The sequence below is a fragment of the Hylaeus volcanicus genome, chromosome 4 (assembly GCF_026283585.1).
Source record: "Hylaeus volcanicus isolate JK05 chromosome 4, UHH_iyHylVolc1.0_haploid, whole genome shotgun sequence".
Classification (NCBI taxonomy): domain Eukaryota; kingdom Metazoa; phylum Arthropoda; class Insecta; order Hymenoptera; family Colletidae; genus Hylaeus; species Hylaeus volcanicus.
The window spans coordinates 17,275,868-17,420,046 of NC_071979.1; the positions used below are offsets into that span (position 1 = coordinate 17,275,868).

Sequence of the window (144,179 nt, forward strand, 5' to 3'; positions counted from 1 at the left end):
GACCTGACTTCATTTTCGCCAGGAAGTAGGTAACTTGTTCAGTGGTCCACAGGATCTAGGATGTTCTACACGCTATTGAGCCCCAGAAATTCCTATGCGTCATACGTAGGACACACACGTTATTGAAAATGTCCAAAGAAATTCTTAATATCGACAATGGCAGAGAAGTCACGTCCACGACATACACTCAGACCTTTCACCGATCCTAAACACAGTCGACCAGCATATCGTCGACTATGGAGCTTCGCCACGACTGTTCTCCGCTTTGTATTTCCGTACGTTCGATTTCCATCGGTGGCACGAAAATAAAAGACTCGGCCGGCAGTCGGAACAGGTGCGCCCAGTCGCCTCGTTGGAGAAAACGTTAGACCGTTGTCGATCGATCTCCACTTACGTTGAACTTCAATCGAGTCGCGCATCTAATCGTCCTAGCTCCCCGAGCGGACAGAGAACGATAATGGGAATGCTCGGCTCGTCGCCCAGGCGACGTGGAGCGGGCGAAAAAACCGCGAAAGTCGACATTAATCTTTGCCCTTCGACGAGATCATAGAAGAGGGAAATTGATGGCCGTCCCGGGATACCCTAACATGACCACGTTCCAACGATGGAGTGCCGTTTCATTATAAAAATTGACAAGGGACAGATCCTGCGGAATTCACGCTCCTCCCCGTCGATGAAGAATCGATTTCGCTACGATGGAATCCTGGCCATTTTTTATATTATACAGGATGTTTATTTGGTCTCGTTGAACACTTTCCCTCAAGGGGGAAATAGGTTTAAGCTCACAGATGCCGGAAAGAAGAATTGCAAGCTGAAAACAAATGTACCGAAAGATCTCAAATTTAATACAGAAAACACAACGTGTAGTGGTTCCCCTAGTCTGAAATTACGAACCGCGTACTTGGGAGTTTTTTTATTTCAGAGTTGAAAATTACGTGATAAACACGTCGAGAGAATGCAGTTACATCGTTGGCATATAATAAAGAGCAACTATTCTAAAACGGGTTCGATAGATTTTGTACAATGACTGAGAACAATGACGTCGAGTATGATACTCCGACACCGCGGATTTAATTAAACGCGGATAACTTTAACGCAATATATGGCAGGTGATTGTGATTTATGTTCAGTTTGTGGTGGTTAATTAATTTGATGGTCTACGGTGATCCTTCTTCATTAAAATTCGCTCATTATCCGTTGGTGCTTCGACTATCTCTCGTCGTCCGCTTCATATACGTATGATGTTATTCTAATGTACAATTATATTTAACGAAAATAATTATGTATGCAAAGACACTCTAAGTATGTATAAATTTATACGCCATAGCTCGTTATACATATTCATTTTCTATTCTTAGAGAAACATTTATACCTTTCAAAAACGTATACTAGATGGTCTGATGTGTAAAGGGGTGAACGCCAATAAACAATTCTGATAAAACAATTCCAATTGATTGGTTTTTATTTTATTCTCGGGGACTTGTTGGATCAATTCGAATCATCGGTCCTTTGTTTCCCTGTTTCGTTCGTCCTTCGATTGGGAAATGTTTTCCCTCTAGCTCTGCTTCCTTTCCTTTGTCCTATTTAATACAACGTTGCGAAACAAATTGCTCACACGTGTAAATAAAACACTACAAAAAAGCAGTATCGCTTACGGATAAAATCGACATGTTTTCTAAGCACTGCTAACACAAACTCCGCTTTAAAAAATAAGTAGGTTGTATCGCTATCGCAACGAACCGCTCATTTGCGCAAAATTCTGCCAGAGCGGTCTGCGTGGACGTGTCATCGGATCGATCTGGTCTCCGTCGCAAGGATATCTTCAGGCATCCGATAACGTCAGTCATTTCTGTATTATGACCAGCGGCACCACGACACTATGCCCGGTGTACGCATTTCTATGGAAGCGACAAAGGTGGTCGGAGGCGTTTGCGGGCGGGAATCATCGATATTCGATGCGTGACGGTATTTTTAATTAACTCCGGAACGCTATTCATCATCGCTCCGGTTCACCCCTGACGATCCAAATTACGAGGGCGTCCTTGACTAATTAATTTCGAGGGAGGCAAGGAGGTGGATAATTTTGTTTCGTACTTGAAATGAATCGATTAATGAAAGCGTCCGCCGACGTCGCCGCCCGCCCGTGCCGCGGCTTTCCAATTTTAAGTTTATATCAGATTGAAGATGCAAAGTAGTTGCCCGTGCATTCACGTCGTGCCTCGTAATTTGTTACCGCCAGCGGTCCTCGTCCTGTCGCAGTTCTCGTCTAATGTCCACTTAATGAGCGTCCTGTTTCCATCCATTATCCCGTTACATCGTTAATTTTTTTTTTTTTTACTTTGCTTAGACTTTCAAGAACCCTATGAAAGGTTTATGGAAGCGCTCCAAGGTTTGGATCCTATGGGGACATGATAAATCTTAACAAAACATTGGGAAATTACTTACGTAGAAGTTGAAATGAAAAAAAAGGTACCCAGATTCGAACCCACGATCCTCGAATCCAAAGTCGACCGCTTTTCCTACACGCCCAATCCCGCACCCTACGATTCGTGTTCTCATTTGGCTACTTATTCTTGAGTATGGGGAGCGCGATACTACACTTATAATCACCGAGCAATGAATACTTTTTATCTTGATCATTTTCTACGTTGTTTACTGAAAGAATCCGCGTAAAATGTATTCCTGAACAGTGCGAGCAGATAGCAATGCAAATTTTAAATAGTCACCGTGAATAATGTTCTGGGAAAAAATTGATAGAGAAAACCTCTCTTCAAAAAGAAAGAGGCTGCTGAAGGAGAAGCAGCTTTCATATTGCGCGTAAAGTTTGCTTTTCTTTCTTGTGTGAGCTCCAATGATCTCCACCACACAGTCTAGTATCCTACAGGCAACGAAGGTTCTACTAAATCGAGTAAGAGTGTCAAATTAAAGTAACGAGTTCAGTGCCTACCGTTATTTCCGCATAGGAAATGCTCCCAATAAGTGGCTGGTAAATATGCATGCGCTCCTGGAAGGAGCACTCGATTTTAAAACATCAATCATCGTTTTTACCGCGGAAGAAAGTTCCTTTGCAAACAAATCAGCCCCTCGCGATGGCGACGAGTCTGGAAAGCAGCGTGGCGAACGGGCTTCACGCTTCTTCCAATATTTGCACACCGATGCTTTATGAGGGAGATAACGCTTCGAATTGCTTATCCGTTCTTTTTGTTTGACTTGTAACCGCGTTCTACGGGCTCCAGCTTGAAACGACTCGAAAAAGGTGCAGATCCGTATCAGACACGTTCGGGGAATTCGTTCTAAATAATTCCCTTAACTGGCTCGGACTGCGGTTGTAAAAAGCTTCTCTGCGCAGTGATTTCGCGTCTGCTGCAAGCTAACGGGTGGTCTTACTTCTAACAGAGCGAATATCATTTCTCTGGGGCTGACTATTCCAGAATTTCTGATGATTTATACTGCTACTAAAGAAGCAAGCGTGCAAGTTGTCATTTGAGGGGTGTATCGCTTATAAAATTGCAGGAGACTTAAAATGGACTATAATATTATTTTCTAATGGGAGGAGACATGTTCGAAGAGGAACACGTAGATTATAATCATAAATTATCGTGAACATGATTGAAAGAAAGAATAATTCATCCTGGTAATAGAATTCTCATTCCAGTAATAAAAGTATTTTCGAATTTGTAATGCTCCTTTACTATTGTTATCATAAAGCGTAAAGTTTGAAAGCATTGAAATACTTTTGCCAGTCTGCGCATAATCGAACGAGACTGTACTCTTAGAAGCTTCTCATTATCAGTATTCAGTAACGAGTCTCCTCGGTTTACTGTCGCCCGGATCAACGCTTGAGGACATCACGGCCCATTAGACGTCCATAAAAGGACTTTTTTACGTCGATCAAACGGAAACTCCGGCTCGTTTGAAGATATGAAGACCCATTACAGCACCACCTGAGAACTTTTTGTCATAATCACAACTCCAACTCCTCGTCATTAACCCATATCACGACATATTAGCGATACCACCCGAGGACCCTTTTTCCTTCAATCAAATAGCGATTCTTCAACATCTGCGACCACTGACGTAGAAAACTTCTTTATTGTTTTCGTCCCTAATTATTGACTTTCATGACACCCCACGAATCACTGGAAGCCATTTAAAAGTATGAATCACGACAAATTAGAACTTTTTTCTGCCAATTAGTATACGTGCAAAGCAATTCTATGAATTTTCAAACTAATTACTTCAATAATATAATTATTATTCCGGAAAATTATTCAAGGTAGACAACTATATGTTGCAAAGTGTTAAGGACCGAATATGGGCGCGTACAACATCATGTTACTTGGACCTTACTTTTTACCAAGAAGGTCAAACTACACACTTTTTCTCCAACTCTCTAGAGAGCGAATTTCCAGTACTGCTACAAAATGCCTTGCCTTACATATAACCAGGAGTGCTGCACATTAACCCTTTGCCCTCTGAGCCATTTCGTTGCAGAATGTGTAAACAGGAATTATGTCGTATTACGTAATGTAACTCATAAAGCGTGTAATTTATTGTAATGATACTTGAGCTTGTATGGATCTTTAGACATTTAGGAACATTCTAATATATGATAATGTGTGAAACACTCATATATATATATATATGCATTGATAGTTTCTATCTTTTAAGTTGCAATTTTAGCCTTTCTTGTTTATCTTCACAAATTACACCATGTCATACAAAATATGTTCCCACATATTTACTTTCTTATACAAATGCTCTTTGCCCCTTTTTAAAGGTATAAACTATTTACACGTTCTTTTTTCATGTAACACAAGCTCATATGTGCTATATACGCATATCTTAATACACGTACCATATTTTCCTTCAATTTATCGTGATATTTGATTAGAAACCTTCAAGGAATCATACCTTTTTACAAATTTTACTCTCTAACTAATAAAATTTGCCTGGAATAACGATGTCCCCTCGGAAGAGACATCCGAGTGCAAAGGGTTAAATCCCATAATACACGCCAAAATATTTAGATTCTGAATTGTCTCTAACTGCTACACTATATCCACGTAACCTACATAATTGAGCCAGAAGCTTACAATTGTCAAAGTTTACAATCCTACAGAATATACTGTGTTTACGCAGACTGAGTCTTCTATTTATCTGTACTACGACCATTTGCGTTTACGCGATTGTCGTCTTAAAAAGTACTCTCGAACGGTGCCTTAGTTTTCAGTTCGTCCCACGATCGTAAACCCCTAATCCTGTCCATCGGTGGTCATGCGTTTGACAGATACGATTGCTTCTTCTAGAACTGGGATGGCTCGTAAAGCTGCCAGTCGTAAATGTTTCACCAATTATATAACACCCATTATTTTCATGCTTTTACGGGCAAACACTGTCCCCCAGAGAAACTGCGTCTCAGCTCATAACCCGGCTAGCGGGTAGGACTCGTAAATCACTGCGCGGCATCGATTCCGTAGCCTCTGCTCGTGGATAACGCTAACTTGATGGCAGAATTCGCGACAAACACGACGTTATGGCCCATGAAAGAACGCGCTTAATGGCATTCTGTGTACACCCGGAAAGAACGTGGAAAAAATACAGCGATGGTTGTCACGTGGCAAACGGACTACGGGGAGACTATAATCGAGAAAAAATTTGGCACGACGGTCACTCCGAGCCCGATCGATTGTTTTTTGCGTTCTGTGTCAGAGATTTTTGTGAAATTGACGTATCATACAGGGTGAGTCCGAAGAAACAGAACACCTAAATATCTCCGTTACTTTTTGTTGTACAAACAAACTTCTTAGGACAAAGTTACGCTGTTTGAAGGGGCACATGTAACGGTGTAATATGTGAAACGTACCCTTAGTGCTATAAAAAATAGTGCTCTCTCTCTCTCTCTCTCTCTCTCTCTCTCTTTTTCTTTCTAACATAGTCACTATACCGTCACTATAACATTTCTGTAGTTTTCTTTATTAAATATTGCCACAGTCTTCAGCACGAACTTATGGGATGACCTAATATATCCACCACAAAAAGTGATGGAGTGGCGTGAAATAATCTCGAAGCATTTTTGATGGAAGAGTGGCGACGATCACACTTCCCAGGATCATCTTGCACATTTCCACGCGTAACCATGTACTTCGTACACCAGAGGAGTGCAGCATCGTGCCCTTTTGGCCTTTCACAATGGGGCCGAGGTCTGTGCAATTCCCTCGGGTGCCCTATATACCGATATTGCGGCTCCGATATAGGAGATCCGTCTTTGAACTCACGGGCGACAGCTGCGAGGGTAAACATCTGTGACAGCCCCCATTGCGAAAAGTGTGTCGACGTCTCGTGCATGTCGCGCTGTAATAGAAGTCTAACAACCAACAGCGGATTTGGCGAAGCCATGCCGCGGGCTCGAGAGGATCAACAAGGAAATTTTGGGGATTAAAGGAAGCGACGCGTACAATAGCTCAAGAATCAGGGTGACGAGGAACGATCGCCAAAATTCGATGCTGGATAGCGATGATGGTTATAACAGAACGATCAAGCTATTTTAAATGTTAAATAAAGTACATGTAAATTTTAAATCGATTCACAGTCGGTACGTAGCTTATTAAGAAATGAGGAATCTCTTTAACTCGGAGACATTCTTACTTTGTCGAAGACGAACAATTACTTGGAATTCTTTGAAAAAGAAGACGGAAGAATGACTACGAAGACGAGGAACGGGCATCATTAGGGTGGATAAAAGTTTAACGCAGCGCTGTGAAACGGGATCCTTTCTCGAATTCTCTGCCTGACTCGGTGGAATTTTGAAAATTTCAGCGACTACGCGCTGAGGATGCCCCTGGGATATAAATATTTGAGATCGCGCGATATCCAACCGAACTTGCGCAAAGTCAATGGCGCTTGGGCGTTCACTGTTTTAGGCTGACCTCTTTCTTTGCACGCGATTCTGGAAACCAACGATCGTGTAGGGAATCCCAGCTCTAACGACGAGACAAATCCGATGACACACTTGTCAATATTGATGAAGAGGTTTCCCCGTCATCAATACCCTCTGTTATCACTTCCCTCCCCTTTGACGGGACGAAACCTGAGCAACTTATCACACGTATCCAGTCTTTGAGGACCTATCGATCGATATGGACCCATCGCAGACCATTACCTACTACTACTGCTCAATGGTGACCAATCATCATCACTGGTGAGCTGTAACGAAAATTTTCTCTTCAATAGTTTTCTTGCTTAACCCTTTCATACTGGGCGTTCAGAATTGAGAACACACAATTTAAAAATTACCGATACTATTGTTTAGGACGAGTGTCCTTATTTGTGCACATAAAAAAGGACCAGTTTTACTCGAAAACTACACTATTAGGTTTTTCTTTTTTTCTTTTTTCCATATTAATTTTAGTCAAAGCTAACCCTAAAAATGAAATTACATTATTACGAGAAAAAAAATAATTCAGGTCTGAAAGGGTTAAAGAGCATCTGTATAAGAAAGTAAGATATGGGAACATATTTTTTATGACATGGTGCAATTTGTGATGATAAACAAGAAAGGCTAAGATTGCAACTTAAAAGGTATAAACTATTAATACATATATATATATAATATGAGTGTTTCACACACTATCATGCATTAAAATAGTATAAAATTTTGATTTTTGACATAAATATGCTCTTGAATGTCTAAAGATCCATATAAGCTCAAGTATCGTTACATTATGGAATACGACATAATTCCTGTTTGCACATTCCGAGGGCAAATGGTTAATGTGCAGCACTCCTGGTTATATGTAAGGCAAGGCATTTTGTAGCAGTACTGGAAATTCGCTCTCTAGAGAGTTGGAGAAAAAGAGTGTAGTTTGACCTTCTTGGTAGGAAGTAAGGTCCAAGTAACATGATGTTGTACGCGCCCGTATATTTGGTCCTTAATACTTTGAAACATAGTTGTCGACCTTGAAAACGTCCATTTAAGAACACTGGTTAGCATTGGTATCCACGTGTACTTCTACAATTTACACGTTCGAACTATCTTACAAGATTACCACACTTGAAGAGTTTCTATCTTTCTTGGCATTTTCAAATTTAGAAAGACAATTCTCTGATTACGAGCCTCCTTAAATATGTACATATTTTACATAGAGTGCTTTATAATTGAGGGACGAATTCAGCACGTGAATTAATTAAAAACCCTTGGCACTGGAACGAGAAAATCTCTGGATAATATAGGAGTGCATCTCTCGTTCGTTCGCTTTGTAATTAGTTTGTTGGTGGTAGTGTCGAGTTACGAGCTGCTTGTAATTTATAACGACGGAAATTTCACTCTGGTAACCACGACAGCCTTTCACGTGATTGAGATAGATGCTAATGAGTGTGTTCTTTGATACGCGAATTAAGTATTGTTCATCATACTTACACGCTGAGTAATTTTTGTTACGTGGCGTATGAAATATTAATATTGTTTTAGTAGTTCATTAAATATGATGCAATTATATCGTTGGAAAGCAGTTGCCGTTGCACGCGTATTGTATAAATAGCTATACTCGTGTAACTTTGAGGTTAGGTCAAAAGCAGATTTCGAGAATTTCTATGTCGCATTTGCACAATTATGGAATTGCTCTGGCGTGATATGTACAGTTTGTTCTAATTTGCGCGATAAAAACGTAATAACAGTAATTGTAATGATAATAGCGATAATAATAATAATAATACTAGTATGTTTTACTCATTTTGAAGATATTAAGTACAATGCTTAAACAGATTTTTTGAGGAGACAAATTCGATGAAATTAAATAGAAAGCATTAGTATAGTTTCGTTAGGTACTCGTATGTTAGTAGAAAAAGCATCGAAAGTGGCTCGACTTGAATTCTACCCTAGAAAGTATTTACATAACTCCCATTTGGAAAACGCGATTCACAACTACCGACCGTAATTCGACTAATGAAGCCGTACCACCGATGCTCCCTGTGAAAGGGGCTGGCAATTTCCGGCTTTCTTCGTTTCAACTTCAGACGACAATGCACTCCGCGAAAGTAGGCCCACCCAGTCCGCGAGAAGCTTTAATAGAGAAGCTCGCCTCTGGAAACAGCTGAAGCGCTACGAATTCCTGCCTTCGTTTCTAATTACAATTTAAGCTGTGCTCGCTGCCGCGTCTCGAAGTCGAGATTTCGAGACGCGGATCGTTCCGTTGAAACATCATCGCGCTCCAGTTTCCCGCGCCACCGTCGTTAATACAAATTTAATCCGCCTGTCGCCATTGCTCCCAACCCCGAATACGAATCGTTCTCCGGATGCGAAAGCCGACTGACAGTCAACGACATACCCTCTTCTTCATTGTACGACAAAAACAGTATGTTGCAGGTTGGATGGAAGATCATCTTGGGAGGAAGGGAACGTGGTGAGTTAGTAGAGTCTGGATAGCGTCGAGTCATTTTCACTCAATTTTTTAAGTTGGTCTTAGGGATGATTCTAGTAAATTCTAGATTCCCGGAGAAGCAAAACTAAAGAGTAAGAATGTTAAAGTAAAAGCGTTTATAGATTGTATTGAAACGCATCAGTTTTTCTTGGTTTGAAATCAGAGAAATGATTGAAATGCCTATGTCGGAATTTATATTGACTCGTATCACTTAAAATGCAGTCTCACAAATATCATTCAATTACTATCATCAATTTTTATCTAAAACAAAAGAGCAAAGTGTTTCTTTAAATTATATGAATAGAACTAATATTATTCGTAGTCTCTCACTTCATACTATGCGTGATAGTAATACAGATTCTGATGAATAATGTCTGCTCGACCGCAGATATGACGCAGGTTGAGTAAAGTGTCTGACCCAATACGGATTATGACTCCTTCCAGAGCTCATCTTTCCTTCTATGAAGACTGTGGACAGATTCTGATAACTTTTGCTCGGTCACGGATCTGTTTCAGACTGAATGAAACGTCTGTTCCAAGACAATGTGCGATTCTTTTCAAGATGGATCTTTCGTTCAGTCATTTATACCACGAGTGAAGGGAATGCGAATAGCCTAGAGATATTTTTACATCAAACCTCGATTTAATGGAGCATGATATCACTAATTTTGGTATTAACGAACATAACTCTACGTTATTACTTCCAACGACAATTCCTCTCTACCCATCACGCTACTCAATCCTCTATCTTATTGTCAGCTCTCCTCTCAGCTAAATCCGCCGGAAGCACGGCAGCTTAGAGGTATTTTTATATCAAACCTCGATTTAATGGAGCATGATATCACTAATTTTGGTATTAACGAACATAACTCTACGCTATTTCTTCCAACGACAGTCTCTCTCTACCCCTCACGCAAATTTCTATTTAATGGAGCACGATTTCACTAATTTTAGATTTAATGAACATAACTCTACGCTATTTCTTCCAACGACAATACCTCTCTACCCCTCATGCTATGCAATCTTCTATCTCAGCTCTTCTCCCAAATAAATCCCCCGGAAGCACGACAGCATCTCCCTCGTTCTTGCAAGCAGGAAGCACACCGAACGCTTCCGCAGCGTAAATAAACTTCTTATCAAGATCCTCGCAACTTAATCGAAGAGAAAGCCGAAGGATGGACGATGGTCTTTTTCGAGGACCACGTGACTCGAAGCTGAACGACTGATCGTACGTTCGCGATAATGGTCTTATATGTATTCATCCAGCGAGTAATATCGTCGATTTCATGCCGCCAAAGCGGATTGGTAGCGATAGGGTGTAGGAGGCGCATGGAGAACGTACCGAAGAGGAGCAGACAGGGTTGGTACGTAGGTGGCGCAGCTGTTGGCTCCGGAAAATCGATACCTATCGTCTCTGGTGGAAGGCGGACCGACTTTCCAGTACGCGGCTCGTGTGCACGAGGTAAACACGGCTTCTATGGCAATTAGAATGGAATGATACGAAGGAAAGTCTTCCAGTCAGCTTCTCGACGATCATCATGGTACGTTGAGCAATCATGAGGAGAACTGTCGCGACGAAAGCAAGGATCGAGCGCACGCGATCATACGAAGGACACGACAGGATCTGTTGACAGTCGATGGACGTTAACTCTTTGCAGCGGAAGGACTTTATTATTGATAAATCATAGATCCTTCGTGCATTTGGAAACGTGTTTATGCGAGGTGGTGTTGATGTGTGAGGATGGATTGTTGGATCACTGTGCTTGAATATGTTTTAAAAATATATTTTAAAACCCGTGCTGCAAAGAGTTAATCGCAATCGGTAACGAACACGTGAGACCAGATGTAATTCCACAGCCACGCCGCGACAGTTCCAATTCTGATGTTGATGGAGGGAAACACAGAATCTAACCTTTGTTTTCTGTGCAGTACGGTTTTGTGAATTACGCCCTCGAGCTGCTGGTTGTGAAGACCTTTGACAGCGAGACGTGGGAGGCGATAAAGTAGGTAAAACGTGGGCACGCGTTTCGCGCCGACTCGCACGATTATTTACCTCCTGGCTTTTGGTGTCGACAGTGTTGGTTAAAATGCTATTGCGACTACTCAGTAGTCAGTACGATTAGTCATTGATGTATTACCATTATTATTCTTGTAGATGATAGTACTTGACCCAATGCTCAATTCTGAAATACACATAACTTAATTTCTGCATGACTCTCTTTTTAGTTTCTCTTGTTTACCATTGTCAGCCACGCCCGTTGGCTTTCGTGGGTGGTTCTATTGTGTGTCACTGGGTAGATAAAAAGATTACCGCCAGAAGACGCTTCCACAAGCCACGTGGTGCGTCCCCGTGCTCGGTCAGCTCCATTTCCCTCCACCGCCGCGCCGCGAATAACGAAGTTCGATGCATCCGTGACCCGAATCCCTTGGATTCTTTAATTGAAATTTCACCGATCCACCCTGGACTCGTCTTCGCCCCTGCAGTACTCGACGGAATTTATATTGAATTTTCCGCCCAATCGGAGCCGGAGAAATGATTGAATTTCTGATTCAATGAACCCGATGCTGGTTTCGAGCACGTTTCGCATGATACCTTTAGATCGGGGCTGAGTAATGTTTGGATAATTTGAGAGGCAAGTGTATTGAAATCGAACTTTGACGTTTGGATAGTCGTAATTAAAATTCAGAGCTTTAGCTCAAGAATTTGTTGAAGATTACATTTCCTATGCCGTCATTATTGGATAAGAACAGAAATAAAATGTAGTAGGTTTGAAATTACCATAGTACAAAATTTATTAGGACGTTCCAGAAGTTCATGTCACTTATTCTTCTGCTACTCAAATTAATATATGAGTCGTTCATTGCATAAATCGATTAACTCCATACAACAAAAAGTTGTGAAATGCGATGAAATAATGAACAAATAATAATAATTAATAATAATAATGCGGCTTAATAATGATGTCGTTTAATGGTTTCAACCTTTATTATTCAGGAAAGTTATGATAAATATAAAAACTTATGACTGAACGAAGTGCTTTCACACTTCTGTTTCTAACTTCTGTTCTGTTTTCTAAAACTGAGGTAAATATTTCTTACATCGCCGACATTTCATAGGCTCCATTACTAAGAGGACAATTGCTCTTTTCACACTTACGATACGTTTACCCTTTACTGCGGTATTCCGTTCTTAAAGGGTCGCCGTGAAAAGACTCTTAATGTTTCCTTAATGCTCTCTCGACTCTATAACTTTCCTACTACCACCGCACGCTATTCATACTACCCTTCCCAAGCACGCTCCCAGCTCTACGCGCGCATAAACGCAGAGCGATACTCGTACGCTAACGCAATCGTTTCTAATGGTTGAGAATATATTGAAAATTGTTATTTTATAGGTGGAAGTTTTGAAGGCCGTTTTAAGGTCGCTTAACACTCGAGTAGAATCTGTATATATTTCTACAAGTATTTTCAAGGCATCGCTTTATATTAGATTATTCTCGTAGAATATCAGTTTGCGTTTCGGTGTATTAACTTTTATTTATTATTAGGAACCAATGATAGATTTTTCTTCAATCGCTTCGTATCAATAAAGAAAGATGAATGCAAATCTAGGTGCACGCTCGAAAGGAAAAATATGCGGAGAAACGGCAAATCTTGTTTTCGTTTCCTCGTCGGATCAACAAGTTCGCTTAATAAACTTTTGTTTACCCAATACTCCGAGTGTATTGATTCAGCGACACGCCATCGAAATATTGGCACGCGTTCCAGGGTGTTTGTCCACGGGCCTGCGTCTACAGGGCGAATCCTTAAATCCTAGATCGAACAGGCTGCATAAGTGTTTTATTGTTTACCAATCATACTGTGTCGTTCTGGAGGGAAACCCGTCTCGGGTTTTACTTCTTCAAAGTAAAGAAACCGTAAGAAGCGCAAATGAAAATTCCCGAACGTGCAATACATATCATCCACGCAATACACTTCAATTTGGTTTGATTTGGTGACATAAATCTCAGAAATTTTGTACTAATTAAATCATGTCTTCATTAATTTATATAGAAATTAACCAATCAGCTGTGATTGACGTATATATTCGTCATTGAGTGAAAAAGTAGTATTTTATGTCATGACGAGTATACTCGTCATGCGTAAAATTTAGTTACCATTAGTTATTTAAAAGTATGTTTCACATATATATTTGAATGGCAGAAGTATAAGTGGCATGAATTTCTGGGATGACCTAATATATAGCCGTCTTTGCGATTCAATATTACACTGTGTTTTACAATTATACCTGTCGTAGCTTGATTCGTAGCGCTACGATTCCTTGATATGGGATTTACCTCCTTCTTTCGAGTTTAGAACTCGATGGACGGATCAGAATGGCAGTGCCAAAGGCGCCCGAAACGCATAAGAACCGCAATCCGCGAGCTGAACTTTTTACAGTCACGATGTACCAGAACTTCTTATCCTCTGTCGTTTTTACTTAAGGAATTCGATCTCAGTTTCCCTCGTCAATGGACCTTTAGAGTCTCCTTTCGAGATTGCGAGACCACTTCGCGAAACTCTCCTGCGAACCACGGAATCTATAAGAAAAGAACGAAAAGGATTCAGCTCAGCCAACTGGCTCGTAACGCGGATTTATGCGCTGTAAACGTTTTCTTGGCAGTAAAGGGCGCGGAATTATCGCGAGACACGTGCTCTGGAAGGACAATCCTTCCCTCACAGAGAATTTTTAAAGACGGCGACGGGTGGTCTCAACAGAATGCGCACATTTGGGGCTAAATGGTAAATGAAAAAAATAATAAAGAAAGAAAGAAAGGCTTCCGAGAGCATTCATTGGGAATAATGAAGGAATCCGTTACTTCTGGGGATGAATAAGCGGGGAGAAGAATTGTGTTCTCTTATGAAGCGTTTATTGTAATCAGAAATATTCTTTGAATATCCTTTCTACGGTTTTCAGAGGAATCAGTATGTCTCCGAGACTTTGTCTTATTCTGTTTATTTAGTTAGAGTGAATAGGAAGGTTCCTATTTTATTGGGTTCATTTTCGATCATACTATTCACCGTTTCAAATTCTATTCTTAACACATTCACAACCGGCAGATATTTTACGTTTTTAATACCGAGTACTGGCGACAATAATACAATTCTGAAGCTGGACATCGTAAATTTGTATCGTTGCGGCGAAGATAAAAGCTACAAAATATATTTTGAAATATCACTGTTGTAAATATGTAGTGCATCAAATAAAAAGATTTTCATCGTTCTTTCATAACCAGGACTAGAATTTCAAGTGATGTGAATTCACGTCAGCAGTCGCGAATGTGTTAAGTATAGCATAGTAGAAGGAAAGACATTATACAGTAGAAGACAATGCTATCCGAAGTATTTTATTTTTATCAAAAAAACCCTCGTTAAAACTTTCCTGAGACCATCAGTAAAGTCCACAACAGAACCGGAAACTAAATAGCTTGGAAGTTTGGAACAGCTGAAGTTTTCTATTCGTTATTCATCGTCCGTCTTTCTGCTTGTGTTAAAAATGATATGAGATAACAAATTTTATTGGACTTCTCGTCTCCAACGAGAAGTTATACCTGAATGTAATGAGAAACTTTTAATGTTCTGTGTTGAAAAAAGATTTATTAGTCGTACTATCGAGTCAGAGGCAAACAATGAAAATATTTATGTTTCTGGAAATTCATGAAAGGATTTCCGAAGCATGCGTACGTTTACAATGAATGCTCTTTAAGCCTGGAACTCTTCTCTCGCTTTAAGTCGAATAATTTATTTGAAAACCTTAAGCAAATGCTCTTGGCTCGTGCGTTCCACAGTTTGCATTTTTACGGCTGCCGGAAATTACTGTTTGCTCGTTATAGCGCGGCTTGTAAACTCCGAGTTTCGTGGGTTTACTAAGACTCAATTAAACGGTTAGGTAGTATGTTAATGCCCGGTTATTTATGGCATAGTTAGAACATGATTATCCGCGTATACTGTCCACCCTTCGCGCAGATTCGCACTTTCGCGAGTATGAAAAAACTTTATCGGCGACGAGAACGTTCAAGTCTATTTTTAGAGTCCATATTCGCGATGTTAGAGTATTTAATGATGGATGTTAATATGAATGTGGGTTATTAGTATTTTTCTCTTTTTCTATCTTCATAATTTAATCCTTATGAATAAATTTAATCATCAAAATCGAACTAATAATTTTCTTTTAGTACATTTGAAGATAACATCGAAGTCAATTTAATTTCATTTAACAGACCTTTCTTTTTCCTTTGTTAATATTGTGTTACATGAAAAAAAGACAAGTTGAATCAAACGAATTTTTTAATCGAAGTCTCTGGTAACTTCGGGTACAATATTGACATTCCCCGGAACGGAAAGGGGGTAACATACTATCTAGTTTGATAACAAGTACAAGTCGACGTTCTAAGTGCGGTTACAGCTCCTTGGAAGCCTCTCAATTCGATTTTCCGTCTTTGCGCGGTAATTGCACTTCGCGACGTTGTTCCAGCGTGATGCTCTTTTCCTTCCTCGACGCAGCACAGCCATAAGCGCGTTCATCTATTCGAGTTACTCGACAGATGCTAAAGAAAGTTGTTTACACCATCAAACCTCTGCGCTAACAAACTACTTCTCCAATTAGTCGACGGTGCACGTATTATCTTGATATTATTCCATTTATTGCTATTACACGTACTACAGCTTAATTTGCATCCTTTAATTTGCATATACTGTAGCTTGTCTGCGAATATTTTGAAGCATCGTTGAATTCGAAAACTAGTTCAAGAATAACTGACATAACATTATTTCAGTTGACAAGCTTTGATGGGACTTTTCATCGCGTTAAAATGTTTATCAAAGAGCACGAAAGAAAACACGTTTAGTACGTTTTTATGCTGTATAAATTTATTTCAGACTGAACGTAGCGCAACTTTCTTCTCTCATGATGTTCCCTTGTCTAAGAAGATCTAATAAGCTTTTCTTATCCTCGCGCCATGTTCGAAGAAAACAAGGTCAACTTCAAAGTGTAAAAGAGATGTCCGCCTTGTAGCAATTTAATGCATCTGAAAAGCGATTAAGGCGGTATGAACCAATCTCATTATTCTTAATTCGATGTTTTTTGCTTATTAAACAAAATTTTATTCTGAAAAATTCTGTACAAAATTTATTATTAACAGTAATAAAATTCTGAAGCTGGATCGTTGCGGCGAAGATAAAAACTACAAAATATGTTTTGAAATATCAATGTTCTAAATATGTAGTGTATAAAATAAAAAGGTTTTCATCATTTTTTCATAATCGGAAATAGAATTTCAAGTGACGTGAATTCACGTCAGCGATCGCGAATGTGTTAATCGTGGAAATGAAAACTTTAAACGGTTTGTTGATCGAGCGAGTGTTATTCTGTGGGAATAAGCGTTATAACGTCTTTTTCTAATTTTGAATAAAATAACTGGTTCATGCTGTGACGAGGCATGTATTGTTTGCGAGAATTTCGCACGAGAGGCACCGGAATGTGGGTTACCTCTGTTGAGAGTACGGTATGACGATGACTCTTGAAAGCTCGCCCAAGAGGGGTCACTTTAGCCGTCCTAAATGACGTTCCACAGCAGCTCGAGGACGGCGTGTTTACAAATTTCGCGATACAAATTGTACAGATCCCATTCACGTGTTTTGGGAAATGCAGAAACTGTTGCTGGGCGTTTCGTGTACGTTGTCCTGTTTGAATCGATGCATGCAAATGTTATCACCATGTGCAGTCGCGCAAAACAATGTTTCATTTGAAAGTTAAAGGATTTTTGAAATGAGTATTATGCAGAATGGTTTACTAGAAGACCAGGAAAAACTTCTCTTCAGCTGCTTTTTTTTTAGATTGCCAGGATTCTGTCAAACGCAATTATGTTTAGTTTTCTTAAACAAAGGCATAGTGAGGTTAACTCTATCATACCATGGTTTCTTAATTAAGAATTTCAAATAATTCTTCCTACTCATCGTTAGTGATAAACGCGACTAGAAAAAGGAATGACAAAGTTATGAAGGGTTACCATAACATTATAAGTAGAATGATACAAATGATACAACAATTGAGAAGATCTTTTTAACTCCTTGTCATTCTACTTTTAATTCTCGTTTACTTCCTTTCCACCATTTTATCGTTCAATTTTGTATGTTACCATCGTCTTTCGTGATTTTATTGTATACGTTTCTCGTATGTACTTACAGTCTGTTCGAGAAGAGCGTGTACGGAGAAACCTTTTTGGAAATTAATAAAGAGAAATTCGAGCGTGACAAGACAGCAGGGTCATGGAGGGACAGCTTGATCACAGTACAGCATATTTCGTCATCAAAAAAGTCTCGCTTAGGGGAAAGAAAATTTAGAATGTGATTGGGACAATGTAATTTTTTCGAACGAAGCTTATTTTTGGGCACGTTCATCCATCATGAAGATCAAGCTCTGAGGGTAAAAGATCATCTGGTCCGTGAAACAGCTATATCGACAGATTCGATTAATATGGAGGTCTTTGTCCCAAGGCTATGCTATTAAATTAGTGAAAAGTATGCTCCGGAGATGCCAGATTATTATTAACAATGGAGGTGACTGGACAACTTATTGATAATAAAGCATCAAGGTGGGGTGATCCCGCTGTTTTGTCGCGTTCGATTTTCTCCTCTATCGATTTTCAAGGAAAAGTTTTGCCCTACGCACTCGAACTCGTTCTCGAACAGACTGTATGAATCGAAACATGCATGATTTGTCTGATAATGATAAATTCGAGCAAGAATTTACACATACGCGCGCACCATTTCAAAGTTATCTGCACGTTCCATTTGAGGCGAATTCCTGCTTTCATTTAGATACAGGAAAGGCTCTCGAAAAATTTCATGAAAACGTTGAGGCGTGCTCGGCGTGACAGCTCATATCCATGTCAAACGGTTGAAGTGGCTTTCAGCTTTACTTGGTGAACTCGATAGAAACCGCGAAGAGGTTTTAGCAACCTGTTAAAATACTCCGACTCTTGCCAGACCCGGAAGTATTTACTTTGTTCAGACGCGTTAACCCCGGCAATTAATTTCACTGCGACGCTTACTTTTAAAATGGAACGCAACATAGTAGTAAACAAACCTTTCGCTAATTGTATAATCGTACTTTCGGTTCTTCGAACGTTTGCACTGTCGATAGAAAGTGCGAAGTGTCGTTACGTGATTAGCATAATATCGTGAAACAACTTTGGAAACTTTTATGAATCCTATACTTAGCTCTGTCTTGAAGTTCGAGGTCACATCGCAACTTATAAATTGCGTCCAAACTCATGGACGACAATATGCATGCGAAAATTCTTTTCAGTTTGAATGGACTTTAAATAGAACTAGAAGAGTTTTAAATAGAACTAACTGTACATTTTCGCTAACTTGTTTATTCACGTTTTGTTAATACAGGAAAGATGCGGCTGTTAATATGGATGGACAGTTCTTGGTTCGCCAGATCTACGACGATGAAATTACATACAACATTATAGCAGCTGCAGTCAATAGGCTCAGTATGTACATTTTCGCAAATTTGAACGAATACAACATAGTTTCTAGGTTGAATCACTGAAAAATCTGAAGTCTCATTAGTAATAATTACTAGGAGTCTGGTTAACCCATTCACTGATAGGCAAATTGAAAGCGTTTTGGCTCGGGCGTCACGATTTAATACAGATGTGTAATCTAGGTTTTGATCAATTATTTTGATAATAAAAAGTTATATTAAATTTGTTGTTTTATCCCTTTCATACTGGGCATCCACAATTGAGGACACAAAATTTAAAAATCACCGACACTACCGTTTAGGGCGAATATCCTTATTTGTGCACATGAAGAAAGACCAGTTTTCCTCAAAAACTACACTATAAAGATTTTTAAAAAAATTTTCCATACTAATTTTAGTCCGAATTAACCCTAAAAATTAAATTACATTAGTACGAGAAAAAAAATAATTAAGGTCTGAAAGGGTTAAAAAGAAAGTTTACGATCTTCTTTTGCAATAATTCGTGACTCAGAAGGCTATAATCTTATCCCTTGAGTAATTGCAATCAATTTGAACTACGAAACATCTCGTAGTTGCCAGTGAATGGGTCAACTTTAATCGAATCAAATATTCCATGGAGAATCTATTCTGTTTTAGACATTCCAGCCGATGAGATCTTGGAGTTGTTCGGTCGGATGTTCTTCGAGTTCTGCCAAGACTCTGGCTACGACAAGATCCTCCAGGTGCTGGGAGCGACACCTAGAGACTTCTTACAGGTAAATCGCGCGTAGGCGCGTCGTTGTTTCAAAGTTCACTTTCGCGACAAGCTAAATAATATCACCTGGGAGCGACGCGTGCGACGAGCGACATCGAGATTCCTGCGATTCCGTTTCCATGCGGCCTGGAAGTGAAAGTCTCCAGAAATGATGATACGTAGGCAGATCGATCGCAGCTCTCTGCCAAGTTGCGTTCCAACGCGTTTTATTTATTTCCATGGTCGTTCTCTCCTCCAGGTTTCGAGACATCAAGGCACATTGGGTACAAATGGCATTCTTCGCATTGAAATCAAAGAACTTTCCGATGGAATGGGACAATCTAAAAATTCTTGCGCTAGCTTCTACTCGAATAACTCTGGAATCAGAGAAAAATATAGGGGAAAGGATTAATCATTAATCCGACTGTTAAATTCATGTAAAAGTTACATTTGAACCGTTCATTTTATAAATCGATTAACTCCATAAAAGAAAAAGTTGAGTAATACGATGAAATAATGTACAAATAATAATACGATGTAATAATGTTTGTCGTTTAATGGTGTTAATCTTTATTATTCAGGAAAGTTATTATAAATATAAAAAGTTATGGCTATACCAAGTGCTTTGACACTTAATTTAATGATTTTTTTAAAGTGGAGTTAATCGATTTGTGCAGTGAACGGCAAACTAATATCTTGAATAGTTGGCATTTTATAAAATTCCAAATATGCCCTAGTTCTTCCATAGCCACGGCTCATTCGTACTCACTCTGTGGTAAACGTTCCTACTTAATTAATAGACACATTAATATTATTTTTCAGAAAGGCTTTCAACACATGATTTTTTTAAAAGATTAGAAAGGTTAAAAACGATTGATTGATGAACCTAATACATATATTCAGTAATTCACATGTATTGCTATTATAAAATCATTCGAATGTGCCCATCCCCGCTGGTGCACCTGCGTACCGCGGAATTTTCATTCGCGCATTCCGCTTTCGATGCATTTCTAAACCCTGGATACCCGTTCCGAGGAGACACGACCGACCGGTCAGCGATTGCCGCAACGCGTAGCTGAGTAATTGGACAAAAAACGCATAAACTCGTTCACGCGGACAGAATACAAACCGTGGAGTTATTGCCAGTTCTCGATCGCGCCGAATTTTCTCGCCCATACGTAATGATCAATAAATTGTTGATTTCTTGTTGGAACGATACTCGCGTTCCATTTGGATCAATAAAGCGATTAAAATTTATAATAAAATGACTTTAACTCGTTCAACCGAACACATTTAACGACCGTAGTTAAAACATGCGTTTGAGCGGAGAGTAAAATTGAAGAAAATCGCACACGCGTAACAAGAAACGTCTATCGCGATGAATGCGCGCAATGTGATTAACAAATGGAACGCCGTCGCGGAACGAGATTATCAGTCGTGGCGTTTTTCTTCCGCCAGGTTTCATTTCCGGTTCTCTGCGAGTCAGGTGTCACGTACAGGCAGTTTGTTCTCGTCCTATATCGGTACACGTCGAACAAAGATATTTTATTTCCATGAAATGAAAACAATGATTATATCCACCCTGATGGGTGTACTCGTCGATAAAATTGTCAGGAAAAAATTAATCTTTGAACTTTTCAGAAGAACGCTTAAAATTCAATTTTGCGAATAGGTCAGGAATAACTCGAACCAACAATTATTTGTTTTCTAATGATTCCATCTAAGGTACTTTACGTTCCTGTCGTTACACTGGCTTTCCGCGCTCCTCGTGATGTAATTGTAACGAATAGCACGTTGCGCTGAGACCAGACGACAGGTATTATAGTGCATGATCACGCATTTCAACCAGCAAACGTAAATTTTGATTGTTGAAAGCAAGTTATGGACGGAACATTTCGCGCGCTGATGAAATAATGTGCTTCGTTAGTTTCAGTATACCAACATACTAACGAGGGTCTGGTAACGTTTAATTACAGAATTTGGACGCCCTTCACGATCATTTAGGCACTTTGTACCCTGGAATGAGGGCGCCCTCTTTCCGTTGCACAGAGAGGCCAGATGATGGAGCGCTTATATTGCATTATTACTCCGATCGACCTGGTTTGGAGCATATCGTCATTGGTATCGTTAAGGTATTTTAGGAAAATTACCACGTTGGGCCATCTGAACTGGTGACCGAAAATCTTCAAGTATAACCCGATAGATAATATTGTTAATGGAATAATTCAGGGTTTCGCGATTAACCCATTCACTACCAACTACGAGATGTCTCGTAGTTCAAATTGATTGCAATTACTCAAGGGATAAGTTTATACACTGCGGAGTATAACTATAGCACCCCTATATTTTTAAATATTTCAGACTTTTGAGCAGGAACGAAAAAAGATCAATTATATGAGCTGAAAGGATATGATTAATAATGATTTTTACATTGATCTCTGAACTTAAAAGTTCGAAACATTTAAGAATATAGCTGGTGCTATAGTTATGCTACACAGCGTAGCCTTTTGAGTTACGAATTATTGCAAAAGGAGATCGTAAATTTTCTTTTAAAAATAATAAATTTAATATCATTTTTTATTATCAAAATAATAACCTAGATTACACATCTGTATTAAATCTTGGCGCCTAAGGCAAAACGCTTTGTCTGGCAGTGAATGGGTTAATGGTGACCCTGTTAAATCAAATGAAGATGTTAGTAATAACTTTCTAGCGGCTATTTTGAACTGACACATGAAACACAAGTTCGTTCAAGTTTGGTGAATATTGAATCACAAGCTGAGTCTTGAAAAATATTAGACACATACTCAGTGTTCTTTCTTACATTTATTTTGTGATTTCTTTACTCGCTATGTTAAAGCACGATACTTCATAAAAATTGAGATGCGTCGATTTGGTGATGTTCCTTTTTAAAGAGCGGATATCAGCAAATGGAGAAGATCGATAGATCGTAAAAGTTTGATCCCACAGAGAATTCTGATACAGGCACTGGACTGGCCGATTCATCTTCTCATTTTAATATTCTGGAACTCGATTCTGGACGCTATTTTACGCTCAGTATCGTCGTATAAATTATTCATCTGGAATATCACTATTCTATTATAGAAAGCCTATTTTTCATAGAAAAGAGAGTTCAGTTAATCTTATGCTAACATTACATCATCTTTGACCTCACTGATTTCTATTTAGTATTGTAGACAAATTTTAAATACAGTTTTTCGTAAAATCAACGAACTGGGCATAATTTCTAGAAACAATCAACAATTGGGTAGTGTAGGATTTTCTGAACGTCGCAATTCTCCTTCAAAGGGAAATTATTTGTACCCAAAGCACCGACATACGTTTACCTATAAGGCTTTTATCGTGGAAAACGGGCGTTCCATAGTAATGACATTTATGCCAATATAACGCGTCACGGTGCTCGTTTTTGTTGGCCCCAGTTAAACGCGCGTTAGATCGATAGACGTTGGCTATTTAATTTTCGTCGTAACAAATTCACTGAGGCGGAAACGAACCGGGATTAAACGAGTTATAACTTTCATCGTCATAGACCGTGGCGAAAAAGCTCCACGGCACGGACGTAGAGATGCGGATATTGAAGACAAAGAACGAGTGCGATCACGTGCAATTTCTGATAACCAACACGTCCGGGCCGGGGGTAGTTTCGAACCCTATGATAGCTGAATTGGAGACTTTATCTGTTGGTAAGTAGCACTCGATTTATTCAACAGTAATCCCTCGTTAGAAAAATAATTTCTTCACGATCTATACTTAAAACACGATTTTCGAAAGCAGAATGTCTTAAATAAAGTAACTTCAATAGAATCCCTTTTTTTAATCACAAAATTCCTTTTGCAATCTGTTACAGAACCCAAAGTGAGCCCCATGACGTTCTGCCGAGTTTTCCCGTTTCATCTGATGTTCAACCAGGACCTCACCATAGTCCAAACTGGTTGCACCATAACTCGTGTCATACCCCAAGTGTGCTCTGGTAATTGCAAACTGAACGACATTCTTCTGACCGTAAGTTTACACGACTACGATTCATCCATCCGATGCATGAGATGTTAAGAGTAAGCTCTCTAATTTGATAAATCCACACGGTACACGTTTGTAGCAATGAGTTTCTATTATTTAATCTCTCATATCTCTTTATTCTCACGGTAACTCGTGCCTCTTGTAGGGAGTGTACGCGATGATTAATCTTTTCCATTACTTCAACGTATAAATCTAGATCAGAAAAAGAGGAATAACGAACGCAGAACCATCCAGTTGTATTTTAAATAAAAAAAAAAACCGTATTTATTATATTTATACTTATCGAAGCAAAAATATTGTTTAAAACACAAAGTTCAGGAAGTACATTATAATCATTCCTAAATATCATTCAATTTTCCAATACCATTGTAGCGAAAATGAAATAATCACTTGGTAAATAATCAATTTATTATATCAACTAAAGCAATTACTTCTCTCGCTCGTGTTTTATTAATGAAATGACGTCGAAATAACAGGTCTAAATGTCATCAACTGCACATGCACCGCGAATAACTATAATCTTGCGTGGATAATTGCTCTTCCCAGTGTGGAAATACAGGTCTACCACAAAAATCATTTTAATTTCAATTACGCGGTAGGGTTACCCGTATAACGAGCGACGAGGGACTGATAATGGCGTTTTATTTCACGAACTGGCGCATTAGTTAGCGTGGCCCACGAAATTACGTTATTGTCCGACACGTCGTGGCCACTGGCTGATATTATTCATGGGGATCCGCATGCGCGCGTGCGATCATATATCTTTCAAATGCGGTTTGTTTCAAACGATATGACACGCACCGACGAAACAGAACCATTTAACTCCATTTGCATAACTGCACGTGCACGTGTTCGCGAGCGTAATCAATTATCCTCCCATTATTATTCCCCTGTCGTCGTCACTGAATTTCACCTACTAGATCTCAAGGAATCGTTGAGAATCGTTGCGCGCGCATAATTCAATTTCCTTCCAACAATTCTGGAGTAAACGTTTCACACGATGGAAACACATTTCAACAATTAAAATGATTGCTTTACTAATATATTAAATAATGAAATATTTGTGGTTTGTTTACTTGTTTTATGATACCTTGGTAAAGAAATAGAAATATTTCTGGTAAATGTTGAAAATGGTTATGAATTTTTATAATTTCCTTCTGGATGCAATAAATTTCTTATCGATATGATATAGACTAAGTACCTCCACTGATATAAATTATCTTTGTTTAAATCAAAGCAAATCACAATTGGTTCCTCCAACTTTGGTTTAATATGACTTTGGTTTGTGCATCTCGAATTCAAGTAAACATGCAGCTTCGTTGTCGTAGGTCAGGCCACATTTAGAATTAACGTTCGAGAACATATTGTCCCACATAAACACGGTGTACGTGCTGCGAACGAAGAAGGGAGTGATGCGCGTTGATGCTACCGAGGAGTACTCCTGTCTGCGCTTGAAAGTTAGTACTGATCGTCGGATGCAAATGTACAGTTCAGGGCGCAATTTCTAGCTGCGTTTATGGATTAGCACGTTCCCCTGTCATGACCAAGTTTGTTGCTTTTCCAGGGACAAATGTTGTACATACCCGAGTCGGATCTCGTCATCTTTCTCTGCTATCCCAGCGTTATGAATCTCGACGACTTAACCAGGTGAGATTTTACGTGAAGTTATTGCGTATCATGTAATGCAGAAGTTTCGTTATTTCGAACGCAGATTTATGATACGATATTTTTTCTGACATTGGTTATTTTCTACTTCAGACAAAGTTGTAGCTAATAATATGAGACAGCTCTTACAATTTAATCTATTTTTCTTTATTTAATCTTTAATTTTAACCTTTAATTGCCTAAGCAACACGTAAAACCTAAGCAAATTTTAAGGATGCGCCACAATTAAATGAAACGAAGATCATACTCCACCCAAGACTCTAGAATTCATTTTCATCAACCTTCATATGCGATAAAGAGACATTTTGTCAGATTAAATGTGTCACGTTGAAACGATTCCAATTGATCCTCTGCAATCAACGACGCAGCTTCGACTCATTACAAGTCGTGCAAATGCAATCACGTGTTTATGCGAATTCCAAAATCCACCTAAATGGCTAGTAATTCGTAAATGTCGCGATAATATCCACTCCGTGAATTAATTTCACTATTTGTAGGGATACGTTAATTTGCGTCGCGCCTCAATTCTCGTCTAGTTAATGAATCGAGTTTCAATTGGGGTAAACAACACGTACGCATTGCACCAATCAGTCAACGCGAGGACGCTTCGATCGGCGTGTTTCGCCTGCGACGCACAGTGGGGCAGAGAGTGACAATTACAATACACAAACTTGCAAAAATTGAACAGTATTATGTTACAATATCATGTTACAGTAATACGTTACAGTAACATGATACTGTAACGTGTTACTGTTGCCGTCATTAAAATCTTGCTTCGTGTCGTTTCGTTTTCACGCTGGTGTCATTCCAGTGTTTGGTAGTTTTTATTTATTATTGGCATTGTCTGATGAGAATAATTTGAATGCTTTTTGATAATAAAGAGGCAAATAATGCGGTACATTGCGAACACATTACCAGGAATGAAGACAGGGGATAGCGAAGCGTGATCGGATAAACGAAAGAGCTATCAGTATTCTGCTAGGTCCAGGAGCTTAATTGCCAATCTTATTTGAAGGAAACAAATCGTTCTACGATTCTTATACTGCGGCCTTTCCCCACGGATCAGAAGTGTCTTGCTTCGAATGCCAAGAAATACAGGAGAGAACGAAACGTGACGCCACGACGGCAGACTTATGCGCGTTACCTTATCCAGGTTGTTATCGTAAATCGACGTACCTTGTATCGCGCTAAGTAGGTTTTGCCTATTGATTCATCGTGATGTATACCCTGTCACTGTTCGAAAAATGAGGTAAATACACCAATTATCGATACATTTTTTGACAATCCTCACTTTGAATGATACTAGACAATTTTCGACACTATTCATTGCCTGTATTATCGTGTAAGAAGATAAGTGAATTTTAGAAGGAATAAACAGTACCTTTTACTATGTTTTTGATATGATAATGTATATTGTGTTTTAGATTCTAAATGAGTTTCAAGATATCTACCCGTTTATTTTCATAAAATAACTGCTGGTATAATTTCAACCATTCTAGCGTCTCGTTGCGTTGTACCACACGCACATGAATTTCCATCACGCTGTCACCGAATCGCTCCCATTCGAATAATCTCTAGCCTCGCGTTGTTTTCATTCGTTCCATTCTCGCCTCCGTCTACTCTTATTCTTCGTTTCTCCTAGTTTGCACCTCCAGTGCTACTCGAATGCATCAAACATCGCGCCGTGTATCTCTCTTCATATATTCTGACGCCCATTCCGTCGAGTACTCGTTAGCGATGGGATCAAGCATCTTACAAGTGGATTCAAACCTTCTATACTCTGGAAGTACTTTAGGAAATGAAGTTGCACTTCCAAAGCTTATAGATATGTGATGGATCTATATATATGTTAGTATTTCAAATACTCCTCGCAAAATACGTATACTCTATATACTTAAGAGTGTTTTGTAGATTTAGCAACTCCACACCCATGATAGCATTCACTTTTCAAATCATTCAAATTCTTCATGGAATATACGATATTGAATAATGACAATTGATTAGTGTCTCAAGTGACAATCTGTGCTTCGCTACCACCTTTTATACAAGGTGAATAACGAATCGGGATCAGTGGAGATTATTCTGTTATTAGCAGTTCGATTGAATATGTTTTTATCAACTTTTGCATTGTAATTGATTCAAATGAAGTTCATCGTGCAATCTTTTCTACATTAACATGTTTTAGAAAATGCATCCAAGTTCAAGGTCGTCATTTTGAACACTTGCTATAGCAGTAAGTACGCAAATAAAATTAATTAATGAAATATTTGAAGAGTGCTTTCAAACAATTTATTTTCTATTATCGTCAGCCTATCTAACCTTGAATGACCTTCAACTATTGATTTATCGTATTCGCCTTGAAATCCTCTAACAGATAGGCGTCTAATAACAGGACTGCTAATAACAGAATAATCTCCACTGATCACGATTCGTAATTCACCCTGTAGATCAAATATTCTACAAGTGTAAAAAGTGAAAGCTCATTTTTTACGAATATAATTTGCACCTTCGATCCTTTTATACGCGCCTCTGATTCTTGAGTACATGACGAAGTTGATCCCATCGCAATCAGTCGTTCCTGCGGTTTTCGTCGCGGCGTATACAGGTGCACTCGTCGTTGAAAATCCGATCGCGTAATTGCTACATCGCGCAATTGCTACATCGCGCGCTCCAGCTTTTTGCGCGTTCGTTCGAGCGTTCGTCGCTCCTCTATGGGGCGACGATTAACGCCCAGATAATTCCCACTGTAGTTTAGAGTTAGCAGGGATTTATTCGAGCAGAAATGTCGAGGTAGTCAGCGGATAAATTTAAAGCTTAATTGAGTTAGCTCCTATTACGCTGCCTGTTTACTGCGATAACTTTCTTTTGTACCGTCGAACAGGGCCCCGTGACTCCGAGAGTCAAACTAAACGCAACTGGTGCGAGAGTTACGTTTACAAAAGGATTTGCATTAGGGACTTCTTGTCAGAGCTTTCTAGGTGCTATACAGTGGGTGTAGAAAGTATTTGTACACTGATCAATTTCCAAAAGAAGTACGTAAAATTGTAATTTATTAACTTCCTTTTTATAAACAATAATATTCTACATATTCTTGGAAATCTCTAGAATAGATAGAGTACAAAAAAGTATTAGTTATTTATATGAGTTGCGAAATTAATAAGAAAACGAATAAATTGATAGAAATTCGTGCAATTTTTAAACCTTTAAGACTTCATAAATAAAAACGAAATTTACATTAATTTATAAATAATTAATACTTCATGGGATTTCCTTTCGATTTTATAAACTTCAACTAACTTCAACATTTAACTTTTTTATATGGAAAAGTGAACAACAAAAATGAAAACACGGATGCTTAAAATATCCAAGAAATTCAATAAAGAAAATATTAAGTCTATGATATGTATAAAGTTTCAGTCGAGATACTAGTATTCGAAAAATGTTATTGGATTACTGATGTATTACGATACAAAAATGTTGTAAAATGTTCGAGTGTAAAATACTAGAACGCTAAATCATTCGAATAGGCCCAGCTCCAATTTACATAGCTGGCAGACGTGACGAAAAGATACGATTCGCCGTCGAATAAATTTCTGCCCGTGTAACCGATATTTTTCCTATTCCCACGTTGCGTCCCGTCGACACTCGTTGAACGCGCTTCGTTTTCCATGTTCAAACGTCCCAAGTGTGCGCAACTGAAATTATTGCGACGTGTTATTGCGTACCTCTGTCCTCTCTCTGCCATGAAGGGGAAAACGTGAATTACGTATTCGAGTATGATCAAATATCGAATTATCATCGTTTCGCTATTTTTGGGGTGAATTATTTTCTCGTTTGAGGTTGAAAGTCGATAAATTGTCTATAACAGACTCTGTAAAGTGTTTCAAGTTGGTATGGTACAGGTGTCAATGAGTTCCATTAGCTCGGTTTTGCAGTTGATGAAACACAAACAAAATCTAATTATAACAAATATTTTGACTGCGTTCCAGAATGTGGTCAGGACTGTGACGCATCGGAAACAATAATGGAAAATATTTTGCAATTAAATTTCGATTGTCTCTTATTAATTGTTATAACAAATAACAATCATTTTTAATCTACCTACTTTTAACGATTGACCTACATTCCAAATATAATGAAAACAAAAAAGTTAATTAACGACGTAAATGGTACATTCTGTCTTTTAAACAATTTAAATTGAATTTATTCCACGGGAAGAATTTCTTTCGAGTTAAGACAAAGAAACCTTTTTCATAAAATAAATTCCTTTCAAATATTTACAAAAAGCAGAATGAGTCATTATATCGCTAATTAACCTTTTCACGTTAAATATTATGGGAACTAAGATATAAAGCTTTCAATGTAATTGAAAACCTTCTTTGCCTTCTTTGCCTTTAAATAACACCAGCTAGAAAACATTCACTTAATTTCTCGGCTAACAATAAACTTAAGCTGGCGATTCCTGTGTAGGATCCCACTTTGACAAAATTTAATCCCGTCTAGAACAATAGGCTGTTGTTTCAGCCTCACCAGTCATGGACGACTCCACCGTCTAGGCCGAAACATCTTTTAACTGGAAAGCATCCTTTCCCATAAAATAAATTCCATTTTAGATTTTCTCCAATTAGAACTGGTCCATTCGTACCGTTAATTAATTTTTTCATTTGAAATACTAAGATTTAAACTCATTTCTATACTTTCCACGCTTTTGATCGTCAGGCGAGGCTTGTATTTGAGCGACGTCCCCCTTCACGATGCCACCAGAGATCTCGTTCTGATGTCGGAGCAATTCGAGGCTGATTATAAATTAACGAGGAACTTGGAATTGCTTACCGATAAATTGCAGCAGACGTATCGCGAGCTCGACGGCGAGAAGCAGAAGACCGACAGGTAAGGATTCCCGTCGGCGTAATTTTCTGATTAAGGAAATCCCCATTGGCCTCGTTTGCCATTTATCCTGGCGTGATTCCACGGGAAAGGGTGGAGAGAAGTCGATTTTTCTACCAACTTGGAATTTCTTTCTTGACAAGATACTTTTTCCCGCCGGAAATTGGATCGCGCTTTTTCCATCGAGCGACACCTTTAAACTACGTTCGTTCCGACGCTCGTTGCAGGACGTTAGGTCCGGCAAATACTGGGTGTTCAGGTTGTGACTGCAAATGAGTGCTTTTCCAGAGGGTGTAATCGAAATTAGAAAGAGTCGCGTGGACTGCAGACGATTCAAGCATTTTATTTGATCCATGTAAAGTTTTCGATTCTTCAGCTTGGTAAAATACGTCATTTTTATTTTTTCAACTGAAAAAAACTCGGTGATCTGCTTTGCTACCTCCGTTAGGATAATTCCATCGGCCAGTTCCGTGATTCGAGGGGGTAAACGAAATTAGCGGAGTCGCCTGGCTCGTGATTAAACGAAGTTCCATTAAAAGTTGCGCGTGTTTCGCAGACTGCTGTACTCGGTGTTGCCCATTTCCGTGGCGAACGAGCTCAGGCACTCGAGACCGGTGCCAGCGAAGAAATATGACTGCGTTACGCTCCTATTTTCTGGAATCGTCGGTTTCGGGGCTTACTGTGCCGCTCACACGGACTCCAGCGGCGCCATGAAGATCGTCAACATGCTTAATCAACTGTACACCGCGTTCGATGTTCTCACCGACCCCAAGAAGAATCCCAACGTCTACAAGGTGAGCATTTATCAAGGTTTATGTAAAAAATCTTATACTTCAAATATGAAAGGTTATTAACCCTTTGAAGAGTAAGCATTTTCCAATATTGGTCAAAGCCAATTTATGTATATACCGGATAATATTTCTAGAAGACCAAGAAGAAAGTTTCTCGTTTGTAGTGTATTGCGTTCAAAGCGTATGCCACTGCAGGAAGCAGGTCTGGAAGAAGCACAAACGGTTGTCGTTCCTAACGACAATGGTTATTTAAATAGTAATGGAAGAAAGAGAAACTGTGTATACTGTTAAGAGCTCCTTTCTTTCCGCATGGCATTCGAACTGCGTAAAAGTTTGTGTTTCAATTCCCGAACGGACTTGGGTTGGAGAATCGATAAACGGATTTTATAAACGTATATCTTGGTCGGACTCGTTTCAAAACTAAATTGTATAAATTTTACCGGGTGCCGCCTTAGAAACGGGTCACGTTAATATCTTCACTATTTAAAGTCGTAGGAAACGGCATTGCTCAAGAAAGTTATACGACTTTGGAAATTAGCATTACACTTTTGAATGGAATACCTAAGTTTTTTTTTATTTTCACGATTTATTCATTAGACTTATCGGATCATAAATTTGTAACGTACTTTTTCGATGTGTAGATATTTCAAGGAGAGATTAAATTCGAATACGAATCATATTACAGTGAAAAGAGATTTATTTTAATGTTAATGTTTCTCTCGTATCTATTAAATGAAATGAATTTCCTGAGGAGAACCTAAAGCGAAGTCCCAGTTATTAATAAAATTCATTATAAATGCCTCGACCAGAATTTAATATATAATTCAGAAAAACACGTACGTTCTACCATTACAAAAAGGTAATCATTAATATTGATTATGCCCGTTTCGGAGCGATATTAAAAGGCATTAAAGTAAGATATCCGGTATCCATTATACGCTCGACAACGAATATATTTGAATTAACGAGAAGGCTTGTTAGCACTGATCCACTTTGGTTGGACTAGGTCGAAACTGTTGGTGACAAATACATGGCCGTGAGCGGATTACCGGAACCATGTCGTTGCCATGCACGATGCATCGCTCGCCTGGCGCTGGATATGATGGATCTGGCTGCAGACGAAGTGCAGATCGATGGCGAGCCTGTGGTAAGTTTCCATGTTTTATTGCAAGCTTGTCTTCGACCTCCAACCCGAAACTTACGCGAGGAATCTCGATAAGAGATCTCGACAACCTTCAAAGACCAGTTGAATGTCATTTACCATAGTAAAATTAATTTCCATGTACTGAAAGGTGCCCAAAAATAAAGAAGCCTAGCAAAAACATTTATTAAATAAAAATCAAATTAATAGATCATGAAATATTATTATAAATTGAGTAACGAAATAAGTGGAAGTAGATATCGTATTTCTTTCTACGTTTAACTGGTCTTTTCAATCGCTGGTCGTGGAACGCAGTACTGCATTCGATTATCCGTAAAAAGAGTCTTGTTCTTTTTCCTGAACGCACTCTTCCTGTTCCTACGCGAAAGCTTCCGCAGCGTTAACGCGATCGACGTGACGGGACTACGCACTATCGTTTATTAGACGATCTGCCTGTGATACCGTGTCGCTAACTCTTTCGTAGCAAATCACCATCGGGATCCACAGCGGTGAGGTCGTAACCGGAGTAATTGGCCACCGTATGCCTCGATACTGTCTCTTTGGAAACACGGTGAATCTCACCAGCCGTACGGAGACCACTGGCGAGCCTGGAAAAATTAACGTCTCCGAGGACGCGTACAGGTACAAATTATTAATTTTTGCTGCGTTAGGCACTTTAGGTGCAAATTATTAATTTTTGCTGCATTAGGCACTTCAGGTGCAACAAAGAAGTGTCAAGTTTTCTCCAGTTCTCTCAATACTTTTTAGCTTGTCCATTTTAAGATTCAAAATGATATGCAGTCAGCTCCATAAGTGTTCGTACCCTCTATGTTTATTGAAGAAATTTGTCCATATTAAATGATAAGTTTTACGTTTCCATATCAATTTTTCATTATAAATATATACCATTATTCAGACCATTAATTTACCATTTAATTTAGACAAATGTGTTCAATTGAGATAGAGTGTACGAATAGTTATGGGACTGACTGTAAGTATAAATTTGTATACACTTATCGTCAACGTTGATACATTATGAACTACTCCCTAAAACGATAAAATATAATAACTTTAGTTCAAGAATTGCTCGAGAAAACTTGAGTTTAAAAGACATGAACTGGCACCACTTTCATAGTAAACATCTCGTATACAGGGATTAAATTCACAAGGTTAATTTCCAAGGCTACGAACTTTCAAAATATCCAATTAAAATGAAACTCGACTTTTTAAACATTCTTAATGAGAATCCTCCTTTGACTGACTTTAATATTCTAAATGGATCTAGGGAATTAATTAGTGAAGGTGATTTCTGGGATCGACGAGATCCACTTTAGATTTCGATGGCCGCAATAAAACGAGATGGGACGAATGCGCGCGATTTGTTCGTTCTTGTTTTCGAACCGTCATTTTTGCTACTGGTATTTCTTTTGGCAAACCTCTGAACTGTTTTCAACTAACGCTTGGGAGACTTCGAGCGCATAAAAAGATCAATAATCCAGACGTCCTTGCGCCGACATGAAAGATGGTCAGTTTGTGGACTTAATGTACAGATAAGCAGATACAAGTAGGTCGAACGGAAATATTGCTGTGACTAGGGAATAACATCGCGTACATGCGAATATTTATTTTTATTGCTTGGGCATGTTGAATTATTCCTCAAGGATGATGGTATCGATAAAGAAACATGGTGGAGCTTGTACCATTTTAATTGTTCATTGGTCGATCCATCCTGAATAATATACTGAATTGAATACGCGATATGGAAGAACTCGAAAGAAAACACATGCTATACATTTACAAAAGCAATAACCATATCTATATATTCACTGTCGCGTTACTGAGCTTGCAATACTTTACTTGTTAGTTCATATTTCATCTTCTTTATAATTTTAATTGTTCAGTGGTCGATCCATCTTGAACAATACACTGAATTGAATACGTGATATGGAAGAACTCGAAAGAAAATACATGCCATACATTTACAAAAGCAATACAAATATCTGTATATCCACCGTCGCGTTATTGAGCTTGAAATACTGTATTTAGTTCACAGTTCATCTTCTTTATAATTTATTATTCGCTACCTTCGTTGAATCAGAAAATTGATATTCATGGTCCGTGCTATGGAACCGAAGCGTTAAAGTATCCTTTGTAATCAACGCGCGCCTCGATTTAGTAACGAACGCCTGCTAATCAAGTCCAGCAGCATTATCGCGACAATGAATTGTTTAGACCAGAGGTAATTCAATTACACCAGTAAACTCAGGAAAGTCCAGCGCGGAGCTGCGGGGACATCCATCTCGGAAATTCGTTGAACGTGCAGCAGGTCAAAATTTAATGCGAAGCGGCATTTATATCGCTGCGACTACGATTCACTGTCGATCGACCACCTGAACATTTTATTATTGCTGCTGTATTGTCGCGAGACACACTGTCACTGCTCGGCTTATCGAACGTCGAATTTATTAAACGTCTATCCAGAATCGTGTTAAATATTGAATATGAAATTTATTACCCGCGCGTCGAGTGTCTCGAAGGATTTATACGCTTGGTTCTAGCAATCAATTCCAGCTGGCTCGGTTCGATTAACTTTGTCGCAATATTTCATTATTATTGGACACTGTAGAGCGTAGAGTGTAGTATCGAGCAATGATAAACTTATAAATAGGAAAAAATATCGGTTTAGGTCGATGTAAAACTTCGCTGATATTAATTTAAAGATTATCAGTCGTTTTCGATTTTACTAGGAACAATTTCAAAAATAAATTTTGCGAGCGATGATTTTGCTTTACATGCTTTCCCTGTTCATTCTAACAAAAAAGAAAGTAAAATATAACTCAAATGTGCAAGAAGTTCGCATGGAACGCGTGGGAGACATATTTTTGTGAAAGCGTTAACACCATAAGAACGTTCTCGCGACACTTGCGTTATGTGAAAAGGAAGAACACAGTTTGCAGAATCTCGAAACGTTTCGATGTTCTCGCGGAGCGTTCGTGATTCAGAAAGAGTTTCTCTGATTCCCAGCACTCATTATCTTCAGGATATTACAACGTATAATTATCGCGGACCTATTGAACCTGACTTTCCCTTAACCTGGCGCAGACTGTCCTACAGAATGGAAGTTAGAACGTTAATTTATTACGAATCGAAAGTTGAACCTAAATTTCTTCTAATTTAACGTAAATTCTTCAACACCGATATTTGTATTTACAACTTATTTGATTCTCGTAAGTATAACCTATTTACTCGTCTACTTTGTCTATTTTCATCCCCCTAAAAAACAGCTGCACTACTTTTTCACACATCAGTATTCGTCGCGTGAGTTTTCGTTGTCAGAAGTTCGCCTATTGGCTGAAGTATACGCGGTCGCATCAGATGACCCGTATCACGCGACACGACATAAATCTTTAGGGACGTTTCTACGAATTGTAAACTCGAGAAGGGATTTCACATACAAACTGGAAAAGTCGATACATCTGTATCGAAATTGATAGGTTTTCCTATGGGTTTTTCCATGCTCTGCTGCCCCAACTCGATCAGCAACTACGACGATTTATGTAACACTCGATACGCTGACAAAAGAAATTGCATTGAAAAGTTATGGTCGACTACAAGGCACCTCGGTCAATGCTTTCAGCTTATGCACGCATTTCGCGCGTCGAACTTCGAAACTTGATGCCGCAGGTTCGTGTGGGAGCGATTCATCGAGTTTCGATTACAGTTTCGATGAACTTCGAGTGCAATCTAGAAACCGACTACAGTTTCGCAATGTCACATGCAGCGAAGTGAATTTTCATGTATAAATATATTGGTCTCAGTGGTTTCGTTATAATTTGAAAGAAAAATGTTTATACATGAAGAGTCGCATGAAAAGTCACTTCATCTGTTTCAACGACAGCTATATTTCTGAAAGGTCTGAAACTCACGTGACCTAGAAATAACTTTGTCACTTCCACTCAGTGATATTTCTGTATAAATGTTTTCCTACAAATATTGTTACATCATTACTTAAGTGCGTCGTTATTGTCTGAACCGAAGTTATCGATTTTCCACACACCTAACTCGTCACGCAACCATATTAGCCCTCTATTGCACGACCATTTTATTGTACATATGAGCCGTTGACTGTACAAATCGATTAACTCCGCTTTTTTAAAAATCTTAAATTTAAGTGTCAAAGCACTTAAACCATTAAAACACCATTAAACGACAAAATTATTTTGGCCATTGAATAATAAATAATTTATTTCAGAGGCTATTTTGATCACATTTCTCAACTTTTTGTTGTATGGAGTTAATGGATTTGTGCAATGAGCAGCTCATATATCTAAAAGAAATTATATTCAGCTCACTAAATGAAGTATCCTCAGTGAACTTTGAAGAATGTCCTTCCTTTGCATTCCAAATGAAACACATCTCGTAGCAGCGGGTAGATCAAATACTAATCAGTCTCAAGAGGGTTTTAAGTAAACTCTGGCGTATCCCTAAACTTAGGGTCTCTCTATCTCACCTAACAAGTCCAAGTTTCGACCCACAACGGCGAAAGTACATATATCAGTCGGTGAGCAGGTCCAAGTAGTCCCTGAGCGACGCTGGGATCTGTAGACTCTGTATTCCATGCGGCAGGGCCCAGTTCTCAAACAGAGTCTCTCTAATACGACAACGACACAAGTGTCTCAATTCAGGTGGATTCAGACCACTCCTCTCGGGTGGCACCAACTTCTGCTCCACCAGAGTAGGATACTGTTCATAAAGAGAGACACTGTAGATGCCGCTTTTGTCAGCTATGTAACTGGGCGTTTTCACAAAAGCTGTGGTCACGGTTCTCAGCACTATCCTCAGACATTGAAGCAAGGGTTCAGGATAAACTGCCTGCTGTTGTCCAGGCTGAGGGTCGTACTCGCTCAGTCTCGTCAACAGCATTTCCAAGGGAGACGGAGCCAAATTGTCTGGCTCTACGGAAGCTCCGTAACGCAGCATGACGAGAAGAATATCTGGCGAGCCGTTTTGAATGGCCACCCTTAATGGCAACGCCTGTCCGTAGGACTCCATGGGTATATCAATCAAGCGTCTCTTCATGGGCAATAGCTGGCACCTGTACTCGAGCCGTCCAATGGTGGCGTGGTGCAGAAAGTATATCAGCGCGTTGATGTTCTCCTCGCGGTCCTCAAAGTCGCTCTTCCAACCTGACAGGAAGTGGGTCACCCGTGTACCGAAGATAGCGCCCACTAATATACGCTCAAAGGTCTTCTCGCAGTAGAAGATGTCGTTGAGCAGTCGCGAGACGATTTCGTTGTTCTCGAGATTCCAGTCGTAGCAGAGCTTCGCTGCCACGTAGAGAACGTTGTGGAACTTGCCTAGCAGGCAGACGTAGCCGTTCTCCATCATGGCTATGTTGTGGTAGCGCAGGGCGGACATCACTATCCTCTCGCAGACGTCCTGCTTGTCTAGGTTCTCCGCTATAAACAACGGAAAAATTGTACTGATGTGATCTATGGACAGATGGGGGGATTTCAATCAGGAGTATTACTAATTTGAGATGAATTACAGGTTCACTTAGGGAAAGAAGTTTAACTTATTAATTGCCAAATTTCCATTCCGGTTCCGTTCAACTTACGGACGAATTTCAAATGTGTTCGCTTTTTGTAAAGAAACGAAGGACAGAATACACAGTTTCTATTACACACAGTATTGACTGATATACATAAAATGAAATTAAACTGTCAGACATACCAAATATATTTCTAGCGCCGAATGGTGTACGGAAAATTCCAAAATCCCGAAATAGGAATCATGGCATCTAATGAGTTAAGTATGACCATACAGTGGGAGCATACAAAAAATTAAACTGTATGTGTAATCAAAGCCAGGAGGAAAGAAACTATATCATCAGCTATTTGTTGCGTATAACTATTGCAATGTATCGGAACGTAATGGTCGAAAAAACACGTATTCTTCCATATGTTACCATTAGCTGATCATTGCGTTCCAATAGAATCGCAATAGTCATACGCAACGAATAACTGATTATTAGATTTCTTTTTTTTTTCTGTCGTCGATTGCACACATCACCAGGCCAGTGTAACCTGTAATGATGTATGCTACGTTCGCGTGGTCACACTTTTGAGTTTCATTTTCACAGTAAAACACAACTACGAAGGGAATCGACAGGGAAACAGTGTCTATGGACCTATGAAAATCCGTGGAAAGTCCCACTGCGATGGTAGAAGTCGATGACACGACAACTTTTTCTTTCACGAGCCAATACTTTCGATGGCGAGGCATCGAATCACCGTTTTACATAATTTTTTAAAGAAAGCAAAATCATACGGGGCGACGATGGACGGTTTCTCCCGCGTATAACATTACACGGGATCACTTTCCTTCCGCTATTCCCGACCGAGTCACTTTCATGGTCGCACAATAGAATTTCTAGCGGATCGCTGAACGAACCGGGCAATCACTGAATCGAAAAAATGTATACAGGCGAGTAGAAACGGCCCGGAACCTCCATCCCATGCGATCGCGACCAAAACCCCGTTAACCATACAGTAAATAGCGGGTAATTTCACAGAAAATTCTTTGATCAAATATAAGTATTTGCAGCACAACTAAATAAACCTAACGAGGACTGCAAAGAAAGGTTAACGTTTACATTATACGATATTGATAAATTGAACGGTGCTCGCAAACGTTCACCTATTCACTAGTAACTACGAGATGTAGTTCACATTGATTGCAATTACTCAAGGGATAGGTTTATAGCCTTTTCAGTCACGAATTATTGCAAAAGAAGATCGTAAATTTTCTGTTTAAATAACAAATTGAACCCTTTGAGTGCCAAGGAGCGATATATCGCTCCTCCATACACTCGTAAAAACGGCCGAGAGTGATACATCGCTGCTCAAAGCTGTAACAAAATTCCAGTTCAAGTGTAGTGAAAATATTTTCTTTAAACACATTAAACACATGTAACAAATTATGACTTCGCTCACTGTCACAGAATTGTCCAATCCGTTCCCATCGTTTAATGCGCATAAACCATAAAAATCTTAGATTTCGTAAGCGGAGATTATTACCTTCCGCGCAGCTATTTATCACGTCGGAGAAGTAGCCTACCAACTCTCGACGTTTGTAACGCGAGGCCAGGCAACTGCGCTCCATTTCAGCGAACAGCTTGTCGAAGTAGCCGTCTATCAACACTTCCATCTTTTCTGGATCGAAGAGAAACGTTCGACATGCACTAATTTCGCGTTGGGACGAGCGTACCGCTGTCGTTCGTCCACGAATGGTCGGCTGGACATCAGGCACCACCGGGGAGACGACGCCAATGGCTAATTCGATTAGGTGTTAAAAAAGTATTTCGAGGGCTTCCTCTGCTCGTTCCCTTAGCAAAGCGCACGACGAGTCCGCCTTACTACGCCGCGGTAAATATTACATTCCCGTCCGAACGGTGTATAAACATACCTAATTAAGCGGGAACGTCGAGTCTCGACGATTACCGATTTCCCAGCGTCCAGCGAGTTTATAACAGCTCAAAGGCAGTAAATTACACGATATTTCTCGTTGCTGCGATTGCTGGCTTCGCAGACACACTTTCAGCCCGAGTGTACTCTTAATGGAAGGATTTTAATGTGGGTTGAGGTCACCCGTCATCACTCGATAGTTCTGACTGAAGTTATTAGTAGAAATTCAACGCGATGCTAAACTGTCTATAATTATCGGAAATTAAATACGAATCGTAATTTCACCTGCTATTTGTCGACGAAAACGGTTGAAATAATATTGAAGTATTTTCACAGCCACCATTATGCAACTTTCGTGACGAGACCCTTGCAGGAAAACATTTAATTACAGAATGACAGGGAATACAACACGATCGAATTGAGTTTAAACTTTCAAATAGTATGCAGACAATCCTTAACAACAGAAACGAATTTCTTAAATTAGTCAAGATATTAATGAAATATAACATGTTAAATAAATTATAATTAAATTGTAATGATTGACGTAGTCATTAATAACTTCGTAGTTGATGTGACCTTACATAAAGTAATTAAACAACAACAACGAAATATTGAAGTATTTTATATACTTTCATCTGTGGCTCTTTATCAGAAGACTTTATTATTTTCACCACAGTAACTCATTAACTGTGCCTTAATTGCCTCCACAATAACAACGTCCAATTCTTGAATCGCCTACTTACCTATTTTTCTAACTGTAAACTCGAATTCGTCGTCACGTTGATAAGATAATAATATTTTCACTGTTGCAGGTACCTCTGCATGCCTGAGAACCAGGATCCACAGTTTCTGTTGGAGTACAGAGGTCCCGTGACCATGAAGGGCAAATCGGAACCCATGAACGTTTGGTTCCTGTCCAGAGAAACAGAACTAGTCGCCTAACTTCGTCAACGCTATGGCGATTCACCATCGTAGTATTATTGCGACTGTACACTTACACCATCAATATATTGTGTAGGGGATAAGATTTTTACGGTTCTAAAACTCCATAAACGATAACACAACCCTTGGGTCGACTTCTTTGCTACTGAAGTTATTATGTCGTTCATATTTTAAAAAATTCGGAGAGCGCAAAATGTTAGCTCTTAAATTAATTACAAACTCCTACAGAATTATACGTCGTATACTTGTGGATTACTGAAGAATCCTGCAAAGCTTGTTTTTGTTAAATTTAAATTAAATGAATGTAATTGTGAATTATAACGATAGGATTAAATGAAAATCGACGGGATAATAATCGGAATTTTCGAGAAATGATACGACATAAGATGGAATTGTTATTCGGCAACAATGCGAGCATGTGAATTCAATTTCTCCCATTCACGTGTCTTGCAGTGGGCCACAAATCCTCATTATCGTCCTCTCAAACCAGAAATCGCCTACTGTTTGTATTCCAACACAGTAATTTACTTCTGGCAAGGCGGCCGATAATTGTTGAATGGAAAATTTGTTATCGCAAATAATTTACAATGTCCTGCGTTGAATGGAGAGTCGAGAAGTCCTCCTAGGCTCTAGCCACGTCCAAACGACTCCTTTCGCGCGAACGTCGACTTCGCAATGAGTTTACCAATTGTAAATGTAAGAAGCAATCAAATATAAGTGTCACCGTGTGTCGCTCGAAGGTATGCAGAGTTTCATTTCCCGTTTTCGTCGGCCCTGTTGACTGGAGGTCCTGCGCCAGAGGTCGCAAGTACGAAATAACCTCACCCTTAAGCATATAAAATGAAAAAAAAAAAGAGAAAGAGGAACGTCTATAACCAGGGAGAGCTCGATGGAATGCTGGACGCTGAAAGGTGTAACGGAACCTGTTCTACTCCCAACACGTCCCACGCACGTCGCAAGGTCAATACATCCGAGCCTCGCACACACAGCAATTCTTGATACGACACAGATTCCAGCAATCATTTTTCCTTATTTCCTGCCGAGTAATATCTCAATGTACGACTTGTCTTGCGAGAGTAATAATTCATGCTTGTTAGGGATTAGTTGCCTGTCCTGGTTCTCTTCAATTAAACGAATGGTGCGCGTAAATAGTGCGTCGATCTTGTAGATAATTTAACAGCAATTAGTTGTGCATGATTTTGGTATGGGAAATATTATATGAATGTGTAAGGAATATTTTTGTGAGCGAACAAACACAGAGAGTAATTAAAAGGAAGAGAACTGAACAACTGAACTCGCTAATTCATAATCTGAACATATATATTTGTATCTAGGACTAGTCACGCGACTACTAATTACCGAATACCTATTATTGTAACTCAATTACGCGCTACATGGAAGGAAGGACCGCGATTCCCGTGACGCCAACGTCACGACGCATCGATGCGGAGCCGCTACCAGCGCGTACGTTCAAATTTGTTTACAAATGCAAGTATTATTTCAGTGTATCGTTTTTTTTTCTGGAGTATATTGTAAGTAGAGTTTGTTACTCATCGCGTTAGAAGCCCCAAAGTATTTACAAATAAATTGCAACCGAGTTAGAATGCTGGAATTTGTTTACAGCGTAGACTCGGTGTCGTTTCGTGTCAGCGAGCCTCACAGTCGTAAAAATTGTTTCGCATTTTCCAGAACTTTTACTTTGATTGAAAAACGCACGTTGATATTTGAATACGCACGTGGCCCTATCAAACATTCGTGCGCGATATCGCGCGTACGTGAGCCCGCGCGCGCGAAACCAGATGAAAAAGAAAAGGAAACGAGAATTCCCAAGGAGTATATTACGATTTCCTAGACACGCTTGTTGCATGTTATTTTAACTGTTTATAAAGTTGCTTATTCAATCGCATGCCGCGGTAAGCGGCATGCTGAATACAGGTTTCGCGTCGTGGAAAGAAAGGCGAACACCACCCAACTGGTTTACCGGGTGAGGTATGTGGAAAATAAGGCCAAATAATAAAGAGTAAAAGAAACATCCGAGAGTGTGGGATCAACCGATCGATGCCAATAGTGGGGATCTTGCCAAACGCCTGATTTGCATAGGGGACACGATCTACGGGGATCTAGAATTCTTCCAAAAATCAGTCGAAACTTTCTACATTCCTTTTAATTAAATAAAATTTACTTTTTTGTTGTTAAGTTAGAGACGTGCTCCTCTTTTTATGGCGAAAGCAACGTCAAGGTTCTTTATTTTTGGATTCCTCGGGATATGTTATAATTTGAAAAAAATATACACGGAAGTAAAAGGGATTAACCCTTTGCACTCCTATGTCGAGTGTGATTCGACATCAGCTTTCATCTCAGGAGCTCGTTTGTCGAGTCCCACTCGACGTTCCTTATGTCCAAATCAATAGTGAAGGATATTGTTTCAAGAGATATCATGCACCTGAAAATTACAAAGTACAACAATAGTGTGACAAAAACTGGTATTTAAGTGAATTTGTTTCTTCCTTTAATTATTTAAATTGCCTTATTTTTTAGTTACAGAAAATTTCAAATAAAACAATTAAAAACGTTGAGAGCTGCTGGTAACGAAATTGAAATATAATTCAGAGTGCAAAAGGTTAAAGAAGGACGACGACGAAGGTAAGGACGAAAGCCAATTTATAAGAGTATATGTAAATTATAGTTAGAAATATTACCTGAACTATTACCTGGTTGATGAAAACGAACAATTACTGATGAAAGGTAATTCGCGAGGTAATAAAGGTAAATAAAGGTAATAAAGGTAAAGGTAATAAAGCTTACACGACGATAAAAGTCGGAGCGCCAAGTGATTGTAGCAAATTGGAACACAGAAGTCGCGGGTAACAAGGATAAAATATCGACTGTCGATATTTAGCGCAGGTATGGAAGATAGCAATAGTCAAAGTTTGTATCCGGTAGTCCAGAAGTATCTCGGACCTCGCTACCTAATTCAAATTTACATTGCTAAATCAGATTTCTATGTACACGAATAACTATGCTCAGTATGCAATGACCCACATATCTTGTATGATAATACGTTGTTCCTGGATGAGTTGCGTGACTGCTTTTTGAAATATTGGAAACAACTCTATATAAAAATATACTCTGCAAATTGTTATCTTGCAAAGGATACTTACTCTAGCACTATTTCTCTCGACGTCTGAAATGTATGCCGCAGGATTCGCTTACCGTAGACACCGAATGCTGACGTCAAGTATGATAAACTGTTTAGAAGCAGTAAAAGTATCGATCGGTTAGAATTCGCAGTGATATACAAGGGTGTGACTGGTAAAGATTTGTCCGACGGTATGAAAGTATCGACCAGTTCACCTGGGTAAATGAACTCTCGCTAAAACAAGCGCACTTCGGACTGGACTTCAATAGCAGACTACACGAAACAGGAGACCAGTGTCGATTATTTAAACCGAAAGTTTTCCTCGCGTGGAAAAATTTGGAGTAAATGGGATTAAGTGGTGGACCAAGATGTCCACCTAAAGAAAGAACGTGTATCATCTATCTAGGATGAAGGGATTCATTCCAGATAGATTTATTTATTAACGAATTGCACGCATTCTGCTTCCTAGTGGCAGTAATTACACGGTCGTTTACAACGCTCGTGGCTAATCCGTAGGAAACAAAAGCGAATCGTTGCGCAACGTCTCGTACTTCCGACCGTTCTAGGAACGCTGCGTACAAGAAGAAGAAAATTCCCCAACGATCAAACGTATCGTCAACGTTGCTTTCCATTCACGCGGCCATTCACACGCGCGCGGGGCTTCCACGGTCGCGAAGAAATCATTGGAACATCCGAGACAGTGGTTCTTAACCACTTCAAATTATATTGGGTTGTCCAGAACGTTCGTGCTAATTTTTTAAAAAAATCCAAAGGCATATTTGAATTTTGATATATATTTATTGAATTATACCATTTTGTTCCATAATCTTTCTATCTTTTAAGGGATGTATTCAGACCTGTACCACATACCAAAAATCGACATGGACTTTCCAGACAAATCAATAATTACTTAATGAAAGTATAAATATCCAGAAAACAACATCTTGATTCAAACCTGAAGTAACATCCTTTCTAATTAATTACAATAACACTCCTGAAAAGAATAGGAAATAAAAATTCCTCTATGTCGCCAAAATATTGATCATACAGCGTAGATAGTTAGCCATCTTCGCCTGGGCACAGTGGCTAAGAATCACTGATCCGGAGGGGCGTTGTGTTGGTGAAATTTCGGCAGGTGTAATGCGTGGAACAGGTACGCGAGACCGCGAGCGCACACAGATGCACCCTCGTACGCGAGAAAGCCTGGTGAACGGTAAAGAACAGGTATTTAAATGAGAAACCGGATAGTCGATTCAACCTGGCTCGGTAGAGGACGCCACGTCCTCCTCAGCAAGTGCTTACGTGCCAGACAGCTTCCAAGACCCGTTCTCGGCCTTCCCTTCCCAACACTTGTCTTTCTCGCTTATTCATCGGCGCACACGCTCGCGCCCAGCTCGTCCTTTCACTCGCACGTCCACTCGGCTACTTATTTACCTACTCGTACAGGGCCTCATTCTTTCACTCGCTCCCTCATTCACTCATACTCAGTCCCAGCACTGGACTGACATCGTATAGGTCCCTGGGCCACAGAAAGCCCAGGGTCTTCAGCTATTTAGAAAAACATCGATCCAATTTTATATGTTCTTGGTTGCTCCAACACATTTTTTAGAAATCTATACTGCTTGCAATTGATAATTTAAATAGAAAGATCGCATGTTTACCAAGTTCAAATATAGGACAGTATGAGAAGCTACGGTCATGGAAAAACCACGGACGAGATTATAATTGCTAAATAATTTAAACAGTGAAGAGAAGATGGACAACTGTACTTACCTCTATCCAGTTATAATTGCTAATTCGTTAATAGCAAGATGCGCAATCATTAAAGTAAGCAATCAAAGGAAAGAGAACAACTGCACTCGTCCCAATTCTGACATCTCTTCGAGGCCAGGTGGGTAACTGATAAGAACTCTCCTACCTTTTACTTTGCTTTTCATACATGGTGAGATATTTTTTGACCCACCTTACAAAAAATATGCTATTAGATATTTTATACTAACTTTGACGTTTAGTTTCATTTTTTTTTTTAAATTGGTACCTTAGAGATTCAAGAGTATGAGTCAATATTGACCCAGCTTGGTAGTCCGACGGTTTATCTCTGGAATCCTCTTCCTTGAAGACCTCTGGAAGCCCGCGTCTTAATTCGGCCCTGCTCATCGTGCTTGTACCTGTATTCGCTCCTACGTGTACTACCTCTCTCGTTTCAAAGCTCTCCCACTCTGTCCCACCCGCGAACGTCTACGTTATGTCCTCTGGGCCCACGGTGCCCCCACTTCCTCCTCAACAGCGAGTCGACGTTCCCACTCCCTTCTTTGCTGTGCCCCGTCGCGAGGACCAACTTGGGTCCCCACCTAAGCAACGAAACTGCATGAGTAAGTGTCAGAGGCACTCAGTACAGTTACTGACGGCCCGTACCGTGAACGATCGCCGTCGTCGACCCGCCGCTGTCGTTGTCACCGTTGAATCGAGTCGAGTTCGTTTCACCATGCGTTGCTCTCGATAAACACATGCGGTTAGTAAGTGACGTTACACATCTCTGCATCTCACTCCTCGTCTCTACTTCGTTCTCTCTTTTATTCTCTCTTTCCAACCGCACAACGTCCCCGGGGACAGATATTCCGTGACTCGCGAGCACCGTCACGGATGTTCGCAGGTGTTTTGCATTCTCCTCAAAGGACATCCCCTGGAGTGACCGTAAACACCGATCCTCGCGCTCCAACAATTGCCGCGATAACGATTCTCAGCGGGGAGCAGTGTTTTCGCAAGATCGTTCCATCTGTCGCCGATTAAATTACGCGCAATCGCTGATCGCCTTATCATTCTGGTGCATCGACCGCGGAGAACGCGTAAGTGTCCATAGTCATCGATGTCCTATCTGTAGTCGCCCACAGTTTTTGGACGGCCGGTGCACTGCGATGTTTGCAATATGTTTCGCTGAATGTCCAGTTTCTGTGGGGAAAATTGCACTTTGCGGTTGAAATGGGGACAGATCGTCGTTGACTGAACGTGTCTAGACGGAGATCTGATAGATATAGTTAGGAATTGCACCAATACCGTTACGCGTAGCATTTGCGAATCGACACCTTATCGTTGATTTGGAGAAATATATAAATACAAATTGTCGTTGGATTAGAGGGAATCGTGTTCAATAATCGTACGTCTCTGATAAGTCTATCTAAAGAGAGAGTGTGGTGGGTAGAGAGAGAGAGAGACAGAGAGAGAGAGAGAGAGAGAGAGAGAGAGAGGGGCAAGGTGAAAGATAAGATTGATGGTCAGGTGTAGTTCGCGGAAGAAGTGACAGTGGTTTCGAATGTGTATATGGACGAGGTCGCAACGATGACCGTTCCACCGACACTGCCGCCGAAGGCTCAGGCCCGGGATGCGAGTCAGGTTGCCCGACAGACTGTGTCAATCCGGACTGTTTCCAATCCCCCCACGGCCACTCTGAGCACAGGGGCCGGAGCAACGGTATTCGTCGGACTCGGCGCTCCTGGCGTCGATTCCGCGGCAGCCTGTAGGAGAAGAATCCCGGAAGTGCAATCCGCGAACGGCTACGGTAAGCAGAACAGCGTGAAGCCGACGGTGCAGCAGAGCCAGCAACAGCAGCAGAGTACGCAACAGCAGCAGAGTACGCAACAGCAGCAGCAGGCCGCGCATGTGGTGAAGATCAGGATCAATCCGGATGGTGACAAGAACGGCAGGGTGATATCCACCGTACGTCTGACACTGGACGAAAACGTCGGCCACGAAGTCGAGCAGGAGAACGGGATCGCGTGCGAACGTTCGAGCAAGCGTGACGGTGGTGTGGTCGTGAGTGCGACGAATCTGGTGAACGAGCAGCATTGTGGAAGTGCCGGTGAGGCCTGTGTGAGGATCAGTGTCGGCTGCAACGCCTTCGAACGCAACAACAACAACAACAACAACAACAACGAAAAGCGTAACAGGAACAACGACGGATCAGAAAAAGACATGGTCCAGCGCGATACGTCCGACACCTTGAACAACTCCTCCGCCAACAACCGTTCGAGCGCCTGCTTCTACTACAATAACACGTACCAGAGCCCGTTAGCCGGGATGGTGATGTCCAGCGGACAGTGCTCGCCCAGCGATACCTTGGACAGCGGAACTTGCAGCGACCTGGACGGCACACCGCCGCCACTGCCCAAGAAGAAGAACGCCAGCACGGTGACACTCGCCAGCGAGCAACACAAACGCACTGGTAGCTTGACTAGTAGCGGCGCGGAAGTGGACAGCGACGATAACGAGAGCAATATCAGCTGCGACTCCTTAAACGCTGGCGATCTGCATGACAGAATAGAGTCCCGAAACGCGAATGAAAGTATCAGGGCGTCCCCAGACTTCCAAGACAGCTTCCAGAACGGGGACGTCGATCATTCCGCGAAAGATACGGTTTTGAATTTGAATCGACTGGACTTGTCGAGCGAGGGACCCATGCCACCTGCCACGACACCGGAAGTCGAGTCGAATTCACGCTCGACGAGCGTCTCACTCAGCGCCTCGCCGTCACCGTCCGCGGCTTCCACCCTGTCGAAAGCGTCCTCCACGCCGAGGATCAGAAGTCCCGATCCCGTGATCGAATTAAACGGGAAATCGCCGTCCCCCATGGTGAAGGAGTGCACCTACGAGGAGAGGAAGCAGGAGCAGGAGAGGATAGAGCAGGAATCGGCCGGCGGTGACGTCGACGCGAGCATCAATCCCGTGACGGGCAAGAAGTACCTCTACGAGTACGACAGGTTTTACAAGTTCCACGTGAACGAACTGAAGGGCAACAATAAGGACGCGAGCAGGGGAGTGGTGTTGGGGGATAAGGACACCGACGAGTGTTTTGCCGGTTACAAGATCCTCGATAAGGAAGCCATACGCAGTGCCAAGGGAACCGTGCGCGGTGTCAAGAACAGAGTACGAGCAGGGATCGCGACGTTTCTGCAGAAACCCTCCTCGCAGGTTGGTACCACAGTCTTATTCCGTTCACGGGCTACGAGGAATTCCTCTTGCGTGCCAATTAACGGCCAATTCCAGGCACGGCGGAATGCTAAAGAGGTGTACAGGGAAGCGAATGAAAACTTTAAATTAAGCGATGTTTATCGGACGCCCGGGACGATGTTCCTGGAACGTTATCCGGGTAGAACCGCGACTTCGCGTTCGAGAGGGGGGGGGGGGGGATAGGAGGAGATACGAAAGAGTTCAAAGAACGCGGAGCGGCTTGGATGAGAGTATCGCGAACTGTTTTTATGAATCTTTGAATAAAAGTTCTTAATCAAGTGGTAGACTAGGTTTAGTAGAAGTGTCCCATGTGTGTATTCTGTGTCTGAACTATAATTTAATTTTAATTAATTCTAATGCGAGACATAAACTCCACGGTTTCTCGGAAGCATCCACCACAAAGGATAATGTAACGCATAATGAATACACGTTCGTTCTTTATTGAAACAAGCGGCTGTGCGCACTTAGCTTGCGAGTTGCAAGTAACTCTCGATTTGATATTTCATCGAATTTTAGGCGAGTGTGCACTGTTTGCTCTAACGAGACAAGCAAACGTAATGTTTTTCAGACCTGCTTTAAAGTGTTAGGTCTGGCACTACTTGTGGAACAGGGTTCAAAAAATATGGCAATAAATCTGTCTACAATAAATATTTTGTTTTGAAATTTTTATCGAATAAACTTAAAATATTGTATAATATCATAGTTTTACATGTTTTATAAAATATTAATAAGTACTGAAAAAAAAAATGATTTAAAATATCCATTTTTTCACGCCACTGACTAGACCTAATCCTTTAAAAAACAAGTCAGGGAAGTGGTTAAGGGTAAAAGTAGCGAGGAGACGGAACGAACGATTGAACTGTCCGTGACCAATCGTCGACGCGCTTTAAACATAGACTTGTTGGACCACTGCCGGACCTACGAAACGACTGATCAATTTGTTATGCAAATCAGCCGTCGACACCGCGACGGCCTGACGAACGTTTCGAACAAAGTTGGAATCGAATGGCGTGGATAGGCCACGTCGACGCTTACCATGTAGCCCTTTTCACGAGTACGATACACTCGACTCGATCCACGTCGTCGACGAGCACGCGAAAAGCGTTAGATTTACAGTTAGATCACCTCGCGTCTGCGGGTGACCAGTTTAGATCGACATTGACTGACATCGATCGATGACGCGGACACAGATCGACACGCGTCCTCGTGTGGTTCCCGATGCAAGGTTTCCGGTGTTGCTATGCTGCATAGACACACGCAACGGGCGAATCGTACACTCGATGCAGAACAGATCGACGTAACGGTAGATCCGATAAAGCGATATCACTGCTACGTGGTAGAGAGTGTTCCACTTGTGCCTAGCCACGAACAGAGATGGCCGAAACTCTTATCTGGATACCATTTTCCAATAACGAATAGAAGATAAACAATGTTTGATCCCTCGCTCGGTAGATAAAAATTGCAATCTGAATTGTAAAATGGACTCGCATTACTTGAAACTTTGATTTTAAAAAACTTAACGTTTAGTTATATATAAATGATAATAAAATAATAAATAAAATAGTAAAAAGTGTACGATATGATACTCATACATCAACCATTCATCAACAAGAAAAAAAGAAAAAATTCTCCCGCGAGAACCTAAACCGAGAGCTGATGAAAATCAGTAGATTCAACGAATAGCGGACAGACACGAACTAAATCACATTCAATCGTAAGCGGGCCTCGAGAATATTCAGACTCGATTATGTGGAAATTGAAGACCTCTTATAAAAAGGTATTATTCCACATTTTAGAGTCACTTTTATAATATATAACCAACCATCGGTGTCTCTGTTTATAGTGGAAATTTCGCTCCACCCTATATGCTCCCTATTTTCCGTAACACTGGTTTTCTTAATGGCGTTATTGATCAAAGATACTATCTCCGCATACACAACGCGAACACCTTTGATGCAAGAGAAGGTATCAGATTGTACAATATTCGCTTGTAAAGCAACGTAATGACCGCTTTCGCAACATGTTTCTTAAACCTTCCACGCAACAGGTACATTTACGGGAGTCATTTACTTAGCGACAATTTTCCTTGGTTTCTTAACGCGCTTCATTAGAAAGAAAAAAAGGAGAACACCAGACGTTGCTACGGTCAATGTTCTAGCACAAGGAGTACCGAGAAAGAATCTCTTGCAAAGCTAAGATTAGACCACTCGTTAGAAGGTAATCTGTAACCGCCGCGATGTAACTGTACCGTTCTTGCCTTTGCTGGAAAAATGAAATCAAAAAGGCTGTAATTTCCACTTTTTGTCTAGAATTCGAAACGCGATACGTGGTAAAAGCGCAAATTCATAGTATTTTAACTTTTTAGTTCGACGTGTGCGGTAGATCTGTAGCTATAATTGAAACTATAAAATGTGGAATAACACCTTTTTACAAGAGAGCTTCAAGTTCTAGATAATCGAATCTTAATATTCTCGAAGCACGCTTACGATTGAATGTGATTTAGTTCACGTCTGTCCAATACTCGCTGAATCTACTTATATTTATCAGCTCTCGTTTCAGGTTCTTGCGAGAGAATCTTTTATCTCAATTGAACACATTTGTCTAAATTAAATGGTAAGCTTAATATTTCCAAATAAATGTTTCATTATGAATATGTACAGGAATAAATTTTACGCACGTGTATATTTATACTGAAAAATTGATATGGAAACATAAAATCCATCATTCAATTTGGACAAATTTCTTCAATAAACATAGAGGATACGAATACTTATGTGACTGACTGTACATAATTAAAATTCAAGTTTTTTAAATCAAAGTTTCAAGTATTATAGTATTATTATTTTATGTCTAAAGATCTTATTATTTCTGGCACCATGCTCTTCTATATTACGGGCGAACAATACGCGCTTTACCGAAAATTATCAGCACACAACACGCAACAACGTTTAATTGACGAAAAGAATTCGAGATCCGCTCGATACGGGAACCACTCGAGCGGAACACGTCGAGTTTAACATGACTTAGGAATGCGAAAGGGTTAAACGCCCCGCGTGGCGTTCTACGGTTCAAATAAAAGCTACAGGAGGTTCCACCTGCAGTCACATACGGTAGTTAAAGCGATGAAAAAACGAGGGATAGGAAGTCACTTCCGCGTGCTTAACAATACAAAACTAACGTCAGATATCTCTGACATAAGAGAACGCACACGGACGGAAAGCGCTGTCGTAATTTCCTGGTGTGTGCGAGTCGGGGCATTATTCATCGAGATGCATCGATGGAAAGAGATACTTACCAGTTCCTGGAAGACTCCTTCTCACCGTTATCGCGCATTATCGTTGATGTAACGCATTTCATGCACATCGTTGATGTAATCATCGCGTTTATCGAGTTTCACGGGGCTAGAAAGTTCAGTCTATGCGAAACAATGGAAACAATGAAATTAAAATAGATGCCTGTAAGATGGAAAAAGTAATTGAGTATAAATATGGTCAATGCGGGGAAATTATCACCGATGAACTGTGTTCCTATTAAAGGGTTATTAATTGGAAGCTACTGTGATGGTAGTACGTATTCACATCATTAAGTTAACATTAATCCAATATTAACGTACGCTCCCAAAATCGTGTGTTCAATTGTACAGAGTGTACATTCAATTTATTTGATTGGTTATAATGTTTGTGTGTTCTAAGCTTCGCGTATTTGCCTGTCTAGTTTGCCTAACGAAGTTTAACATAGAAGCCAGACGGTAATATATGGTGTTATTTCAATCTGTTGTTTCATGAATAGTTAATGGAACACTAACATAGATGCGATCCCGTAGAAAAGGTAATTTCCCAATCCCTATTTATTATCACTTTTCCGTTTACATTTTAATAGTTTCACTGCTGAATTATTCAGTAGTAAGAAAACCTTTGGATTCAATTAATTTTCGCAATTTATTTTTCAATAATTACATTCATAGATATATATAAAAGTTCAACGAGGAAGTAAAAAAAATTGTACAGAATTGCCCATGAAAGCCGAAATTTGGATATACGTGGAAAATAATTTTCCTATCCACGGTTGAGGATACTCGAGTGGATTATTTAATAGATTCTAGAAATTCCTGTTGGATTTTTCAATAATTACTTTTCAGAGGGAGAAGAGTACTTGAAGTTTAAAAATTGATCGATATTAAAAAGGCTGCGACCAAAAAGCAATTAATACTCTGCGTTAAAATTATACACGCGTGCATGAAATGATTCGTGCAAACCAAGCCGATTAAGTCTATTTAGCGTCGGTATTAAAATTAATTATTGGGAATCCAATCCATTTAGTTCAATGAGTGCTTCATATGTACAAATTCCGTTTAATAAATCTGTAAATACATTCCACGAATAAGATGATATTAAATATATAAATCAGAATTAAATTAACATACATTTTCAATATAAATAACCTGTAAATGCAACATTACCCAATCGTGCAGTTGCGATATTAAAAATATAACTATAGCATTACAACATTGCTGTAAATATACATGAAATATTTTATACTGCGCAGTTTACATTTGAATAAATTTGTAGCAGCTGTATTTGTTTACAGAATGCGTACACTTCGACTATTTTTCGTTAACCAGTTTTTCTCTGTCCAAATCTGTACCGGTTGTGTACCAAATATTATTCTCCGCTAACCGTGGATTATATGTAAAATATGTAGCGACACATCGACCTGATAACACCTGTGTCCCTAGTTGAACGAAAACGCGCGCTCGCGCCGGTATAGCAACTTCGCGAGCGATTAACTAGCATTACGCGTGTAATTAAAACGTCGGAGCCTAACCGGTCGAGTAATCCAGTTTTGGAATGTTCGCACTAAATTAAAGACCCCGTGGTGGAGCGCGAACGGGGGACTGGTCGGTCCGTTTCTTAACTTGAAAATTTAATTAAAAACCGCCCGGGGGTATCTCCTTGTATCGCAGACACACGGGCAATTAAACATAATTTGTAACGTAGCATAATTGACAGAATAAACCGCCGCTGTCTCTCGGATCCCTTCAAAGCGCATTTCACGAATAATTATCGATTAAATCGGTGCCTCGAACAAATCCCCGACCGAAGATATCGTTTCGTGATCGGTGAGAAAAACTGTAAGTAGAACAAGTATGCCGAATGAAAGTTCAGTAGGTACGCTTTGAATGTTTTTCTGTTGACGTTAAACGTCAATTTAAAGACTTTTTTCAGTTTGTGGCAACAAAAAAAGAGATCTGTTACTTCCGCGAAGAAAGTTATCGATGCGTGCGTCCGCAGCTTAATACCGTCGGTTATAATCGACGGTTACTTTCCCGCGCGCAGCATATATTTCTGTCGAAACTAATTCGCACGGGCAACCACGGGGGCAACCCACTTCGGACGAGGGTCTGACGACCTCCTGACGAAGAAGGTGAAGTGATCGATGATAAACGCGCCAGAAACACCCGACCCACTTCATCGTTCAACGAGGAACTTTCTTTTCGATCGTTTCTGGCTACGCGCGGTTCGAAATCGACACTTATGGGCAGGCGGCATGTCACGCTTCATGTTCTATTTCACCGTCGATGCTTATTTGGCCCGAGAGCGAGCAAAGATTCAAATGCTCTTTGTACTTCGTGCCAGCTGCGCGATAGAAGTCGAGGAAATCAGGTCGATGAAAAGTGCTTTAAGCGACTAACCTCGCCAGCTGACCTTTGGAGAATAATTCCCTTGGAAAACCTGTGTGTACTAGCGATTGGGAGTTGTTTCGCATTTTCGAGCGATTTTTGTAAAAAAATAGCGCCATTTCTTTGCGGATTGCGCCACGGTTCAATGTGGCAATGTTGTAACGTAAATTTATTCGTGTCCACGCTTCTGGTCGATGCGTTTCTTGCCGAACAATTTTCGAAAGTGCTCGTTCGGCGCGATGTAACCGCGCCGCGAAGGTTGAATGAACCGCGAAGTGGCTACAACCGATAATCGGAATCGTGCGAGTACGGCCGACCCACTTCTGCGCACTGCTTCCGCCTTTTCGTTCTTGCAATTCCTCTCCGCGAAGGACGTTACGAATGAATTATCACCTGTTTTTGCAACGTTTCCCCCATTTTTTTTATGAAAAGCCTTATTCCGTTGTCTATCCTTTAACAATATTTGTTAACATTCAGTAAGAATAATTCAGGGTTCTAATTTCATCTTGATTTGTCCATTAGTGTCAGAGAAATCTACCGAACTATGTGACTAGGAACTTCTAGTAGCATCGCATGATGATCTCAGACATCTGAGATAATTACACGAAAATTGGCGTGCTTCTTCTCGAAACATGGTTGTACATGTGTGACAAATATCTCTTGATCTCGTACTTGTTTCTGAATAAAATCTTGAACATCACCTAAGAAATGACGTTTCTAACGAGAGTACCACCTTGACTCCGAATCGACTCCAGTGTAACAAGTGGTAAAAGCCAGGTATCATGAATTTCCCGGTTAAAGAAAACGCGGCAGGCATGTCCATGAGACAAATCGGGTGGGAAAAGAGAAAGCGGGTCAAAGAGGCCACCGTGGCGACAGCGCCAGCGATCAGCAGCTTTAACCTCCTCTTGGATTCGTTCAACCTTCTCTCTGGTCTCCTTATTTCGTCGTCTTCCTCGGCTGCTGCGCCTCTTGTGATGCACGAGTACTGGAAACGTGAAACAGAGCCTCGAGTATAGTTTTCGGATCTCCAGTCGCTGATCATATTATTGGAGGCAAGTATTCTAGGCTGAACAGACGAAAATAGTCGGTAACGTTTTTTGGATCATTTAACTTCCACGTTTATTAAGTTTTCTTTGTTTGTTACGTTAAATACTACACGCTTCGTAACACTTTAACGGCCTGCACGTTTCACGGAGACTGACCACTGGCGACTTTCACAAAAGTGCTATTAATGTAACGAATGCCTTCAAACTGTCCGCTGATCCGAAATCTTTCAACACGACGTTTGGTAAATATCGAAGTGTCACTAATGACGCTGAATAAGATGAATGTTTGTTTGCAAAATTTGTTACTTGTCAACCTGTCAGAAGCAGATCAAAAATTGCAATGATTAATTTCCGACTCATCCTGTAGATGCGTCTAATTTTGCAGTTTGATTTGAAGATAGATAATCTATTTCATATTCGTTTACGAAGTAATTCATGCTTTTTAGTAAGAGATGAGCTGTTCACTACACAAATCGATTAACTCCATAAAACAAGAAGTTGAGAAGTTATAAATATAAAAAGTTGACTATACCAAATGCTTTGATACTTAAATTTAAGATTTTTCAAAAAGTGGAGTTGATCGATTTGTGCAGTGAACGGCAAACTAATATCGTGAATAGTTGCCATTTTATAAAATTCCAAACATGCCCTAGTTCTTCCATAGCCAGGCTGGAGTGCACTTCGACAGCGCCGCGAGTTTCTTTCGTTTTCCACAATTCTCGGTATGTCTAGCGTAAAAATATCCAACGATGCATCCAATCGTAACCGTAACCGTAGCCATTAGCGTGCTGTGCAAAAAGGTACTCCTTCGTTTCGAAGCCTCCGACCGTAACGGCAGCTCGAGAGAAACGACGAGGAAGGAGGCATAATCGTAGCTTCGATTAGTCGCGTTATCGGTGAATTCCAAAGACTTATGGGAAACACTAACAATTAAATACTTGAAATGATATAGAAAAACTTCATTTTTACACATAGATAGATATTTTACGTTGTATCCTACTGCATTATGCTATTAGACTGTGTATAATGCTGTATGGTGGTGGAATATTCAGTATTATGTAGTATTATGCTCTATTTTGCTGGAATATTTTGCATTATTGTATATTTTTCTGTATTATACTGTGTCGCGATATGTAGTATTGCATTGTATCTTGCTACGTTGTATGATGCTGGAATATTCTGTATTTTGTAGTATTATTGAAAAACTCCATTTTTACATATAATCCACTTCTGACACACAAAGTCATGGATACACCGTTCGTGTACCGTTAGTAAATGTCGAATTTTACATAACACAGGTGTACGCGCGTATGCGGGCTCGCACTGGTAACCCAAAATTTCGGGAATCTGGCTGTACTTGAAACCGGTTTATCAAATCTATAACGGAAACGCTGGGATACTCGAAATGTCGTAACGGGAACGCCAGCGATCCACGGCACAGAGCTGTACGTCCTCGCTATAGGGTACAGGTGAACTTCAGACATAGTAAATTTGCAATTCGTAACTTCTTCTCTAGGTGCAACGCACCTGATCTGATCTATACGTGACGTCTCATTTAAGAATACCTTTTTCGCAAATTCCAACTTTCTCCACGCCTGTGAATGTAGACACTGTCGTCTAAATCCTAGGAACCCTGTGTTACTCTAACCTATAGCTAATGGGATTAATCCAATGAACTTCGTATTGCAAACTGGCACGTCATAACTTCTCCCATAACATCTGGTCTCATCTAACTTTTCATTCAAGATACATTTTTTACGAACCACAACTTTCTCCACACCTGTGAACAGTATATTACCTGTTACTTGGACACGGTGTCATCCACTACAAACCCTGCGTCATCCCAACCTCCGGTTAGTGCGATGGTTTACTCTTTTGAGCTCATGACACAGTTTACCGAGAAATAGCTCAATCGAAACGTAGGTAAATAATTACGATTCTATCATAATATATCGCGTTGGGGTTGCCGCGAGAAACTCTCAGCGCAAGATCATCCGATATTTCTAGAAATGGTGCAATTGTTGCTTCTTTTAACGCGCAGCTAACGACGCGCCTCTGCCGCGTGGTACATCATTAGCCTTACGTCATTCCGTGGAACTACGGCGTGTTTCCCAAGCTGCTTCCCACGAGACCGTGACTTTAGCGAGAATGCAAATTTGTCCGGCAATTAATTAACCCCTTCAAGCTTGCTCTCCTATGCGGTGCTACATATATTGTGATACACATGGATTTCAAGACTTGAACAAAAAATATACACAATTTTCATTCATAATCCAAGATAGATCAATTTTATTTGTATTAGGTCGTCCTACAAGTTCATGCCACTTATTTTTCTGCTATTATTAATATGTAAAACGTACCCTTAAGTGCTATAAGAAATAGTAATCTCTCTCGTTTTACAATATTTTCCCACCTTTCTGACATAATTATTACACCGTCGCTAGAAAATTTCTGTAGTTCTTTTAATTAAATATTGACTCAGTCTGCAGAACGAACTTATGAGATGACCTAATATTTAGATGTGGCTTTATTCGAAATGGAATGTCAGTAAATCTTGTGCATTGCCAATAGATATTATTGCAGTGTACATTCCTCAAACCTGCAAAGATTCATCAGTGTCAACAAAAGAGAGTTCGCAGATCTTCCTCGTTAGTAAATTATTTACGTCGATCTATGAATTCCACAAGTCCCCCATTGTGCATCCACCTGACATCCTCCTAGCGTCTCGCGTATGGAAGAAACGCGGTAATTGCGGCGACACGGGAGCGCGGAAAAAACGAACGGTCCGTGAGAAAGAAGCGATTCCACGGCCGTCATGCACCGACAATAGGCCAGCTAGCCACTTTCCATTCACGGCGTCGTTGACATTTCTGCGGCGCAGCCGCCGTCGATCGTGCATAAATAATTAAGCTGCGTTTATGAAAGCGCACTTTCTTCGACTAATTCGGCATTCCTGTCGTCGCACGTCAATTAACGACGTTCCCTGGAATTCGTAAGCGTTTCGAAAACACGCGAATGTCCTCGCTGAGAAGGCTCCAAGCGAGGGAAATTTGCATTTGAGGCCCCTGCTTGGAGCGACGATGGTCGATTGTGCTTCGTAAATGGAAGGATTACTCGTTTTTCTTGCAAATCGACCATGTTGGGGATCCAGTGTGAATTTTTAATTAAACACACGTTGTAGATTGAATGTTTGAGACTATTTGACTGTGCAGGCTGATGGACGCAAAATAACGAAATTGTTTGTTACTATATTCTGTTTCGGATGTGTATTTGGTAACATTTAATAATACTAATGTTTTGAGTGGGATCATTTAGAACCAACATTTGGAAAACATTTGTGATGAGATATTAAAAAGTAGAGGGAGTAATGTTACTTCGCATACAACGAAAAAATTACTAGTTAGCTGGATTAATAGCTTGTCTATCAAGATTGCTAACAGAAATGTTAAGAGCCCACGGTGGATACATTAATGAAAAGTTTGAATTGCTTTTATCTTATTACTGATGAGACATTAAATAAAATATGTTCTCTAATACAGCACAAACTAAATATAGAAACATAAATGATCTTCATTAATAAATTCGTAACTTTATTTAGATACATACTTATTCCAATTAAGGAAGTGTTCACATACTTTTGAGCGGCAGTGTAGCTGGCTCGATGTAGGATATTGGTTATACTTCGTGATTGGAAGGATTCAAATTCCTCGCGATGCAATAAACGATGGAAAGTATAGACAACAGAGTAATTGCGTAACTGTATAAAGGCGAGTTACAGCCAAAGACTGCTTTTAAATCTAACCTCAAAGATATTCCACGGAACAAAACAGACCGAAAGAACTCAGAAAAAGTTGAACGAAATGCTGATGGATAAAAGATTTACCAGCGCGTTTCAATACAGAATAAGTTGGAGGAATAAAAAATTGTGTACAGGCCGTGATTCGCGAATAATGTGTAAAGAAATATTCTGAAGAACGATGATATTCTTCCAGTACAATGCCTCTCAACCTTTTGTTCCACGCAAACAGGTTTAGAACAGACCAACGCACAGAGCACTCCTCTTCAAAGTGGGAAACATCATTAATACTATAAAGGGATTTTTGATACAGTTGAGTAAACATATTCTAAGAATATTCTTTTGAGTAATTTTCAAGTGACGAAAGCTCATCTGCAAATACATCGTTATCATTATTTTTGTTAGAAATTTGTTCGCTACACACCGGTGTGCATCGTCACACATGCTAGGAACTACCGGAGCCGAGGATCCTTTAATTATTTCGAGCAGTATAATTTCTACCTGTCATGTAAATGAAGCAGCACTTTTAATACCGTGACTTAATTGGTCTTCTTTTTATAAGATCACGGTCCGTGAACAATGAACTCCCCGATAATTAAACTGTAAATTGACGCGAGAAATCGATGTTTCTGCCTGATTAAAAAATTAGTACAGCGATCGCGAGTAAGCCTACGTTGAGAATAATGAGGAAGTGAAAGCACATAATTGGAAATTCGTCAAAACAAGCCTTCCTTCTTTCTACTAACCGCGTTGAAAATCGAGTTCATGCATGTTGATCCCGTGCCAATGAAATAGGCGCCGTGCCGAATGAACCATGGAATACTTAATTAACCCCTTCGTACTCACACCTAAGTGCATGCAATGTTATTTCTTTTTTTTAAATACCTATTAGTCGACTTTTCGACGAGGCAATAAAATTGCAAACACAGATTTCATTTAAAAGTATAATATAAATGATATAATATTGATTTCATCTAGATAAAGCACTTTAAATTTTAAACTATTTTGCTGAAACCGAGGTGGGAATTTTTTAAGTTTTATATGGAATCATTAATTAAAAATGAACGAAGAAGTCGATGAAGTTTGTCTTTAAAATGCACGACAATTTATTCCAGCGTATTGAGAATGCGCACCTAGCGCTTCCGTAGAATTCATTTATTAAAGTTCAAACAAATTTCATTTTTCACGTAACAAAATTTTAGGTATTAAATGAAAGAAAATTTTCAATTCTAAACTCTATTATTGAAACTGCAGCTGGAATTTGATTAAATTTTAGGAATATTTGATTTTAATTACAGCATGGAACAGTCTGAACGCATCCGATTATGGTAGTAATTAATTTGAGACACTGGAGATCGTGGCATACGTGCAACGTATGGCGTCAAATTACTCGCTTCGAAATACATATAGGGTGTTCCAATAATCGCGATACAACTAGAAAGTAATTTGACTCTTAATATAATTTTCATATAGACTTAAGTTAATGTTACTGATGTTAATTTGTTAATGATAGAAAATGAAAAAGAAATTTATTTTTGTTGGTTATACGAGCAAGTATTCTACACTTGTTTTTGCATGAGGAGTCAACCGCATTTTGGTCGTACTGTGATTACTACACACTGAAATTCAGAGGAAACTGTCATGGCATACAAGCAAAAGTAATATCTGACATGATTCACAGTCAGAGGAGTGACTTTGATTGGTCAATTGGGTTAGATCTGTTTACAACTATGCGAGTGCAGCCAAGGAAATGCAATTTCCCAGAAATCCATAGAACTATGTGACAAAACTCACACTTTCTCCAACATCAGTTGTGATGCTCCAAAAGTGACATGTACACGTTTCTTAAAATATGTGGCTTCTGTACAAAAATTACTACATATATCTACATAATATTCGAATTTCTCTCGCCGATTCGATAGTAAGAAACGAACCTGGCGAGGATCAAGTCGCAATATTACGATGTTCGTGCGTTAAATAAAATTCCCCATCCGCGAGGAGGAGCAAATAAAGATAATGACACTTTATTCGCCATCTTTATAAATCGTAAAGGAATGCGTACCATTGCGGCGTCTGGAAACTTTCTAACAGCTTCGAGGAAAGATGGGAACGAGTCCTTTCTCAGGAGGCCAGAAAAAACTAATCTTCATCGAGTCGAGATCTAACCTCCCTCTGTTGTAATCCAGATCTTCAACGAAATGGTGAGATAATGTTCAAGTTTCTACGCGCTCCGTCCAATCTCTGTTCATCGAACAATTTCATCTGTTAACCCTCCTTCGTTTGCCACCTATTACGCCTACGCCGTGAATTAGGGAATTTTATCGTCAACGCTTGTAGAGATATCCTGAATTCAGGTTAAGTAACTATTTATTGGTAGAATTCATCGTTAGCTGCTAATCGGACTTCAAGCTACAGTTGCGTGAACGTGGCAGCCAATCAATATTAAACGACCGGGAATATTTTTCCTACACGATGCATCGAACGAGTCTCGAATGAAAAATGTAATTAAACGATGTGTGTAAACATCCGGACTAAAACTAAAATAAGTTTCAATGAAAATGATAACTCTTCAGTCGACTAAAATTAAAATCCAAAGGCAGAAAAAGTTAATCCAGAAACCTAATATTCCTATACTGATTGTAAGACTGTTACTACAACCACGTCACGATTACCGAGAGCATGTCGGTTACCCTACATTAAGCAGCAGTGTCTAGCACACATTTCACTCGAACAGTGAATCATCTTAAACCCAGAGAAAACGTGATCGTTTACGGAAACGATTGCAACAAATTAAATTCCGTATCTGGTACAATCGGACTAAAAATGCTCATCTGTCGACTCTTGCGCTTGCTTTAGAATCATCATCTTAATGTAATTAAAAAGGGAAAGGTACATTGTGTTATACCAAAGCGAGAGACGATGGTGGTCGCGTGATTTTCGTGCGCATGTACAGACGGCTTTGACTGCACGCAATTTACGAGAACGAGACTGGTTTTTTTCCTTTCTAAAATATGAAAACACACGACCGCGCGCTGAGCATAGCAATACCTACCTCGGCAGGTTCATTCCATTAAACTTCTGTGCATCGAGACGCAGCAACTCTCGAGACTTCTCAGAAAATTCCAGTCGACTGGATCTTGCGAATAAGTGTTATCCCACTTACAGAGAAATCGTCGCTGATGTCATTTGTCCGCTGTAACGTCTAGAGCCATTCCCGACGTAATTAATTGCTGATCCGTGATGATCTCTGATCCTACTCGACTTTTCGTTCCTGCGAATGATTGTAAGAATCTGTCTTCGAAAACATACATATTTTAGAATGACACTCTTACCAAGCAATTTACATGTCATAAGTAACCAAACAACAGAAACAGAATTCCACTACTGCTTTTTTCCTTTTTTTTTTAACTACTTTATTTAAGGTCACATCAACTACAAAGTTATTAGTGACCACGCCAATCATTACAATTTAATTATAATTTATTTAGATGTTATATTTCCTTAATATGTGGACTAATTTAAGGAATTCATTTCTGTTGTTAAGAATTGTTTATATACTATTTGAAAGTTTAATCTCTACAATCCCTGACATTCTTCAATTAAATGTTTTACTGTAATGGACTCGTCACAATAGTTGCATAATGGTGGCTGTGATATAGTTATTCCGTAGCAATGAAATTTAGATTGGCAAGTGATACTGGCCGTATAATTAAAATAATATACTCACGTCTCTAAAAATTGTGTTTCAGAAATGTTTCTGTTATTATCCATTTATGGTAATCCAATTCTAGTTGCTACTTCCGTGTTGCAATCTTTAAAACGATATAAAAACCACGCACAAATAATGCAAACTTAAATACACAATTATTTCCAAAGGCGTAATACTGAGTTCGTAACGTTATTTTTATAGTCGAAGAAAAATTAAACTCGACCATAGCTTCCACGAATAATGGGAATAATTGCCTCATCGCAGACAGAGGCAACGTGGCAAAAAATGTCTGTAATTAAGTAACTTCAGCCCTGGTTATCTTGTAAATTACCCAGAGGTATACATTTATACGACTCACTGTTTTCGTGACTCTGATAATCCGTGACGTAACAGAAGAGGTGCAAGAAATGTTAGCAAAACATCGAATCTAAATAATAACGTACCGTGTGTTCCGCGACTGTCACACGTTGGACGCGTGTAATTCCTGTAATAACAGCCTAGAAAAACCTTGTCATACGCGGAGATTTGTTTTCCTACATCACTCGCGTTAAAAATGTCAACACTTAAAACCTTGAAAAGGACTAAACATCCTGATCGAAACGAAAGTTGTTATACGAATAAAATGTACCTTGGAATTTCAATGAAAACGTAAAAATGTCCTGGAAAGTCTATAGAAAAATTGTTAACATATCGTGAAATATTGTGACTTTTATTGAAATATTTTCTATCGTAATTGTGTAACGTGTTGTTGGATAGAGATGAAAAGGACCAAGGACGATGAAACAGAAATAGATGTCCTTGCTGAGGTTTCCATGGATTCCAGTGTATCCAGTTCATCGACATTAATAGTACGAGATGCGAGGTTGCTGCGAAGGTTACCGTAATTGCCCTTCTACGTCTTTCATAATTTCATATTCACCTGGGCGGTGGAAACGCGGCTCTTTCTTCGTCTGCTTTCTTCCAGTGAAGTCATGCGAATATCAAGGCTTCGTGAAAATCGAGACGCTCTTTAACAACGACACTCCAAATGAAATTCTAATCTTACCATCCCGCGATATTTCAACCATTTAAATGTATCTGCCGTAGAGATGGGCAATGTTTCTATCTAGATCAAAATTTCGAATAACGAAATTAGATACACCACTTTCTAATAGTTACTAATTGAATCACAATTAGTTTGAATTATAAAATGAAATATTTTACAACGAACATTGCGGTATGTATATTTCTTTCCTTTCATTCTTACAGCAAACTAATTATTTCAATTTTAATTGCTAAGCTAGAAAGAAATATTAACTAGTATGAAATATGTCAATAAATAAAAATAAATTAAACAGCAATTAAATCTCAACACGTTCTCATGCGCCGTCTATTATTCGAATTACATTTCGCTCATCTCTGATTGTCAGTGTATAATTACCAGCAATTAAATTGATTTGTTCCAAACCATTGTTCGCGTCACTTCTATAGTAATTGTACTGAACTTCAGTAACTAAAAGTTTACTTTGTAATAGCATTTAACTGTAGCTCAGATTCACAATGTAATTGTAATTAATACCTTCTTACTTTCTTTACTTGCGCATTACAATGTCGTAATTCGTTTTCTTATGCATTGAAGACTTTTGCAATGCTTAAATTGATCCTTATTAATCATTTGCATTCTCAGTCACATCTTAACGTAATTCAGTAACTCGGGAGGTTATTAATTTTTAGAATATACTTGAATGTAATCTCGACGAATTGATCTAGATTTTTTGAGCTCTTTGACCGCCATCTATAGTCATCAGTTTCAGAGCATCGCAGTCGTGTACGATTCGTGCTCGAGTTTTGCAATGTTTGGTTTGTAACTCGTTGCGACGATCTGGTGTTAAATCGAGCAATTAGCGAATTACTGCTCACGCGACGGGATAAAAGTAGGCGAGTTGACGCGTGGAAGAAATCAACCTGCAGGATCCTACCTAGCATTCCTATGCAATTATAGTTTCCTTTTATCGCGTCGATCATGCACCTGGATCGACGGATCCGGTTTATACGCCAAACCGCGAACGTGTAATGCGTGTTCATTAGCGGTCCCGTTGAAAGTGGCCGCGCGGAGATCTATAATATTCCTTAGCCTTGATCGCTTTGCTCGTGGATTGAGTAACACGCGTACGGTGAGAACACCGACTCGATTATTTCCTTCCATAAAGAAAAAACTGGGAGTTGGCACGGGAAACGTTTCCTCAGACTCTCGAGTTAGTACTAATCGAGTTATTGTCGCAGACGATTATCTAAACGATACGTGATGAATTTATTATATTTTACACCGTGGTTTTATATTTCTTTAAATATAGCAATTTTTCGCCTCTCCGCTTTTACGAAAAGCGACGCGAATCGCGAATACAAACGGGCAGATCTACGTGCTCCTGCCGCGTAAACTGGTGCATATAACTGCAAATCTCGATGTCCCGCTACGCGTTATGGGAATTCAGCGTATTTTCGCCACGCGATATTCAAAATACCTATCGTAAATTCCTGCGGAAAATAATGCTACTCGAAACATTAACTGTATTAAAAATACAGGATGGTTTCATGGTATTTCTAATGGAAAATGATCGTTAAAATAATAACGATATCGAGATTAATAATTAGGAATTTTGAGTATGATGTAGTATTGTACTATTGTTAACATTGAAATTTCGTTTCCTTTTTAAACAGGATCCCCTTCAAGGATTAAAACGTAGAATTACACAGTTGCTCTATGTGTGTTTTTATGCATCAACCAAGCATGAATCGATTCTTGGGTAACTGTAAGTAGCATCAGTGGTGCACGCATAAATTCGAAATGCTATCAATTGTGGGATCTCTTTCCCATCGTTGTGGGCACAGTTGTCCACCTGTTTCTGCGCTACTAATCGCCTCTCAATCCAATTACATAATACGCCACTTCTGTAGGCGCGTGTTCCTCTGCATCTCGGTCCCGTTTCTGATTCCGCATGTATCAAGTTGACTGTCATTATCTTGTAACACCCACGTTCACGGTATGCCTACGTGAAGTCCATTACCTTCACCTGATCGTCTATCGTGAATGCAGTATGTAAATAGTGCCGGTACACAATTACAGGCAAACGTTGTAGAACGTATCGCGTAAACGGTTACCGCTTACGGGTTAATGAAATGGATTTAGCGATACAATGGACCGCCCGCGCCGATCGGAATATCCTTACGAGCATCGGCTAGCAAACGCATGCAAATTTAAACGAGGATCGAACTTTCAATGGCGCACGTTGCCTGTGATGCAGCATCAAGCAAAGGTATCGTTCGTTAAGGAGAGAAATAGGTTTAGGACTACATTTCTTAGTTATATTACACAAAAGAGCGTTATTTTCTTGTCACTTTTTCATAACTTCTTTTGCAATAAAAAAATACTTCTAACAATGACACTACTTCAAATTTAGATTCATATAGAGCCTAATTATAGTATAGAGCGAACGGTAGCTGCGTTTAAAGTGATATTTGCTTGCGTTGGGAGAAATGTTATACAATATGATTTGTAGGTAAATGTAACATTTCATTTTGAATCTCCAATTACATTAAATTTTAACTTTTAATATTGTTCCAATAATTGAATTCAGCGATTATTACTTTAGAATCCGTTTATGTACATTTCGAGCTGCACTTTGCGCTCAATGTCATCCATATAGTTCCATCTCGATCGTAGGTTCCTCTCTCAAGTTCCAAGAACAACCCTAGTGTTTGAAGTGACGCCCTTCAGCATACCGAGAAAACTAACTTTACACTCAGAAGTTCTCATCGTTCTATTCTAACTTTTTAAATTTACTGTTATTTCAAGATCTTATTATCATACTTAAAATCGTCATTGCGTCAGCTACATTACCTGAAAGGTGAAAATATTTTTATTTAACGTTTGTCTTATACAATTAAACATAAATAACAAAGTTACTGAGTTAGCAAGTGTTCACACGTACCCTTTCAATCCAACGCCACTTAATATACCTTCAAACTTGTGCAACAGTTACCAACAGGTGGCCCATACTACTTGTACAGTATTCGTCCTGACATCACTGTTCTACCCGTACATCCGCATGTAATACCACATATGTTATAGTTTTGATTTAATATCCATTCTGGTCCAGTTAGATCCACTTTAACGACAATATTCCGTTGTACGTTGAATAACATCACGAAGCCAACGGAATGACGCTCTCACGGTGGCATTCGCGGAAACTTGAGTCCATCAAAAGTTGCGAACCGCAGCACATAGCGTAAGCTTAGTATTAAATTTCAAGGGTTCGCTAATGGACGCTTGAAATTTCGATCGATGGACACATGGCGTGGACGTTGTTACATATAACCGTTTCATTTCTAAAATAAAAAAAATAAAAGCATTAATATCGCAACTTAAACATCAAGGTGTGACCCGTGCTATCTTTGTTTTGTAGAAAATTAAAATACTTCGTTTAAAATTTCAAAGACACAGGGATTGGTTTTGATTTCTACTGAAGGTTTAGCAAGATTTTCAAGAACGCTAAGAGAATCTGAAAAAACGAGATTAATATTGTTGACATTACTGAAAGCAATGTCTAGAAGACTATTAACTGCAATGCATTTAGCCATAAATATCGATGCATTTTGGTTTTGTATATTTATTTTAAGACAATTGCAACCAGTGCCGACTGAGGAAGCATTAAGGGTGTTCCCACGTCACGTCAGAGTAATCTGTGCGACCCTTTAGATCTATTACTACCATCTGTAAAAATTGCGTATGTCTGTTTTTTTTTTTTCTATAAAGCGCCTAAGATCACCGTTGGAATTGATCTTTTTGAAGAACTGTAATATTAATTTATAATCTCACACATGTCAACAAATCCTAGTTCTACATATATATTGTTAACCTACATGTAAAGCGAATAAATCTCTCTTTTGAGATTTGAAAGCTTCAATAGAAAAAAAGAAACATCAAGATGTTAGAACATTAGTAACTTGGTTGCTTTTGCTTTCAGGCGTACATAAAGAAGGAATTAGGGAAGGTGGTGGTCTACACGACGACGTCTGGTATCGTCAGGAAAACGTTCTACAATTGCAAGAAGGTGAAGCAGATCCTGAGAACGCACATGGTCAAGTACGACGAACTGGACCTTTTCGGCGACGCAGAGCTGCAAGGCGAGTTGAGGGACCGTTTAGGGTTGACGGCGATACAATTACCTCAGCTTTTCATCGATGGTCAACACATTGGGGTATGTAAATCCACGACAACATAGTTGCTTCTAATTCGTGACACAACATCGTTTAACTCTTTGCGCTCAACGACTAGTAACAACATTCTAGGCACAGATTGACGGTCGAGAGTATTATATTTTAGCATTTTGTGTACCTTTGCATCTCAGATAACGAATGTTCTTTCATATTAGTTCTGTAATTTTAAATTCATTAGAACTTTATGACTTTCAAAACAACAAAGACATTAAACACAAATTTCCGTCACAGTTGTCGAATACGAAAAAGAAATCTTATTGTTTCAAAGTTTGTTTCAAGGTTTACCATTTAATATTTTCTAAATGAATAGATAAAGTGCTTGCGAGTAAAGACTGTTGCCTCCCAATCGCCTTTCGAGTGCAAAGAGTTAACTATCAGAGAAGATAATAACTCAAGATCCATTCGACTTGCCTTTCAACAGAGTTATTTGCTACCACCCACAAGAATCGATCTCTAATCCGTGCCTGAACATGATCGAAACTCGTCTACACGCGCGTCACTTTCTTCACTCGCACGTATGTTGTTCTGACTGACCCACATATGCTGCCAATCGAAACATGACACTTGATCTTCAACTCCAGGACCCAACTCTTGCGCGTACCGCAACCTCTAGCTCAGCCAGCATCTCTAATTACCCTCATAGCTCTGCTATACTTTCGCCTATAACCTCCGTGAACAACCCTCGGTCTCACTTTTCGTCTCTAGTCATCGGTGCTCCGACCACGTCAACAAGCTACTGCGCAGCTAATTTAAAAAATAGACCATTATCGAATCACGTCAACTTTGTTGAAAATAAAACCATGTCGATTGCACGTCGCAGTGCTTGTTCACCGTATACTCCATCTACCCGATGTGATCGATCTAATGTCGACCCTTTCTTCGCCAACGCCTTCGTATTTATGGGAACTTCTCTATAAGAACCATGATTAATGGCTTATCCTTTCTTCCATATCGTACATCCAAATACTAGGGTACAGGGCTGCTCCCTGTGTCACTATAACTCATACTCCGTCAAGATTCGCTCCTTATCTATTTAACTCCTAGAAGAACGCAACTACCGTGTTCATTGGCTCACATTATCAATGGTAATCTCTTTTTCTTTCTCTCAATCCAAGAAAATTTATATTTTCGTTCTACATGAAGATCTTACTTTATTAAGCCTCTATGGGCTTATGTAACTTTCGGGTCACATGCCAATATGTCGACATTTTAACAAATAATTTTAATGTGTATAACGTACATATTTGTCTAAATTATATAATGTCTCTGATAACCAATAACAATATCGATGATTAAATGAACAATGTCGTTTGACAGAACTATCAACTTGAAATATCAAAATGAATGTCTTCAGAACAAAGAAATTCGGTCCATAGAGGGTTTCAGTATTTTATTTTGTAAAAATGCAGATTTCCTGCACACGTTTTTGTGTTTTCCATAATCGCAAGTGTCACATGTAGAATCTACGGTCCAATGATAATGTTTCTTTACTCACGATAGCGCAATACCTGTAACACGACAATGGGCAAATACCTGTAACAGAGAACTTATGGAAGGCCTGGATAGAATGTCCGAGGATCGTGTAATACATATCGTCGCGCGTGACTGAACAATGCGTGGTATGTGACGCCTAAGGTTCTCATTAGACGCACCTTGGGAATTGTCAGGCCGCCCCTTAAACGCTTTTAGATACAATTTATTCCTCTTCTTCCCCTCTTCCATTCATTTAAATTGAATATTTTTCTTTGCATGTGCACGTACGGGGGAATTACCTCTCCGAAGGCTATTATAATCAGAAAGATGTTCCTTAGGTATGTGGATGTAAGAGACGTAAAAAGAAGTAAGCAACGCTAATGACATCGACACTGAAGGGTCGCAGAGCGTACCGTGATAATGTCAGGTTGGGGATAAAGCAACATGATTCAGAAAAGCTTATCTTACTTCGACAGAAATGTATTGCAAGTATTCAGTATTTAATATTTATTATCTGATATTCTCCCTTAAGAGGGTTTTCATTTGGAACAGTTTTCATCTGAAACTAATAGAGTTTCACATTTACTTTAGGGGCATATTTTTCTTCTATATGTACCTAACCTTCGAAAACATAAGGAGTCAAGATATTGGGGTACGTCCTGCGAAGTGGCACTTTGTGTAGTACCGTGCTTCGAAAAATATCACACCTAAGTAAATTGAAATTTTTTAAATTATTTTCTTTCTTCAAATTTTCTGGTTTATGTATTTTATTATCTTTTGACAATTTTCGAGCTTTTAGTGAGAATAACATTGTCAGAAACGAATTGTTAATTTTTTTGTTAAATAAAAATGTAGTCCTTCCTCGTTTTTCGTAAAATTTATGATGGGATTGTTTGCCCTGCTTTCGACGTGTATACTTGTCATTGCTGGATTTTAACTCCGCACTCTGCGTCTCTTTTAAAACTAAATTTCGCAGTTAGCAGGTTAATTGGCAAGTGAGTCAGATTTAATTCAGAACATCCGATATTCGTTCAAAGTTGACTGAGGGAGTATTACTATCTCACTCTAGTTTAACTGTTACACATACCGTACCTATATTTCTGTGATCACCTTTGTCGTATCTCTACGTGTCCAATTAATCACTCTGGCGACAATTAACGATACTCGGCGAAGCTCCAGTTAGACACGGCCAATTTGCCGACGCAATTAGCAGAAAGTTTCGATCCTGCTTCGTCGAAGATTATCGTAGCTGCTCCTGTCGGCACGTGTCCCATCTCGATAAGGCCCACGTTTTACAGCGATCAGCGAGACGACACGCCGACGTTGAATAATGAAACGTGAGCATCTGCTGCTGACCGTCCAGCGAGCTGCGTTCGACGCTCATCAAGCCGCCTGTGCACCGTTCTCATCGATTTTCTCGCCTACGGAAATCTAAAATTTCTCCGAGGAAATCCAATTATCTTCTCGCTTGGAGGGTGGATACGGTCGAATCTTGAATTTTGTTTATTTGGGAGAACCTATCCCACGATATTTTGTATTCGCAACAGATTTCTCGCAAGGGCGATATCTCGTTACGCAATCGTGGACATCGAGCAGTTCGTGAAAGTCGAAAGGATTGGAGAAACCGACGCGTGAAATGTCAAAGATGGCCAATGACTGACGGCTCGTTTTGAATAAGCCTGTAACCGGAAGTCTTCAACTTGCGTGCAGTTGCACAATCGAGTGTCGTTCCTCGTTCAAAAAACATTTCGTACGCAGTCCGCACGCTCGCCTCTTCATCCATCAAAAGGTTTCGATGTTTCATTGCCAGCGGGCCGAGTTGTTCTCGATTGTACCGTTTACTCGCAATTCGAGACGGTGTTACCGTGTCCGTGTCGACGTTCTTCGACTTCTGGAAGTATCTGCGCATTGAAACGTAAATAGAAATTTAGTTTCATGGAACACAATGCTAGTCCACTTAAGAGTCAACTGAGATTTAAGCATCTCAGATTTCTCATTGTTGCTTGAGCAATTCACGAAAATGAAAGTGGAAAGTATTGATCTCGCGACAACACAGTATTTAGTTTCCAAGTAATGTGACAAATAAATCGAGAATCTTGGATAAGAAGAGTGATAATCATAAAAAATTGCTTCTATGCTTAGAAGACTATTTTATTACGAATATTTGATACAATACTAGAAGTCTACAGGTGACATACCAGTCAATCTCATAAATATTCGTACTCTCTATGTCTAGTGAAGAAGTTTGACTAAATTAAATAGTAGTTTTTTATATTACCAAATTAATTTTTCCTTATAACTATGGACATGAATAAGCTTATACATGTATATTTATATACATATACATCAACATATTTATACAAACGTATACTTGGAAATATCAAATCTACCGTTAAATTTAAACAAATTTATTCAATAGACATAGTGGGTACGGATATTTATGGGACTGACTGTATGTCAGGTGTATAATAGATAAACTGCATATTTTTCGAAAGTAAACGATTTTGAAAAATTGTGATCTTCCAGGCAAAAATATACTTTGAGTAAATATGTTTTCGAGACCATTCTGACAGCTAGCATCGCCGTAACAAGAGTAAAAACGTAATAGAATTCTTTCCCAGTGCAAGCAAGACTACGGATATTGGCACGCGAATATACGGTACAGTTAGGTTTTCGGTTTCGGTGTTGCGTTCAGCGGAACAGATTACTTTGCCGCGCTATTTTTCTTACGCTGTATTTGCGATGGTCCTTTTGATGGTGTTTGCAGTTATTATACACGCCTTGTGTCGGTTTTCTGCCACGTTTACGGCGATACTTTTACTCGGTTGGTCGAGTGCGCGAGGAATATTCTTCGCTGACGATTTCACGTTTCATTTTTTTCCTGAAATGTAGATGCTTGTGATGATGTCGTTATTCTTATATTTTTATGGTACAACGTTCCGTTAATTGAAAGGAATTATTTCTTTAATCCTTCTTGCAAGTAACTGAGCACATTAAAAAAAAAACCGGCGAAACATCGTGGTGTAATTAGGGGCGTGTTTCCATACGTATACGCGGCCTGCAATTACACAGCACCGCGTCGGCTAATAAATTGCATCATAGAGAAGAGAAAAAGAATTCCAAAGAAATAGCGAGTGTTCTCGTTCAAACGAATCGAGTCGAAATATTACACAACCCTGAACAAAGTTGTACACGTCTGGTACGCCCAAGTTTTGAAAAAGAACCTAGAACCTTCTTGGCGACCGCATAATCGGATTGGAAGTTGTAGCCGTTACCTTGCCCCAATTAACGCCTCGTATTAGGACCCATTTAATTAATGCGAAACGCGCGCGCACTTCGCAACCAAAGTTGGTCAATGGAAATTAATGATAACGGGATTCATGCGTCGTGTCTATACTCCTGACCCAAGATGGGCAAAATTTTATTTGAATAATGAGTGACGAGTAAGAATGGAGTAGTTGCGATTTATTTTTACGGTAAACTGTGAAATTGATTGTGATTAATTCATGTGATTGATATTATTTAATTCGGTTAAAATTTCTTTTCCCATTCGATTTCTATATCTAGATGAGCGTTTCGTCCGCCTTTGTTTCTGTCCGTGCGTAATTGTTTCGAAATATTCATAAAAAGACTGATTTACATCGAGTCCCTCTCGCGATTTTATTCGCAATGAAATTCTTTCGTAATGGAAATGCGGCACAATTACGTGAGTAGCCTTGCGTTGAATGTACTTTTTCCTTACTTTACAAGCAAAACGTGCTGTAACTGTTTTGCTTGATTTGTCTTGTGTACAATGTTGCATATTCGACTTTGTACTGTGAATACTAAAATTGTTAGTAAATTTCTGAATTGAAATCGTGATACCAGCGCTCGCAGAATTATAAATAGGTATATATTTACGGGTTTAGTAGTTAGCAAAGGTCATACGAAGTAGATACTATTCATGTATGCGTTGACATTGCTTTATAGTTATGTTTAAAACCATGATACAAAATTAAAAAGATGTTTAAAGATGTCTAGAGGTATTAATTTCCATGTGTAGAAAGTGTTCAGACTGTAATACTTATACCTACACGGTTATTTTCTAACGAGTTTCTCTCATTATTCTTCTCGTATTATCTCTGACAACATAAAATGTATTAATCCCTCGTGGAAAATGGTGCAAATTTACATACATAAATTTAAACGATAGAAACTTAAGTACCTTGAAAATGGTTCACCTTCACAAACTTTACTGTCGAGATCAATTTTACTTATAATTTTGTACCATCCAGTATATCGTTTACAAAATAATAACACTATCTTATATAAGATTTTACGTTAGACGTGTGAGTAATATTGCGTAGAAATAATTTCTGACATTAATACTCGTGAACCTATCATGCGATTTAACGGTAAAGTAATGCCCGCATCAAAAGTTACAAAGAGATATAATCCTTTTAATTTCGACTGAAATACACACTCATCGATGCAATCCGCTATTTGTTGATCTCTCGATCTCTTTCATACACTTCTCCGCTCTGCCACGGATCAATTCCACTTTGATTGTATTGTTGATATACTTCTCTGCAGGTCTCCGTACTTGTATTATTTTAAAAATAAATTCCAGTGAAAGCTACTCAGGTTGATTAAATTTTCACAAATATAGAACAATTGGTTTTCATTCGGAATTTCGAGAGAAGTTCAACATTCCTAGAAATGTTTTAGTAATTCATTTTATTATTGTTTATTCAATTTTCATTACATATTATATCGCAATGCAGAGTAAGCTAATAAATACTTATTCGCCACAAGTTTTAAACTAACGCTAACATTCCAACTGGCAACTTTCCATGAACTTTGCTTAATATGTACTTACGGGGTGGTTGGATACTTTTGTCACCAACCGTTCGCGCTCTCCATTTTAATTCCAAACTCGCCGCTAAACTCCTTCAACTTCATTCTATTTTACACAAAACACCACCACACTAGGAGTCCACAGCAATGGTAGAAAATTGGCTTGGCACGTCGAAGTTTGTTTTCATGATTCTTGACGCATTCCATCGCGGTTTGTTATCCGAGTCGCCATTTTGCGAGATTCCTACGAATTTGTTTCGCTCCCTGAGCACGTACTAAAGCCACCCATATCGTGCCAGCTCGATAGTCGCCGTTACAATTGCCCAATTTCCCAGAACGTCAAGGCGGAATGGAGAGTCGAACTACAGTAATTTCCACGCTTAAAGATGGAATATCAATTCCTTTTAACGCGCGATTCTTTTTTACTTGAATAGCCAGAGTGATCCATTTTAGCAGTATAGTCTAGGTTGGGAATAGAATTAGATGGTCATGCACCACTTCTTTAACCCTTTTCACTCGACGACAGTTTCAATAGAGAGAGCTAATTTTAGGCGACTAAACCTTTTTCTACCATGACCGGAGAGTCGTGGAAATGAAATGTCTTAGTAGTGGTTCAAAGAGTACCAGTTTACACCTTAGGAATTTACTCATGAACTAATATCGCTACAAGATTCAAGGAGCAACAGAGAAGCGAGTACAACTTGATCCCAGAAGCAGCTTTAACATCCCAGAAACATGTGCAAAACACCATCAACTATTTCAAGGACACTAAATTCTAAAATAGTATTATATATATTATATAATACCACTAATGAAATAGAAATCCAGTTAAATCTATTATTCGCCCATCTTTGGTCAAGCGCGTCTCCGCTATCGTTGACAGGTTTGCCATACTTGACAGCGACGTCAGATAAGCGCGTAAAAGCGAAATGTCAAATTGCTAGCTCCAAGGACGAAAGCAAAGAGAGACGGAGAACGAAAGGTGAAGTGGCTTGCGTTACACGGCATTACGGCCCTCTGCGGTTTCTCGCGAGAACGTGCAGACGAAAGACCGTGCTCCATACTGCATTCCAGCTCGACCACGCCGCAATGGCGATTTCCATACGTTTGATCGCTCTGACTCATGGATAATTGTCAATTTTAAGGATCTAACTGGATGAAATTGCGCAAGAAATAACATTATAATCGTAGGTTTAATTGCGATCTTCACGGTGACCTTTAGGGCAGGCTTGAGAGTAACTTAATTGGCAGTAAAAATGGAAAATGGGTTTGGTTAACTTATTCGAATGAAATTAGAGGTGATTTCAAATTTTAAATCAGGGGAAGTACATTTGAATTTTCTTCTGTTTATTATCTCTTGTTAGTTATGTCTCCGTCAATTCTTATCTCACACCTTAACGATCGTGTCTTTCAAGGTCTGAAAAAATGAAACCTGAAACGTTTTCCACGTCACATTTTCATTTCTTTCGCTAATTGCTTTCCTTGCCTCGGGCATAAAAGATTAATTTCAAAGCTTGACGAACGAACAGATAAAGTACAAATCAGAATCGTTAAAGATCATTTAAACCGCGGGGCTTCATAAAGTGTCCGTCACCGCGACCATTGTCACGAGCGTTTATGCCATCACCGCTAATGGTCGGCGATAAAATACCGTGAACCAGGTAAATTGCTTGACAGCAATACCAAAGCGATTACGGCAGCCTGTTACTCGCATCATAAATATTTTAATACGGTTCGCCCCGCATGCGCGCGTTTCTACGACCTTCCCCGTGCGTGTAACACGCGTGTCATAATCGACTAATCCCCCATGCTTCCTGCAAAAGTGTAAAACAGGGCCACGCGAAAGGAACATCATAAGTCTTGATGAACGGAAATTCATAAAACATTTTCTCACAATTTTCGTAATACCAACTTCCCATAAACGCGACGTTCCGATGGTCTTTGCTTCATTAAAAGTTCTTTTCACGTTACAGGGCTTTGACACTGTGGAACGGCTCAACGAATCAGGAGAACTGAGGGACATGCTTAAGCCTTATCAGGTAATTTCATCTCGTATTCTAATTGTCTGACTTTGCAACACGGACTGTTAAATAAACCATTAATTGCACAAATCGATTAACTCTATTAAACAGAAAGTTGAGAAATGCGATGAAATAATGTACAAATAATAATAATAATGCGATGTCTGTCGTTTAATGGTGTTAATCTTTATTATTTAGAAAAGTTATTATAAATATAAAGAGTTATGACTATAACTAGCGCTTTGACACTTAAATTTAAAATTTTCCAAAAGCGCAGATAATCGGTGTAGCGAACGACTCAAGCGTCAGAATGTTAAATTCTGGATTAAAATTGAATCAGTGAATCGCTCTGAATAATAAGAAACGCGTCAAGAAGTATAAATCATTCCTTTACCTTGAAAATTACTTTGCATGTCGGTTTAACAAATAGTGTCGTGACAGTAAGTTGTCACCTACGCCGTAAAACAAATCATAAAAGGCGCCGTTTCAACGTGGACAGAGAGTGATGCCCGCTATAAAGGATAACAATGTAGAGTGACTGACAATCTTTCAGGTAGCATATTCCGTGCTGAAAGAAAGAAGAAAACGACACGGAAACTTCGCCCAATATATTCTTTATTAAGAAGTGATAACTGGAACACAATGTAAAATTTTTAAACGATCAGTCTTCCATTGGCAGGACAGGCTGACATTTTGAAAGTAGATTAGAACAGTAAGTGATTAATGAACGCATCATTCACTCCCAACAGTTATAAGTAATGATTACACTTTGTATGTACAAATTGGGTGAATATCAAATAATCGACTATGAAGATGCACTGCATGTTTTATTTTGTTTGTCAGAGAATTGATCTACTTCTGATCAGTTTCTGGAACCACCCTGTATTTTCTGCAACTCGATTTCGGTGGTAATTTAAATTTCGAAACACCGAAAGTCTCTTTCCGTGACTCTAGCGAGCATGGACCGCCATACGCACGCGTCAACGTGTAATCCACGGATGAGCACGAGAATCCTGTCGATATTCCACCTATTCAAGAATTATTTGACCCTTTTGGAATTCCGTGTATCGGTTCCGAGAACTCTCCGTGTAACTGCGTTCCACGTCGTCGGAATATTTATGCAGCGTAGAAGAATGGAACGACCGTGGTCGGGCATATAACTGCGAGTTACAAAGGAACTTGAGCGCGCGTGCACCGTAATCCGTCGCGAACGCAAGGTTGTACGATCCTTTCACTTTTATCCGACGATATCTTTGCCTCCACCTTCCTTTTCCATCGCGATCATAAATTTCGACGTCGTGCGACTGAGGTTTACCTTGCAGCGAGTAAAGGTCGTTTACACTGTAATTGCCACTGTCACTTTCCTCGTGCTCCTTCCGCCCTACGACGACCCTACTAGCTTGGATGTTCTTTAAACACCTGTGGCAAGGAGACCTGAGTTGACATTTTTTTTAATTTTGAATTAACAAATGGAAATATCTAAGAATTAAATATAGATTTATAGGTTCAATTTATTCTCGTTTGTTTGAGATTATCATATGCTAAAGTGATCAACTGTAAGCTCAAATCCAGAGTAGGAAAAGTCAATTTTGAGCATCGGTTTCAGCGTTGTTTTTGAAATTGCCTCGAAGTAAACTCTTGCGAACTTTCAGCTGTCTAGCCCCTAAACCCCAAGCCTTAATTCGGTCCTGATGGCAAAGCGAGGTCACGATACCTTGTCGACTTCATGAATCTCGAATGGTATTTTGAATGCAGAATCTGCGGTGGTACTGAAAATATGACGGACTTCGTCGTTCGGTTACACTGGGTCCTCTGAATTGAGAGCGCTCAATCTCCAATGGAAGGAAACGTGCTACTATTAGGATGAATATTCCAGATCTTCCTTCGAATTCACTGCTTTCCATCGTAGGCTGCCAACTGCTTCATTGAATAACTCATCGTTTTACGTTCGAATTCTAATGATCTGGTCCATTGGACCTGCCTTCGAGTAATACTAAACTGCTCCGAAGTGCTAATAGCCAATTTCAATAGCCAAATTCAACTTAACCGATTCGTGAAACACAAAGTTGGAAATAAAGACATGCATTGCATGAAATAAAATGAATTTTGTAAATAGCACACTATTCAACCTTCCCCTTTAACATTCTGTTTCATGTTCAACGAAATAAAAGTTACGACTCGACGGAAGTATTTAAAATTCAACGAGGTAACTTAAAAAACGCCGCTGAAACAGATGCTCAAAATTAACTTTTCCTACTCTTGATTTGAACTCAAAGTTGATCACTTAAGCTTCTGATGATCTCAAACAAACGATAATAAGTTGAACCAATAAGTCTATATTTAATTCTTAGATATTTTCATTTGTTAATCAAAATTTTTTTAATTTCAACTCAACTCTCCTTAATCCTCCTCCGGAGGTAGAGTGGAGTCATTTTACCCCAATCAAAGAAATAAGTGGAATACGTTAAATTCGCTTCTTTCTTGCAATAAAAAAGGATAAATTCGTGCTGAAAGCTGATTAGCCACGTGCAGAGAAAACGCGTTTTGTGCGTTGAGAAAACAGGCTATTAAACAACGCCCACGTCGCATCCTTTCGCTGAAGATCTTTACGCAATTCTTGCATAACGTATCATCGCTATTCTCATTTAACTTCTCGCAATAAACACAATCTATGTGTACGACGTGCACGTGTAGATTATTTCATTAACGCATTGAATGCCAATCGTATGGCGTCATCTATGCTAGAGGAAAAGATTCGCTAAACAAGTATGCAATAGGCATTGATGTCATGTCAATATTCTATTGGATTCAGTTGATTATTCGCTATTCCTTGTGAATTTTCTTAATTTGACTTGTTGCAACTGTCAAGAATAATTCAAATGTTAGAATGCCAGTAGATGTGCAAATTGTTCAAATTTGTTTGACAATACGAGCATTCCGCCCAAGTGTAGCTTATGATGATAGTCGAGATAAGGAGAAAGGTTATTCCTTTGCTGTAAATAATTAACTATTTTAATGAGACTTCGTTTATGTACAATGCGTTACAATATGAATCAAAAAGTCCTTTTCCATTTTGCAATCCAAAATTCCGTTACGAAGACATAAGCAATTGAACTTTCCACGAGTGTGAACGCATAAATACGCTGGTGCCTAGTGCGCAGGTGCGCGATCAGGTGACTGGAAATTAAATGGCACGTACCAAAGGTCGCGGAAGTAAATTTAGTTAGTGTTCTACGATATATGATACATAATAAGTTGTTCGAGGTAAATATGTTGCGAATTACGTCGTGTTTGGTTTCATTTTAATCAGAATAATGTCAGGAATATGATGGTAAAAGTTTTACAACAAAAAAGTTAATAATAAAAAAAGTTTTATCGTTGCATTAGCATTGTCTCACCGAGATATTCGATCCCAGATCATGTTACACTACTCGGCGATCGAACTTCTGGATCCTTTAATCTCCTTAATCCCAGTGATGGGGATGGTTTCTGTGCATTTATCGTAGGGAATTTTATGCATTTATGGAGACTTTACTTTACGTTATCTCGATAACGAAGTTTCGGATTGTAAAATGGTAAAGCCCTTTTCAATTTCTTTTCATTCTAGGATTTGATGCTGTAGAAAAGTCTTACATTTTTGTTAATAACGTATGGTTTCTTTTTGTTGAATTACAGAGTGACGACGCGTGCACCGTGTGCTTGTTCTGCGGCGGTTACCAATGGCAGCTCTGCCCTGTTTGCAATGGTAGCAAGAGGTCCGTGCACCGCAACGACTTCACCGCAGAATTCGTCGCCCTGAAGTGCGCGAAATGCGACGTGAACGGTCTGATTCGCTGCCCTCATTGCTGAAGAACATGTGGGGGTGACGCGAATCTCGAACGACATCGTCAATCCTGGAAGCTGCGATCGGATAACTGGCATACACTTCCCTCTATTTAAGACTAAGGTGCTACGAGAGTATATTGCATTACACGTTAGGGAACACGTGCTGTCGCGTCGCGGACTACAGAATCGCTGTATGTACAGAAGCGGTAGGGATGTTCGATTCATCTAAAAAATAGATTCTGCAATCTATTTTGAAACTATTCAAAATGGATTTCGCATTCCTGCATTAAATAATAGAGTTATAAAATGGATTCATATCTAGTTGAAACTGTCTATTTATACGCCCTAAAATCGTGGAAAAATTATTTAATAAATGCGTTTTGTTATTATTTTTGTTTATTGTTTGCTTGCGAACAGAGACTGTAATATAATGTATATATAAAATTTTAGATGAATGAATGTTTTGTCTCACTTCGAATATTTGCTAATAACTGTTGGTCCCCTGTAAAGTTACCCTAAAATTCTAAGAACTTGTTGTTACAAAATTTAATTATTTCATTTTATTAACCATTTCACAGGAAAATAGACGATTCTTCTAATTCTTTTCAGATAATCGATTCAAAATATTATATGTAGTCGCTTTAAAAAGTGCTTTTGAAAATAAGTTTAACACCCGAATTGTACTTTGTCCCCCTGCACATTTTAATTTCGTGAATGAATGTTTACCTTACGTGTATCATATAACGCCGCAGGTTTGTGCAATAAAGACGTTGAATAAAATAAATAAACGGATGGAATCGAGTTTCTGGAAAATAAATAATCTAGAAAATCGACTTAGAATCGGACATCCCTAGAAATGATTTCTACAATTGGAAATCTCCGCGCGAGTGGCCGAGAGTCCGTGGCTCGAACGCGTTTCAGAAATTCGAGATAAAACTCCACTCGAAAGCTCGACCCCGGCCATTGGGCACAATTCGCAAACGCTAATGGCGCGACTGCGCCCGTGAACTGTAAAATATCGGTTAATAAAGCTTATCTAAAGTTTTGTAATACCCAACCGATTCGACTACCTTTATTTTCACTGCTATCCTCTCCCCCGTTACGCGATACGGAAAAAGGCAACAATTTTTACGATTTCAGCTCTATTCTGCATCCAACGTACCGGGTATCTTGTTTTCAGGGATACAGATCAACGTTATCAAGGATATTAGAAAATTTAACATTTTCTGTGTGCTATAGATAATATAGAGAAATTTGTTATTTTAATTATGTTTCAGATCTGAAGGTTAGTGACGTTCCCCTATTTTAAATTTCCAATAATCAGGTAATTTTATTTTTAAGTAAAAAGGTTGCTCGGAAATACGTCCCAGATGAATTATTCTACATATAATACAATATTTCCCCAAGGTAAGTTTATAATTTATTCTATTTCATGGGAAGGTATTTAATGGTGTATGTCGAGCATAATTTTAATCAAGGTGAACCATCTACCGAGATTATAGGGTTACCTCTGTTTTCATTTTTGATGACGTTGTACATTGTTTAGGCCAACTGTGTTCCTGTGTAGGAAAACTTAACTTCATTTGCAAACAAACAGAAATATATCTAAAAATTCTGATCACACGCCCTTGTTCCACGCCCCGTTCATAAATACGTGGAGACTTGCAATCTTCAATAAATAATTAATATACACTGTAAATTATTACTGTGTAATTTTTGTTGCTGAATTGGATGTGTATTTAAAAACATTTTATAATTTTAAATGTTTCGATTGCCATGTTCGATTTCATAGTGAAACCATGGGATAGTTTAGATAAAAAAAGTTCAGAAAGAATGTTCAGTATATGAAAAACATTTATGGCGAAATATTACAAAATAAATGAGATAATATTACTTCGGATACAATGAAGAAATTAATAGTATCCAAATTTGGTAAAAGACATTTTAACATTATCTAGTTATCTTCATAATTGTTTATCATTACTAATGTGATATTAAAAAAAACTATTAATAAAATATATTTGCTAATCCAACATAAACATATCGAAACATAAATGATATAATTTATATTAATAAATTCGCAACTTTTATTAGATATTTATTTCTATTAACGAAGTGTCCACATACTTCTGAGCGGGGATGTATATCATAGATTGTTGAGCTCCTACTATAAATTTTCTACCCTTTAATCTCGAAGTCTATACAGTGGTGAAATGACTGAACTCTGATATATACGATAATTCGAATTGATTTGTAGTCATTGATATGATAGGATGTGACTTCGAATTTTGTCCTCTAGTAAGTGGTTTCAAGCATCGCCGAAATAAATAAATTCCAACGTATGCAATAAGTTTAATGGAAAGAGCGCGTGGTTACATAAAAGAGGAGAAAAACAAGCTACCTCTAAATCTCGGAAGTGACTTACCCAAATCAAAATTATGTTGACGTGGTCCCTCGAAACTGAATAAATCATAGTCGTCCCTTCTTAAATGGGAGATTCGTCTAAGAGCCTCCCTCTAAGCAGCAGGTTCGCAGAAAATCGCGCGGAAAAAATATAGCGGGATGCTGCGATCAAATGCTGTAGGGATACAGTGATCAAATGCTGGATCCTACACGTGGCAACGAAAAGAATGGGAACTTTGGAGGAAACAGAAATTCTCGATGCTTCAGATGATTCTGTTCAACCTACAAACATAATGAATAGATTTTAAGAAGCACTTCTTTTTCAGAGTTGAATCCACATATCTATATCGATGGACACTCGTCGAAGAAACCTTCTACGAAATTCGTTATGGCCTTGAAATTCAAGTCAAAATTTTGATTATATTTCTAAATATATTACTCAAAGAAAAATCCTGTGTACAAATATATTAGTGTAATCACGAGGGGAACGGTACACGATTCTCGATCAATCGTGACATTTTCGTGTCGGAATCTTCACTTAGGGTCGCCTTAACCAGCCGTCATAAGTTCTCGCGGATTACCAACTCGCTTAATCCGTGGTTTCGAGCAAACTTAACCGTTCCCGTCGTCTGCCACCCGGTGGCTCGTAGTTATTTAATCAATACAGCTAGCATTGCGTTTGCATCGATGATTCGGTTGGGCTCCGTCACTCCTACGATTTCCTTGTAATACTCGAAACGAAAACACTGTAAAAGTGTTGTAAATGATTACAACTCGTATGAAAAAAGATTACTTGATAAATTAATTAAGACATTTATAAGTTTTTCTTGTAAACTGTGTTTTATAACAGGTAGTTGTTATGACCTCCTTCTTAAATATTATCATGGTTTTTAACCCTTTCAGACCACGCGTCTACAATTGAGGACACAAGATTAAAAAATTACCGACACTATCGTTTAGGGCGAATGTCCTAATTTGTGCACATAAAGAAAGACCAGTTTTCCTTAGGATTTTTTTTTTATTTTTTCCATACTAATTTTAGTCCATGTTAACTCTAAAAATTAGATTACATTAGCACGAGAAAAAAAATAATTCAAATCTGAAAGGGTTAAACGAATTTTTCAAACATACTTTTTCCAAAATAGCCACAGCTCTTCCTTAAAAAAATTCCCGCCTTCTTTTTAATTTTACACTACCTTCGACATTTATCAGCAGTAGTTACACGTGTGTACTGTGTATACATTATAAGGCTTCAGTGAGAAGTTCATATTTTGCGGTTGAGGAACTCGTCAACACCTCGAGGTTGGCCACCACTGTTCAAGACACCCCCGTGACTAATTTCGTCCCAAGCAATTTCGAAACAAGCAGCGTTACACGAAAAAGTTCGCGAGATCTGGTTCGTGATTGCGCACCTCATTTCGCGGAGAAAAAAAAGGGTCGGTTTCGAAGGTTACTTCGGTAGGAAAAAAAGACGGCACAATTGTACTCGGTCGTATTTAATTGCGGAGCCTGAATCGTGGCGCAAAGTAGGTTTCGTTCTAAAAAAAAAAATATAGGACAGTATATTCTATGGAGGACTGTCGCGGCGAACTGGCCAGTAAAGACGTACTTCCTGCCCCGTTCGTTACTTTAATTACGGAATTTGGAACGGAGTGTTAGTTATTCGCGACTTTTTCACGCATGTGAGTCTGTCCACGAAGAAGCAGACTGGACGAGAGTAGGTGTAAGTAAGTCAGTTGTCTAATTTGATGCGTGACACCTCAAGTGTATCGCATCAAACGTTGATAAACTGTGTTTAAACAACAACAAACGGTATTACGGAAATAGTAGAAACAAACAAATTACAGAGAGAAGTAACAAATTTTACAGATAAAGGTACCCAATTTCACAGTAATTTTGTTAATTATATACATTTTAAACCGAATATAACAATGACCGTCAGACATTCAATTTCAATTCAATTACCACTAATTCGATACGCAGGTTTCGAATCCCAGGTAATGTAGTTCGCAACTAATATACGTGTGCGTACATTGTATATTTTTAATTATAAGCAAGCCAACATACAACGGAAGCGTTAACATTAACAATATTTTACTATTTTTATGTTCTGCTAATATACGTAGTACATGTATTCTACGGAGCTTTAATTGAACCAATACAACCCGCTAATGGTTTTAATGTTTGGCGTGTAATATGAAACACGTTCGTGCATTAAATCGATCGCGGTATCTTCGGTTTGTATATGGGATATGTTGAATCGACAGGATCTCGCGTCGTCCAAACACTACATTTAGAATGCATGCGGAACAATTAACTGTCGTTTCCGTAGCGACTCGCTTTATTTATGATAGATTCAACATTCGAATTGCAAACCGCGATGCTGCCTGCCGAACATGCACTTCGAACGCTAATAAATTTTAAACCTTCGTGTTCGTCCTACGTACTGTAGGCACAATAATAAAGTTTTCTTACCTCTTGCCGTGTATTCATTTCTCTATAAAGATCTTTGTATTTTTATGTTTAAGAAAACATTAGTGTGAGAGCTCCTTTATGTCTTTTCACAAATAAGCTCTGATAGAAAACGTCACCGACTCTCTTACGTCATCAGTGGATTGAAAAGAAGAACCGCACGATAATCGTCGTCAGGCGAACGAACACGTCCCATTGGAGCCCCGTGCCAGTTATGCAAGTTCGTTAGTGACGGATCAACAGTTCTATTTAAATTCCGTTTATTAACAGTGGCGGATCGAGGGCTTCGTTATATTGGCACGCCTTCGCGCTGTCAATAGAACGTCACGTACAGCGTCGCGTGCACGGAGCGAACACCTTCTGAGAGGACATTTAATCCGTCCAACCGATACAACCCTGTCGGAAACTTAAAAATAAATGGCAGACGTACACGAAGTGACTTCGACAGGTTCAGAATTTTCTCAATAAAAGTTGCCAGACTCACACGATATAGCAGCGATTGCCTTGAGGATGACATTTGCACGGTCCAGTTGACACGAACAAGACAGCTGGGGTAAACGCCCTAAACATCGACACATTTTGTGACAATCACTTCAAATAATAGTAGAACATTCTGGAAACTATTTTCGTCTACATTGTATTAACCCTTTGATTGCGAAGGGCGTATAAAGCGTGTTTTGTTTAAGTGAGTGTAGCAGGATATCTCGGAAGATGTTGTAGTTATTAAAAATCAGTTCCTACAAAAGTTGTTTGGTAGGACTTGGAATCTAGAGGTCAATCTAATTTTTTTAAATGGAATGCTATATTTTTTATACAAAAATATGATAGAGTATCCGTATACAAACTTTGACTCAAGTAACTCAAACTTTTCTTGATATAAAATTAAAAGAAATTCGCGTATAATTTCTCAAGAAATCTTTCAGCCATAATAAATAGCCCTAATCGCAAATGACGAGTAATTGGCCACTTTAAGTGTGACAACATTGATTGGACGTCGAGTTACAAATTACTCGAGTCAAAGCGATACACTCAGAGGTGGGTCTAAAGTTTCATCTAGCTCTGTAACGCGCGTTTAATGTGTTGCGGGGGCTTCTGTGGCAAGTATCGATTGATACTCCTGACCATTAAACAATTTTAGTCCGTCCACGCAACAGACTGCATCGCTAATAACTATTAGTTTGAACGCCATCCAGTCCATGATCCTATTAAAAAGTTTCCTCTATTTCCACGACGCGAGGAACGCAATATGCCTCTTGATGGTCCTCATTATTAAACGCGTCTCGTTAGAGCAGTTCATGGTGACATTTAGAGATATTTCTCTTAGACGGTGCACAAGCACTGCCAACAGTTTTCGATCGACGAGCTAACATGATTACAGCAAAGGTTATTCACAAGTTGGAGCCAGAAATAGTTTTACTATTGCCTGAAGAGTAGAATATAGAGTTACAAACGTTGTTAAGACTGATGTTCGATCTAGATGTAATTCTTTGTCTATTTAAAACCTTTATCTCAATAAAGATTATGTAGAGAAATCTGTATAAAATATTATTCGAGCTAGTGAAACGTTATAAGAAAAATACTAATCGATCACACCAGGTTGTAAAACAAATTTTGTCACTTTCATTAAAGCTTGTCTCGCACAGAAAATTAACATTTTAATGGTCTCCATTGTATTCACGAGCTCACGACAAAGCTTCGTCGCAACGATGCAATGCTTGTCACGCATCAGCATTGAAATTTCTTTCCACCTTGCATCCCTCTGTATTTTGCAAATGAATGAGAAGATTTATTATCGCGGTGATATTTTGTTCAATTAATGTTCATTGTTCTGTTCTATTTTTTCCACGTATGTGCAAAAGGGTTTCTACTTATAATACGTATGCAAATAACGTTTGCTACAGCCATGTCGACTAGTTTGATGAAACTCCTTTGCCAACGGTATGAAAATGCAAAACGAGAGGAAAATTATTCTAATGATGATAAAAATATCTTCGATACTCGATCGATTTGCGTCAAATTTCAGAATGTTGCTCATGTGCGGGAGGTGTGCTATTAGTTTCCATCACGGTCATGACATTATAGGCCATTCAGGTTCTATTTGCATCAGCTGCAGTAGTATGCGATAGTAATACCATGTTCTACCTAGACACGTCAAGATGACGTTGATATCTTGAAAACCATGAACCATAAACGTTATTTAGAAAATACACACTCTTATATACATAACGTATATTTCGGTTTGGACAAGGTAACGAAACCTACGAAAAATATTAGTCTATACATTGGAGTGTCTCAAAGGTGCAATTGTGCCACAGCATCCGACACTTCATGCCCTGGGGGCACAATTACGAAGATTGTTTTGAAACGTCGAAACTGTTGGCTGGCTGGACGGGTAATTATCTAATTATCATAAAAGCATTATCTCCTTGATGAAAAGACTTAAAAGGAACATCGATTAACGAAACGATTCTTACAAAGACATTAACAAAGATCCTTGTTAAGAAAAAGACGTATCAACAGACGTAATCTAGAAAATACTCTCTCGATAGAAAGTTTTTCTACTTTTCCCAATTACCGTACATATTTTTTCCAGTTATTGTATAATTCCAATTTTCATCGTTCGTAACTTTTATAAGATCGCTTCCAACGATCGCTTCCAACGAAAGCGCGAGCATTAGGGTACATTTAAACGTCCAACGAAATAATCGTATTAGCAAGTAAAAATTTTAATCGCACGCTGATCTCGCGCACAGTGTAATTGCATTCATTATTACATTGTGTTCCGCTAATTCCAAGAAATAATATTTCCAACAATGGAGGGTTAATTATCGCGTTTATGGAAACCAATCTTGTTAAAAGTGGAAACTCAATCTGGATCGAGTATATTCCGTCAGGAGTTGGAATTTAGCAGAGATTTCAAATACAATTTAGAGTCGAATTTAAAACGAATTTCAAATATCTCTGTTTAAAGTCACTTTGTGAAAAAATGTCTGATCGAGAGTTTGGTATTCTAGAATACTTTTATACTCGTCGTCCTCTACGTTTTTGCTCCATTTCGAGTTCATGCCACTTTTAGCACTCTAACCGTCGCATGTTCTGCGTAAAAGCTTTCAAACTGTTCGTCGCTCAAAACTTTTACATTCATCGTTTTCTAAATGCAAAAATCTCACCAGCGAATACTCTTATAATCGATGCTTTGTTAATTTAGCTCTCAAGTGTTTTATTCGCTTATAATTTTGCAATTACTGCAGAGACGTACGCAATGGTTACTCGAAGATCAATGTATAAACTTTTAATTGCAAATGAATTCAATCAACTTTACATGATTTTAATTCACATTTGTTAGTACATAATTGCAAATGCAGAATCGTCTCAAGGATCTTAAAAATAAAATATTATTTTATATTAAATTAACAGTCAGCTGGAATAAAGGTGTTTCCATTCGACCCTAAATTATTCAAACAAAAATTGTGCCCATGTTTTCGTTCAAAGGGATTTCTACCTCTCTAGACTATCAAAATGTTAATTTTCCGCGCAAGACGAGCTTTAATTAAAGTGATAAAATTTGTTTTACAACCTGATGTGATCGATTACTATTTTCCCAATAACGTTACACTGGCTCGAAGAATATTTTATACAGATTTTTCTAAATAATCTTTATTGAGATAAGAGAAAAGGGAATTTTCTACCCCTTGATGCTTGAAACCCACTGATCCAAGACACGTGGTTCTCCATGTATGCAGGCACACGATGCACCGCGTATCGCGCGTTGTCCTTGGCAACCCAGGGAAAAAGTCCCGGATGCAACGCCGCAACGTCGGCATACAATGAACTCAAATCGATCGCAGCTACACCAGTTGCGCGGCTGCACGCGTCCACCCCCTGTACGCATGCACAAATCTAGGTAGGAGAGGCGTCGAGATCATTCGATCGATGTTAACCGTCGGCGGGTGCTGCAAAGGTGGAAAGGCGTAACGGGAAGGTCGCCCACAACAGGGAAAGTGGAATGGGAGGGTTGCAGGTAGGGTGGTGGCGGTGTCGAAAATCAGAGTGGGAACGCCAGCAATCCCCTCCAACGAGAAATAGGTGAACACAGGCGGACGCAGGCCCAGGGAGGAACGAGTCGACCTTGGATGAACCCCGATCGAAGCAGTTCTTGAAATCCTTGCATCCTTATCGAACGAAGAGTCCACGTGTCCTACCAACCAGAGCTGGAAGATCGAGGCGTCTCGCTGAGCAAGCTCCTTCCTCGACGACTGGCGTATTGCGTGCAACAAGTCTCGTAGCCGAGGAAACACGACCTCGCGCCACGTGACGTGCGCGATGGGTAAATGACGACGTAGAATTTTCCTGGTCACCTACTTCGGACCCTCGACGTTAATTCTACCTTTGGAAATGATATTGGCCATCTGACGATATCTCACCTCTTCTTCGTGAAATTAGGTGACAACTTGATGGGATCGATGCCTTGCGCGTTGAAGTTAATTTTAGAATGTGATTCAAAGCAGAGGTGAATGTATACTCGTGTATATAAATGGAAAAGAGATATTGCAATGATTTTAGATTTTGAAAGAATGAATGCTAGAGATGGCCATGCAAGCTCGTATAATTTGTGTTAAACATTTAAATTTGCTAAACTGGTTTTTTTTCTATCTTCAAGTCTCTCGGTTTTGTCCATTGTTGGAGTAATAAATAATTATTAAATAAACGACGATTGCGAAAAGTTGTGAAAAGCTTTTTCCTCTTTATCGAATAAAGATGAAAACGACGTTGAAAACGCAAAGCTCACGGGATGTGTTCCTTTTAATAAATCCGTCTGTCCATCCTTGGGGAGTTATTTCTTGCGTTTCCGTGAATAATATTGAATAAAAACTTCCTCGTAAAGCTCTGGATGGTCATCCTTCTGACTTTATTTTTATCATTACTTTATCATTACTCGACCCGAGTCGACGAAGTCACTTTCATGTGTGACGTGGGACACAGATTCCTGCGTCACAGCTTAAATAATTTTTAAATATTATTATTATATATATATTTTACTTGTCTCTCGGCAAGGTCAGGTCTTTGTCACAGCAGTCCCGTACGGGCCCTGGCTCGTATGTGAATTTCTCTTTCGTATTTAATAGGATGGACGGTTAGGATGCGAGCGGATTCAACGGTGAATTAAATTAAATATTGAAAGCTATTTTACTATTGAAATATCATTGTCTGATGTGTATTTTAATAACCAATGATTAGACCTTGAAATTTACATATTTATAATAGATCACACTCTTTCATTCTTTCAGTTAACTCATATAAAATTGAACATAAACTGTATAGAAGAATACAATGAAAATATATATATATTTATTCGTTTCTGGGATATCAACTAGGGTTACCCCGGAATGAATTATATCATTTATTAATATCCCAGATTTGAACAACAGTGATTTCATATGATAAAGAAATACAATAAAAATTGTCGGAATAATATTATATGAAAGATCAATAGAAATACCATCCGAGAACATCAATTACGGATTCCCCGGAAATGAAATATCATTTATTGATATTCCGAGTGGTCACAACAAAATAAATTCATAATCATTTATACAAAAATATTGATTGGAAGAAAATCAACTCACGACTAAATATCTTTACAATACAAATCGAGAAAAACGCTGGTCTCGATGTTCTGAGTTGTTCTGGTCGCCCTGTGGTTGAAGGAAAAACACACGCACACGTTTAACGGTTATAATTAACGCTAAATTATATTTACAAAAAAAAAAGATTTAATATCAAAGTATTTAAATAAATTAAATTAATAAAAGAAATTGAATAAAACGAGTTGTTTTACGAGGAACTAGAGTCTTTGCCTACCACTCACTTTGTATAATACTACTAAGTACTCGGTATACAACTATGCTCAAATTTAGCTCGCTCGGACTAATATCGCGCTTCGTGCGACTGTACGATGAGAAGTGAGAAGGCTCGTGCCTTGCTCGACCACGTAAACTCGGTGGAACGTTCTAGAAGCTTTGGAGATAAAGGATCTTAGAACCACGTGATCGTCGCCAGTTTATAGAAAAAGTCTTCGAGATTTCGCGACTCGGTACACGCAAGAATTTGGTGTTTACGAGTTGTACCGCGTCTCGCGCCTCGCGCCCACCAAACCGCTCGATTCGTCCTAGCGACAACGTGCGCGCGGACGAATCGCGCTGCTATTCGAGTTACGGCTTCGGTATTCGGAGCGTACATGAAGAAGAAATAGCAAAATAAAGGTTTAACCTAAATGCGCGATATTTACATGTCCTTCTTCCAATGATATCTGTATCCGTGATATTTGAACGCGATGGTAATATTCGGTGTGCTTATCTTTCCAACAATTATACATGTATACGCCACTGTTACATTACATGATTTAACGCCTTTCATTCGTAACAAGCAACGCATTTAACGTATTTACAATACTAAACCTATTAAAATATTAACAAATTGAACATATTTACAAAACTTTATACAAGGTGCGGCACTGCCAGCAGGGTGAAAATGGCGTGACGACGTTGATTTCAAGGAAGGAATGTGTAACTTTGTTCAAAAATGAATTTAATGAACTACCGTCAAAGGCTAGGTTTGTGTTCGATTAGAACGAATTCGGGATGGTAAACCATCTCGAACACATTCCTGCCGACGAAATCAAGAAACATAAAAATGAAAATATCGGCACGTAACACATGGAACAGTTAAAATATTTTCAAAATGTATTGCAGCAGAACCTCAATTATAAAGAAAAACAAAAACAAAAAATAAAGCACACAACTTTTTTGTGATAATCGAGGTCCTTGCAATCCACGAAGCTAACCAATTCAGTGGGTAGATGCGACCATCTCCTCCATTTGTCGATACTATAGAATAAACGAGGTTCACGTGCAGTAATTAGGCTGCAATAATTGAGGTTCTACTGTACTCAGCATGGCGCGCATTCTACATCAAATGTCAACTTCAAACAAAGTCAGACTTCAGTCGTACTCTGTAATAATTGATAGTGTCACCCACATTCCGCTTAAATACCAAATACCTGCTTAGAATGCTGTGAGTATTTCCTTCCCTCTTCGTTTATTGTCAATACATTAAACGCAGATGTGTTACATTATCAAAAATACTTTCTTACTGAAAATGTATATGTAGAACTTAAGAGAATTTTTAAACAGTAATTTTCCAAATCATTGAATTGAAAGTAATGGACGGATACCATCGCCCGCTCGTTCAACCAACCTTAATCTACTCGATTTCTTTCTGTGTGCAAAATTAAAAGATAATGTTTACCGTGATCAACCAACCGACCCAAAGAATATGCAAGGAAGAATAATTAGGTCTCGCATATCCAGCCAATCGGAAACGACGAAAAGGGCGCTGGAACGGTTCACAAAATTATTAAATTTTTTGTTACAGCAGGAAAGTACCATTTTAATTATTCGATCTTATTCGAGTAACAGGATTGCGCGTGTCAAAGGCATTGCCCAAGGCCATATCAAGGTCACATTATACTATGTCGTTGAATTTCCTCTAACACCAACTACAGCGTTATGAAGTTAAAAATACATGGTATCGTTAAAAAAACCTCGACGATTTTAATAAAGATCGTAGAACCCTAAGGGCTACAGACGAGAGACAGAAGGATGTCGTATAATTAGATAATAAAATTTCTGGATAAACGAGTTCAAATTTCTTGTAGCTTCGACTTTTGCTAGAATTCCAAATAGTAGTTTTTCTTGCCGTAGAGGTTAGTCTGCGTTTGAATTAGTTGTTCAGAATTAGCCTGTGATTCTATCTTACACCGTGATTAGAAAGTACCCTTTTTCATTACTCGTTTACATTAGATCAGCTCGCGTGCCTCGGCGAGTGCGTTATGTAAAGCATGATGTTAGATCGCGCAACACGCTCTGCCAGACGAGTGATCATCCGTGACGAGTTGACACTAAGACTGGGATTGTAAATGTTACATTTTTCTCATTAAAAAAAGAAGAAAAGAAGTTCTAATAGTACCTGTATATTTGCTATATATTACATGCAACGTATGCTTAATTCTTCGCACGTGTCCAAGATTATCAGCGAAATATTATTACGGTTAGATGAATAATTAGTAACCCGTGCAAAGCAGCTTAATAAATTTAGTAAGCTGCTCTGTCTGATTTGTTTCAATAAATACTCGTTTAATAATACATTATCAGTGGTAATTAAAGACGTAATAAATTATCCTCCCGAAATAATTGTAATAACCTGCAATTACGTGAGATTAAGGGAAAGTTCAACTTTTGCAGATAAATTCTTGAATAACCAAATACTTTTAGAGTATGAAACTATTCGAATAACTTCGACGATATTTAACACCTGGAGCTAGAAAAAAATGGCGCATGGCGGAAATGACGAGCTGAAGATAGTGGGAGCGCGTGACAGGGAACACAATTCGGGCGCAGTTCAAACACCCGAGTTTACCCGACACTGCGGAGTTTCAAGGACGTGCACGTGCCATAGTCGAATTGTGTCCGCAATCCAGGAACTTACCTCGATGTGAAAACACAACTGTTTGCAAACACTTACACAGAAATAATGTTCTTCAAGCGTCAGTCCTACTCTATCCAAAACTATGAAGAGAAAGAAGATAGGACAGGACGCTTGAAGGTCAAACTACACTCGAGAATAAAAATCATGGTAATAGCAATAACGACAGATCTTTATTGTATTAGAGTTGTTCAGAATTTGAAGTGAAGACTTGAGTAAAAGAATAATATACAGGAGCAAAGTTAAAATAGACTAAAGTATACATTCAGAGTACGCAGGTGCTGTTGGCGCCTCTATGTCACAGATGCTCTCAGGAGTACCGAGGGTTAAGTTGACTTGTTCATGAAGAAATATTGCCTCCTTGCCAATGAAACTTTCTATTATTTATAGTAGGATACCTCTGGCACAAAAGCTTTGTGCGTCTGGCCAACGCAACTGATCTCAGAAAGAGGGCTAGACTTTCCTCTTCCTTGGGAAAGGACCTTGCACTCCTAAGAATACTGCTCTGATACTCAAAGGTGTTCTACTCGTGAAGCTAACTATACTGCTTTGGCGCTTAGGAGTGTTCATTTCGTGAAGGTAACTAAATATACTGCTCTGGCACTCAAAGGTATTCTACTCGTGGAACTAGCTAAACTGGCCAGACTCTCAAAAGAGTCCAACTAAAATAAAAAAATAAACGTAATACTTTCCTCGAGTATTGCTCGCAGAATCTAAATTTTTTAAACAGATGAACTATATATGGTTCCCACGTAGGGAACGGCTCGCGTATTACTTCAGCGAAAGGTGAGCGCACAGCGACAACGGACATCGAAAGGGAAAAAGCGGCAGGCAAAAAGGATGCACGGTATCGGGCACGGGTAGCCTAGCCGAGACCTTCACCGAGACCCAGTTGGTCGACATTGCCCCTGTGCGTTGCGCCTGCCACCCCACCATGCAGCTTGGAGGCTACAGCCACCGACGAACGCGTGAGTAGCGGCAAAAGCACACCCCCTACCCGATCGGACACGCCGGGGCTGCTCCTAGCCAGCGTTCACCCTGGCCTAGGGATTGCCTTGCTTCCCCGTTAACCGTGACGCGTTCCCTCGACGAGGCGAGGAAGCGGGGTAGGAAGACCAGGGGGGTAGGATATACGCGAGGGTCAAGGAGGGAAGCGCAGGATAGAGGGCTCAAGGGTAACGCCAGAAACGCAGGCGCGAACGCAGACGCAATAAGTCGACGAAACGGCGCCGAGCATTCCGACGACGGCAGACAACGCGGCACGATCAAGCCGAGGTAATCGTTGTGCTACGATCTCATTGCGTCGCATCCCATTTCAGCGTGTAGAACCGCGACTACGACCCCAGGCGTCCAAAAACCAGCCATGGGTGTGATGAAAACCGCGTCAGAGAGCATCCTGGAGGAAACCGTGGTCCCCAGCGAGGAGGCCAACTACTCCGTACCGGGTCACGCCGGTAAGTTTTCGTGTATCTCTTAAAGTGTTCCTGTCGACCCTTTGAAACGTGTCCTCTCGTGCACCGCGATAGCTATATCGGAATTGGCCAACATTGTGTCTAAATTAAACCGACAATTTAAATTAAGTAAAAATACAAGACTGTCATTAAAAAAAAAGGAGGAAGATCAATGGTCCTCGACAACTGATTCCTAATTTCTCGATTCAACGATTAAACTTTTCGGTTGATCAACCAAAGCATGTCTTTCTACAATCGAAATTCCAAATCTATCTACCAACTATAAACCGTTGTTTATCTTGGCGTGGAGAGTATTGCCCCATCTCTGATAGCGACCCGGGCCGAGTCGCATTCTAATGCAACCATCGTGACGTTGGGAAGAGCTTGTGCTTAATCGCGAAGAGAATTTAAAGGCGATGTGGCGAGCCGCCCACACGAGCCACTGCTAACAGGTGTTCGAAGATACAGATATACCGGCGACCGCGCTTCCGCCTATATACGTTGCGCTCGCGGCGTATCAAGCGGCGGGCGACTTTGCTCTCGGAATTATTCAGGATTGCACTTTCGATCCTTGCTGTGGTGCTTGCTCTGCGGCCACGACAGTGGGGATTAAGGCTGTCGATTAATAGCTTGCGGTCTTGGGGGGATCGCAATTGGAATCGAGAGGTATCGTTTGACACCTGGACCCCGATAGGGCTCCTAAGGCAGGACGTTAATCCTGAGTGGCCGAGTGAGTGAATTTATTTTCAACCGCGAGCGGATATCGATGCGTTCGATTCGAAATTAATCGAGTTACGAGATGGCGGGCGACGCAAATGTTTACCTTCTGCGTAGAGGGGAACTTTAAGTTGCTGATCGTTACATAGACGTGCATCGTGGACACCTCGAGTATTCGAAATGATCGTTAGGGTTGATAGGTTGTCTTTCTTGATTTATGATTGGTTTTATTGGTAGTCTAGGTTGCTGTTATATCAGTGTTATGTTCGTTGCCATGCGTCGTATCTGTGACTCGGTGTTAACGATAACTAAGCTGCGAATGTTAATTCATTTGACAAGTGTAAATGTAAAGGTAAACATGAGGATGTACGCAAATGCAAAAATATGTAAAATATGTTTTATGAGGTAAGAGATAGTATTCAAAATGTATGTAAAAATTTGAGTTTGTATAAACATTCACAGTTTACTCCTGCATCGCAAAAGCAACGTACATACGCGATGGTTTTCAATTTTATTTTTATACGAACAAGTGAGAGGATAATTACAATAATCACTTGAAATGGGTTAATGTCAAATATCATGAACGATTTGAAAGTTTTGTGAAAAACATTTTTGCCCTCGTGTGAGCAGCGATTTGTCGCGCCATAATTTCAAAGCGGTGCATCGAAAGCAAAACCGTGTGGGCGTTGCGTTTAATCTGAAAGCGACACGCATCGACTCTATTTATATTTACGAAGAATCGATACCGGCCGATACAAAGTTTTTAAAGGAGCAATCCCCCTTACACCGCGGTTCAAGCAGAGAGAAGAAAAGCAACTTGCGAGCGAAACGTGGCTCGCATTTCATCGGATCGCATTTCCATGTTTAGAGACTTTGAGAAATGGTTTTTCCAAACTCCTGGCTCTCTTTTATTGAATATTTATTCAAAGTGCCTATGATCCATGATTCATTGATCATCCTCGGTGAAACGGAATATTTGGTGTTATCAAAAATGAATTTAAATAACGACAGCCTTCGATGGAATTTTGTAAAATACAATTTTAGAAAGAGAATTATAATGGTCTTCGTCTATTAACCTTGATGTTTCATCAAGTATCACAAAACAATATTTTATCGACTATCTCTTGCTGTCCCTGGGTACCAATCGATAAATGTACGAGGGCTGTCCTAATTAGGCTCATTGCGGCAAGAAGCATTCGTTTGTTTAAAATAGAACAAATTGTAAATATGCAATTTTCGTCATCAAAATCAGAGCGTAATTCCGATGAAATGTGTCCTAACTAGGAGATCCTTTTTCATAGCTGGTTTGCCAATGTAACTCAATATCTCGTTTGTTTTCAACGGAAACATGAAAAAGGTAAACGGAGATGTTGGTGCTTTCGGCGAAAGGAGCAAACCGACGTCATATTAAAGACGCGGAACAATGTGGTACAATCGTCCTTGGCCTCGTAAGAGCGCCTACGGCTCGATAAGGAACTCATAGTCTTCTGGAAACAGCGAATTTTAAGCGCTCGCTTTCACACGGAAATATTAACGTGGGACGGTGCTGATAATCAATGGTAGACACACCAGCCTTTGATCCGCTTAAAGCTTGATACCACTCCAAGTAATTTAACGTGAAAATATTCCCTTTTTATACGAAACTAGGTAAAGGGCTATTTCCTTTTTTAAATCGAATTTTCACAAAATTAATAGTGACGTTGATTCCCATTACGGTCATTAACAACGTAACACTTCGCGAATATTTCATGTTTTATGTTTGTACTCCAGAAATCACTCATCAAGTGTAATCCATCATTCTAGATCGCGTAGCTCTGATGACCGTGATTACGAATGTCAGGTGAACAATGCGATTTGCAAATTAATTTCATTCGGTCCGTGATAGATTGGCGCCTCGAGTGTTCCTGGTTTCTCCATTTTGATAATTAACTGTGCCAAATTGAAATACTTTCATTCCAATACTATTAAATCATTTTTCCTGTAAGTACTCTTTTTTTTAATATTGGATGTAGAGAGGATCGAAGTAGGCTAATTTTTTCGTCATATCGCTCGCTGTCGCGTTCATTCATGCACAAATCTGTAATTGGTGACCCGCTGCGGCGTCGCTCGACCAGATCAGGTGAACCAATTCGACTAAATTGACCCTTTGACGTGGACATTTACGACGAAGTTATTTTGGAACCAAAGCAGCTTTAGCAGCTTCCGCTGCGCGAGCACGGAACGGTCAAGGACTATAATCATTCGATTCGGAAGCCCTTTATGCAAGCTCATCCAGTGCACCTGGAAATGAGAGTCCTGTGGAGAACTATGCGTCTCCACATCTAAGAGATTCGATTAACGAAGACGATTATTTCTCGCCTTGATATTGCCAGCCTAATGGGCGCTGAGACTTTCAAATATGCGCTCTCTGCGATGCATACGAAATTAAAACGGAAAATTTAATACATCTTCGTGCTCAACGTATTGTATATTTTAATCATCTTACATACATTCAGTCCCATAAGTATTCGTACCCCTTATGTTCATTCAAGAAATTTGTCTAAATTGAATGACAGGTGTGATGTTTCCAAACTAATTTTTTATTATACATATTTACATGAATACATTTTACACATGTATATATTTATAATGAAACATTTATTTTAAAACATCAAACCTATTACTTAATTTAGACTTTCTTCAATAGATATAGAGGGTATGAATACTTATGGGATTGACAGTATGTACTTTAAAATTTAATTCAACCCTTTGTAATATTAAATATTATATTATATTTTATATAATATTATATTAAAAAACAAAATTCTGAAGCCTCTTTTAAAAAATCCTTTATGTTTGCACTAGTGTCAACGCTTCAAGAAAGCTATAAGAATTTATAATAAACTCTAATAATACTAAGAAAAACACATTTACAAAATTAGACTATTTAACGTAGTATGATTCCTGTTCGCACATTTTGCAACGAGATGGCGCAGAGTGTAAAGGGTTAAAATTAATTGAAATATTAAATGCACGAAGCATTCCGTGAGAAAGTATCTCTTATTTATACTTCATCGAAAATTTCAGGTAGTCTTCGTTAAACTCGAAGAGAACCAAATTGCAAGAGTCTAGGTATACTTTGATTTAAATTCTCGAAATTATCATATTCGGACCACTAAGCTCCCACAAAAATGGAATCCAAAGCCTTCGCCTTGCGTTAGCAGAAACATCATTATTCCAACGGTGTACGTTTCTGTCCACTATAGCCCTCTCAAGGAGGCTAGGTATTTCTAGCTCAACCTAGAGAACGCTCGTCTGGGGCGTTAGCATGTGCATTAATATTTAAAGCGTGTAGAAATGCTACCGTAGCTGCAAGTCACGAACTCATTATCGAAATCTTGTCTCGTAGCGATCTAACAGACCAACGGCGTGCGAGACATTAGCATGCTTGGATCATTCGGTTACAGGAATTCTGGAGCCCTCGTTGGCTAAATATTGTCGTTGTTACGGAGACAGGCAGACTAATTAATAGCCTAATCTGCCGGCGTAAACTTCATCAAGCGTTCCCCTTGCCAGAACCACGTTTAACGTAAAGTAGAGATAGGGAGGCTTTCAAAGTTCCACTAATTATATTTATTCCGAGCGTTTGCTCGTGCTTGGGTCTACATTCAAAAAATAAAAAGGTTACAACTACTTTTGGAAACCAACTATAAATTTTTCATTTATCAATATTATAAAAAATACTACAATTTTATACATCAAGTATCTGAGAACAAAAAATCATGTAACCATAATGCTTTCACATAACTAACGTTGGGTAATATACCCTACAGCTGGTTCTGGCAGTAGTCCTCTGTTTCAACAGACTCGGTTTCACCCTCCCTCTCGTACGATATCGTGTCGTCGTAGGCGAAGCATGGGGTGAAGCAAGGGGTGACTTTTCTACTCCCGCAAACATCCACCCCGCTGCTGGCCGACGTTTCGTCCTCGCCGTGTTGCTCGCCCTGTTGTTTCAACAGCTCCATTATTTTGTCGTCCAGCTCCTCCGGCGGTAGAACCTCTCCTTGGAACTTTTCAATCACGTCCAGGACAGACTGCATCGTTTTTGTGAAATCGGGCTCGAACATCTTCCCCTCTGGATTTTCCTTGAACAAGTACTCGGCCTGCAACAACGGGATGCCGGAATGAATAGGAGACGATGGCTTTCAAAAGTACGTTGCAACAATTCTCTGTAATTTCACTTCCACGATTATCGTTACGAGCTTGAAGAATAGATGCAGCGGGTAGTTACAAAGATTGCATGTAACAAGGGAACATGGCGAACTGTCAGATGCCAATTTCGATGAAACTTTGCGTGAATGCTCGTTGACACGACCTACGAACTGATCCCTATTTCGTTGCTGCTATTCAACTTTAAAGAATGAATATATCATAGATAATCATTTTAATCGTATCTAATTTCTTTTATTATATTTACTAATTCCGAGAGACATTGAAAAATGTTTTTGCTAAAAATTGTCACAATGACTTGTAATTTAATAGACAAAGTGAAGAGACGAGATCCTTTTTAATTCAACTTTCGAAAAGGAATTGTTCGAATAAAAATTGCGACTATTATGAAATGAGATTAAATTTTCCATTGAACGTATGAAAGCTTGTTTGAGCAACCGTCAGGGCAAACTTTAAGAAATCGCGAGAGTCTTTCTGTTCATCCATTGTTTGAATAAAATTGTCTCCATCTACGATTCTCGGCCATTTCGCTTTATTCTGAGAAGCGTTCGATTCAGACGTTAGAGTATGCAACAAGGGTACGTGACAAACGAAGCTCGTAACGGAATATCATTCGATATTCTTTCCATGAGCGTGATGCATCATCGCACGCACAATGCGATGCATGCGTTTGCTGGTCCACTTAAAAATGGGTCGTGCAACGATTCACGAGTTTCCGGCCCAGTTTTGCCTTCTAATCTCGCCTATGTTACATTGTTTTCCCTCTTCAATACACCCCATCGTTGGAGCGTTCTTTCAGTGCTCTTGGATCGGAGTCGAACGATCGAAAAAATGATGACGAGGCTGATTCATTATACAAACGTTTGTAGTCAGTGAAAATACTTCTGCGGAGTGACTCTAAAAAGTATTTGGGAACAAATTTTAGGTGATGTCCCTCAGTTTAAAATAAAAGAATCAATGAAAAACTTTAATTCCAATTTGTTTAAAACACGGTTGCCTCACAAAGAGAGTACTTTTTATGTTCCATTCAATATTTTTCAATTCACCTCCTCTTGGTGAAGAATACAATGACTATGTCAATTATGTATTTGTTTACAACATTTAAACCCGATTACAAACATTACTCTATGCGTTGCCTATTCACGCCCTAACACAAAGCGTTTTGAAGTTTCATTTACATTCTACCAGTCTCCTTGAATGAACGGTTTGGAACAATCTACACAATTACGTGTACGTGTTGTACGTTACCGTATTGTGCATTGAAATATCAGGAGTGAGGTATTATTCGAAACTCTTTTCGTGTTTACACGATGACCAAGCACATTCTGTTATTGTGAGCCTCACCCATCATTTAGTCGGCCATTCGAAGGGAATCAAGAGCAGAAACACGCTTCAGCGAGTGTGTGCTCGAATCGTGTGGGGGTAGGATGTGGGCTGAAGGGTCATTTCAGAATCCCTTTTTGAGTGGTATCGACTGCTCGTTTTTCTTTGCAGAAAAATGAAGCTTTATCGAGTATCCGACATTGATACAGAGATCAAACACCGGGAATCATAACAAATTGATGAAAGAGATAATAATATTGCAAAGGGATAGGTATTTTACAACGAAAAAGAATTTCCTTTTCCACGTCCCGTTTTCCAATTAAAAGAGATGGTTTTTATTTCGGACCATTTGTATCTGTAAGTAAATACAAAAGATCTTCCAGAGATATGTAAGTTTGCACCGACCAATTATTTGCAAACTGCTTGATAACGCGTCGTTTACCAACTGTGAAAAGTAGAGGTAAATACAACGAGACTATTCTTTCTTACTTTTCGCACAGAACTCGACCTTGGTAGAACAAGAATTTTCTTCAGATATCTAGAGTATCTCAAAGATAGTAAACGCCACGGATGCTCCCTCAGGCTGACAAGCACAATGCTTCCGGCTCAGTCTTAAGGAGGTATCGAAACCTGTTTCAGTGGAGTAACAGTTGCACTAGTGCAACGGTGAATTCTAATTACATAAACGTAAACGTGGAACGCGGTCCATTTAGCCTCAAAGGCTGTAGAATAATCGCCAATCCTTATGTAACGCCCGAGCGTGAAACAGAGAAACAATTGAAACAAAGCTCCAATTTCAGTGAAACGTGACCATAGAATATCGACAAAAAGTAATGTTCCAATATGATTGTCGCTACGTCTGACTTTCGGTCAATAATTTTTTTCTCAGTTTTCAGCTGACTCTCGCTGGATAGTTTCACCATTGTGATCGCGATAGTGTTCCTGAAATTCCTGTTGTGCCTGTTTATCCTCCCATAATGTGGATCTCAACTAGACGGAAATTTCGTGCGTCGTATTGTCTACAAAATCGCGTGCATACATAGGATCGTTTATAGATATTCGAGCTATTCTTCTTCAAAATAAAGATCCATTTGAATACATTGAAATTAATTTTCGAACAATGAAGTGATGATGCATTTCATGTCGTATATTTTACACTTCGATGATTTGTGTGTTGACCTGCTTGTGTTATTGTAGCACGTTCAAAAATAACTTGTAAATTCTGAGCCTTCTGTGGATGAATAAATCTATTATGTCCTTTACTAGATTTTTCGTAAATAATTATACACTGATATTGTTTCGTGCATTCTGAGACTAAATTCTCTATTCTAATGTGATCAACAAACTTATATTTATTACATTTACCGCGTCTATCTTGAATAAAGTTTATCTTGTTTACACGAGCATCTAGCTGAAAGCGCATGAAAATCGTGGCAAATTGAATCTTCATGGCCTGTTCTGGGCTTCACTCACTAAGACTGTTATCAAGCACTTTATTCGCACAACTTATTCAGGAGACTGAGGAAAAGTGGCTTCGCGAAGCGCAGCGATCGTGACTTCGCCAACGGGTCTCCTCTTGGTGAACTTCGCTCGTTCTCACAGTCTCGCGAAAGTCCAAAACAGCGATGGAGTTTCATCGCTTTACTTTCCACGGTTTTCATTTATCTGCCGTACAATTATGCGAGTTGTTCAAATATTCAGACGACGTGAAAGTTCTACCCACAGCTAAACTCATAACTGGTAATCGATTGGTAGAGTACTTTGCGTTCAAAATAGAAGGGGAATAAAACCTCGTTTATCAGGATTAGAAGTTATACTTGTTTTGAATGGAGTAAGACAATTAAAAGAAGCCAAGTTTTATCTGAACAGTCTTGTTCTTCTCTTTCTGTTCTGTAATTAAAATCTCCCTCACAGTTTCTAGACATTCATAATACGTCTGCAATAATTCTTGATTTATCGGTAAATCCACGTAATTGATTGCTGCATGAATTTCGTTTCTAGCAGAACTAAGAAGTAAAATATAAATTGTAGGGGATTACCCGACAGCAGGATTAACGGGGGTTTACTGTAAATGCGAGCCAACGTTCCCTACAGATGTTCTCGATCTCTCTAGAAAATACAAAATGCCGTATTCGCTGGTATATTGGAAAACTCGCAAACCAAACAGAAGAAGGTTGTATCTCTCGTAGTTTAGATATCTGGACATCGCCTCTCGATTTCCTCATACGTGCATGACGTAACAAGTATCTGGGTTATGTTTGAAAGCTGCCTTTGGCTATACTTCACTTTTAGACAATTATGTAATTACTTTGGCGTGACATGTACACTTTCTTTTAATTTGCGTAACAAAGACGTTGAACAAACATTTTGGACGCTGTTCACGTGAAACGTGCTAGACGTTCCATACAAATCTTGAGGTATTATGTGCAAAATGGGCCTTATTTCCATACACCTGAATGCTGTAGAATCTTTCATAAAGAAATAATACTTTTCACAAGTCTTCTGTTTTTTCAGTTACAAGAATACGCGAACGACACAAATGAATCTGTAAGGGATCTTCCTCGATAAAATTCCACTAAATTTTATTCATATTCAATTACCAATTTACCACGCACGACTTCCTACCACCAAGAGCTTAAATTTAAGACCTCTTAGCGACCTACGAGACATTCTAACCAACAAGAAATGAACGGATAGTACATATGGCTGGAACATAATATTTTCGACACGACAGAACAAATCCCGACACGTCGAGTAAACTATAATATATATGCCCAGAATGTAATATCGCGCGTGCACCGCGTCGATTTTCCGCGATAACCGCGACTGTATTGCGAACACCGCTTTTACAGACACCTGCGACGAGAACGCGAAAACACTCGTCGCTGTTACATTTACGAGCACGATTGTAAATGTAACAGCGAGACTTTCACCGTTACGAGCACGGGTGCGAACGATGATATCGTAAAATTCCGTGCAACAAAGCGTACGTTGAACTGTATTCCATCGACCAGACAATATCTATACCATGAATCACGTAGACCAAATTTTCATTTCTTTTTTTCGATCTTTCCCATTTGACTGCAAAGGAAATCTGTTGCATCTTAAAACAGAGATATCTGGATTATGTAAATTAATTTTTTCTGAGACTGTTAAAAGAAAATTGAAAAAAAGTAATTTCATTTCATTTAAAAATAGTTTCATTTTTCATCCTGTTGGACATCTTAAACACAGTGTATATTATTATTGGTATCTTCAAAAAAAATTTTAAATGCTTTGTAAACATTATAGGTTGAGGCTAGAGTTTTTAAATGATGGACTTAAGTCACGTTCATAATAAATAGCTGACGTATCGGCGAATATCGAGGTGGCATCGTTTTATTGGGAAGAGGTTTAGAAGTTTCACGGGCACAGAATCGACAAGCGGTGGTGTGTATCGGGTGTGCTCCAGAGTGGAACACTCCAGCAGTCGTTACACACTGTAGAAAACGAAATCTTCAATCTTGTTTGCGTTTATGCCCTCGTCGAACGCGAACTCCTTGGAAGAAAAATATGGAAAATATTTTCCAGCAAACGTCGAGACCCAGTAAGACTAGGAACGTATTAACAAGTTTTCTTTGGAAGGAGAGGACGTGCTTTTTTTCTGTTTTTCACTAATAAGTAGAGTTCTTAGACCTCCTAGTGTTATTTATACTCAGGTCAGACTTGATCTAGAGCAGCACATAATGTGTTAGATATTTCAAGAGCTCCTCGACATTCTTCAAACGTAATTTCATCTACACGGAGTCTTCAATTTTGCCATTTTTAAGGGTAAGAGTTCTCGAGATCCCCAGTGAGTTCAATATTGAAAAATCGACTGTTCCTTAGAACGAAGTTTCTCAGTTGTTCGTGACTCGTGGTCCATTTCTAAGTTTCATTTCTCTCCTACCATTCCCCCTTCCTCGACACAAGTTATAGCCACTGCTACGTGGTAAAAATAATAACGTAAGTGATAGAACAAGTACGTTCAATCTGTTTTGAAATTAAATAAGGAAAGGGTTCTAGTGTTAAACAAAAATCCACATATTATCATAATTTATCATTCATTACCACATCTTTGACGCAATTCGCGAAGGACTAGCATTATAAGTTTTACGTGCAAAATCGACGAGTATATCGCATAAGCTCGAAAAGGGGGCCCTCGAGCAGCCGTGGCATACAATCGAAAACGAAATCTTCAATCATATTCGCGTTCACGGCGTCGTCAAATGCGAGCTTCTCTGGAGAAAAATACGAAAAATGTTTACCAGGAAGTGTCGAGATCTGCTCATATTACCGAGGCAAACACGTTCGCCATATGAAATTGTTCCGTGAATATTGAAACGCTTCGATCACATGCGGTTCTAGGAATTACAAAGGTGGTGCTTCAATGTTATTAAGCGAAGCTGCTTGGTGGTCGTAAGGAGCTGCGCACAGGATCCAAGAAGACTCATGGAATATTCCATTTATCCATATTAGAGCATGTATGCAAGGAGTAAGTCGTGTAGAATCACACTCTTTTCCTGTTTAGCCGAGCAAACTCGTAGAAAGTCCAACATATTTATCTTAACATTGTTACACTGTCATTCTTTAGGGATTCAGTTTTATTTTCCTCCAATTGACATTACAAAGATAGTCTAAGTTTAGAGTGATGCATTTCATGTCGTATATTTTACACTTCGATGACTTGTGTGCTGACCTGCTTGTGTTATTGTAGCACATTCAAAAATAAATTGTAAATTCTGAGCCTTCTGTGGATGAATAAATCTATTATGTCCTTTACTAGATTTTTCGTTAAAGAGTATACAGTGATATTGTTTCGTGTATTCTGGGACTAAATTCTCTATTCGAATGTGACCAACTTACATTTATTACATTTACCGCGTTTGTCTTGAATAGAGCGCATGATTTATTTTCCTTCAGTCCAATTCAGATTTATTAACCGACTTCGAAAAAGGTGGAGATTACACAATTCGAAATGTATATTTTTTTCCTTCTATTGACATTACAAAGTTATTCTAGGTTTAATCGCGTTTTTCCAGAATGTTTCTGGAGCATCTTGCGTCACGATGGCCTTGATAGGGTCGATCGAAGTTCAAGGTAAAGTTACCGTCAGACGGGGATGAATAAATGGCGAATCGAGACCGACCTTCGATGATCATACTCGTAAAATGTGGAAAGATATACAGGACGTAACGCTCTGTAGAAACGTGTTACTGTGAATTTGTTGGATCGGGTCGGTTAGCCTTCAAATAGGGAATGCTGCGCCGAAGGTTGAACGAATGGGAGCGAGAGACAGTAATTGCTCGATAAAACGAACGCAGTGACGGTAATGTTACCGATGAGCTGGATTGAACTCGAAAAATTAGCGAGAAAGATACGAGACCATCTAGAAAAAATTAAATTCGCCTCAGGAAATGTTGCTCTAAATGATAAGATTGCTACGTGATAGGAATGACGGTTGGTCATAAACGAAGCGACGCTATGTGCAGAGATTATATTTTATTATAAAATAATCTCAATATTATGACTGTAATGTTTACGTTATGAAATTCTATCTCATGCGCTACTCACGTCGCAAAATGTACTGAAACTAAACCACTACTTAATCAAAAAGAAACTACCTAATCCTAAACTAATTGCTTGACATCACAATTTCTTCATCTTTTTCTGTTCAAACTTGAAATCCCACGAGAGCAAAGCCTGAGGCAAATGGACTAGCTAAGTAGGTAGTTCGAGCAAGTTTTTTTTACGCCAGCGCTCATTAGACTAGTTGGAATCGACAATGATTTTCGGATCTTACTACCGAGAAATCTTCTCCGTACGGACCTCCGTTACCAAAACTCTCCAAGACAGGGTCATTTGCTAGCTAAACGTTCTAATATTCGAACGTGACCTTGTAGAATATCTCTTTTGCTATTTCAACGTTCTTCAGTAACGGTTAAAACTAATTTTGATCGACGCAACTCAGCGTGAAGTAGCAAACTTGGCGCTAACATCAAAGCAGAACTGTTTAGAATATCTTTTATTGAATCGTTTCATGGTAACGGTTAAATCTAAACTTGATTGTCACAATTTAGCGCGAAATAACACACTTGATACTCGCGTCGAAGCAGAACTGTCTAGTCCTAACTGCAAAAACCAGACACGGAACAGTTTATAAATTGGAAAGTACTATAAGATTTGCAGGAATGTATGGCACGGTGAAAGCTGTCTCTGCAGGCATTAAAAACGTCTTTATCAAGAATCTGTGAAGCGCTGAGGCCATTATAAAAAACAGGTTACATAGGTGTAGACAGTCTATGATAAAAAAAAAGTTGAAATCAATATTAAGTATATTCTTCACTTATTTTTTTTTTACATGGTTTTATTTTTCGTCGCATCTACTGCTTGGTAATTAGCGACCGATTTAATTAGATTTCTCTTTGATTAGTGGTACTGTATAATATTTTAGAGTTTAGTGTCCTTGAGATAGTTGATGGGTGTTCTTCACTTATTATATTGACAAGTGTAGACAATTTTATCCAGGATCTCAGATGACTCGAAGAGGACAGTCAACGTGATGCAACATCGAGTTCCACTCCAATTTTCCGCCAATGTCTCGCGAATTGATAATTGGCCTCTCGATTTTCGAGCACTATCCGAGGCATTGGCGGATAGAGCTACGATAAAACGATTTCAACTACGGATTGATCGCGTGGAATGGATCACCTTTTAACCAGAAAACGTTAAGTCGAAGGTCGAGCCGCGAATGGAAGCATGAAACGCCAATTGCTCGAAACCCGTCGGGGCTACGTCGAGGGGTAATGGGAATTTACTTCCCGTCGATATTGCGCTCCTCTTTTTCTTCGGCTGTTCGCGACGGCAGTTTGTCTTACATAAAAGCGGTGATCGATACCGCACCGGTGCAAACATCATTCAAGTGTAGCTAGCCGTTAGGCATCCTCGATCCCGTCCAAGGTTTTCAAAATTACCTTGAACATGAACGGGATCGAGACATCGACGGAGAGGTTCAACGCGGTCGGCTGACAGTTAATCCTGGACTTCGTCACGCTCCCATTACTATCACGGTTCGATGTCCCGAAGCGGATCGTCATCTAATCGAGGGAACGAGACCTATCGACGCTGGCGGAAAGGAAATTGTCGCTGCGCTGAGAAGAGAGTGTTTCATGTATATGAGATTCAGGTGGACTTGGGGGTGGAAAACTCGTGGCACTGGAAGGGTTGGATTGGAACCCTCAAGTTGGAAGCGAGGAAGGACTTTATAATTATACATGTAGGATCATGGGATCTAAATAGATCGACGAATAACACTTTATTTAACCCTTTGCACTTCAAGCAATTTGGCTATATGCAGGTAACCAACTCCAACACCATTTTTCTTAGATTTCTGAATTATGGAATGGCTACGGAAAACTCCTTGCAGTTTGTTAAATTATACGACTTTTTTTAGAATTTTACATTTTCATTAACCAAACATAATCATACACAATTACTAATAGTTTAATGGAAATATTGTCCTTTATTTGATTATTTATATGAAGTTGTTTGAAACAAATAATGGACAACTAACGTATTTGTTAACGCTGTAGCTTAAGAATATTGATCTTATAACTAATTGAATTTAGACTACCCATCGCTTATTAAAATTTAATGGTAAATTGTGGGCAATGACATTGGCTGTAGGAGTAGAACGTTTTCAAGTTCCTGCGCAGTACGTACAGGTGGCCTTAGGAGTGCAAAGGGTTAACCCATTCACTGCGGAAACAAGAGAGGATAATTTGTTTAGAGATGCAGCCATTATGAATGGTTAAACAGAAATTATTTTACATACAGGAACCTTGCTTCTGCGATAATTGAGATTCTGCCAAAAAAATAACTCCGAAAGTTAATAAGAATTTTGTGTTTCCCTTAATAGAATATTTCGGCCATTCGGGGTTTCCACCAGTGGAAATTCAATACCCCTTCTTGAGCAAGCAGCATCTCAGATTACAGCGCGGATCTACATATACTATACCTAAAAAGTATCGGCTTGAATCCCAACCCTCTGGTGGTTAGTTTCCGTATACACAAGGAAGAACAGTAGATCGTTACTGAGTTGCCTTAAGGGCTCTTTCTAGTTTAGAACCCTAAAATTGTTGTGGTATTTTGGAATTTGTTTTCCGAAAACTATTACAGATCTTATAAAAAAAAAAAGGAAAGGATAATACATAAAGAAAATAATTGAATTTCTAAATTTTGAGTTCAAACTTAGAATCAGCAATCTTAAAACCCCTTTCAGCGTCCAATCATGCAATCGCGTGAAGTTCAACGACTTTCAGGTAGATTAGTATCGAATGGAAATCAGAAAAGGCAATTTGTCGAAAAAGCTTTTTACGTGTCCGAGTTTAATCGCCGTCCTGGCACACGGTGATTCCGATTGTCGCTCAAAGTTTCGCTCCAGCGCTTGAAAATGAATAAATTCGTTAGAATTCGCTGTTCAGCTTTTATTTGATTTCATTGTGATGTACTCGAATTGAAAGATAATTATATGTGTCAAGGCCAAACCTGGTCTGCGACGTTTTTCATAAATTTTTGATGATGAAAAAGATAAGTGAGGATCGAAAACGTTAACGCGAATCAGTTTTGAAAATACTATTAAGCGTTCATGATTTAAACGCTTTTAACCAAAAGTTCACTGAATTACTCTTTCGATGGCCATACAGTAACATTAACGAGATCCAGCTGTGCCTACTTGTTTGCATTTCGACGTGAATAAATTTACGTGGATTAATTTGAACGTTTGAAGCTATAATACTTAACCATGTGAAAAGACATTTTCAATGCTGAAATTCGTAACTCCTCTTTACAAATCAGTCATATCCGGTTAGCGTTTCAAATCAATTTTAATGATGGGACATACAAGCTTTGAATTTCAATGAAGAGAATTTATGTTTTATGGAGAGAATGTTGTATTCGCTAATTTTACCAAAACTCTACATATATGGTATTATATCCTCTACGTAGTTCTATCATTCAATCTATCTATCACTTAATAAATTCACACCAGATGTTTTATATTATCATTATTTGCTTGCGCTATTCGTCAATTAAGTCACCGACAACAATGCAGTGCATAAGTATGGACAGGAATAAGTTATGATAAATTAATCGAACGTCCCGTTCATGATGGGAGATTAGCAGTTCAATCTTGCGTAAATTTCTTGAATGATAGCTTCAATGGCTTATTGCAGAAAGTCTCACCAGGTGTTGCACGTCACACGTGGTCAATGCATGACGGTGCATTTCCTCATTTCACCCAAGTAGATAAGGAATTCTTGATAAAAAAATTCCCTAACGATTCTTAAAGGATTAGGTTATGCAAGGCTATTCATTGCCGGTGTTGAAATATTTGATGAATGTTCGCATCAAGGCTGCCAAGAATTCCGATAAATTTTTGAAGTAACAGTTAAAGTAAACATCTCTAGCTAGTAGAACACTGAGGTGTCCAGTAGTTTGTAATTAACTAAAAAATTAATACTGAATACTAAACCTAAATTCACTGTGTTACTTGATAAACCATGAACTCCGTCATACTTTTAATCCCTGGAAAAGTCGAAGGAAATATCGCGCGATAACAAAGGGAAAGAAAGGAGTAAAAGTTTCGCGGGTAATTACCAGCGAGAACATCGTACGCATTCTAAAGGCACTAACAATGGACGTGTAAGAGAGTATTCGTTGGACTTACGAGAAAGTCGATCGGGTCGTCAGGTCTTAAGTTTGCAACTTCGATGAGACCTTGTGTCAACGTGGGCAAGATGTACTTCACGAGGTAGTGTCTCAAAGGCATTCCCATGAGGCTGAGTCTTTCTTCTTCCTCCTCCTTCAGTTTCTCCATCAGACTCGTCTGCGAATACAAAATACTACGGTAGTAACATTTTACTTTATTTTTTCGAAAGAAGGTAAGTCCATTATATTTGGTATTCGAATTTGGACTAGTAACCCATACAATTTTGCGCAGAGTGCATTTTCACTGATTAGTTTCGTGCAGAAAGGATAACCGCTGACGATCAACTGCACCGCTAATATTTTATATTGGTGTTGAACGAGAGGGGAAGAAGGCATGTTTGCGTGGCGAATGATTTATACGGGCTCCCTTCGATTTTCGATATTCATTTATCGAAATAGGAAACCGATGATTGGCATTTTCCGATAGCGGATACGAAAAGGCACTACATAAGCGCTTCTAATGGAACTCCCACTTCTATCCAAGGTATATTACAATTAATACCGTTCAGAACTATTAAGTAACTAATGGAACTAAATAATAGAATGAGATACAATATGTATTTTTAGTAATAATTGGTTGCTGGAAGAATATTAAATTTCACCACCACCAAAAAAAAAAAACGAAAAAAAAAATCAGTGAATCGAAGTGAGATTTGTCGATAAACAACGCAAATATTTTTGTAGAGGAAATACGGACAAAAAGAAGGTTTTACGCGACGGACGCAATTTATCGTGTTATTTTGACGAAAGCAAATAAAAACCAAATTAGAATTACAAATGGCTCCATCCGCTCCAGCCACGGCGGAATCTGAAATACGTTTTTGTGAGATACTTTTTCGCGACTGGGAGCAACTTTTGGAAGCTGAAAGTTTCACGAGTCCGGACCGTAATGTAAATCTACAATTCCGGACATGTGTTTTCGAATAAAACATTGTCAGAAAGGTTCTAGATTTGAACATATGATACTGACATTCAATTTGAAACGCGTCGAGGAAGCAAGAAATTAGAAATAAAACACATCGTTTGTCGTAAAAGTGTCTTGCGATGCGTGGCAATAATTTTGATTTAAGAAATTTCAGAGGGGAACTATAATTTAAACGACGAATAATAAAGCAGTGCTCTCCAAATTGTGAAGTTGACATTCATAAAAACAGACTTTCCAAGTATTTTATTCGCGCAGAGCCCTTCAATTATAACAATTATTTAATGTTAGAATAAAAAAATGAGCATTCATAAAAGAGTTTCAAAAAAACGTTTGGGAGATGCAGATTTAAAGTGGCTTGACATTGTTTATAGGAAGATCAACGTGCGTGTATTATAGCCACTCGAGAAACGGTGACTTCCATTGTTAAAGCAGAACACATCGCCCAATCAGTTGCTAAAAAAGGAGACGGCACATCGAATCGATATAAACGCGGTTCTCTCTTTATCCATTGTACTCAGTTCTTTGTTTTGTCATTTTCATTCGGTCGCATCGAATTGTTCAGCGTTCGCGTTTCCGCGGTGCAACGATTCTCATATCTGCTCGAGCTTTATCGTAATAAAAGGATGTGCGTTTTATAAATACACCGAGCAGAGCAAGACAATGGCTCGCGAGAAGGTTGTGGAGAGGTGATACAATTGGAGCGCAGCTCTCTTTAAACTCAATCCGTTACGTGAACGCGTTGCAAAGTAGCTATTCGTGTTACGACCACGTTCAATTATTTCTTTTTCACTTACTTACTTATTTCGATTATTCAATTTTCACATAAATTTGCTTTCGAAATAGAAGTTTTAATTAAAAAATCTAAAATAGTTTTGAATGTATCGAATATATAAAAAATACGAGTTCCTTATAGAGGATGTTTTCACCCCTCGAACAATTTTCCAGCGCCAATCAAAAAATTCCTGCAAAACCTAGGATTTTTTAGGGTGTAACAAATGCCAAACTTCCCTTGTTAGCTGAACCAGTCCTAAATATCTTCTAAGTTATGTACCCCTTTCCTTCGACTCCCTGTAGGTGCTAGCTTAAAGCGGATAAACGGAACACACACTAATCTTGGTACATTTAACCAATTTGCATGTACCATTAATTCCAAACAATAAACTCTAACCCATTCCTCCATTTTCTGCTCGCGTTCCCTCCTGCGTTCCAAGACCTCTCTCTCCTGTTTCAGCTTTGCGGCGGTTTCCGTTTTTTGCGCTTCCTCCTCGGCGCGCTTTCGCGCATCCCTCGCCTCCTCCGCGGTTAGTCCTGACCAGATAAAAAGCACTGTAGAGATTTGCACGGTTGGGAGACACGGAAAACGTGTCCCAAGGCTGCACGCGTAACTCTGCAGAAACGAAACTGAAAGTTTGATTCGCTTCGGATTATTACTTCACGACGAACAATTGAATTTATGTAGTGGGCCAAAAATTAGGTCAATATAGAAGGTTACTTCTATTAATCCTTTCCACTTGAAGTGTACGCCTTTGAAAATTTGTTGCTCGAGAAAATTTATTTTCTCTGATCTCTACCAAAGTTCTCTGAACTTCCAACGTCCCCTCAGAGGGGACATCTGGGTGCAAAGAATTAAGAAATTACTTCAGTTTTAAAGGAGAGATATATAAATATGAAATTGATACAAGTCATATAAAGTAAATACAAAATTCATATGATAGAGGGTTAACCTTTTGCACTCGAGGGGCGACCTAGAAGCAACAGTCTTTCTTTAGCGATATTGGTTTATAAATAGGTCCCTAAGCTGTAAACTATTACACTTTCAAGTAGTAATAAGATATTTTATTTTCACGATTCTCCAATCGTGGTAGTCTAAATTGTAATGAAACTGTGTGCTCTCTGTAGTGAAACTGTGATCGAGAGCAAAAGATTGATGTGAAATCACAATGTATCGAGGTATCTGTAAGTAACCACGTCTCGTTTAGCACACCATTCTGTGAGCAAGAGTATGAGATGACAAATACGTCTGAAGTTTGCAGAACCCCATGGTATTTTCGTGGCAGGAAAGTTATCTCAATACATGTTTCTTCTGGACGAGAAAAGATTGCCACCCTCTCGACGGAGTGATAAATGACAAATTCGGCAACATTGAAAGTATCTTGTATCTCGTTTCTCACCGTAGTTCCTCGGCGGGCCAAGTCTCTCGAGACACTGATGAATCGAGGGAAACATGTCTGGACAAACGTCGTTCTCCACCGAGATGATCAGCGGGTGAATTTCAATTTCGTCGAAGAACTGCAAAGGTGTGTTCTCGTCGGTGTTTCTGCTCCTGAAATCGAATCGATCCGCGCAAAGTTCCGATTGAGTTCCAGAATTTTGCAAGCTACTTCGAACAGTTTTTGTTTTCACACAGGTAATCATAAATGACGGTGATGTGGAAGTGGTTTCACGTATTTGGTTCACCTTGTATAAAGCAGAGAAGCATATCCTTGCAAACGAGAAACTGCGACGACTAAAACGACGTCTGGGGTTCCGTTTGACGATATCATTATACAAGCGTACACAGTTTTGCGCATTAAGCGAGCTTTTCACGTGTGCCGCTATGTTTTCCGATTGAACCCTTTATTTACTGGCAGGACTTACAAGTCCTGTCAATTTTATGATGATACTGTATTAATTAAACGCTTTGAAACCTATTGCGACTTTCAAATCCGCTTCTATGAAGCTCGTTTTTTTTTAATTGTTGGATGGCAGCAGAAGCTTTTTTTTTGAAAGCTTGCTAGAGACAACTCCATAAGATGATTTTAAAAACTTTTAAGAAATTCAGTAAAAATAAAGGGTTAATAACGTTCGCCGCCATCAATTATTCCGCGATTCGGATATATTTCCCTTTGGGTCGTGACAATTCTTGACGAATCGTAATCATTATTGCGGAACGCGTTTCATGCGGTGTCCTGCGTGACGATTGAATTGAGGTTTGCTCCGACGTGAACATTATTTTTCGTATCTGTGACAATTGTTTGAAAAAGTAATATTTCTTACATTTAGATATTTTCCATTATTTCTTTGTAAGAGTATCGATTAACTAGAGTTATTTATTTTAAACGATTCATGAATATCTGCACTTTCTATCGATATAATGGTACCCACATGTTTTATGAATAAAACGATCGTTTAGCGATTAAAAAGGTCATTCTGCCTGTATATAGAAAATTTACAATCAATCTTTCCGTATGGAAATTTTTAAATTGCCTAGTATTGCTGTACCATTTCAGATAAAAGAGGGAAGCGTTATTTATATCGCCTAGTCATAAAAGAATGTATTTCTCCCTCCATATAAATGAACATTCAACGTTTGTTCTTGTTTTTTGTTTTTCAACATTCGTTTCAATGCTTTTCATCAAAGTCATTCGTGATTAATCTAGTGTCGAGCGATACTCGTGAAACAGATGAAGAAAATAAGACAGAAATAAAAGTAAGTGGAAATAGATAAATGATCTCATATTGGGGAGAAGAACGGATCACTTCGTCAGGAAAAGTCTAGACGGTGCATGTAGCTGCTAGAAGTAATTTTTCGCAGCTGATGATGATCAATCAAAAACTACCCTCGTGTCCTTTAGATGCCCCGATGATACCTGCTATTTATATTGTTCGGATACTATAAAGAATATTAGTAAATCTTACTCGGTAAATAATAATGTACATGAAAATCTAGCGAACAACTCAAGAGGACCATGGTAATAACATTATCAGACTTGTTAATTCGAGTTATATGAAGAACTCGAACTTCGATCTCACGATTCGTTTTTTATTCAATTATCGACTCGCATCCTGCAATAAGATTTTATCATATAACATTTAAACACAAATCGGTTTGACGTAAACATCGAGAAATGGAAATGAATTTTTTGTCGGTGATAAACGAGTCGCATATAAGTTCTTCCTGTTACGTAAGGAATAATTTTACGCGACCCTACAAGCTATTAAACTCTGCAAACTGCTCAATTATGCCGTGGTTTTCCTTAATTAAACTTGTAACGCTAGTTTTTGTAGGATTTTTTTAAACCACGTTACAAACGGGCTTCGAATTCAATTACCGTTTCATTAACACTCTGTTCCGCTCTCAGGGCTCTGAGCGTTTCCACTGAAACTGCAATTAAATGCATTGCAGTTCGTTTCTATCGAAGTAATGTCTGCTATCGATGTCATGAAAAATGGAAGTTCCTGTTCGTAATTTCCCGAAGAGCAATTTGCCCTGGTTGGTCTCAATTATTTCCACACGATCAGTATCAAAGTAAACGAAACGCGATGTACCTGTACTCCTTCAACCGCCGTAACATGTGTTCCTCGGTATAATGAGTACCCTGAATCTCCCTCTCCGGTCGCTGGATTATCCGTTCCTTCAGGAACTCGTCGCTCGCCTCCAATGACACCACCAACTCAGGCATGATCGTGTGACCAACGTCGCCAGCGTCTGTGCCCTCTTCGTCCATGCCTTCGTCTTCCTCTTCGAGTTCGTTCAGATTTTCTCCAGCGAAGAGCGTCGCAGCTTGCTCCAAAGTCTTCGGATATCCGTCGAGAACGTATCCTTGATTTCGACAGTCCTTGGAGCGAAGCCTCCTCAGAAACAATCTTGAACAGAATTATACACGGATCGTGGACCACGGCTCATTGCGAAGTTTCCGATAATAACTCGGAAAAGTTAATTTCCCGAGAAGCAATCCCGTGAATGCGACGTCCGTAAAAGGAATCGATCGCAATTATACGGAAACGCCGGCCTGGTATCCGGTTGCTCGACAACTCCCACGCGCGCGTTCAACTTCACGAAAACGAGGCGGCACGCTCACCGTTGCGAAATGCAATCCTATTAGGTTGAGTAATGAGTTACGATCTTTTTTCAACGGGATGCCGGCGCTGTGTTACGCTTACAGGACTAACGGGTACCTGGTGATCATCAGTCTTCCTTCCTTTAATAATTGTGTACCGTGCTCCCACGTTAAGTTGCCGTTGAATCAAATTCGTCGCTTCTACTTTTGTTATTGGCCACGCGGTTCATAACAAATGCATTGTGCATTACTGTGCTATGTATTAGGTGGAGCGAGCAGTATAGTTCCCTTGCCCCGGTCCCCTTCAGTTTCTTGACTCTCGACAATTTAAATTGGGAGCACAGTACTTATATATGTTTCCTGTAGGTCTGTAGGAGATTTTGTTATTCCTCTATTGAGTGTATGAGGAATAGATAATGCTTGGAAATATCTGTTGGAACGGGTACTAAGTGAGGCTTTTAATATGAATTCGATGAGTCCATCTTCTTGAAAGCTACAATTCTTGCGAGTCGATACGCAACATTCTATAATAAATAACGCTTAGGAAGACACTGACATACTATTGCCTTTTTACTAAAGTTTGAATGAAAAGAATTGCCACTTCAAAAGGCCTCAGACGATCTTTATGTTATAGATTGGAACCCTAGGTTGCCACCATATGCCAATTATCCACGTTTTATTCTCCATTTTCAATATTCATGCTTGGCACCTTTCCTTTACGAGCAACTTCCCTTTGAATCGTAAAGTGTTGCGCGAGTACCTAATTCAGTCGTCCAACATCTTTGGCGAGCAGTCATTTTCCTCTGGAAATTGTCAGAGCGGTCGCACTTTAGCTGCTTAAGTTCTCCCGTCAGTTTCAAAGCGACGCTGATAGCGATTTTAATGCCGCTCCCTCGAAGCGACTTTCGCGACTGTCTGCGCGTCGTTTGAACTTGGTCCGACACAGGTATCGTTTCTCTGTGCCCCAGACCAGTCAAACTCGTCCGAAATAAAAGTAAGAAAAGACGGGAACAAAGGAGACGGAATCTTAAACGAACTGAAAACTTTCACAAAGCTACGACACCCTTTAGTTCTTCTTCCCGAACTCACCTGATTGTACCGCGATGTTTCCAACGAAAGTCTGTTAAAAAAAAAAGTTCCGCTTGTCGCGCGTTTATTTCATATAGAATATAACAGACGACGAGTCGAATCGTCGACCTCCGTGAAATTAACGAAACCGTCGTCCCGTATAATCCTTTCGAGCGTCCTCTATCCTTCTCACCGCATTTTTAATAGAATCGACGAAGCGATTTGTTATTCGGTATTATCAGCCACTCGAGCGGAAACTTATTGCCTTTCCTACCGAGTTTTAGTTCTTTAGAACGGATCGATAGGGTGATTCTGCTTTCACAGATGTGTACCGTGTCTGTTTGCCCAGCTCGCAGCAACGAGCACAGGCTGATTTATCGCAGAACTTCCAAGCGGGAATTTCCGGGGGAAAATTCCTGATACATAAAATCGGTGCAATCGGGTGATAAGATTGTGTTTGGTTTGGAATACATACGAAACGATGATCGATCTTGTCGGGACTATCGATTATTCGCTCTGGATAAAGGCTGACTTATTAGAAGGAAAATCTACGACATAATAAAAATTGTTATTAAGAGTGTGGAAGGACACCAAATATAAAATTTTAACTTCGGGAATTCACCCGTTTGAAAGATACAGATACTTTAAAGGAAGCTGCTCACTCACTGTCATCGTTTGCTTCGAACACGTCACCATATTGTTTTACAAATTTGTTTAAATAGAAAATCGTCTATTATTTTGGACGAGAGACTGCCGCCATAAAAACTAACCCTGACAACTCTGATTAGTCTTTTAGTCTAAACTCTTTAGCCGATCACACTAAACCATCACTCATGATACACACATACGAACATATCTCTCGGGCATTCTTACATTGTTGCTGAATATAGCGAAAAACTGTTGTGACGGATTTATAATTGATAACCTGTATCCTCTAAATGCATAAATTGCCGAAGCTAAAATTGTATATCAGGGGTCCTTTCGTATCCCGCATAATACCCACCAAGTTCCATCTCGTAGCCCGATCACTATTAAACCGCAATGGATAAATCGAGTTTCGACTGGATGAGTGAATCCTGCCTCATCGGCCGCGATAAAAGACGAATGAGGCAGTTAATTGAATGAACGCGGTCTCCTAAATACTGGCTTAATGCCCAATTGATGGGGTGCCTTATTAAATGCTGCTGGCAAATGCGCGATCGATACCAGACACGGGTCAACCATAAGCGCTACAGCGGTCATTTTTTTATGTTAACGCTACAACTATCACGCCAGTTAATTATTGGCAAATTTGAGAATTGAATACTATTTCTCAAACTTTCAACTACAAAGGTGAATAGTGTCGCCTCTTCGCTATCTTATTTAAAAGATGTAGTGTTAGTATTAGGTTGACCATCGGTAGTTCTATCGTTGAGTGTTTAACATTCGAATGACGTCGAGAAAGTTTGAACTAACTTGTTCAGAAGAGCGTCGTCGAGACGCCCTTTGTTCCTCTGCATGTTCTGTTGTATTTCATCTAATAATTCCTGTAGCTCTTCGACGACTGCAGCTTCCTCTTCTTCGAGGTCCTCGTCGTCGTCAACGCGATCACCTCCGCCTGCTTCTTTAACCTCTTCTCCTTCAGCCACGGTCGTTGCATCCTCGATTTCACTTGTCTGTTGGGAGAATTCACTATTTCAATGTCAGATAAATTATCCTCATATAAACGAAATGATTGCTTTGATGTTTCGAAATAAATTTGTAATTATAAATATACGCGTGGGTACAGCTTATTCATATACTTATTTATAATGTAACATTTATTTGGAAATATCAAATTCAATCAATTAAATTTTGACAAATTTCTTCAATAAACAAAGATACTACGAATAATTATAGGACTGACTGTAGTCTGCACAATTCTCCAACGATTGTATCTCGAAAAAGAAGAATACGATTGTCTGGCCAGGTAGAAGTATTTTCCACATGAAATGCAGATACATGTTTTGCCCCAGCATCTATTTGAAAATGATATGTAAATACCTGAAAGGGGCTGCACGAAAGAGGGTTGAAACGTCGTTGTTGTTCTAATAAAAGCACCAAGGTTCCAGCAAAATTTATACGCTCACATAACAACAAGGAAGGAGAATATGCCTTCTCCAAACAATTACGATTGAATTTATCGGAGAGCAATCACAATTGACCCATATAATTTTACGAGCATTGATTTATTATACGAACACGATGCTCCCAAGTGTTTCTCACATCTCTATTACCAAGACTCGCTTTAATACATCGTTCAGAAAAGGATATTAATGTTGCCCTACATAGGGTAACCATTTCGATTAAAATGCTGACTAATTTTTTGCTCGAAGCATCTACTTGATGATACAAATTTTCCTCCATCGTATCTCACACAGATTAACCATTAAACCGGATAATCGAGGTTTTACTTCACAATTTATTGTTCCATAGGCACGGACATGAACTTTAAGAGCTCTTCTACTTTTTTAAGAGCTATAATGGTTTATACAAAAGTATACTTAATTGTTTCGTGTATCATTTGGCAGGATCGCTAAATTAACACTAAACCTACCGGCGTCCACTTGTAACTATTTCTACTGTGATGGGACAAATGACTAGTTGTAAAGACACTTCCTTTATTTAAATACAACAATATTTTACGTGGACCTAAATTGATTAATGCATGAAATAATTATGTATAATTCATATGTTGTACATAAAAACTGTATACAAAAATTTGAAAACGGTCACTTGACCGTTCGTGGTAGGTTTAGCGTTAACGCATCAGTTGATATCTCTACTTCTAAAAATTTCTGTAAATGTTCTTAAAGGAATTTGAACTAACCAGCTTCCGAATCGTGTCCTCGATGAGCGACTTCACGTGAATATAATGTATATCGTAATGCTTAGCGAGGTATTGGGCGACCCTGGTCTTCCCTGACGCTGGAGGTCCCAGAACAATTATTTTCACAGGATGTAAATTCCGTGCTGCTCTATATTCTCTCACGATAGCGTTGATGTTGTCACGGAACGAGCCATCGAAGTGCCACGATATCCTGTCCACTATGTACGCAGGGTCGACGTTCAGGTTCATCGTCATCATATCGTATATCTGTTGCGTGACTTCTGGTAACAAGAAAGCCTCCTCCTGCTCGATTTTCCTCACTTTTCCCGTGGTGAGTGCTCTGCTGATTTGCTGCGAGAAAAAATGAAACAGGTTAACCGTAACGTCGATGATACGTGTCCAAATTGCGAGGATACGTGTCACGACTCTCTCTGAACGTATCGACGTCCTGAAACACCATGTTACAGAATGAGCGACAGATAAATTCTACATCCAAAACGATTAAAACTGTTACACACAGCAATCAACCAAACAGCAGTAATCATCCTAAATAACACGCTGTCGAACACATGCACATTTTCCGTTTGCCACGTGTGCAACTCTCAAGATCTGGGTTAGGTCTGGGATATCCGAGGCAAGCTAACTTTAAACCTTTCTTATTATAAACTTTCTAATTCAAGGTCATGCTGCGCTACATGACTGAACTTAGCATCGTATCAACTATAACGCGAGAGGGATAAAAATATATTGTTCTATTAACACGTTCGTTGTCGCGTCACCCATACCTGGGTGACGGTTATACTTCCGTGGGGACCCCGTTACCCGAATATGGGTAACGCTCTTCTTGTTCGAGTTAATAAGATTTTCGATTCGATTTTTAAAAGGAATTTAATGGAATAAGTATTGAAATATAAATATATGATATACGAAATAGAAATATTACTAATATAAAATGTGATAAAAAGATCACTGATGACACAGACAATACTTTACAGCAGAAACGAATTTTTCAAATTAATCAAGATAGTAATGAAATATAATATGATAAATAAATTTTAATTAAATTGTAATCAAAAACGTGGTTACTAATAACCTCGTAGTTAATGTAACTTTAAATAAAGTTTAAAAAAAGAACAGAATGAGTATTGCAATGATACGTTTCAAGAGATTGACCCTATAGAATTGATAGCGAATAGGGCGAGATTCGGACGATTTGATTTACAAGCTCGATACGGTTCATAGAGTAAAGATAAGGTGGGGAACGTGTTGACAGGGTGTCGTAAATTGGGCGGAAAACGTGGAAGACCCACGCCAGTTTCATATTTAACCATTACAAAGATTCTCCATAGAGGGGTGAGCTGATATTTACGAGCACGACGCGACAAACGAAGACAGGGATTTCGACCACATCGCGTAATGTAAGGCACGAGGGAAAACAGACGCGTACGAACCCAACAATGATCAAAAGGGGATATCGCAAGGGATTGAGAGGAAAGTTTACGAAGATCTGAATTCATATGACATAGAGTCACAACTTTAATGTCACAGTTGTCACTGTGAAAATTCAAATGATAGGTTCAAATGATTTGTTATTGAATAAATATCATCCAAACAAATTTTCTTTACCAAAATGAAGGAAGGAAGGATGGAGGAGATTAAGATGTAGATAATAAACGGTAAGATAGCCACTAAATACGCAAATAGAGCGTTATAGAGTTCGATGAAGAGCCGTGACACGATCTCTGTTCACCATCCACGTAATACCTTGACAATGGCGCTCTGCGTGGTCAATTCTTGTTCCGTGCCGACGATGTACCGTAACGGGGGCCAATTTTGCAGCACGTCGAGCACCACTCTGCGTACCGATGCGAGCAACAATCGTTAAACGTTCAAATTTTGAACCGTTCGCCATCGTTAAACGTGTGCAGCCACGGAGTCGCGTTATTCAATGACTGCGTCCACGCCAAGCGTATCAAGTTTATCAAAAGCTGACGACATTGCAACGAAACACTCTCGCTCTAACGTTTGTTTAGAACATGTCACATTTTCTTGGTTTTAATAATCGAAATATAAGACAGAGCTGAGATATATAGCAAAACAAAGATCATCATATGTTCTATACATGAGAGTCTCCATACCAAATTCCTGTAATGAATTACTATATATTTTCCAGGCATATCACAACAACATACTGAAAATCAAGTACTTGACACATGTCTCAAACGCTCAGTGTAAACTAGCTCAGTGATTAACGCGCCACGCGAACGTAATCATTGCGCGTTTGGCCTGCTGGCGAATGACGTTAGATCGTGACAAACATTGCAGTTGGATTCAGTTTAACGGTTAACACGAATTAGACAACGGACCATTAACCCATTACCTGCCTCACCGCTCGAGGCAGGTTTCACGCACCAGGAACGGTCAACATTTCATTCGAATTCCAGTTCAATGTGTTGCGATTTAATCGAGCCAGAGAGGTGCAAAATTCTTATTCAATTAATAATTTCGAGTGTCAAATAAATTCACTCTAAATACAAATAAAAATGTCAATTATAAAATGAAATATTTCACAGTAATCAAACAAGGATTTAACTCTTCAATCGAATAAATGTCGCAAATAAATCGCCGTTGTATTCGTTTTATTCGTCGTTCATTATTCAAATCAAATTTTGTCCGGTGTTCGTTACGAATCTACTTTCGTGTCATGACTATAGTCGAGGACTTTGAATTTTATATACCTCGTACTACAAAGGGAATAAATTTACTCTGATCTAAGTAGTTAAAGTCGTTTCAGAAAGAAAAATCTTTGCTTAAGTAATTTTGTGCAAACTCCATTCACGATTTCTTATTTTTATCGTTAATGCATTTTTTTCCGGCCCTTCCGGTATTTTTTTACTCGCCCTTATAATTCATTTTCTCCTAGAACCCGTCTTGCTTTCTCAGGATGAAGACTTTCATTTATGTGTTTCTTTACTTGTACAGCAAATGGTGCACTTACCCTGAGATTTTTGCTTGGCGAAAAGTACTCCTTTCGTTGTATACGATTGAAAGCTTTTTTGGAAATCACGTGACTTTTGAATTAATATGATCACAATTACCGAGATATCTATCAGAGATATCCGAGATGTTTGAGCTGTTCATGCACAAATCGATTAACCCCATAAAACAAAAAATTGAAAAATACGATCGACGTGGCCCTTGAAATAAATTATTTATTAGTCATTTATTAGTTATTTATTTATTAGTTATTTATTAGTCGTTTAATGGTGTTCATCTTTATTATTCAGGAAAGTTATTATAAATATAAAAAACTATGACTATACCAAGTGTTTTGACACTTAAGATTTTTCAAAAAGTGGAGTTAATCGATTTGTGCAGCGAACGGTTCACTTATCTCTATGATAAATCTTAACGAGAACTTTCATTATTTTTCACTATTTTCAATATAGTGAAGGTTCCAGGCTCCCCCCCTAACACGATGCTTTAAATTAATTCTTTAAATTTCGCTTAAATTTTAGAATATCTGTGTACACACTCACGCTAGCAAATCGCGAACATGCAACAGAGGCATCAGGTTGTCGCCACGACCAAGGATGGGCAGGAAAGGTGCGTTCCGCCATGCCATTTTGAACAGGTAATGCAGAGGGTCTTGCTGCTCGTCGCCATAGGTGATCCCGGAGCAAATCACCAGCGTTTTCAGCTTGTTCCTCAGATTGAGCTTCTTCCTCACCACCGTCACCTCCTTTTCGCATTGAATGTGTTCCTTGAAGTTAGGGTGTGGCTTCCGTTTCCGGAAGTCCTCCTCCGTGAAGGGTAGGTCTGGCTCCTCCGGATTCAATGGCTTGGTTTGCGCCCAGGTCATTAGGGTTGATATCAACACGAAATATCGCACGTCTTCGTTCCGCTTGAAAGCCTTCGGTGCTTTCTGCTCCATCTCCTCCAACTCTCGAACAATGGCTGAAAAGAAAGGGGAAACGTGGTGATTTTTCAACGAACTTATGGGGTGTACTGATGTATACGCTTTATTATTGAAATTGAACAAGTTCCGTAAATGTATTCATAATATATTCAAATATATTCATAAATGAACCGTTCACTGTACAAATCGATTAACTCCACCAATCACATAAAAATCGTAACATTACTTACGATTATTTTTTTGGCTATTCTTTCTTATTAACACATAGTTGACCGGCAATTTTACACAGAAGCGACTTCGTGTCACCGGCTATTATTTCGTAATCGAATGTGAAATTTAAACAATCTGAATAAACTCCAATAAACTTTATTCATATTTTACCAACATAATGAATTGAAATGAAATATTGTACATACATAACACGATGAGCAAAGCTTTTGCAATATTCTAGATCGTCCCTGAGTTTCATAAATTGAAATATATAATGCAAGTGCAAACACGAGTTAACTTGTGACCGGTCAACATTGTATTAATTTTATATATTGTCAGATGAAAGCTACACCTGTATTTATTTGAATTTATATTATAAATGGAATTTTAGAAAACAATGTACATTATTTCGTCGCATTTCTCAACTTTTTGTTTTATGGAGTTAATCGATTTGTGCAATGAACGGCTCAAATAATAACATTACTCGAGCGTAGGTTTTCGAACACTGTTGACAGTCGCAGGAAAAAAATTCATCTTGAAAATAATCATACATTTAATTCATAATGTAACATACATTTCCACCGTCGTCGTAAAAGAAAATTGTAAAGATGTTGTCTGGTTTGTCGTCGTCGAGGTGGCTCAACCTTTTAAGGGAATGGAAGGTGAAAAATAGTAACAAGAGTTTGGGTAAACGTACGTGCTGTTTACCTTCTTTCCAGGCTACACGAAGTGACCTGTGTATCTACAGAAAGCTTAAAGTGAGACAAAACTTGAGATACTGCGAAACTATGGCTACCTTTTCCCCTTTGTAACTGTTATCATTACTATTTATACTAAATTCTTCCTGTACTCAATTTATACCATCACGAACAAGTATTTCGGTATGAAAAAGGGTGTTCTAATGCACTCTGTATAGTAAATCCGTAATAACTCAGTGTTCGGATGGTAGGACGTTGAGATATGTTAGACTCTTATGATGGGGGTTCTAACATGTAAGAATGATGACTCGTTTCAAGATGATATCCCCGCGTTACGTTGCGCGTTCTTAGTACTCGATAAAAACTCTTATCTCTGCTGAGAATTCATTCAATTCAAGGACCAAGCACGATTAAAGGAACAATTGCTACACGCTGGATGTTTCCGTTCCATAACACAGCGTCCTTGAAGACTCGGAGATACCGCTCCTAATTTCTCTTTGTTTTTATAAAAATTAGGGTCCACGGTTTCCCACCATGATGCTCTTTCATATTTCAAACGCGTCTTCGTGTTTCTCTCTGGGGACCATTTATTTGTCACAGAGGAAAAAACTTTTTCCACCGACAAGCTACGGTTTTGTGCTTCTCGTTGCGAAGCGAATAATGACCAAAGTCGAAAAGGCGGTTAAAAGTTTTAATTATGCGACACATTAACAACGCACGTTATTAGAGTCGCGTAGTATAACACAGCTAAATCACTTTCGAATATTTTTGAATTATTCTCAACTTAAGTTAATTTGAAATCATGTTCGAAATAAAATTTTCCAGGGAACAATTGCATCGTTCCGAATGGTATCGAAAGGCCAGCGGTGCAAGCTCGACGCAATTAATTCACAGTTCGAATCACATGTTCCGATTCCTACCTTTCAACGCCCAACGAGCCTCGTCGACCTGGTCCTTTCCATGCGTGATATCGTATATCACGATCCCACACTTCATCAACTCGACCAATAGAGCGTCGCGATCTCCGGCGTCCTTTATAATCATAGTCACGTCCTCCGGAGCCGGGTGCTGAAAAGGGCCAAATGGAATTCGAAGTAATAAAGGCGAATTGAAGTATCAAAGGTCCCACGTCGCCTGTCCTTTTAAGGGTTACAATGGGCGCGTCGATGATAAGGTAAAAAAGATAATGTGTTTGCGTGTGGCCTACGCAGCGCTTTGCGAAGGGTGGCATTGAATTCCTAAGGACGCGGAAAAAGCAGAAAATGGGAGGGATCTCCTTTTGGAGCAACGGTTTCAACATAATTTTAAAGGGTATCATCTCGAAAAGGGACATTCTTGCACTGAAAATTTATTTATTCAAGATTGCTATTATATTTAATTTAATTTATTGAAAGCATGGTTGCTTTTATCGTGCGTAATCGATCGATGATAAAGATTATTTAAGGGAAGCCTGTGGCCAAATGCTTGCAAAACTCTTAAACCAAAGATATACATTGTATTTTTCACAAAAAAACTGCTTTTGAAATTTTGTTCACGAGAGAAATAAATAAGACTTGCTCAAATTACGGTGCAACGTGATGCTTTGAAGGAGATGGCGGTGGATTGGCAGAAAGTAGCTAGGCGTTAATCAGACTAAAAGCTGCAAGTATTATTTACCTCAGGGTCTGAAATCGTACCGATCACCTCGTACTTCTTCAAAGTCCCGTCTCCGACGGGTGCTTTGCGAAACTTTTCATCCACGATTTGGCTCTCCTCGTCGCCGGGCCTTTCATCTTCCTCGTCATACTCCTCTTCCTCCTCCTCGTCCTCGTCGACACTTTGTGGATTAACGTACTCTCGGCCGGATAACAGCTGGAATTTTAATTGCTATGCTTTAAACAAGAACCCACTTGAGTGTTGATACTTCCTCTTTGCGGATTAGTGGAGACGAGGCTAGAATTAAAAAAGACGTAGTCTGTAGTAGATATTTATCGGAAATAAGAAGACTGAAGACTGATTTTTTATAGAAAATTAATGAAAGTCCTGTTTGAAAATAATGCTATCGCGTGGTGCTGTTCCATGAACGACTAAGTAATAAATGAGCCGTTCATTGCACAAATCGATTAACTCCATAGAACACAAAGTTGAGAAATGCGATGAAATAATGTACATTGTTTTTTAAAATTCCCTTTACAATATAAATTCAAATAAATGTCGTAGAATGCAAAAATACAGATGTTGCTCTCATCTAACGGTATATACATATACAATTAATAAGAAAGAATAGTCAAAAAATAATCGTCAGTGATGTTAGAATATTTATATGACTGGTGGAGTTAATTGATATGTGCAGTGAAGGGCTCAAATTAACCCTATTCTTCTTTAAATCAAGTACTCGAAGATCTAAAATCGCTCTCCGATCTCCTAACCGTGTTCTATTCTTGAATTGGTGTCCGAAGGGCGATCTACAGTCGTGCTGCTCGTACAAAGCAGCGGAAAACGTAATTTCCAGTCAACACACGCTGCATTACACACACAGGGATGTTTTTCGATCGAATTTGCGCTATTATTAAATTCTACTGGTCAAAGGAGTCTAGCGATTCACCGTTGAACGTCTAATTGACGTCGTGCTACCCAAGTGACATTTTAATTGTTAATTACCGTGTTTTAGTCACGGCAAGGAGAATTAAATTGGAGGGCCGCAACAACGTTTTCCTTTTCGATTTCAGTGGGAGATTGTCCTGGACGGGACCTAATGCTGCAGGTGATGAATTAGGCGAACGAAACGTTGCACCACGGTTGAGAATAATATTCCATTGACTACTTACCGTGACTTTGTATCGCGGATAATGAAATTTCCAAATAGTAGAATGTTTTCTAGGAGACGAAGCCAACGCTGAAATTTAATTACATCGTTGTGAAATTATGCGGTTGGCCAGAGATACGAGTTGCAATCGCAAGAGTATAATTTCACTAAAGAACCTCGAGGGCTTTCTGCCAAACTAAAAGCATTGAGAAACCCCTTTATCTTCAATTTCTATTTTATTTTTATTTACCCTTTCCTTGGCAAAGATATACGAACGTGTAAAATAATAAATGAATTTACTTTCCTTATGTTCATTCCATGCAACACTTTTTCAAAATGAAGCAACGTAATTGCTTTTTAAAGCTTTGTAAATACAAGCACAGTCGGTTTTATATTTCTTTCTTCACCGTTACAGTCCAACGTCATAAATAACACATAAAAGTGCAAATTTTCAAGCTCCTAAAACTGCTGGCAGTTCATTATTCGCGTGAATATTTTCTTTTAAATGAGACTCGTTGTCTAGCACAAACATTCATTTGTTGTTCGGAAACTTTTCTACGGCTGGGTAATAATAATCTTTCGATTTCATGAATAATCCCTGGTTGCTGATTAATCGTGCCAGAAGTAAGTTCTAAATATTAATGTTAAAGTAATATCTCCAACTGGTTAACTCCGTGGGTATCCCGATTTGTGATTCTAGTACGAGACGCAATACAGGGTGTCCCAAAAGTCGGGGAGGAGCCGGAAATGGGGGGTAGCTGAGACGATTCTGAACAACAATTTCCTTTGCAAAAATGTCAGATGGGGCTTCGTTAAGGAGATATTAAAAGAAAAACCCGACCAATCAGAGCGCGCGTAGACCATTGGAGCGGCCGCGGTAGCGAAGGTTACGGCGCTGAGCGGCCGCGTCAATATCCTTCGATGCATGTCGAGTCACTTGTTCGCGTACGAGAGCGGCTACCTAGCGCGTAGCCACCGCTACGCGGCCGCTCCAACGGTCTACGCGCGCTCTGATTGGTCGGGGTTTTCTCTTAATATCTCCTTAACGAAGCCCCATCCGACATTTTTGCAAAGGAAATTGTTGTTCAGAATCGCCTCAGCTACCTCCTATTTCCGGCTCCTCCCCGACTTTTGGGACACCCTGTATATCGTTTCGCTGGTAATTAGGAGATATGTTATTCGTTCCAATAACGTCACAGCATCCTGGATATTGCGTTTACTTGATTGCTGCATTCCCGTCGCGAAACCGCACAAGTTCTTCCGCTATAACGAGCAACAAGCAATCAAAGCCACGACAAATTCTACCGACGCTTAATTGATTTATAATTTAATTATAACTTCCTGCAATAACGACGTCAGTTAAGTTGACGTCTACCGTCTTGAATAATATCTACAATTCTTGATAGCATGAGGAGAACAAAGGCTTGGGTACGACAGGAAAATATACCTGTCGTTCCGCCCTCGATAGCAATTGACGTACAATAAGCCTACACACAGCGGAGAAGGAAGTCTGATTTATCGGTCATTTTTCTCCAAGAAGGTATTCTTGTGTAACGTCTTTGTGAAGACTGCAGTAAAGCTTGTAGGAGTTGCATAATCAGGAAACCGCTTTGAGGTTATCATTAACTTTTCTTTGTCCTCATTTACATGTATAGACGACTGTCTTTCGGAGAGAATTAAAAGGTTAGAGGTCTCGTAGAACCATCTTTAACAATAGAACGATTCCAACCCTTCGACTCGGTATAAAAGAAGCTCGATGCTTTCAACCCTTACATTTCCTCTGTTATTGACCATATAAGAGAGGGTACCCTTCCAAATAAATAAATGATCCCAGTGAAAAATTCACATACCTCCCTAACTTCTATTTTTCTTCTTCCATTCACATCGTCATTGCGTATAAAAAAGGCACTTCCTATTTAAATAAATGAACAATCCCAGTTAAAGATTCACGTACTTCGCGACTATCTCGATTACTTTTTCATTTACTTTCCACGTAACCAATCTCGTTCGCGTCCTCGATCCTTTTCCCCTCGGTACCTTCATGAAAGCCATTACCCGGTTCAAATAAATAAATAATGTGTTGTAAACGTTTACCTAAGGAAACCACGTTGCACCGTCGTTAAAAAAAGATTCTGCCTGTAGGAAATTAAAGAGGATGTACTGGAACTAATTCGAAATCGATACCACGCGTTACATATTTTCTCACGTTTCTTCTCCCCTTGCTAACGCGGCTGTCGAGGCGCGCCAGTAACCTAGACATTGCATCGTAACTTCTTGCGCGCAGTAATAGGCACGCGTTAAGTGTTCTCTGCCTATAGAACGTCGATGAAAAACGGGACGACACCTTCTGGCAGTAATAGGAGACTTACGTCTGCCAATTTCCTCCCGTGATAACTGTCAACGTGATTGATAAACACACGCCAGGGCTTCAGAGTAGGTGCGACAGGTTCTTGCAACGAGGGATCCTTGTTCCGTTTCTGAGTCTGGTCCAGGTCGCTTTGGACGCCGTTTTGCGCGCCGTTTCGCAAGTCTGAGTACCTTGTCGAAGTTTTCTTCATCGTTGATGTCACCTTTTATAAAAACGAGCTCTTGAACGTCTGAAGTTGAATCGACTCGGTTATTCGTGCGACTTCGGAGTGTTGATGTAACTATGTAGATCCTTTATCTATATCTATACTAATTTATAAAGAATAAGTTTGTTTGTATGTAGAGGGTAATTTGCGAAATTACTGACACGATTTTAACAATTTTGCCAGTAATAGAAAGCTACACTATCCCTGAGTAACATAGGCTACGTTTCATTTTGATAAAATCACGTTTTCAGTTCAAAATCTTAATATTTGTAAGTAAAGTTGTGGCATCGCAATACTCACAATCAGAAATATCGGTTGAAACATCTGAGTTACGGAAAACAAAAGACAGTCACCTACTGATTCACGAAAGAACACGTTGTTGAACAGTCAGTCGAACACGAACGACAAAATAAATAGTATTCCACGCGAGTAAAATTGCGGGATGCAGCTAGTAGTATAGAATATTGTAATAATGCTTCTGTTTTTAGTTAAAATATTAATTAGAAATTGTTTGTTGCGAGTACATTGCAACTAGAGCTTCTTACTCCGGGGGTTCGCAGAGACACGTGCGATTGAGGTAGCGCGCCGCTTCGGCACGTGATGTTATTCTCACGTGACATTAACAAACAGAGACACGTGTACCAGTGTTCCATATTCGACGTGACACGATTCACAAATACGTGGCCGAGGAATAACGTTAATGACCCTTGTTTCGTGAGTATTGTGTGAGGAGAAAGCAAGAGCAAACTTGGATGGAATTGCGAGTCATATCGGGCTAGACAATTTAGTTAGCCTTCCTAAGGTCTGCTCCTTCACACGCATCCGACAGCTTCCACCTTTTCTAGCCAGCATAAATGGCATTGCAATCTGGAGTTATTTATTTTCATCCTACTCATTCAAAGCGCCGTGTCTGATCAGGAACAGCATAATCTACTTAAAGCTTCAAGCACTCTTAGGTCTTTCGTTGAATAAATTTTAAATAGAATAGTTTTATAGAGTTTAAAAAAATAATGGGACAAGCCAAATTTAATCATTTAGTCAGCCTTCCTAAGGTCTGCTCCGTCAGACGCATCCGACAACTTCCACCTTGTATGACCACATAAATGGCATTGCAATCGAGACAGAATAGCTCGTATTCTATGAAGTTAATTTCCGGGGTGAACATTAATTTCCGATCTATTCTTCCTCGATTTTTCAAACTCAGGTTTCTTCCTTTTTTTTTCTAAGATAGAAATTCTGTCATCGTTGGACAGATTTTACGTTTTAATACAAATGGAATGGAATAGCTGGAAATGGCGACTAAATCGTCGCGGGAAATGTAGATGAGACGTGACAGACGAGGTATCCATTTCGAAATTGTATGGTTCTCTGAAAAGGTAAGGTCAGGGTAATGGATATTTGGTCATGGGGGCGGTCATTACGTCACATAGGACCATGACCATGAAATCGAGTAGCGTATGGCTTGCGCCCAGGTTCTGCGGCACCTGTAACGAAAATTTATCGATTCACCGACGAACATGCTCATCGGCATAGAGTGGCTCCACCCTTTTCGTTAACCAAAAACAATGAATGTGAGTTCAGAGATCGAGGCCTTGGAGCTTTAGAAGCTCTTAGGTCCTAGGATCATTGGGTTATCCTTTTCCCAACCAAGGCACTTGGTACTTTGAAGCCCCGTTCAACGTCGTCAGCAGACGTAAGGATGTTTTCTCTTGGGTTACTTGTTACCGCTGGTGTTCAATACAACTCTACCAAGAGCCTAACCAGGATTAGTAGAAGACAGACCTCGAACCAAACTTATTATCGTCGTAAAAAAGGTATACGCCATGGTACGCACGAACAACCCTCAGCGGCCTCGCAACCCACGCAACGGGATCCGGGGGTCAAGGCTGGCTGGGAAACCATGTGGAAGATTGAAAAGCGTGGTGAATCGATAATTGCACGGGTTGACAACGGGGAATTCCGGAATCCCCGAATAGAAGCTTTGTTCCGTGCGATCCGAAATTCCTTTTGTCGGCGTTCGTGCGGGGAAATGTTCGGTTTCTGCGAAGATTGAGTCTTTGCGTATGTAAAATAAACTGACTAGTTGTACTTCATTCGCGAATTCTTTCTTTTTTTTACGATCAATTCATTGGATATCGAAGATCAAACATAGAAGCTTATTATTTCTGTCACTTTAGTAATTCGTATTCAAACATTTCACGTGTCAGAGGTTTAAAACAATTGCGCGGAGCTTTACGAGATCACTGAAAAATCTAGTGTGACCGTGGTGGTCGTTCGCTAACGAATATTAAGAGTCAGGTAATGGCGGTGGAAAGCATCATTCCTCTGTGTCCCATCAATCACTTAACCATGTACACAGAAACTCGTGCTGCGACGAAGAAGCAAACCGTAAATTGAGTTAATGCCTGAACCTTTACACTCGTTATCACCTCCGTCACGCAATTACTGGATCTTACTTTCCCCCAGAGATGAATTCAATTTTATCCAAACAACAAATATGGAATACACGAGAAAACAATTTAAAACGATTTACCTGTGACGTTTAAAGAAATGAATCGTTGTTCGCATTAGTGCAAATTAGGAAAATACTTCCATTACTTCTTATCAAAGAGGGATACATGGTCCTCGCGCGCAAAAAAAAAACGTGTTACATTCAAAATTTAATGGAAATTCGAGGGAAGCACTTCTAGAGGTTTCCAATGGTAGGTCAGACTCAGGATCTTGCAAACCTCGGCTGATTCTTCCTCGCCTTACTCTACGGAATATTGAGTTCAATACGTGACGGAAAATGATCACACATAACAAGTTGGCCAAACGATATCAGACCTTGGTAAAGAGCCAAACACTATCAGACCTAGGTCCTCATTCGTGACCTCGGATCGAAGATCTGTTCCTGGTCGAACAATTTGATCGGTCGACTCATTTTTTGGCCGCAATAATATTCTGGGAGGGTTCTCGAATTGTCGAAACACGAGGCGGAGGCAATCGAGAATCTCTTGCGGAATCGATCGCGAAAGCGTAGAACTCTAATAGACTCATAATGGCGGCACGTACGTTTCTCAGAAAATGGTACCTATCGTTGGAACAAGCACACCGAATACGTTAAACAGATTAAGATGGAGGAATTGTTTACGCCGGAGATCGATAATCGTCGATGAGATCGTGACTGTTGTTTCAAATGTTGACAGTTGGGAAATAATCGAGAACAGTGTTTATCGACAGCAGAGGAGAAAATGACGCAATTGAGCCGAGGAGATGGTGAACAAAATTAAATAACTAAATTAAATTATCTAATTCCAGATTTAATTTAACAAATAACGGATGACCACTTGCTAAGCTTTAACCCATTCACCGCCAACTGCGAGAGATCTCGTAGTTCGCGCTACAAGTTTAGATTGATAACAATTGGTCAACGAATATTTTTATTGCCTTTTGAGTTAGGATTTATTAGAAAAGAGGAATGAAAATTTAATATAATGTAAAAAACATATCTAATATCACTTTTTATTATAAAAATAATAACTTAGACCGGGTCCGATGCAACCTGTATTTTATGGCTGTGAATTCATTTAGTCAAATGCCGTAGTTTAACTAATAACGTTCCAGTCTCGGGGGGCATAGAATTTTAATGGATCGATGTGTGGTCCACCGCGACGCATAAATCCTTCAAACGTCGATGAATCACACCGGAACAACGTAATTACTGAAATGAAGGGAAGAATACGAATTCCCCGCGGACAGGAATTGAAATCGGAACGCGAGGGGAACTACGTAGGTGATAATTGTTCGTTGCAAACAGATACGCGAATAACTAATGAAGCGTCCTCGCATTGTTCGCCACGGTTCGTTGTACTATTACGCGAATCTGCCATCTGAAAGGAATTCCTGCTTCCATTAACCCTTTAATTATTAGGCTGGTGTAGAAGGAATTGCGGTTTTTAATATTTAGCTTTAAATCATCATAACTTTTTTTATAATAAACTTTATGAATCAAAATAAGAACCATTAGAATCAACACATTTTTTTAAACGAGAAGCAAGTTTTTTTTATCCCGGCCGCGTAGAATTCTGGAGTCCTTGAGTGGTTTTTGATGCATTTTTTGCACAGGGAGTCGTTGAGATGCTTGAAATGGTAGTCGGTAGGGGAGAGGTTTGGCGAGTATGGTGGATGGTCGAGAATTTCGTAGCCCAACTCATGCATCTTCTGGCGCGTCATCCTGAAAACGTGCGGTCTGGCGTTGTCATTGAGGACAATTGGTGCGGTAGCACCATTCGCCAAGCTTCTTCACCTTCCAATTTTCTTCAAATGGCGAACAATGGTTGAATGGTCGACGTTGAGTTCTTCGGCAACTTTTCGTGTAGTTTTGCTTGGGTCAGCTTCAATTGAGGCCTTCAATTGGTCTCCGTCAGCATCAGAAGGTCGATTACTTCATCATCAAGGCTCTCATTATCATTACGTATGTTCGTTAACGGTATTCTGATCAAAAACTTCGTTGATATTGCGAACCATTTCCTTCGCTTTTCGACTTCTTTTAAATATGTACAAAAATATTCCTTGTAACTGCTTCTTTTTTATGATTGCTGAAATGATCAAAGTATAGCTTATAACAACAACAATCATATCATATTTGTTATCGAAATAAAGAGCAGATTCTAAGCTTCAGAATGATATATACAGTGCCAATATTTATTTAAAAATTTCTGAAAATTTTAAACGGTAAAGTTTTACAAACTGAAACCCGCAATTTCTGTTGCACCAACCTAATACTTGCTGTAGTATGTTTTGAACAGTAGTGTAATACTTTATTCATGGAGAGAGAACAAATGAGTTAGAACTACGATAACATATGCTAAAAAATCACAATTTTCTACAGGACATTGAATGTTTTGAATGATTAAAAAGGACATGGTATCAGAATGATAAATGATACGATAAAGTATTGAACTGGGGCAAAGGTATAATGTCGTTATCAAGAGCTATGAATTCTCATACACCTTTCTTCTCTTACCGATATCTTGCAAATGGCAAACTTGGAGGTGTGCCATTTTTGCAATGGGGTTGAAATTAATTCGCTTGGATCATAACGAAGAACAGAGTTTTCAAATGTATTTTATATATATTTATAAAAGTATTTAATTTCAATCTTTTCGATCTATAAATTTTGGAAATTCATCCTGCAACTCCTCAATTCCATCAGTTCCACCGTGTCTGACCAGTGACTTCCACTTCTACTTCCTCCGTTTCAGTCGTTGTTCTCTAGCACGTCCTGCTATTCGTAAGCAAGTAAATAGTAACGATATGATCAAGGAGGCTCCTTTGTAAACCGTGTTAAACGTATTCGAGTGACACGACAGCGAACAGTGTGAATGGAGACGGTAAGACGAAACGCGACGCCACGCGAACGAGGCGTCGCTGTTCGCCTATTCAAACGAAGCGGCTGACAATGAGTCGCATATCCCTTTGGCTTTCTCTTCCTTCGTAGGATGCGTGCACAATACTGCATTGCTCGTTAATTATTAAACGTTACTCTCCGCGTACGTCTTCTTCGTTGCTCAATCCAGTCGTAAAAAGTCGAAATTTTTACCTGTTGAACGATAGAAGCTGTTGCGCCACAGTGCAAATGAGTCACGACGTATCGTTTAAAAGGCGTGTACAGTAAATACTGTCCTTGCAATTTGAAAATATTTGAAACTGTTAAACTTTTCAGACCTGGCGTTTACAATTGAGGACACAAAATTTAAAAATTACCGACGCTATCGTTTAGGTCGAATGTCTATATACTACACTATACTACACTATTAGGACTTTTTTTAATTTTTTTCATATTAATTTTAGTCCAAGTTATCCCTAAAAATTAAATTACATTAGTACGAAAAAAAAAATAATTCAGGTCTGAAAAGACTAAATATTGACGGCCTTTTACCTACACTGTCAATGAATTATTATTCGTTGAACTATCAAGCTAGTAAAAAAATTAGGAAGGGTTTGAACAATTAGACACTAAATTAGTTTGAAATTTCACTTTCAAGGCGAACATGAATCTGCGTAGGCGGATTCTTTTTTGCTTATTGAGAACATTCGCGTGGCTAACGTGGTGTAAATTTGTTCGCAGAAGAATGGACGGAAACATTCCCATATCAGGTGCTAGTAGGAACGGGAATAGTGTTGATGGCTTTATTCTTGCTGGCTGCCGTGAGTTTCCAATGCTCGTTTACCTGGCGATGGTTAATGAGGGTGAGACGGCACATGAAGGAGGAAGACAACGAGAGCGACTTATCGCAGCAGAACGCTATACGTATCAGCCATTCCTTGCCGGATCTTCAATCGGAGCCAATCACTCACGAGTACGTTCAGGAGCAAAAGGATAACAAAAAGGTATCGACGATGAGAGGCACTTGAAAATATCCTAACATTGCGATTTTCTATTCTTGGAGAGAATAAAAGACGTTGGAGTGATAGCTTCGCTGTAGAAACTGTCAACATTAAATGTGATTGATATACGCATTTAAGATGAAATGAGCTGGAATTCTTCTTGAAAAATAAGAATTCAATGCCTTTCTTAAATATTTACTTTGAATGGACGATTATACAAAATGTGCGCCCGCTCGGAAGTATGTGAACACTATCTTAATAGAAATAAATATCTAATAAAAGTTGCAAATCTATTGATATCGATTATATCATTTATGTTTCGATATGTTTATGTTGCATTAGCGAATACATTTTACTAATAGTTTTTTATTTAATATCACATTAGTAATGATAACAAATTCCAGGGATAACTAAATAATATTAACATTTCTTTGATCAAACTTGGGTACTATTACTTTCTTCATTTTATCCGAAGTAACAGTATCTCATTTATTTTGTAATATTTATGCTATTAATGTTTTTAGTACATTTAACATTCTTTCTGAACTTTTCTATGAACCAGAGTTCCACTATAAAATTGAATATGGCACTCAAAACACTTAATATTATTAAATGTTGTTAAATACACATCCAATATAGAATTTAGCAACAATATGTGTATAGTAATAATTTACAGTGTATATTAATTACACATTGAAGGTAGCAAGTGTCCACATATATTTATGAATGAGCATGTATACATTTTAAGTTCCAACAAAAGTATGTTAACTTCATTGTATATTGCATAAATTTTACCACAACCCACCGATAATGTTAAAATACAACGTAGAACGTATTACTCAGGCTAGTTCGTACACTCCCTTCTCCGAGACGGTATCATCTAATAAAAAACACGCGAATAAAAATTTCATACAGCGAGAGGATCGCTTGAGGAACTTCCGCGGTTAAAGTTGGTTAATGAAGGTTTTTTGTGGCGTACTTCCGGAAAGGTCTTGAAATATTAAGACACGACAGACCCGTGAAAAGATGATTTTCTTTTTCCAGGTGCTGCGCCAGACAACTTTACCCATCGTGCCGATGAGACACCAGAGCTTTCAAAGGCAGCTCTCCCATCGGCTCGACCTGCCGAACATCAAGTTCAGCATCTGCAGCCTGGAGAATCACAGCGACTCGAGCCTCGGGTTAATTAAGGTGCGCCGCGATACACAGCCACGCTCGTTCGCTCGTTTCCTTAGCCGCAATTTTCTCAGGCTAACTTCCGCGTCGAGCAATTAAGCCGAAGCAGAATTTTTCTTTCCCAAACCCCCCGCGGAAGTACTGGCGAACGAAACAGAGTAGCAAATTCAGTTTCCACGAAGTTTTCTAACGATTCGCGTCCACGGTTTGCAGCCAGAACTTTACAAGAAGGAGCTGGTGAGGCAGGAGAGCACCGAGAGCTCCAGCACCATAGAAATGGAGTACGCGGGAAGGCTGCATTTCGCTCTTCGCTATGACAAAGAGATCGAGGGGCTGGTCGTTAAAGTGAGTTTTACGATTTACCTAATGGATTTACATTTGTTGCGTGAATACTGGCAGAGTTAATGTTACAAATGTTGCATGACACAGGTGTAAAATAGGCAAAGCAAAGATAGAGGGGGCTACACGATGAATTTCTCTGTATTCGAATTTTATTAAAACATTCGAATATTTCTGTTACGTCTTTTAGAATATACTATTACAATATTTCAGTATGTACAATATTTCATTTCAATTCATTATGTTGGTAAAATATAAATAAAGTTTATTGGAGTTTATTTAGGTTGTTTTCACATTCAATTACGAAATAATAACCGATAACATGAAGTCGTTTCTGTGTAAAATTGCCGATTAACAATCTGTTAATATAATATCTACTTCTCCCTTCGTTATCTTTGCTATACCATGGAGATTCCCTCGCTCACAATGAAACAATTAGCAATCGTCGTTCTCCTATCATCGTTCTCACCCATCTCCCACTTCACTGAAACCGTCTCGAATGTGTAATCCAAGACGGAATGCACATCAAACGTCTTAATCGAGCGACGAGTATCACGTATGATATCACGCGCTATTCGAGGCATCTTAAATTCCGCAACAGAACGAATACCATGATCGAGCAGATGCTGCACCGTGGGCGTTTTCTTTAAGCGGCGCACGTAACTGCGAAATCGACATGGGACATACAGAGGCAGCGAGATGAATGCTTCCCGCGCAAACGATGACCGACATTCGCGTTCCAGTTTCGCCGGAATTATATCGGTTTCAGTTTATGATATATTCGATCGCGTGCGACCGCATTGATTAAACCCCATTACGCGTCCCAAGGCTGCCGCCATCGCCGATTGGCGAAAGATTCTCCCGTTGGTGAGAACGCATAAAAGGCATCCAAGGTGGCCTAATCGAAGGAGGTGAAATTAATTTCACATACGCTATCACGCGAATCATTCTCGTACTTCAGCGTCCTTTTGAGATTTAAGACACTTGCTCGAGGCATAAAGAGAATATTACGGAAGGTTACGATCTGTTAAAAACGTTTTTCTTTTTGTTGAATATTTAGCTAAATAAAACACGCAGGTTTTAAGTCTTCCTTGGTGTAATATATTTAAGAAACAAAACGAGACTGAAATACAGGCGTTTTACAAAAAAAATAGTGCGAGCTCGGTCTACCCGAGTCGTTCGATCCGTGCACTGTCGGATTTCTACGAGAACTGAAAAAGCCCAGAGTCATATTGTTGTTTCACTGCAATCCCCTTTTTTGGGAATTTCCCGTCGATCGTGCTCTTTCGACGTTCAGGTATCACCCAGTCATAAAACTTGGATCAAAATTTAGCTATTTCGGTCACTGTTGACCCGAAGGTCTCGCATCAGACAAAATCAAACTTTCAAATTATAATCTAACGGTATTTTTCGCAGAAATCCAACATTTTTTTTTTTCATTTCATTTTAATTTTTCTATTAGATCTAAAGTTATTTAGTGATCAGTGACAGCATAATCTACTTAAAACTTCGAGCATTCTTAGATCAACTATGACACTGAAAAACAATAATATATACGTTCATTTGTTGAATAAATTTTAAATAGTATAGTTTTATAAAGTGCAAAAAGAAATGGGACAAGTCAAATTTAACCATAACGCGATTCATAACTTTATATGTTACAAAAGTTAAAAGCAAAACATACCTCATTTGTAGGGCAAAGGGTTCGAAGTATATTGAACTGTACACTGTTGCCTTATATATATTCTAACATTGTTACATTAACGCTATTTATAAACTTTCTGCGCCAACAATTTATAAATTTCCTACGCGAATTGATTATAAATTGTCACGCGTTAAAGGAGCTACAGGTTCAATTTAAATCAACTTAAGTGATTATGGACGCTTGACGCTTCCACCTACCCGGTCTTCCTCTGCGAAATGCTAATATCGTCCTGGATATTCTTCGTAGCCTATGTCTTCAGAATTTTCCCATAATCCAACGCACCTTCCATGATAAATTCATTTATAAATTAAAATAATTTACTCTGTACATAAAATTCTCCAATTCGCCTCTCCATCTTACGGGTGAAGAGATTTGAGAGGGAACATCTTAAGCGAGTCGACTAAATTAATTTCGTCCTCGTTAAGATGCTTTCTCGCTTTCCAAATTGCAGGAAATACGGTTGCACTCGGCATGGCTTTTTAGATGACAATTCTGATAACGAAAACAATCATATTTATTATTATTAGGTTCTTATTTTACAAGAGAAAAAAGATCAAAATTCATGCATCGGTTCTGGCACAAGCATAATCGAAGCACTGTGCGTCGGTAGAAACGTTTTCGCAACACTTGGCGCGCGTGGGCAAATTCAGTTCACGATTGCACTCTACTGGCTAATTACGTGGCCGCCATATTTAGCGCGAGTTATTGGATAACGATAATGAAGTACGAGCAGCGCTCGTGCGACGGACACTCGCGTCCACAGTATCCGTTTGATTACGACTCGACGTCGATTGGGTAACGTTGCCGTTCCTGCGTACGAACGAGGTCGGAGGAGATTGAATTTGTTCTAAATAGGGCACCCACGTTTTCTGACATAGAAATATAAACGCGCGAAACGCGTGTACGCGTCGCGGTTCATTCATAAATCTACGCGAGGACGGAGATAAAGGAACGCGGACGATTAGCTACCCGCGGAGAACTGGATCTTTCATCTCTGACCGCGCAATTATGCTAATATTCGGAATTAAATAGCTGGAATTAAACATGCTGCACAAGCGCGAGATTAAGCACGGCGATGATTAGATTAAATTTTAATCCAGAGAATAGAAGAAATTCTCACTTATTTTTTCGCGCCTGAAAGCGTAATGTGTAATTTTTGAATTATTTCAATTATCAGTTTCTGTGTTTAAGTATTTAGTATATTAGACCACGAGTCTTTTGAAAAAGACTTTCTCACCACAAATTGTTTGAATCCCGCAATTTTCGTCGACGGAAAAGTCATTCTACTTACTTTTGGGACAGACTCTGTATTTTAAAATTCTTAAGAAAAATAACGAACAATCAATTTAATTTATCGCGAATGAACTTATTCCTATCCTACTATTTGGATTCGATGGACAGGGCAACCTTTGAATGAAACGTAACGTCCCGTTTAGGTCTTGGAAGCTCGAGAACTACCAGTCAAAGACGTGACAGGCAGCAGCGATCCTTACATAAAGATATACCTGTTACCTGATAGTAAGAAGAAGTATCATACGAAAGTGCACAGGAAGAATTTGAACCCCGTATTCAACGAGACATTCATCTTCAGGTGAGTGCAGCTCATTCACTCGAATCTAGAAGTTTAACAGAGAGCAATCATTGGATTCATTTCCTGACAAATACCGATGAAATTGACATCTGTCAACAGCGTGTCCTACGAGGAACTGAGGGAACGCTATCTTCAATTCTCTGTTTACGATTTCGATCGATTCTCTCGACACGATCTGATCGGTCAGGTTGTGGTCAAGGGATTACTAGAGTGCACCGACCTTGAGCAAGAAATCCCCTACACGATGAACATCATGTGCCCTATGCAGGTAACTTAAATTATTAAATATTTAAAATGAAGGAATACTTTAGTGCCCCTTTTTGAAAAGCCTTGATTGAACTTTAAATATTTATCCCGAAGCAGCCTTTCATTATAGGTCGTAACGTCAATTAGTAAATAAATTCTGTATTCTTTCTAAGACGATAAAGAATTGGTGTGGCTATAAATAATTGATTTCAACAGGTGGACGAAAATAAACTGAACCATGGCGTTAATTGTCTTTCAGGAAAAAATGGACCTGGGAGAGCTGATGCTGTCACTCTGCTACCTACCAACAGCTGGTCGGCTAACAGTGACCATAATTAAGGCTAGAAATTTGAAAGCCATGGATATAACAGGATCATCTGGTAAATTTATCTCAATTGTTCTCGGTATTCTTTTGTCTTGCACCAGAACGCTTTCGCGGAAGGATCTGCGACGCGTTGCGCAACGTTGATTCGCTTACAACGTAATGACAGTGTTGTTTGTTTAGGTATTGAGTCACTGCCTTCTCTTGTTGCTTTATTATTATTCGCATAGTAATAATAAAATTTCCATACTAATACGCGTCTCGCTTTGTACGAACACCTTAAAAATTAACAAGCGGGAGCATTTGTGAAAAAATGCTTACTTCCACCTCAAAGTAGATACATGGATGATAATAACAGCGAGCACAATCGGTTCTGCGTATTGTATACTGATGAAGTTTTTTAAATATGTATAGTAATCGTGATATCATCTTTTTGGAAAATAAGTTTCATTAAATAAGAGTAACACAAAGCTTCTGAAGAACTTCAAATCACTTCATACGTACACACATTTGTTTCAAGCTGTATATAATTAGTTGTATAATCGTAAATACGTGAATAATTAATAAACCACGTTTAAATAAAATAAATTGTTTTCCAGACCCGTACGTGAAGGTGGACCTGCTCTGCCAAGGTAAAAGGATCAAAAAGAAGAAGACAGCCGTGAAAAAGAATACGTTGTTCCCAGTGTATAACGAAGGTCTGGTGTTCCACGTGCCAGAGGACAACATCAAGGACGTCAGTCTCATAGTAAAAGTTATCGATTACGACAGGTGAGCGAGAAGGGATTATTGAAAGAATTATAGGTAGATCGACGAGTCACGAACGACAATCGTCTAATTTTCTGTTAAGGATTGGATCGAACGAATTAATGGGCTGCACGGCCATTGGCTCCAGTTTCATCGGCGTTGGTCGTGACCATTGGTTGCAGATGCTGAATAATAAAAAGAATCCCGTGGCGCAATGGTACACCCTGTTGGAAACGGTCGCTGGTCACGTTCCATCTGTGAATTCGGAGCCGCTTCCAATGAGTCTGAGTTGTTTGAATAAAAGGTGAGTATTAGGAGCATTACCTTCTAACCCTTTGCAATTATTTCGTTGAGAAATAAATTAGTTTCATGTGGTTTCAAGCATCGTATTTAAGAAAATCTTTGACCACTCAGATTTATTAGCCTTTATAGTGTTCAAAAATTGAAGAATTTCCTTTCACAATAAAATGGTGTAGAATATGAAGCAACAAATATTTGTTTTTTTTTTTTTTAAACTGATTACAT

At 39.2% G+C, this 144,179-nt stretch overlaps 5 protein-coding genes across 7 annotated transcripts in view; 3 read left to right on the forward strand and 2 right to left on the reverse strand.

Annotated features, from left to right (window-relative positions):
• The first annotated feature begins 10,833 nt into the window (after positions 1–10,833).
• LOC128874661 (guanylate cyclase soluble subunit beta-1) lies at positions 10,834–41,586 on the forward strand. 2 transcript variants are annotated; one of them, XM_054119592.1, is made up of 14 exons: positions 10,834–10,960; positions 11,349–11,422; positions 18,861–18,961; positions 19,591–19,709; positions 21,664–21,819; positions 23,238–23,391; positions 23,556–23,710; positions 25,054–25,182; positions 25,290–25,372; positions 30,110–30,280; positions 30,834–31,071; positions 32,075–32,215; positions 32,694–32,851; positions 40,488–41,586. In XM_054119592.1, the coding sequence occupies exons 1-14, from the start codon at positions 10,958–10,960 to the stop codon at positions 40,615–40,617; spliced, it is 1,812 nt and encodes a 603-aa protein (XP_053975567.1). In that variant the 5' UTR covers positions 10,834–10,957; the 3' UTR covers positions 40,618–41,586. The 2 variants fall into 2 exon arrangements, with proteins under 2 accessions (XP_053975567.1, XP_053975568.1); XM_054119593.1 differs by lacking the exon at positions 40,488–41,586 and adding an exon at positions 32,928–33,126 and having other exon boundaries at positions 32,694–32,889.
• Positions 35,613–39,508, reverse strand: LOC128874662 (uncharacterized). The gene is made up of 2 exons (XM_054119594.1): positions 39,289–39,508; positions 35,613–37,668 (listed from the first exon to the last, which is right to left on the reverse strand). The coding sequence occupies exons 1-2, from the start codon at positions 39,416–39,418 to the stop codon at positions 36,764–36,766; spliced, it is 1,035 nt and encodes a 344-aa protein (XP_053975569.1). The 5' UTR covers positions 39,419–39,508; the 3' UTR covers positions 35,613–36,763.
• Positions 41,587–46,116: 4,530 nt separating the features above from the next.
• LOC128874660 (myb-like protein A) lies at positions 46,117–81,462 on the forward strand. Of its 2 annotated transcripts, none has more exons than XM_054119590.1 (5): positions 46,117–46,268; positions 47,033–48,721; positions 67,998–68,231; positions 76,533–76,598; positions 80,256–81,462. In XM_054119590.1, exons 2-5 carry the CDS (start codon positions 47,075–47,077, stop codon positions 80,427–80,429), a joined length of 2,121 nt encoding a protein of 706 aa, XP_053975565.1. In that variant the 5' UTR covers positions 46,117–46,268; positions 47,033–47,074; the 3' UTR covers positions 80,430–81,462. The 2 variants fall into 2 exon arrangements, with proteins under 2 accessions (XP_053975565.1, XP_053975566.1); XM_054119591.1 differs by having other exon boundaries at positions 46,152–46,272.
• A 13,586-nt stretch (positions 81,463–95,048) lies between these two features.
• Positions 95,049–144,179, forward strand: part of LOC128875098 (synaptotagmin-10-like) — a 49,729-nt gene continuing 598 nt past the window's right edge. Inside the window, exons 1-9 of the mRNA XM_054120444.1 lie at positions 95,049–95,278; positions 137,269–137,531; positions 138,573–138,719; positions 138,918–139,049; positions 142,185–142,339; positions 142,439–142,607; positions 142,845–142,965; positions 143,507–143,678; positions 143,758–143,958. Coding sequence (XP_053976419.1) covers positions 95,188–95,278; positions 137,269–137,531; positions 138,573–138,719; positions 138,918–139,049; positions 142,185–142,339; positions 142,439–142,607; positions 142,845–142,965; positions 143,507–143,678; positions 143,758–143,958 — 1,451 coding nt within the window. The 5' untranslated portion in view covers positions 95,049–95,187. The remainder of the gene's footprint in view (positions 95,279–137,268; positions 137,532–138,572; positions 138,720–138,917; positions 139,050–142,184; positions 142,340–142,438; positions 142,608–142,844; positions 142,966–143,506; positions 143,679–143,757; positions 143,959–144,179) is intronic.
• LOC128875097 (adenylate kinase 7-like) lies at positions 99,737–121,534 on the reverse strand. Its single transcript, XM_054120443.1, has 8 exons — positions 121,490–121,534; positions 120,972–121,322; positions 119,579–119,778; positions 116,544–116,861; positions 114,407–114,558; positions 113,404–113,543; positions 111,270–111,428; positions 99,737–100,134 (listed from the first exon to the last, which is right to left on the reverse strand). The coding sequence occupies exons 1-8, from the start codon at positions 121,514–121,516 to the stop codon at positions 99,799–99,801; spliced, it is 1,683 nt and encodes a 560-aa protein (XP_053976418.1). The 5' UTR covers positions 121,517–121,534; the 3' UTR covers positions 99,737–99,798.

Bases quoted from the DNA above. Each gene is read 5' to 3' on its own strand.
- LOC128874661 (XM_054119592.1), top strand. The intron at 11,423-18,860 runs GTAGGTAAAACG...TTGTTAATACAG, and splicing joins GAGACGTGGGAGGCGATAAA to GAAAGATGCGGCTGTTAATA. The intron at 30,281-30,833 runs GTAAGGATTCCC...CGTGTTTCGCAG, and splicing joins GAGAAGCAGAAGACCGACAG to ACTGCTGTACTCGGTGTTGC.
- LOC128874662 (XM_054119594.1), bottom strand. From the start codon at position 39,418: ATGGAAGTGTTGATAGACGGCTACTTCGACAAGCTGTTCGCTGAAATG. The intron at 37,669-39,288 runs GTAATAATCTCC...CGTTGTTTATAG, and splicing joins GATAAATAGCTGCGCGGAAG to CGGAGAACCTAGACAAGCAG.
- LOC128874660 (XM_054119590.1), top strand. From the start codon at position 47,075: ATGGACGAGGTCGCAACGATGACCGTTCCACCGACACTGCCGCCGAAG. The intron at 48,722-67,997 runs GTTGGTACCACA...TTTTGCTTTCAG, and splicing joins TGCAGAAACCCTCCTCGCAG to GCGTACATAAAGAAGGAATT. The intron at 68,232-76,532 runs GTATGTAAATCC...TTCACGTTACAG, and splicing joins TCGATGGTCAACACATTGGG to GGCTTTGACACTGTGGAACG.
- LOC128875097 (XM_054120443.1), bottom strand. From the start codon at position 121,516: ATGATTACTGCTGTTTGGTTGATTGCT. The intron at 119,779-120,971 runs GTTAGTTCAAAT...TTCTCCCAACAG, and splicing joins AGGACACGATTCGGAAGCTG to ACAAGTGAAATCGAGGATGC. The intron at 111,429-113,403 runs GTTAGAGTTTAT...TTGTATTCGCAG, and splicing joins AGCAGAAAATGGAGGAATGG to ACGAGTCTGATGGAGAAACT.